The sequence below is a fragment of the Cucumis melo genome, chromosome 5 (assembly GCF_025177605.1).
Source record: "Cucumis melo cultivar AY chromosome 5, USDA_Cmelo_AY_1.0, whole genome shotgun sequence".
Lineage (NCBI taxonomy): Eukaryota > Viridiplantae > Streptophyta > Magnoliopsida > Cucurbitales > Cucurbitaceae > Cucumis > Cucumis melo.
In genome coordinates, this window is record NC_066861.1 from 26,534,823 (window position 1) to 26,674,206 (window position 139,384).

A 139,384-nucleotide genomic window follows, 5' to 3' on the forward strand; every position below is an offset into this window, starting at 1 on the left:
TCGCGACGGGACCACACTCTTATATCTCCTCTTTTTTCCCATTTTGGTTTGGTGTGGAAGTTTTAACCATTGGGCTACGTAATTTTCTCAACAAAAGTTGTGCAGATTTTGTTCTTGTCAAAGAGGGTGGTAAGGCGCATAGCCTAACAAGCCAGTCACATTGGTGACTACATCGCTGCACCTCGTTAAAAGGCTCAGCAGCTGCTGGGATATGTCGGTGGTCGAAGAGGCAACGGGTGGTTGGTTTTGGAGCAGGGGTGGCAGTGCAACGGCGGGTGCGTGGTGGTAGTGATGGTGAAGGTTGAGTGTATTTCTAGGTTGCGGGATTTCCGAGTGTTGTTGATGCATAATATTTGTAGTAGTAATGCTATGAGAAGGTTTAGTGAATTGGGGAGGAGGAATTGGGAGTGGAGTTGTAGAAACGACCTTTTGAAAGAAGTTACTATTAATATCCATTGGAACAGAAGAAGATGTTCCACCATCTGCAAAATTTGCATTGATGTTGTTTCTATTACTTTCTTCCCCGCCCAACATGAATTTCACTCGTGTTGTTCCTTTGCTGCTGCTGGTGCCTCCCGTCCCCACACTCGGTACACCAGATTCATCACCAGTCGCCTTCTTGAGGCATGACTTGAGCTGAACTGCTGGGAGTGGTGGAAGAGGTGGTTGATGTACCACAGTCGTGGACGCTCGTCCTGATAAGACCAATGGATCCTTCATCCTTGGGGTTTCGATAGGATTGTCTTCTGCTGCTGCACTGGCCTTCTCGGATTCAGGTGCCTCGGTTGCAGGAGCTCCAACTTCTCGAAGTTGGTATTTCACATTGACATTCCCAAATAAGGACTTATTTCCCATTGCATACTTGTATGCTGCTTGAGCGTCTGGTTTGTAAAGGAAAACGACACGGCATGTTGATGATTTCCAGAAGATACGAAGACCCGACTGGTCAATCGGCCCAAACCGACCAAACCTTGCCTTTAACTCATTGAGAGATGGAAGCGATGTTTCAGGAGGAAACTTCATAACTAGCATGGTTGGATCAACTTTCCTAGCTGAAGGAGGCTCCGGCTTCTTCACATGATCTCGCTTGACCGTCTTCACTGTTGTCGGTACTACAACAGAATCTCTGGATTCACGTTTCTGGCCATCAGCAAGTTTCTGAGTTGCTTTTCTTTCTGACGCTAACAATTTCAAATCACCCATTTTCTTTAATTTCTTTGATGCAATTTCCTCTAGACGGTCGGATGGGACCCGCTTCCGGCCAGTTTTTGTGGGATCATCACGTCTACGCAAGGGTTTAACTGAGTTTGAGAATGATAAATCTCTAACATTTTCACTTGAATTATCAGTTCCAAAGCTAGCATCTGGAGATTTCACTGCACGAAGTTCAGTTAATTCAGCTTCACGGGGTGGTGATGAACCCAAACTCTTCTGATAAACAAGTGACCGAAACCGCAGGAAGAACTTCTGAACAATTACATGGCAATTCCTTTCGACCCCATGGAAAGGATCAAGAGCAAAGGCTTGCAAATCACTTAACAGCTGGGGCACGTCGAATTCGTCGCTCCCTCGGCCAAACACGACACCAGCTGAAATAGAATTATTTGTTGACGCATTGCTCTTTTTCTGATGTTCCAGTCGAAAATCCTCTCTCGAACTCAAGCCAATCTGGTCAGATTTTTCTACAGCGGTTCCAACTAATTTCCTAACCTTCTTTTTGGCCAACTGTTTCTGTGTTTGGTCCGAACCCATTTCTGCACCAATGTCTCGCTTCTTTTTCTTTTTCTTTTTCTCCCCCATGAATGGAGATCCAGAGGAGTTCATGTCTTCTGCTGGCCGTTTTAGAACCTTTGGCTTCATGACTCCACCAACTGAACTATCACCATCAGAAAACTTTGTGCCAGCTGATGTAGGTTCGAGGTCAACACGGTTATCCAAAATTCTGTCCAATTCATGGTCACCTTCAAGATAAACTGTGTTACTAAGCTGGGGTGGTTGAGGAGTTCCAGAGGATTTTGAAATATTTTCTGTTCCTGCATCTGCACGGTCGCAAAATGGGTCACCTAAAGCATCTGTTTGGTCAAAATGAGGCTCACTATCCTCCACCAACACACTGGGAGAATCCCTCTCACTTGCCATATCACGGGAGATATTGCTTCTAGAACTGACAACTTCATTAGGTGCTGTCGTCTCTTTCGGTTCCTCAAGAGGAATCGTTTTCTTACCAGAAGACGCCTCAATGCTCATAGATTGCCCTTGGCTCACAAGATCAGTGCCCACAGCCATCTGACCAATCTCAGCTTCATTTTTAGGTAAACTCAAACTAGAAGTTTCAGTATCCGTCCCAACAAACCCAGCGTGTTCACTTTTTGGGAGTATAGTTGGAGTCCTCTTCAAGAGAACATAATCCCCAGCGCCCCCAGTTTCAGTGGACTCCGCAGCAACAAGAGATAAGGGAACGGTAGAAGTTTCCTGCTCTTGATTAGCCCCAAAAACTTTCAAGTGACTTGATTCATCTCGGCGTTTGAGAAGATACCTGTCTTTCTTAGATTGGTCCTTAAACTTCATAGACTTTACTGCACTCTTCCCACCTCCCAAGGCTTCTGCAATCACTAGGGGGCCGCTCAAAGGAGCTGTTGAAAGTTAAATCCATCAGAACCAAGAAAAAGATAAAATATTTGACATTTCCTACTTCACAGATAACTAATACAGGTGAAAGAAGAGATTTACGGTTCTGATTGAAACTTGCAGCTTAACCAATAAAAGAGAATGTGGACTCCAAAACTAAGTCGAGGGAGTTAATGCAAGCTAATTCTTTATTCAAACAGCAGTAAAGGAACATAAAATTGGTATTAAATCAATATGTCCGAAGATTCATTGCATTGGCCAATTGAATAGAACAAAATTCAAGCATATAGATAATTTGATAGGAAGGACATCCATGATATAATAAACCAAAACAGAAGTTAACGACACAAAGCCAAGTATCAATCATGATATAAATGCTAAATGACCACAAAATGTGTCTAACATTGTTTTCCAATGATCCTCAATATGGGAGGAAAGGGGAGAAACTGCCGTTAATAATCAATAGAGAGCAAGATGCATTGGCAAATTTAAGTTTGCATTGGAGTTCACAGCTGCAGAAACTGGAAGTTTCCAAATAGAGGAACATTAAGTGGACCAGTTTGCTCATTTCTGAAACTCGTTTAAGTTAACAAGTTGATTACGGAAGAAATTTCAAATAAATGGCATGCATTCAGAGTTAATGAAACATTACATAAAGTGATTGTGCTGAGTTTTAGAAAGATCCCATCTATTATCTATTAATAAATAAATGTCAGTTACAATCTGAGTACACAATCCACGAAAATGTAAAACCAAGCTTGCAAGCGTTAATTCTCAACAGTTCCTTGGGTGTTCGAACAAGCCAAGATCTGTAGAATGATTATCATTCCCATGAATAATTGTATGCGCACAGGTTGCATTTCAAACACTAGAACAAAATATAGCGGGTAATATAAATCAAGAAACCATGATAAGCACAAAACTCCATTAATCTCCAGATGCCTGAAAAATGTAACATAATTTCTTCCAATCCACTAAAAAAGCCAAGTCAAGCTGAAACCTATTTATTTCTGTTGTTGGGAGGGGAAGGTAGTAGGACTTGTAATTGACAGGGAAAGGGGATGTGAGGCATTGAAACAACTAAGAACCTACGAATCCTGTAACTAAGTACCTCGAGCTGGTTGTCTATGCTGATCCAATGAAGCTACAGAATTGCGTGGGGGACGTCCTGGCCCAGAGGGCACACCAAATGCTTGAGCATATGTTTCATCAAACTCTTCATAGACCAATTTTCGATAAGCAAAGACTGTAGCTTTATTGTTCAAAAAGTTAATGCTTCTATGATCACCACCTCGGGGAGTCAATGCCAGCTGCTTGATAAACGAGAGAGTTTCACCAGGCTTAAAACTATCCCTCGACCTCCTAATCTGATTCCACGAGTAAATACCTCCAGCCTCAAAATCTGGAACATCAACAGCGAAGTACCCATCAACATTCGTCGGGCGAAAATTGTAACGATTCCTACACTTGCAGGCCAGACCAAGACCCCGTCTCCGGCTTGCCTCGTCAACTGCCTCTTCCACAGCCTTCAGAAAGGTCCTAGAAGTTGTCTGCCTAGATTTCTCGTAATAGTTAGGCTCGAACGGTATTAGCTCAGCAGGGTCAAACCACCCATAACTACTATCGCCAAAAAATGCAACCAAAACATATCCCTCCCTCCTCGTACGTCGCACAGAAGGAGAAGCCAAAGCATCGTTAAAAATGTGCCCAGGCCACCACGGATGAGACTTGACCTTTCCCCACACCATATCACCAACCTCAAACCCATAGCTCATCGCCCTCGAAGTCGCCGCCGAAGCCATTGCACCACTACTCTCATTCGCAACATAATCATCAAACTCAGACATTAAGGACTTATACTGAGACAAGTTACCCTTTCGATCATTCTGTGCATCTAAATGACTAACCGAACCATCAAATCTATCAGTTTTCGATATTTTAACATCAACAAGAGAGTTCGAGAACTTCAAATCCATACCTGGACCACCTCCACCTTCGCCATCCGAACTAACCAAAAACCTCACCTCCTCGGACGGGAAAACCCTAAACTCTGCAGATCTACCATTCCCCAACATCTTCGCATCAAACTCACTCCCCGGAGCTCCAGGATCCAACTCCATCAAAGAAACCCTAGCTTCGTTAACAACTCCCGAATCAGAAGCTTTCCGGTTGTGATTCGAACTGTCATCGGCATGGTCAAGAACAGTATCCTCCGCACGTGACACTTCGAGGGCATCTGGTTTCTTCTCGAATTCAAAATCGTTGTTCATCACCGATATCATCTGAACTGAAGCGAAATCATGTCACAAACCCTACAAAAACACCATGTAGGGATGGAGAAGAAGGAGAAGAAGGAGAAGAAGATGAATGGAGTGAGAAATGGGAGGAAACAGAGATGAATCTTGAGGAAGAAAGGGTGAGAAAGTGCTGGATTTTGGAGCAAATCTAAAACCCTAGAAAATGTTTTGTGTTTAGGCGGTAAGAAAAAAGAAATGGGAATGAAATATTTTGGGACTCAATTTTTGAGTGAATAAATTTATTGAGGGATTTTATTTTGAGTAAACGACGAGATCACGAGCGTCTTTTATCCTTCTTGCGTACCCACGTCATATACTTCTTCAATATTATTAATTTATATGTATGACAAAAAAAAAAACTATATCCTATAATATATATGAAGCTATTTTCAAATATAAAAATCAAAATATTGATGTTTATATACAGATATTTTGTTATGTTTGTAATATATAGTTTTCTACAATTACTTTTATCCTATACCTTGATATTGAGGTTTTAGTTTTATGAATATATTAATCAATTGCTAATAGAAATTTTAGTTTAAGAAGATTTTAAGAAAATAATTTAAGTTAATATCTAAATTTGTTGAGTTAAATAAATGAATTTATTAATTCTCATTGTTGAAGCAAACATTACAAGACAAAGAATCTGAAATAGAATCTCATCTTTTATGACTTGTGATTAAATATAGAATTTGTAAAGATCGATAGTTTTTGTTTTACTTTTTATTCATAAGAAAAAACAAGAGAGATAGTATGTTTATTTTAATGGTTACTCTAAGAAATGGTTTTAATGCAAGACATGTCAAATAATATAGTTATTTAACTCTTACTGCTTCAAACAAATAAATAAAATAAAATAAAAAACTAAGATGACTTTATATAATCTTGAATTCTGATACCTAATTAAGAGAAATTGCAAGTTATAGAGGTAGAAAGGGAACCTACCAAAGGGGGAGAGGAAAAAAATTGTACACGTGTGGGTTGCAACAAAGATTTCAATTTGGTTCTCAATTTTTAGGATCGATAATGATTTGATAAGTTTAGAATTATATTCACGTATAATATTAAATAACATAGGGTTTTTATAGTCATTATAATACTAATTCAACAATAATTGATATGACATTTTTTGATGACTTATCTTTGCAATTGGTGTATCAAAAGTAAAAAGGACTCTTTCTTCTCAAATTAAAAGAAACAATAGTCACCCGAGTTTATTCCATATTTGACACAAGTTGCTTGAAACTAATGAGGGGTAAAAATTCAAAAATTAAACTAGACTTAATTTAGTTTGATTTATTTAGTTTTTCACAAACAGTAAATATTTTGAATGAGTTAATATTCCCAATTACCCGTTTCAATTTATGACATTAAAATGCATTTTTAATCCTAAACTTTTGAGAATGCAAAAGTAATTATTTAATACCTAAATTTTTGTTGGTAAAGATGTAGTTCTTGTACTATCAATATCAAAACACTTTTTTTTTTTTATTTACAAATAATTATATATATAATGATCTCATTTTCTCTATTAAATCCTCCAACAGGACTAAATTGTCACAAATTAGAAAACAAAATAACAAAATTGTTAGTTATTAAAACTTAAGAATTAAATTGTTAAAACTATTGCAACTACATGACTAAGGCGCTATAAACTAAAATTGGAAGTGTCTTTTTTCATTCATAAGTGACTGAACCAGCTTGAGCACATTCCAACTAATCCTATGGAACAACCTTTTTAACCTTACAACATTTGAATGTCAAGAAATATTGTAGAAAATTAATTCATAGGTTGGTAGATGGTCATCGAAGATTGAACACGAGCGTCTTTTCAAACCATTTATAATAGAAACCACCCAAAATTCTATAAAATAGTTAAAAGTGCTAAGGGCCAAAAGAAATAATAATAATAATAAAGAGTGCATTTAAACTTCCACATGAAATAACATTGGTGAAGGAACAAAGCATTCAACTCACTTAACATAGTAAAGTGATTCTCAAAAGAGAATAAACAATGAAAAATGTGTATGCCTCTCATTATCATTATAGCTATATATTATATTCACCTCTAATACAAAACCTTTTTCTTTAAAAAAAATGACAACAAAAGAAAATACACAGCAGTTATATTATAACACATTCATTTGGGTTCCCTAATGAAAAAGGAACAAAAAAGAAAAGAAAAAAAAAAAAAAACTAGCAATCTTATTATGAGTTGAAGAAAAATTACTATGTAAAGATGAGAAGGATGACCAAATGTAATTGAAGGAAAAATGTAACAATCGTAAGCTAATTAATGGTCACTAACCAATGAGAGGTTGGAAAAAATCAGGCTTCTTCTGGAGGAGGGGATCCAGCCAACCAACCCCACACACCACCTGACCCTTGTTTCTGTTTTGCCTTGAACGCCTCCTCAGATGCTGCCTTTTGTCGTTGTAGAAGGTCGAGTTCCTTTTGTAACGTCTCCATCGTTTGGAGCTTCTGTCGTAACTCTGCAACGTCCACCTGATAAATTGTTGAAAAAATGAAACGACGATTAAGTTATATTAGAAAGCAAGATGACTCTCAATTGTCAAGTGTTATGTTTGACCCAATGCGTTCTTGCGTTCTATGTTGGTTCGTGTTTGAAACAAGGGAAATAAAAGAACAAAAGTGGAGACCATTTTTTCTTACTTTCTTTCTTGTATCTACCTTCCCCATGACCAGAACCAACAAAATTTATTAAAAACGAACCTTTACTTTTTATCTTTTATGGGACAAATTGCAAAAACCAACTCTAAAGTAGAGTAGTTGCATCATTAAACTTTCAATTCTAAAAATTGAACACTCAAACTTATATAAAGTTAAAATTAGACCTCAAACTTACCATAGTCGTAGAAATTGGACCCCTCAAATAATAAAATTGAACCCTCTAACTTAAGGGTCCAATTCAAAGACTTGTATTAGTTCGAGGATTTAACTTTTATAATTGAAAGTTTAATGGTCAATTTGCCATTTTTAATTTTACAAAACTATCCAGCCAACAAGTATACTGAACCAAGTTGATGAAATGAGTTTCAATTACTTTCGTATTAGTTTTCTCTATATGTACTCGTACTTTTATGTCTGGCTTCAGCTACAGCATACATAATAATGAAGAGAATGAAGGAATATAAACCTCAAGTTTGAAACATCTCGACTGCTCAGCTACAAGTTGCAAGCGTACTGATTGCAGCTCCTGTATAAAACCATGAAGATCAAGCATTCAGTTTCTTCACAAAAGGAGTTGTGGATTCATATTTTTTTCTTTTTTACTTTTTGAAACATTTTACAATAGAATGTCAGTATTTTACCAGGCGGAAAGTTCTTTTCGATTCTATATCGTCTCTCACGACTTCATGAGATGAATAATTGTGTTTTCAGGAGGTTCTTTTCCGTTTTAGTTTGGCTTTTTTGGCTCTTTCAGGGTCGGATTTTGCGTTTGCCATTTCTATTGAATTTTTAAAATTGGTTTCTCATACAAAATTATTGACATAATTAGAGATAAATAGTTGTATTTTCATAGCAATGAAGCACCATTGGAGTTATCCCAGTGTAGTTCACCTCACTTCCGAAATGAAAATGTAATAAGTTTTGGGTAAAGCAATTACCTTGTATAGCTCATCGTTACGGTTCTCAGCATCGGATAGCTCTTGCTTTAGCTGTAAAGAGTGTATCTTCTCCTTGTTGAGAGATGATTCCAGTTCTTCCTTCTCTGCCTTCAATGTTGATACGAGTTCTTTCGTTTGCTCACTTTTATTCTTCTGTGTGAAGTTCAAAACCATTGGTCATTTTTAACATACTAAACTTAGATAGAATAAGATTCTTGATCCAAGTAATAGGATGATATATAATCACAGGATGAACATGAGAAAAATGTCAGAGACTATTACGTTTCCTGGAGATAAAAAGGAAGTTACTATTTTCTTGATTTACCAACAATATATATAAATTAGTATTTCCTTTGCTCAATTATTTAGCAATTTTCTAACTGACCCTGACCTAATATCTCGTACCTAAAAATCAGCACATTGTGTACAGTACAGTTGACCAAGTACAAAACTGAATAGCTTTTTTCATATTTCGAGTGTTGCAATATCACAGATCAATGCTCACAGCACAACCTTTTAAAAATGAGAAACCAAAAGCTTCAAACACCACGTATCAAGACATACCAAATGATCCGACTCAATGTTGTCCATAACAATTTCCCTAATTTTTCCTTCTTGTGCCCCTTCAAACTCGGATTCGACATCCCTGGTGGGATTGGTGATGTTATGCACAGCTGAAACACTGTCGGGCACGGGAGTTGCCATCATCTTGGATTGCAAGGTTGATTTGTGGCTTGGTTTCAGAACATTAACCTAAAAAAAAGATATATATGGGTGAGTTGAAGGGGGGAGCCGGCAGACAAAGCAACACTAGATATGGTAATTCACCTCATTGGTATAACGTCCATTGTATCCTCCAAATGACACAAGAATGTCTTCACCACCATAGGAGCTTACAACCAAACTGATGCCCTGTAAGAGATCAAATGGCATTTAATAAATTCAATGGTAGCAGTGAAAAGTATAGCAGTATTGACGGTGAGAATCTTGATTGATCATTCTCATAGTAGAAAACGTGGACACTTTATTAGTTTACACGGTTCAAGCTAAAAGATTTATCATTTAAGACACGTTCTTAGTTTGTGATGGTGGAGCATGTGGTGAATAGGTTAGAAGAATGGGCACCTCACTAGCAATAGGAACACGCCCTTGAACAGATGTTACAACTGACCAAACAAGCGTAGACATATTCAGCACAACAGTTTCCGAGACCCCTGCAGGAGATCAAGAGGATGTGATCAGTACTTAGCGTGATAGTGGAGCCATGGTGGCTTTTTGTGATAACTGATAAGACTTACAAAATTTTTATTCAAACATCATGCATGATTTGCAATCTTCAGATACAGCTAAAACCTACTGTGTTCATTCTGCTTCTTTTTGGTGTATAGACTTACCGGCTACACATAGTCACTGCTAATTGGAAAACTTTTTTGTATTCCCTTTGAATAGGGCCCCTTTGTTCCATTCATATCTTTGGATATTTCATTCAATCAATGAAATCGTTTCATATCCACAAAAAAAAAAAAAAAAAAAAAAAAGAAATTTGATTTCACGACAATAGAAGGGGAGATGGGCACATAGGAAGAAGCGCCTCAACAAAGGCAACCTTGATTATTGGAATATTAGAAATTTTTTGCAGTGTGACTGCAAGGGAAGAGATCTATTCTTAAAGAAAGGAAAACATTTATTTGGTCCTTGAAGAATTCACTTGAAAGCATTTTTGTGGCTTCAATTATAGAAGATTACTCCCCTTCCCTCCCAAATCATCCACTAGTGGAGTGTATTCCCATCCAGGTACACGTACATTTTCTTGAAAACTCTAGTAATAGAACTCGGCAATGGTTTCTTTTCAACTCTATTTCCTAAAGGCAGAAAATATTTGATTGATTGCATCTTAACAGTTAGAGGTATAAACATGTTTTCACGGTGAAACTACAAAATGAAATTGCATGTTATTAGGCTAAAGGGAAATTCTATTACTAATTGGATCTAAATAATTAGGAAGTGCTAATTATAAGCAAGGTACATTATTTACTCCAATATCCCCTACCGCATTCAGCCTCGAGGCATTGTTAATCTTGTAAGCTGTACATCCAAAGGAGAAACCCCCCATTACCATTTAATAAATCCACCTTGGCTATCTTAGCTACTATTGCTTGCAGATTTGTTAAAGCCAGGAGATTATCCAATGGGAAATGGCAAGGATGATTTTTGGAACTGTGAAATAGGAAGGAAAAGAAAAAGACGAGTGCATACCATTCTTGTTGTCACCACCACCAACAATGAACCAATTCTCTCCAACTGTAACACCTGCATGTCCAGCTCGTGGAGTTGGTATATCACCTTGTTGGGTAGGTCTTGACCATTCCATCTATGCAATCAGCAAACCATATAACATTTAATACTTATAATATTCACCATATAACATCAATAAATACTAGTATAAAATGATAATCTCACCGCTTGCAAATCAAGAACATGCAGATCATTGAAGCAAGTAGCATGTGAACCCCCACCAAAGATGAGGAGATAGCGCTCAGCATGGACTGCAGCAGCATGATCAGACCTTGGAGAGGGAGGAGCCCCGCTGCAGTATTGTCATCACAAATCAGCCAAAGATATGATGGAATAATAATTCTGTTTTTTTTTTTTGTTTGTAAAAACCGAAGTTTCAATGAGATAGATGAAAGTATAAAAAAGGGCATACAAGGAAAAAACCTCAAGAATAAAACAGCCCCAAGCCTAATTACACAAAGGGATACCAATCCAGAAGAATAAGGCTAAGCTGATAATTTAGAAAAACAAGAATCATATTAACAGACGCCCACAACAGAATGAATTAATTCTGTTGGAGCTAATCAAACTAAAAAAAAACTCAAATCCTCTATATTCTCCAAGTATTGCCAGTTTTCATGGTTCAAAATTAAATAAATAACTTCAATTCCCTGTTCCCATCCAACAAAAATGGAAACGTCAAGTAAAAGTACATCCCCATAGGGGAAAGGAGTATGCTGGAATATTTTCAATTTTCTTACACTGCATCAATTTCATCCCAGGTCATGGTTTCAAGGTCAAGAATGTGCAAGTCGTTCAGAAGAGTCCTTTTGGCATCTTGCCCTCCAAATATAACCAAGCTTGTCCCGACAAGAGTCACTGACTGACCACCTCGGGAAACCTTCAATTTAAAGAATCCAGATAATTTAGAAACACAGGAACTGGTATCCACATTCAGTTCTTCAGTATAATTTTTATTTATTTATTTTTTCTGATAAAAGAAGATCAATGGGACATACCGGTGGTTTGCCATAAGTCTTCAAGTTAGACCAAGTGGAGGTTTGTACATCAAAAACTCTCACTGGATAAAAGGAAATGCATGTGTCTTAAAAGAAAGGTATTTCTCGCTTTCCCATAAAGATGAAGATCATCTCTAATAGATCAAGAGAAAATAAAAATATTGTTGGGAGTTCTCCCACTGGACTTTACTTGTAGAGTGAAACGTTAAATATATAATTAAACAGCGAATAACTTAATACAACCCTGAAAGTATCTACCAGTCCTTTATCCTCTAAACCTAAGGTGAATAATATGGCAAAAGCACGACATTTGTACCCTGAATAGCATCAGAAGGATCCTTAGTATGACCAGCTACTGATAAAAGTTTGTTCTCCCATGGTATCTACAGTCAAATAAGGTAGATAAGAAATCTGACATTATAGCAATGTTGACATTGATATCAAGTAAAAAGATGGCATTCCCAATAAATGCTATCGCGTTTGGAAGTATGACTATGGCAGAGACAGGTAGACTAATACATCACAATGGGAAGAAAAAATATGACCACATACAAGCAAACATATGCAAAAATTTAAAATAAATACATGTATACTGACCAATGAATGACCAGCACAGGGAGTTAGCTTTTCAGGAGGTGATTCCGCAGACTGGGTCTTAGCCTCAAGTTTTGTCCAAGCCCAGCTTCTCAGATCCAAAACCTACATGTGAGTCCAAGAGTTTAAAAAAAAGAACTATGCAAAGAAATCAATCAATTAGGTAGAAGAGCAGGTGCAGGTGCAGATTAGAAAGAAATCTCATCACTCAGACTGACCAGGACTTTCTTGTTTCTGTTTTATTGTTCCATTAGACAATAAATAATTAAGCCAAGTTTTCTTAAAGAATCGTCCAAAATCTGAAATGAAAAATTGCATGAATGCAGCAAAACCATGTAAAATATTTTGCTTACATGAAGATCACTAAGATAGCGACCATTGTGGTTTCCTCCAAAAATATACATCTTGTCCTGAATAACTGCTGCCCCATGCTGAAAAAGTCAGTAACCCTGGTTTAGAAAATGACATGTAGAAGATCATAGTCCTAATGAGTTGAACGATGAATGGTCCAAACCTCATATCGTGCTTTCGGGCGCAGACCAGATACTGGGGGTGAAATCCACTGATCGTAGACAACAATAGAGCCAAGACCTTCCACAAGAACATCTTTATCCTGACTTTCAGGCAGGCTTCCATTTTCTGTTGATATATTCTTGGTCTCAGGAATCGAATTCCCATTTTCAATGATTGGCTCAATTTTTGGGTCATTCTAAAACAACATAGTTATAAGTTTAGTTATTTCGAGAACGTGTGAGAGGAAGGCAATATGAAATTGAAGGTTAATGACACTATAATTTTTAATTCATATCAATTTCTTTTTCTTTGTATGTATTTATTTATTTATTTATTTTGCAACATGTTGGATGGAGCACTAATTACTTTTCCAAAAAATAAGAAACTAAGCTTTCTTTGAGGGCAATTAAAAAACTATACCAGAGCATGCAAAAAAGACAGGGCAACAAAAGAGGCCAAAACAAACCAAAAACAGGCTACAATGCAAAATCCAAATCAACTTGATTAATAGCTTCCATATGGAATACTAGTTTCAAAACTGAAATTAGCTTTGTGGAATGAATTGTTCGAGTAGGTTTTTCTTTCCTTTCTTTTTTGTTTAATGAGAAACAAGCGTTCAAGATGAGGTTTAAAAATTTCCATTGATGTTACCAATAGGTCCAACAAAATGACTATTAATTGAGGTACAAAGCGGTCTCTATTAGCATTATATCACATTTATTAAAACTTAGGAAAAATATCATTTTCACCCCTATGCTTTGAGATTATTTTAATCTTAACTTAAATGATAATAAGATCTGTGATAGGGATTCCATATGCTCACATTAATTTGCACATCTAAAATAGGCTCTGGCTCTGGGACAAAGCTGGATACTCTAGAATACCAACCTGGCTCTTCTTCCTATCAAGATCAAACAACCATTAATTAATTAAAATGAGATGCAACAATACACATGGATTTTTGGTGTTGGATTCGCACTGACCTCCAATATTTTCACAAAAAGGCGCATGGCTTCAGCAGGAACCATATTTCCAAGCCCATCCCAGCTGCAGAATCCCAAATAAGTTCCTCAAAAACTCTCAACATGATCGAAGCAAACCCATAATTATACAAGTGAATTAAAAAGCATGTTATAAACTTCTATGCAACTTAATTGCACTGTCTATCCAAATTCCTAGCGAATGGTTAGTTAACTGTTGACGCAAAAGTAATCATTGACTCAGGATGTGAAAAGAGATTACAATACAATGAACACAGCATATAACCAATCTACAAAGGTAGAGCATGAACAATAGTAAAAACTATCTGGTTGCATTGACTACCATCAAATACAACATCAACAAACCCTAACCACGAATATACAGCACAGCAATTTACCTAGAATAAAGAGATAGGACAGTAATATTTTGAAATAAGTTATCTTTAAGAGCATCAGTTCATCAATGCCAAAAGCAGACAAAATATTGACAAGAAACTGTGACCGAGTGTGTGGTACTCTGGTGTTAGCACCAAGAAAATCACAGAATAACTTCAAGTATTCAAGTATTGGCCTAAGTTTTAAAGAGACGGTCTTTCGTTGTGCCTCAAAGACCCTCACAGGGGAACCAGCATGGAAAATACCCATTAATTAGTAGCATTGGCCAAATACCATAGCTAACCTTCTCCACAAATTGCTTCCTCCAATAAGCCAGAGCCACTATACGATTCCATTTGAACCACTTAAGGACATTTTGTAAAATTAGATATCAGAAATGGAACAATGACCAACTTCAATTGCAATAATTTCGTTATATTGCAAGTACCGAGATGATAGAGTTGGTAACATTTGGAAAAATTCTAAACCCCATCTATTAAATAAGTTGTTTTTCATGTTGATTTAGATTACATATATCCGCATGAGAAGGAATATAAGCTAACAGACCTCTTCCATTTGCTTTTCTCGATTGCATGCCAACTACTGGGTTCAGGTACATTACAACGCCCTACTGTAGCCTGTAATAAGAATAGTTAAGAGTTTGGCCGGTATCCTTACAATAATTCAGGATTCGCTCGAATAAACAATAAACCCACTCAGTAAGACAATTTGGTACTGACATACATTTAGCATTCCTAATAAATTTGTGAATTCAGCAAGCTTTAAACCCGATCTATAACCTCCAAGCACAAAGCATGTCAGGAATCAATCTTCCCAAACATAAATTTAAATCGTACGGTCAGATCCACCAAAATCATTCCCCGAGTTAACAAAGAAAATAAAGGACTCAAACCTCTGAATTCCATAACCAGAAAATTAGCAATCTAAACTTCCAAATCAACGCCATAATTCAGCAAATCTGTAAGCTCGCATTACACCAGTAATACCAAAACAATTTACAAAAAGAAATGTCCAGCTATCTGGAGGCAAGCAATTAAACCTTAGACGACTCAGTAATCAGAATGGCCATCACAATTCGTACAAAAGACTAAATCAAAAATGAAAATACGCTTGAAGCAAATAACACCCTCAGAAAACACACTATGCCTCCGCCATTACACAAATCGAAAGGGAAAACGCGACCAAAGTCACACCAAAAATGCACCAATCTCAAACCTCAACCAAACTGAAACAGCACCGGTAAGTAACAGGTGTAAGAACACGTGGTAGTACCTGCTGATACAAGCCATAGAGTAACAAAGCGGCCTCATCAGAGAACTTAGACCTGAGGGCCTTTGAAGACGATTTCGGTGATCCATCAAAACCGGCATAAGAAGCCGCGGCGTAGAACCGGTCGGGATATTGCAAGCCGGAGCTCGCCCTCGCCATCGCAGCCATTTCTTCTTTGCCTTCTTCTATGTAAGCTTAGGAATTGGACGAACAAACAAGAATTCAACTGGAAGAAGAAATGGAGATGGAGGTCGTTTGATTTTGATACCAACAAAATTTTGTTTCCTTGGTGTTAGATCTGATTTAAACTGAATTTTGTTCTTCGGTCCTTTCTTCTTTGTTACGAACACTCGGGTCTGGATCTGTTTGTTTTTCTTTTTTATCACGAGAGTTTAATTTTGGTTTTTCTTTTTCTTTCTTTATTTTAATAAATTTCATATTTTGTAGAATTATATTCGCATCTAACTCATAATTTCCATCCCATTGTTTTGTAAGAAAATTCATGAAACATTGGTAATGATTTCATCCGGAAAACTTTTGAAAGTATTTACAAATCGACTTCGTTTTAGATATAAACAAAAATATAGCGAATTTACGATCTATTCGTAATAGATAGTAAATTACTATACGTGTCTATCTAAATGACTGATATCTACGTATATCTATCTTGTATGTCGTAAATAAATTTTGATATTTTGTAGATATTGTTAATTGGTTTAAAGAAAAATTATAAGTTATTAAAATACAAAATTGCTCAAAGTATTTTTTTTAAATATTAGTATAAATAGAGTACGGTAACAATTTCATGACTACTAATAAATGTATGACAACCTTTTTTTCAAATAATCGTAAATATAACATATTTTCTCAATGATAAATTTTATCGTCAAAAAACTGCTATTAACGATTGACTATATTGTCGATAGACCTATTAACGATTACCTCTAATAAACTATAAAACTTTAATTTAAACTTTGTTATTTTGCAGTGTGTTATACAACCATGTGCATAAATTATATTCAAGTAAAAAAAAATAATAGAATATACAACACAAATATAACATAATTGCATGCATAACACAGATGTTGCTGTCATCGATAGCTATCAATGATACCTTTTTATTTGCTACCATTACGAGCACTTCTCCCAGTTTTCTTAAATCGAAAGCTAAAATCATTTATAGTAGTCACATTGATGACAAGTGATAGATGTTATAAGTTCCTGTCACTATTAGTTACTGTTAGTGATATATTTTATCTTGATAAATGTGTTACCGGATGTTTATATTGATGTTGGTTATTAGTGATAGCTTCTATCAATGATATTAAATTTTTTACCAATCGACTGGTCATCATTTGTTATTTTTGTAAATATTTTATCCATGTACTATATCTGTAGTTTGTTCTTTCAAGTATGTTGTTTGCTGCAATTCTCCTTGTGATATATATCCAATATATCGTGTCTCGTGGCTATATTTACAACTATTTTTAGTTTAAAAGACAATAAATGTTTCTTTTACTATTTTAAGTATCATTTTATTAACTTTGTTTTGTTTGTGTGATTTATTACAAACACATTCATTGACATAGACATTTTATCAATATACTTGTTGACATTTATAAATAATTGAGAGTTTGACATTTGTGCTATTTTACGTTTTTTTTTATTTTACAATGTGTTATTTTATGTTGAAGACAATATTTCAAGAAATAGAAAAAAATATTGTTTGAAAATAGGAAGATAAAGTTGTATGTACGATACTAATTTCTTCTTCATCTTTGGGCATAGATATCTAAATAAATTAAAGATGATCTTTTACAAGCGAGGATGTTGAAATACTTTTAAGTTTGATCAATAGTTGAGGATTGGTGGATGTGATATTATAATAAGTATGAGGCATATACTATCTGAAGTGGTACAAAATGCATTATTCTTAATTATTGTTAAGTAGTGGAGACCTGTTTGAATTAGTTGATATGGTGATGATGAAAGTTATGGAGGGTAAAGGTCTCAACACAAGTTGTGTTTGTTGGTATGGAAGGCTTGTAATAGTTGTCTTCCATCTATGTCTGATTGTAATGTCGATATTTACATGTTGTGTCTTGGTAGCGTATTTGCACAAATAAAGAAATAACATCTTACAGTGCTTTGTTTGGATGGACCATAGCTAGGACAATTTGAAACATTTCTTTTATTGGACTTCGGTGTTCGCGGTTCAAAAGGATGGTTGAGTGAGATGTTTGGATGGAGTTGGGGAATAAGCTTAGTGATCATGGCATGGCTCGAGCTTGTACAATGTGCTCATGCCATCTTGAGGGGGATCAAAACAAATTTCACAATGTTGAGCAAGTTTCATACGTAGAAATTTGACGTGAATAAAATTTGGATTAAATGGAGGTTATGGAGCTTCTTCAGATGAGCAAGACACATTGGTTGAGTTTGGAAGTACTATTAAATCCTCATCCAGGGCATCTTGCCTATTTACACGGCTACATGAAGTGTTTATCTGAGTCCTTTATATAACGAGGTATACGTTGTTTATGAGGGTATAAGGTTGGTATAACGATTTGAACTTTCTAGTGTTATTACGGTGTTATCTAATTTATTGGCTATTTTTATGAATGCTCAATGTGGAAGTGACGTATTTTGTATTCAACATTTAAAACATTGGACCTTCTCTTTCTTTGATTTTCTTCCATCATGTTTCTCAAACATACAATTCAACGACTTACTCGTTAGTTGAATTGCACATCTCAGGGCTAAGTACTTCGTGGCTTTCTCGAATTCCATTGGAACTTCTCCTCATTACCAAAACGATTTCTCCTCTATTTTTTACAAGATCACTATGTAATTGTTCCTTTGATTTGTCTCTCTCCTAGGTATAACCTAAATTAAATAACTATTTAATGAAACAAAAGATAACAGCTAAGGTAATAAAACAAGTAGTATTATTTCATACATCAAATATTAGTGGAACCTAATTAAACTATTTAGTTTACTTATCATAAGTGATTAAATACATACAAGTTAATTATAAGATTCTACCACTCAGTGATTATAACCTATAGCAACATTCTTTTTAATACCAATAATTATTTTAATAAGGATTGTTTTCAAATATATCAAATTTTATTATATACTGTGATAGACAATAGACTCAAATAGGCGTATCCTGTCAATCACCGATATAAACTAAACTTTGCTAGATTAGTAAATGTTTTTAATAGTGTTGTAATTTAAAACAAACTTTCCTAAAGATAAAATAATTTACAAAAGTGAACATATAACTCAGTTGACATACAAATGTATTAGCAAGGACGATAGGAAACAAACATATGCAAAATCAGAATTTTTTTTTTGGTATAATCGACCCATTCCCATATATTTTTTTCAATTAATGAGTTATAACATCTTGCTTTTGTCACGGTGCAACCTCGCGTTGGGATCACAAAGCTTATCATATTTCTAATACGATGACCATCTCTATCCCAATAAAACAAAAGTCACAAGAAATTGTGAGAACAAATAGAAAACACACAACAAAGTTACATATTTTATATTATATCGCGGTAAGTATGACAATGTATGACTCTAGCACCATGATCATCTCTATCGCAATAAAGTAGAAGGTTAGAGATAACCATCGAGTTAGGCTATGATACACATGACATGTCCTTAACGAGATAAATTATGAAATACGATGGTATGGTATGAAGTATGACGTAGGCAGAAGGTTAGTACGGTTGATCCATGAAAAATAATCATAAAAAATGAATAATAAGATGTAGTATTTAATTAGATAATATAATATAAAAGTATTTAAAAGTAATGGTTGAATTTTATTAAGACGAGTTTTATAGAAAAGTTAATTACGTATTTCTCCGATTCTCTCTATTTGTTTCTTTTTTATTTTTTCCCTTTCGCGGAAAAAGAAAGGAGGAAGTAAATTATGGTTGTCTGGTGACTTTGTTGTGGAAGTGGCGGGTCTTGAACACTTCGCTCCACCAACGCTTGACGGCAAAGCCAAAATCCCCAAATTCAAAAACCCTAGTTTCCGTCTCCACTTTCCTCCAAATGGATCTTCCACGATCAACTTCTGCAAACGGTGACGACGTCGGAATTCCTGACGATTTACGTTGCAAAAGGTCTGATGGTAAACAATGGCGGTGTACCGCCATGTCTATGCCGGACAAAACTGTGTGCGAGAAGCACTATATTCAGGCAAAGAAGAGGGCGGCGAATTCTGCAATGAGAGCGCACTTGAAGAAAGCAAAGAGGAAATCGTTGGAGGAAGGTGATTTGTACATGGAAGATAAGAGTGATGATTTCGATGCGCCTATGTCGAGTGGTAGGATTGCTGAACAATCTCATCCTGCGAAGAAGTCGTCAAAGAGTCAGGTCCGGTACTCGCCTGATACTCCACCTACTAGGAGTTTGCCTGTGCGTAATTCCTCAAAGCATGAGGATTCCCAGAGAGATTTGTCGCCGTATGAAGAGAATTGGAGGCCTTATAAGACAAATGCTGCGGATTCTTTGAGGAATTTGTCGCAGAAAAGCTTTGATGCTAATGCCACGACGGTGAGTTCTTGCATTTTTCACTCGTTAGATTCGTTAACCAATTGAACTGTAAGTACAGATGGGGGGATTATGTATCTGTGTGACTATGCGGCTCCTTACTTTTCCGACTAGAGCTCATGAAATTCCAAATTGTTTCTATATTCATACTAATAATTCGACTTCTGTGAACTCTGAGATTTAACGGTTGAAATTGTTCTGGACGGGAAATACCGATTGTTGTCTTATGAGGCCTTCATGTGATGTTTGTTCCAAAAATTTACAGGAGTACTCTGATGCAAGCACAAATTCCTCCGAAGAGATTGGTGGGCAGACATGCCATCAATGTCGAAGGAACGAAAGAGATGGAGTAGTCTGGTGTCTCAAGTGTGATAGAAGAGGATATTGCAGCAATTGCATCTCTAAATGGTTGGCATATTTCACCGATTGTTATTATTCACTTGGCCTCCCTTTTTCTTGAGGAGGTGTGTGCTACTCTCGTCACCAATTTGAGGGCATTTGTTGATATCTTATAGGTACTTGGATATACCACCGGAGGAAATTCAAAAAATTTGCCCTGCGTGTAGAGGTATTTGTAACTGCAGAGTGTGTCTACGTCGTGGTAATTTGATAAAGGTATACTTGAATCGGTGGGACTTTAAACTATTGAGTTATTGAGAATCATTACCTTTTGGAGTATTGATATATTCAGCAGAGCTAGATCTCAGTTCTTATTATTTATTGTTTAATTTGATTAGGTAAGAATAAGGGAAATACCGGTTCTAGACAAGTTGCAATATCTCTACTCTCTATTGTCGTCTGTACTACCTGTTATCAAACAGATCCACGCTCAACAATGTTTTGAAGTGGAAGTTGAAAAAAGGATCGTAGGTATGATTTTTGATAATATATCATTATCATGTTGAATTTGATACTACTGAAGGTTCTTCACTGCTATGGCGCCCTTACACTATTTGAGTATATTCCAGGAGATGAGATGCTTCTTCTTAGGGCAAAGTTGAATGCAGATGAGCAGATGTGCTGGTAATATTTATTCATGTCTTTAATGTTTCTTCACAGTTAATTCCCGAATGCCTGCATATCATTTTTTTTCCTGCCAATTTGTTGAAGAAAATAGTTTGATTACTTAATTAATTTTAATTATTTATTATAAATCATTTGTTAAGTTGCTCAGATATTTGTAATTTTATTTATTTGAAGATTAAACTAAAGCTCAATCTGTCTTTCAGCAATTTTTGCAGGATACCCATTATCGATTATCATCGGCATTGTCCAAATTGCTACTATGATCTATGTCTCAATTGCTGTCAAGATCTACGGGAAGCATCCACATCAGGAAATGGTGGATTAGATAATGTGAATGGTTTGGTGGGCCAAGACGAGAAACCTTTGTTTGAACGACAGTACAGACAGAGATTGAAATTCTCAGATAAAATTCTCTACTGGAAAGCTGATTGTGATGGCAATATACCTTGTCCTCCAAGGGAATATGGGGGCTGTGGTTATTTTCAATTAAGCCTGAATCGGATTTTTAAAATGAACTGGGTTGCAAAATTGGTTAAAAATGTTGAAGAAATGGTTGGTGGCTGCAGGGTTCATGATTTTGGAACTTTGCCAGAAGCAGAGTCAGATGATCCCAGCCTTTTGCACTGCGCTGATCGAGATAACAGCAGTGATAATTTTTTATATTGCCCAACATCATCAGAAATTAAACTTAATGGAATCACTGATTTCAGAAAACATTGGGCTAGCGGCAAACCCATTATTGTTAGGCAGGTTTTTGACAATTCGTCCATTGCAAGCTGGGATCCAGAAGTTATCTGGAGAGGAATTCAGGGTAAGAATGAGGAGAGAATGAAATTTGAGAATCAATTAGTGAAGGCCATCAATTGCTCAGACCAGTCTGAGGTAGGCTCTTATGATTTGAGGTCATAGCCCATTAATCATCATGCTTGGATGATCATATTAGCTCCTCTTTGATGCTGAAGAAGTGTTGATCATTTCCTTGTTTGATGCTGAAGAAGTGTTGATCATTAATCATCATGTTTGGATGATCATAATATCTTCATTGTATTTATTGTGTTATGTTGGCTGTTTTTATATTTTCCCTATTTTTAATGGGTATTTCTTCTATTTAGGAAATCATTTATTTCTAAAGGAAAGACAGAAAATACATTTTCTGCAAGAAGAAACGTGGTCACCAATGTTGTATGATGAAATTTTACCTTTTGTGATGGCAGGTCAATATTGAGCTTCTTCAGTTCATTGAAGGATACTTTGATGGTCGTATCTCAGAAAGTGGCAGGCCAGAAATGTTGAAGTTGAAAGACTGGCCTTCCCCCAGTGAATCTGAAGATTTTATTTTGTACCAGAGGCCTGAATTCATTGTTAAATTACCTTTACTCGAGTATATCCATTCCAAATGGGGGCTTCTTAATGTTGCAGCAAAATTGCCGCATTACTCTTTACAAAACGATGTGGGACCTAAGATTTTTATATGTTACGGATCCTTTAAGGAGCATAGTGCAGGTGATTCTGTGACTAATCTTAGTATCAACATGCGTGACATGGTTAGTTTTCTTAAATTTCCCTACATGTCTTTGTTTGCGCAGTAGAGTCTTTGAGAACAATGTTACATAAACTTAACTTTGTTGGGTGTTGCTTTATGCTTTTGTGGATTGGAGGAGGCTGTTTCTTTGAGTTTGCATTTGTCTTTATAATAATTACTCATACCAAGTTCCTAATTATGAAATTTGAGTTTGCTGGCTAGAAATGTCCCTTCCTGTAAAGGGTGCTCTCTTTTTTGTGGGCTTGTCTTTTCGATGCCGTTATTACTTTCACAAACATGCACACATAAAATAGCCAAAAAAAAAAAAAAAAGAAAGAAAAAACTGAACACCGAATACGACCCTTATATTTTCGGCCGATTAGAATTTAACCATGTTAGTGCTTCTACATGTGTGTGTCTTCAAGTAGTGCTTGAATCACTGTGATGGATCAAAATGGATTCATATTGCTGAGCTGTGGCCAGGTTTATTTATTGGTTCATAGTCATTTAGTGAAGCCCAAAGATGCTCAGGGGATTGATATTGAGTGCACGGAAAATGCCAATGTGAAATCTGTGGTGAATGAGCTGCATAGTGATAAAGAATTGTGTTCTGGTGACGGGAGATCAGCAGATCTAGTAGTCCATGGTCAGGGGTTGAAGGATGAGCGCGAGGCTATGAGTGAAGCAGAGACAGAAGTTGAAATGTTGGGTCAGAAGATGGAATCTAATATTGTCGTTGAGCAAGCTGCGAACTCCAAAATGTCAGATATGAACGTTTCTGAAAAGAGTTCTGCAGTTATTTGGGATGTCTTTCGGCGGAAGGATGTTCCGAAATTGACTGAGTATTTAAGACTACATTGGAAGGAATTTAGGAAGCCTGTCAACATAAATGATGATCTTGTAAGTTGTTTCTTCCTTCCCCTCGTTTTTAAATTTTGTTAAATAGTTTGTTAATAATTTTGTTTTTCAATTTCCTTGTGTCAGATTATGCGGCCTCTTTTTGATGGAGCATTGTACCTCGATGGACATCATAAAGGGAAATTGAAAGATGACTTCGGTAAACTTCGTTTGATTTTTAAAAGCTTCCTTGTGCATATGAGAGAGTTTAAATTTGCATCAATTATGCTTACAATAAGTAGCCAGTGGATTTGATTTTAAGGGGAATGAAGATGAGCTATGGATGTTGGCCATTTCTTGCATAAATCACTAGATAGCTTCTCTTCAAGAGTGTATTTTTTAAACTTGAGCTAACCGCTCATGTTCGTGTTCTCTTCCCCCTCCTCTCTCTCTCTGCTTTGCACAGAAATGAAATTGAGCAAATGTTCCATCAATGCATCTTAACTCCTCTCCCATATAATCTTTACAAATGCATGTCTCTTTCAGGGGTAGAGCCTTGGACATTTGAGCAGCGTTTGGGGGAAGCTGTTTTTGTCCCTTCAGGTTGCCCTTTTCAAGTCGTGAATCTTCAGGTTGTTCATCTGTTTCTTTACCTTTCGATTTAAGATGGTTATTCTGATTGAAGCGTTTATCAACTGCCTCTCTGCAAATGAGGCCAAACCACTCATCAAATAAGAAGCAAATGTGCAATGATGCCTATCTAGGTCCTTGTGAAATTTTAAATCCTAAAGTTTAATTTCCCTATTGGTAAATGAAGGATCTATATTCTTGAACTTCAATAAATTTGAGGACTAGTAGGATAAGTGGGAGTTTGTATTGCCTTTGAAAAAATTGCTTTTAGGTGAAACACTTATTTTCTAAGTAATGGAAGAAACTTAACTAAATGCTTAATCGAAGAGCACTTCAATGCATTTATCTGTTTATAGAATTTCACAATCTACTTTTAGTTATAGAAAATTTGGATGAGGAATTTTGAAGGGTTAAAAGCATTATCTAAAATTTCAAACACTACTAGCTTGGTCTCATTCTTTTAGATCGGGGCCCTCTTGTAATTTGGGCCAGGGCTTCCTTTTGGTGAGCTTGTTTTTTTTGCCTGTGTACCTTCTTTCATATTTCTCAACGAAAATCATCTTTCTTTCTTTATTTCTTTAAGGAGGGAAATGCTACCTATCTAAAGATTCATGTTTAGCCTCAAACACTTTAAAATACTTATAACGCACATTAATTCAGTTACTACATCTTGATTCTTGAGCTCACAGTCCAACCTCACTATTTTTTCCAGGAAAACACATTTTTTTGGGCATGGGAATGGGTGTAACTTATTTGTTTTCCAAAGAAATTTTTTCTTCTTTTGAAGCGTACAAGTCCATGTCTATTAATCAAATCAATATTTCTATATAATGGAACACCGAATATTGAAGTCCTGAAGTTTGTATTTCCTTAAAATTTGATGGTATGCTTCTTTGCTTTCCGAATTGCCTCCCAGGCCATCTTGACATTGTGAAATACTAGGTGATTTACTTTTGATAGTTCATGGTAATTTGATTGTTAGCACGTCACAGATGTAGAGTTATCAAAATAAGATATTTCACTCTTTACACATTGTAAAGTAAAATCTAAATTTTGCTTGTTTTATAGTCATATTTCTGGGCAGTAGATTGCCTCAGGAGGAGGAATGTTGTTGAATCTCATATGTTTTGTTTACTGTATACCTTGCAGTCCAATGTTCAATTGGGGCTTGACTTCTTATCTCCTGAAAGTGTTGGTGAGGCTGCAAGAATGGCTGCAGATGTCAGGTGTCTTCCTAATGATCATGAAGCAAAACTGCAAGTGCTGGAGGTCAGAGACAAGAACAATTTTGAATTTAATTTATTTGGCCTTAATCTCGTTTGGTCCTTTTTTTTTTTCATTTTATATCTGTTTGTGTTTGAGGCAACCTACATGCATAAGCACCTTCATTAATTTCATGGACCAACTGCCTATCTTGCAACTCTTTTTAGTCTTCTTATTTAATATGCTCCGTATCTCATCTCGGTCTATTACTTTCCTGTGTTGTGTTCGGGTCTGTGTAGGTTGGAAAAATCTCACTTTATGCAGCAAGCTCAGTTATCAAAGAAGTACAGAAATTAGTGCTTGATCCCAAGTGAGATGCTCTCTCCTTTTAACTTTGGTTTTTTGGTTCTTGCTGTGCAATCCTTTATCAATATGGGGGGACAATAACCATTTCGTATTTCGTTTTTAGTTTTTGTTTTTAAAAATTAAACCCATTTTCCTTTTCATGTCTTACAATAATTTGCATCTTTGTTAAATACAACGATTGAATTCTTTAGTCAAATTCCCAAACAAAAATAATCTTTTGAAAGTCATTTTCTTTTATTTTTAAAATTTGGCTTGGTTTTTTAAACCATTGGTAGAGTGTGGATAACAAATAAATAAAGTTGAAGGTGGAAGTAGTCATTGTAGGCATAATTTTAGAAAACAAAAACAAAATCTTACAAATTGGGGCCTCAAATTTTCTCGTGAACATGAAATAAACTCTATGTTTCCTTATACCCTGCATCTACTTGAAGTACTTTTGTTTGTCAACTCTTCCAGATTAAGTGAAGAGCTTGGAGTTGGGGACCCTAATTTGACCGCTGCTGTTTCCGAGAACTTGGAGAATATGACAAAGCAACGCCAGATAAGTTGTGCTTAGTTTTTTTATATTCAATGTATTATAGATTCAAAATAGTATATTTTCTGAAACTCACTTCTTGACCCGAAAACCTGTACATACCAATGCTATAGTGAGATCTTGGTGCACATACCAATTAACAAAATATATTTTAGGCATTTAGCTTGATGTAGAAACATTGGAACATCTCCAATATAGTTTTATAAATGGCAAGATAATGAGTTTTACATCCTTCTTAATTTTATAGTACTCTCTCCAGAAAAAGAAAAAAAAGAATTCCCAAATCCCACCCTCGTAGTGATAGAACATAAAAACCTTCAAGCTGAGAGACAAAAGGAACTGGCAATTGTCTTCATCTTTGATTTTAGACCTGGCCATTCTGATTCAGGTGCTTGGGCATTTAGTGTATATAATTTTCCCCGACGAGCACAACAAACTGCAATGTTGTGCCGTTGAAACGCTGTGCTTTCCACTTTGAATTCTAGTTCATAGTATTTGGTTAGCAAATCCTCTCTTAGAGTTGTTTGTATCAATGTTCCTTTAAGATCAGAGCGTTTGCTGGCCCTTGTAATAGTTCTGATCACAGCTTCCCCTACTTCGTTTGGTCCTCCAAATGCTTCAATTCTTTGTTTGATCCAAAGAACAGTAAAAGAAAAGGAAAAAAGAGTTAAATTGCAAATTCTGTCAATGTGGTTGGAAGAAAATTGGAGTTCAATTCCTATGGTTCTAAAATTTAGAATTTAGTTCTTATGATTCTATAAAATATCATAGATAATTCAATAGTCTTAATTCAATAGTCTTACTAAAGAAATCTTCGTAAATAGTTTACGGAAACATCTATTTAGAATTAAATCTCATTTGAACTAGGTCAAACTATCGCTCACCTTGATTAACAACCAACATCATTGTAGGTTATTTTCGTTTTGAACTATCTGCTTTTGACGTAGTAGAAATCATGAGCCTAATATTTTTATGAATCATGCACTCACGGGTCGAACTTAGGCTACATGGATCTTTGTTTTTATAACTTAACCTAACTACTCCATTAAGATTTAAACAAAGATTAATCGAGACTAATCAACCTTGAAGTTCTTAAATAGAATTAAGCTATCTCCTAAGGGATTTTTGACGTATGTTAGAATAATATGGAAGGATGGAGGAATTTCAAATTTGCATGATAATGAAGTAATAAAGTTTAGCAACTCACGAGAAATCAGGGGGTACCGAAGACACAATGACACTAACATTGAGCTCTCCACTTGAACCTGGAGGACCAAATGCAACCAATGGCTCGTTAACATTTCGACGACGACGATCCATGGTGGAATTGGTCAAGGGCGGAGGGTCCAGTGATCGTTCATATTCCGACTTTTCAGCTTCCCGATATAGCAATCTCTGGTCTCCTACCCAACTCGATGGGTATATGAACTCTGGATGTTCTTTAAACAAGTGTTTAAGTAATGCGCGATGATAATTTCATGTTATCTCTTCTTTTACACAAAAAAAATAAAAGAACGAAAAGTTCGTCTTTTGAACAATGAAGTATATAATGGCCTCAACAAGTCCAACATTAGCCAAATAGCATATCATCATCCTCATATATATATATATAGCAGATTAAATGATTATTTTAACTACTGAATTTGTTAGGAATTTATTAGGTATAGAACTAAAAATCTAGAGGTTTATTACCTACAAAATTAAAATTTCCCCTTACAAAATTCAAAATTTTATGTGTCAACAAAAATCTATCTTTTTTTTCAGAATAATTGAGAGATGAAAATTTAAAAGACAGATTTCAACACTTACGAGGGTAGCAACTCATCAATTTAAGGTTAAATTACCATTTTAATAGTCTGTTTGAATTACATTTTTAAATGTTTAATTTAAAAAATAAATTATTTTGATTAAAATTAAAGTGTGTCAACCACCCAAAAATCATTTTAAACAATTTTTAGGAAAAACAGTTTAAACAAAAATAAGTTTATTCAAAAACAATTTTTTCTTGATTCAATCCAAACAGTCCTTTAGTCTCAATATTTTTTTCTTTTTAAATTTTAGTATTAATAGTTTTAAACTTCCAAAAGGTTAAATTTTAATTTACATATTTAAAAGGTGGTATTTTCAATACTTGAATTTAGTTCATAGATTCTTTAAACGCCTTTTCACTATAAACATCCCTAACATATCAACACAATCTAATCTTCTTAATATAGATTATTGTTATTATCTAATCCATTATAATAACTAAAAAAAATTAAAAAGTATCTTTTCAAAAATATAAAAAAATGGTAATATTTACATTGCATAAAACAATTTCGAAAACCATGTAAATTATAAAAAATAACCCGTATTTGGTAATTAATTGTTTATGATTATTATTCGGTAATTAATTGTTTAGATTTGGTTATTATTCTGTTATACGATCACCTCAAATCTAAACGATTTTTTTTTTTAAATTTGATATATGATCGTTTAGATTTTTTTTTTCAAAATTTGGTATACGATCGCTTCGATTTTTTTCAAATATTCTTTATATACAATCTCTTAGCTTTGGGACCAAATGATTTTTTTTCAAAATTCTTTATACACAACAAATAAAAGAAAAGAAGAAAGACCATAACAAATGAAAAAAAGGAAAAAGAAGAACGAGGAAGAAAAAATAAAAAGAAAAATCGAAATAAATCAGATTTGATTACTGAAATCTAAACAATGTAAAAAAGAAGAAAGGTGGAAGAAATTGCAGCTAAAAAATAAGTAAAGGAGGAAGACGATAAAAAAATCGAAAAAAATGAAGAAAAAAAACTCGAAATATTTAAAAAATGGTTCCTCCTAAATATTTTAATAGTTTGTTATATTTACGAAAGTTTTCATAAACTTAACCTAAACAGATTTTAAGATAAAACGGTCAGAATAATATATTAACCGTAATTTAATCAAGATGAGTTTATGTAAATTTATATTTATGTCACCATTCTCAAGAGAGAAATTTTAGGGAAAAAAAAAAATCAGATTATCCGAAGAGAACTTTTGTACGTGGGAGAAGAGAAATTACTGACCAAATCCTTCATTGGGATCAAAGCACCGATTGTACCCTCCAATTGGATAAACAACGTCCACCCTCAACCGCCGACTGTTTTCCGGCGACAAGCCGAGCAGAAAGCTCGTCACGCCGGCGAAATTTGCGCCGACGGCCACCAAAGAAGCCGACCCGATCCCAACTATTAGCCTCCGCCGAAATGTCGCTGCCAGCGGTGCGAATTCCTCTGCCGCAGATTTACCGGCAGGGTCGTCGGATGACGACTGTGCTAATATTATGCTCCGCCGGAAATTAATCATTTGGCTGCCGGAAAGGCAGCGACTGAACGCCATTTCCCTATGAATTCGAGTATTCCACTTCGGCTGGAAAATTGGAGAGCTACTTCATTATATCTATCCTTTTAGTTCCCCCTCTATCCACGAATTTGACGAACGTCTTCTAATCAAATCTCTCCACCTAATTTTTGTTTTATTTTTTGGGGCTGTTTTTTTAGCCAAATATTATTATTTGTTATTTTAAATTTCTATTTGGCATTTATGTAAGAATTTTCCTCTTCTTAAGTTTTATGGCTGTTTAATTTAAAAACAATCATCATGATGTTAAATTTTTTTAGCGAATGAGTGGAAGTGAGTGAGTATATATACTGAAAATTTAAGGATAAAAATATAAATATTCTATTTACACTTTTCTAAATAAAAGTTTGTCATTGGCCCTGACATCGCTAAACCAACTATAATAAATCTCTTAAAAAAAAATTTATCATAAAAAGGTTAAAAATATGTTCTAGAGTGATTTTAGAAGGATAAAAACAATTTTTTTTTTTTGTGAGTTGAAAATCATTCTTAAATATATTTTTAAGCATTTAAGATTTATAATTTAAATATAATTTTTATACTATATTAAATGATTTTGAATAACTAAAATTTGTTTAAAATAATTTAAGATTCTACCGTAATTGCTTTTAACTCTAACAAAAACAATGCAAAACCAGCCCTAAGAAAATAATTTATCAAAGACCAGCTTTTATGTGTGCCTCAATTAGTCTTTGAGGAATGGCCTTTTTGGTATGATAACAACTTCATTTTAGTTTTCTATTTTTGAAGTTTATACTTATTTGAGCTCAATTTCTCTATTGTTACCTTTAGAGAGAAGGCTTGAATTTAGAAACAAGAAGTTATTGAAATCTACAATTCCATCGGGCAAGATTTAGTTTTTAGAAACTTATAAATTAGTCTACTATCTATTTTTGTTTTTAGAAACTAAGACAAATTTAGAAAACTAGAAAAATTGATTAATCATTCAAGTATTTTTTTCTAGAAATATGAGAACCACAATAGAAAATATAGGGAAAAATAAACATAAATTTTAAAAACACAACTAAAAACAAGATCAAAAAAAAAAAAAAAAAAAACCACCGAGTTTAGTTTTCAAATTTTGGCTTGGTTTTTAAATACATAGATAGAAAATTGATAACAAAACAAAAAAAACTGTTAAGATTTTGGCAAAAAGTTAGAAACACAATTGTCCAACATAAAAAAAGTTTAGAAAAATCTTGAATTTATCTTACTTAAAAGGGTTAAAGAAAGTCTTGAACTATAAAAGGTGACTGCATTTGGTTTTCAATTGTCCAAGTTAAGAACACTTTAAGCTTTAAGCTTTAGTATGTTAACTCTAATTAAATTTTTTTTATCGTTAATTTCTATTTTTCAAATATTTGACCCATAAATTAAGTTAAGCTCAAACCTGAATAAATATTGTAAGGAAGAAATCCCTACAAAGAGAGGCCGACATTTTGGGATGGTTTCCTTTTGGAGCATGAAAACCAGTCAACTGGGAAAACTGTTCTATAGTTGGGGAGTGAAAAAAGTACGAGAGCCCGGAAGCTTTGAGATAGTATTTTTGTAATTAGGATTATAAAAAAAAAATTATTCTTTGTGATCGTAACAATTTTTTTCTTTTAGTATATTTTTTCTTGTCCGTAGTTTTTCTCTAAGTTAGAAATTTTCACATAAATTCTTTTGTTTTATTTCCTCTTAATTTCAATATTACTTTTCTGCTTATTTCTTGCGGTAAGAGTGGGAGTGGGAGGTTTTTCATAACAAAACTCACCATTAAAAATGGTGTCTATAAGCTTAAATTTTCAAGACGAATAAAGGGTTAGTAACTCGAGTTAGTGAATTTAGCTGACCGTGATGATATTTAAAAACTAGTCCCCAGTAGTTGTCCACACTGAGTTGCTGGCAGCTCCAAGTTGCAACTAAGGGGAGTTTCCTTTCTATTTCTGTATGACAAATAGCAAAGGGTATATATTAAAGTCAGCAAAAACTGCAATAAGCAAATCTTATCAATCAAATTGTTAGTTCTTTATCAACTAACAAACTAGATTCTTCAGAATTCTTGCAACTATAAATTACTTTAATCTCTCCCCTCACTCTCCCTGGTTCAAGAGAGAATAAGAAACACAGCTGTAGGTCTTTTAGATAGCATAGGATTTCACAAAACTAATTGACTAAAATTAAAGTAGCACAACTATTTTATAAAGAGCGTGAGGGTATTTAAGTTTCCTAACGTGCAAACCTCAACCGTCCTTGCTAGCCTCACACTAAATAGCTTGTACCATCCTGACAATGTCAGGACAAAGTCGATCAAATCCTAAATCTAGAAGTTTAAGTAACCTCTCAGCATCAAGTTACTTACCTATCTTCCCAGGTCAAACAAGATAAAAATTTCACGAACAGGAGGTAGTGTCAGGCACTTGGATGAAAACAAGTGATATGGACTAATGCATACAATGATTCAACTAAGATCAGACATAGTAAGTAGAAACAAATCGTGAAATGAAATTTAAAGTCTGAATTGTTAAGTAATCCGATCGATAAAAGCTTCTATATATCCCCATCCGTCATCAACATCAGGTCCTACCCAGTAGCCAGTTAATAATACCATATTCCGGGAACTAGAAGAAACTATGCCCCAAAAAGGTCTTGAAGTTAACCGTACAGATCGAAAGTTTTCCCAATTCATAGATATGGATTTCTTTGAATAACAGGGTAGCACAAGCTTCAAAGCTGCAATGCAATTCATATCATCAGCATCCAAAATTTACTCAATCTAATCAAGATAGTATATGGTGGGTACAGGATTACATTACATGAGTAAAGGTACAATGCTTCATTCATTCAATCATTAACTTTTCTGGTTTCGATCAATTTTGCAGTAGATTTCTATTTTTCAATCAATGTAATTAGTGGAGCCTGTATATTGTAAGGAAATATAGACTATTTTAATCCCAAGGACTTATGTGTATGTTTCGGAATAGGGATATTCGTCTTTTGTAACAAGTAGATGCATGGACTAATAGACGTTCATACTCAAGATGTAACTAGAAAAATTTTAAGTTAAAATGCGGGTTATCACAGCAATAATTGACCATACAGAAAATGAGAATTAAACCTGTTCCAGCTCGCCTTGAAACTACCGTAGCTTTAGCCAATTTCCATGGTGGGATTTCCTGAACCACCGAAAACAAGTCAGTGTGCAATCAAAACCTTAAAATCTAGAGAAATAAGCAGCTCATATTTCTTTAACAAGGATTAACGATTGAGCTTCAGGCAATGATTTTAGCATCTGAACTAACCTTTCGATGATGCTGCATAAAAATTTACAGTTAGAAATGGCACTACGTATGAACCATAAAAAATTTGCTCGCTAATCCATCGTTACAACAAAATTAGAATAACATCCTCAATTTTCCTTATATAATCTCATAAACTTAATTTTCTGACGATGTTCTCTTCAGAATACCGAATTATTCACCGTCTTAATCCATTTCAGCTCAAATAATCAACGAACACTTCCCAAGCATCCATAGAAAAATGTCCAACCAAATAATAAGTCTCAGAATAGTTCCTCAAGCCCAAACGTTTCACCGGAAAGCATGTATACCAAAAGGAAAAAAAAAAAGAGAATGCAATCGTCTTCCAAAAGGTAGAAGAAAATTCAGGGAGGTGAATTATAGCAAACCTAAACAAGCTACCTCAAATGGAGCTCTCTCTCCCTATTACGTTGAACATTATGCAATAATCGAGTAGGTGTTCTATCTGATTCGCAACAACTACAAATGCGATAAAAGGAAAGGCGTTGAGAAGCATAACTTACCTTGAGAGTGAGCTGTGGAACGGAGAAGCTCAAAGAAACGAAGCTCGCCATGAAAGCAACGCTACGAAGCTACGAAACCCCCAAGCTTTTTGGGTTCGCTTTGCCTTTGCCGCTGCTGCTCTTTTTAAAAGGGCCGACAACAGCGTCCCTTCCAAGTTCCAGACTAGTTCATTCTCGGACGACATGTCGTTTTAGATTAATTAATAAACGTCCAACCAAAAGTGGGTATTTACTCAACAAAAGTATATGTTTTCAAATTTAATGTTGAAATTGAAACAAAACTCGATAAAATTATAATATTTTAAAACTTAGACACTAAATTGAAACTCGAACTAAATGAAAATTATATTAGATAGGTACTTTTCTTATTTAGGTGTGGAGTGAGACAATTAAATTTTAAATTTCGAGGAGATACCGTAAGTTTGTGTTTGTTATAGTATAATTGTCATTGTCTCTAATTTTCATCCTTGAATTATTTTCTTCGGATGTATCAACTCTAATCATTAAGTTTGTTGATCTTTCTAAATCATTCGACCTCTGATTTGTTCTTTTGTTTGGATTGACCTTTAAGTTGTTGATGGACTTGAACCCAACCTTTAGGTTGTGGATAAGCTTGGATCAACCATCATTACGGATCGACTTGGATCTATCTTTTGCTTGTTCAAATTGCTAATTAATTTTGGAAAACTGAAGTGAGTGACGACGACTCAATAAATTTTGAAATTGAATTCTCAACATTTGATTGAATGACCGCCTCTATTTATAAAGTTCAAAGAGACCCTATACAAGCTTGAGCTTGGACATGGTTGACTCAAAACCAAAACATCTTGACATAATTGGAGCAAACTAGATTGTTCATTAATTCAATGGTTGTGATGAAGACACATGACATTATTAGAATCCAACAAATTATTATTGATACATCTAACTTCTAATTAATCCAAAATTGATGAATTATAATTTCATCATTAACTTAAAAAATGATGTGTCAGTTTACAATTGGTAAAAAAAACCTTAGCAATACCTTTTTATGATTTATGGAAAGGAGGTTATACTCGATATCGATAGTTTAATGTATATGCTCTCAACTAAATCAACAACTCAAACTTTTGCATTTTTCGTGAGCTAAAAACAACAAAATTAGATGTCTCTAAGCCATTCTAATGTTGATAATTTGAGCATAGTTTAATTACTTAGTTTATATGCTCCCAACCAAGAGATTAACGACTCGAATTTCCACATTCCAACGTTTGAATTAAAAAAATTGTCATTCTAATGTATATTTTTCTTTTATTGTATTAGTTAGAAACGAAACAAAATGGTAGAAAGTAAAGATGTAACATAAATCTGAAGAATAAAAAGATTAAAATAGTGGATGCTCAGACAAGATTACAAACTATACATATGAAACAGCGAGTATCAGATTGAATTCAAGTTGGAACAATGGATAACAACTGAGTTTGGATTCTTCTCATGCAAGTTTCAATCTCTTTATAAAAATGAAGGTTTTGAGAACATCTTGGATGTAAACTTTTGACTGCTAAACCTAGAATCTGAACCACATCACTTGCGGGATATGGACGCTCGATACACGCCTGCACGTAACCATAACAATGAAGTAAGAAACTTCCATATCTCAGAAAAAATAAGAAAAAAAGTAACTTCCATAAAATTATCTAGAATTAGGTACAAAGCTTTTTCAAAGGAATGTGAAGTGAAGAACTTAATAGCAAACTATTAAAAGTCATTTGGAATTCAACCACGACACGAAGAAAAACAAACTAACATTATGCAGATAGGCAGACAAACAGACCAATTCGCTTCACATATGCAAAAACGAAACACTTAAGAATGTAAAAATATCAGAGTGCAAGAGTAAGTTGTGTGAGAATATTTTGACAGTGCATTCATCTTTATTCATTCCATTCTCATCACACACAAACAATGAATTAAAGTAATCATATATATATATATATATATATATATATATATATATATATATATATATATATAGTGGCGGATCCATAAATTTTGTTGATCTGTTTAATAGATTAGTTAAAGTAATCTGGAAAAAATGTAAAGAGTGGAGCTTAAACCCTTCTAGAGAGGGTTGAAAGACAATTTTACCAGTGGGTTAATTTCAGGAATTGATATTATTTCAATTTTTAATATATATGTAATATAAAAAGCATAAAGTTGAGGATGACTCAAGCGCCTTTTGAACCTATACTAAATCCATCATGTATATATATAAATTTTAAAAAATCAACATGACAAATTATGATTGGACAATTTAACGGGATACAGTTATTTTTCTATTTTGTATATAAAAGTAGGTGGATCCTAGGATAATGCAGGACATAAGGTAAGGAGTTAGAAAGCTCAAGAATGTTATCATTCGATTTTTGTTAGATGTTTTTCTCCCTTCGGGGTGACAAAAAGAACATTCCAACTAAAATGTCTAAGCTTTATGTAAATTGAGATGCATCCTTTCTAATTTCTAACAAATGGATTTTCAAAATCAAAATTATCCCGAATATTGAGTTTGAAAACTCAGTGTCCAAAATTCAAACTAAGTAAATCTTTATGGGCTAGAAGTGTCTTTTTTCCCTTAAAATGAAAATATCTGCAACGTATTTCCTTAAAGCGTTGTCTCTATGTCTGAGTGGAAGCTTTTTCTGTGGTTTTGAAATTGGCTTTTCCCAGCTCAGTTCAAGGTCACCTTAATATTTGCCTGTGTCCTGTTTAACTATTAAAAGGCCAATTTCCTCTCAGCAAATGCTCCCATTGGGAATTATGATTAAAAAGTTATAGAAGACTATCAAGATACCTAGTAAGGACAATTTGGAATTTCCTTTCAGAACATGTATTTACCACTGGAACTTAAACAAGCGGCAATATGTTTTCTATCAAACCAACTCTAAACCATTGAAACAAACAAATTCTTGATACAAAGCAGTATCTGGATAGACACGAACTAAAGCTGAAATAATTCGTCTAGATGCTTGTAATAGCAGGAAAGTAAGGATATCCCATATCAGTACTGTCATAATAAGAAAAAGAACGAGCAGTTCTGTAGAAACCAACAGTTACCTGTATCATGAGCAAAGTCGCAACACACGAAGTGATTAGATTTGAAGGAATTCCTCCATAATCTCTATTGAAATGTCTTGATCTCAGACTAGATAGATCAGCAGTGGAAAGGTGTTTTGACGGGAACAACTCATTAATGTGGGCTCCTAGGCTATCTTTCGTATCTTGCAACGTGCTTAAAGGTTTTTGAACCTTAAACGATGAATTCTGATTATCAAAACAATGCAAGGCGTCACAAATAATTGTAAGAGGATCATCACCATCGTTCTTGCTCAACCAAACCTGAAAATAAATGGTATCATGGAATCTCACTTTTCTAACTACTTGAGCACTGTCAATCCTATTACTACACCACTAATAAAAGAGTAAAGAAAACTAAAAGCCTAGAATTCAAGCAAATTTCCAATCAATTTTTTAAATATCAACTTGTCAATTGAAGTTGCAAGGAAAATGACGAGATTAGAAGAGGAAACCATCCAACACTCAACCGAGATATTTCATGCAAAAAGAAAATGTGATAGTAATTGAACAAGCATGCTTTTGTGCAACATGGATGTGATTCTTATCCAATTACACTGCATATCCATGATGTTGTGCGCGTGGGTGGGGGGGGGGGGGGGGGGGGGGGGTTTACCTCAATAGCAACATTTACCATCATTTGTGCCTTTTCCCTCGAACCTTTGACAATATCAACTGCCCCACATCCTGATCTTTGAGAAACATTTAAAGAACAAGGGATGCTACCAAGTGCTCTGGTATTGGCCGGAGCCAATGAGTTCCCAGAGAAAGTATTATGCTGCTGCAGGTTAAACGTGGTGGAGGGAACCTACAAGCGCACATAATCAATTAAGACGTTTGCTTGAAATCAAATCAAATAACACACAAATGTACATTCACCGAAGGTACATGAAGACACTTGTTAGAATTAGTAGGCTTAGCCCATTGGGGAGATTTACCCTAAATATTCTTTCCTTTTTTATCTCTTTGTACTTTTTTATTTATTCCCCTCTTGTACCTGTTATATGATTATCATAAAATAATAAAATTAAAAACATCGTGGTTTTTCTCCCGGTTCTCGGGTTTCCACGTAAGCTTAGTTTCGTGTTTATTGCTTTCAATATGGTATCAGAACGAAGCATCACTAGAAAAAAGTTTAGGAAAAACCCAGACCAAAACAGAAGCTTCCGCCGCCGTTGACATCAGCATGGTAAAACTACTCCAAAGGATTCAGACACCGCCGATCTATCCAATGGGCCAACCCTCGCCGCGGTCCACGCAACCTTCTGGTCAGAAACAACCTCACGCGCCATCGTCCGCTAATGTCACTACCCATCCCATTCGATTCTACGCGCCGTCGCCTGTTCAACCATCTCACCATTCAGGTCATTCGCTGTCGCACGCGCCACCCATCGCTGTCGGACAACCTACAAAACTGTCAAATATGTACAGCAATGCAAATCTGCCCGATTGACCCTTTACCGCAACCTTTCTTCTACAGGAACAAGGCTGACCAACTCCATAACAGATTGGGGATTGAGGCGGGCGAGTCATCGGCACCCTCCGGTTATGGACAGCCATATGTTTGCGGTCTCGGGATTAACCAAACCTACAGGAGAGCTGTTTTTGAAGTTGGTGCATCCTCGGCACAGTCTAAATCGATCGATCTACCAATGGATTCCAAGAACCCGGTAATTTTGCTTCCTAATGTGCCTTCAAATTATATAACTAACTCTTCTACCTTCAGTGCTCAATCCTTGACCCATGATAATGAAAAGAATAATGGGAAACCAATTCTCGTTTGTGAGCACCGCAAGAAAAATGGCATACCAAGGATCAGTGTTGGAAACTCCACGGTCGGCCCCCAAGAGATAACAACCGTTCCTCCAACGAGCAACAGAACTTAAGGCATACCAATGTTAGCCAGACCAGCTCTCCTACTCTAAGCACCATTGCTCAGTCATGTATGTCTCAGTCCCTTAACCTTATTAGTGTTGATGAGAAGAATCCCTAGATTTTGGACTCGGGGGCCACAGATCACTTGATAGGTTTTTAGGAGCATTTTGTCTCTTATACCCCTGTGCCATTAATGAGAAAATCCAGATAACCGATGGCTCTTTAGCCCTGACTGCTGGGAAAAGACAAATAGTTCTCTTTGACGGTTTCTCTCTCCAGAATGTTTTGCATGAGCCTAAGCTTTCTTACAATTTGTTATCTATCAGTAAGATCATCCGTGAGCTGCACTGTAAAGGCACTTTCTTACCTGAATTTGTTTGCTTTCAGGACTTGAGTTCGGAGAGGACGATTGGCACTGCCCGACATAGCAAGGGACTTCCTTGATGATAATACCTCCGGTAGTAGTATCTCCAATAGTAGTTTACTCTCTTCCTATTTTAGCACTTCTGAACATGAATTTATGTTGTGGCATTTTCGGTTGGGTCATCCGAACTTTACTTATATGAAATATTTGTTTCCCTATCTCTTTCCTAAAATTGATGTCTCCTTGTTATCTTGTGATGTGTGCATTCGGGCAAAACAACATCGGGTTTCTCTTCCTGCACAACCATATAAACCCACACAACTGTTTACCCTTATCCATAATGACGTTTGGGGTCCCTCCAAGGTTACCACCTCATCTGGGAAACGGTGGTTTGTAACTTTCATTGATGATCATACCCGTCTTACCTGAGTCTACCTTATCACCGATAAAACTGAAGTTTCCTCTATTTTCCAAAACTTCTATCACACGATTGAAACACAATTCCATAAAAAAATTGCTAATCTTCGGAGCAATAATGGTCGGAAATTCCAAACCATAACCTTAGTGAATTTCTAACCTCCAAGGGGATTGTTCACCAAAACTCGTGCACCTACACTCCTCAACAAAATGGAGTGGCCGAGCGAAAAAACCGTCACCATCTGGAAGTAGCCCATTCCCTTATGTTATCCACTTTCCTTCCTTCATACTTGTAGGGAGATGCTATTCTTATAGCCGCTCATTTAATCAATAGAATGCCTTCTTGTATCCTCCACCTTCAGACTCCCTTGGAATGTCTTAAGGAGTCCTACCCTTCTACTCGTCTTGTTTCTGAGGTTCCTCTGCGTGTGTTTGGGTGTACAGCTTTTATCCACAATTTGGCCCTAAGCAGACCAAATTTACCCCACGGGCTCAGGTTTGTGTGTTTGTTGGTTATCCCCTTCACCAGCGTGGTTATAAATGTTTTCACCCGCCGTCCAGGAAATACTTTGTCACTATGGGTGTTACTTTCTGTGAGGACCGACCCTATTTTCCCGTTAGCCATCTTCAAGGGGAGAGTGTGAGTGAAGAGTCTAACAGCACCTTTGAATTTATAAAACCTATTCCTAGCATCTTTGAATTTATCAAACCTATTCCTAGCATCTTTGAATTTATCGAACCTATTCCTAGTACCGTGTTTGGCATTGATCCCCATCCTATAATCCTACCCACAAACCAAGTTCCCTGGAAAACGTATTACAGGAGAAATCTCAAAAAGGAAGTTGGATTTCCTACTAGTCAGCCGCCGACTCCAGTCCAAGACTCCGAACCTTCTCGAGATCAAGGTATGGAAAACCCTACTGAACCTTGTACCAATAATACAATGAGTAAGAATGACAGGTCTGATGTTGCTTTTCTTAAAAATGTGGAAGAAAAGGACAGTGGTGATGAGACTGAAGTCAGAACAGAAACCAATAACAATGGAGCTAAACAGAGTCATACAGGGAAAATTGACAAGTATGATCCTTCTCTTGATCTTCTTATTACATTTAAAAGAGGTACTAGGTCCTGTACAAAACACCCCATATCTAATTATGTGTCATATAAGAATCTCTCACCACAGTTTAGAGCCTTTATTGCCAGCCTTGACTCTACCACAATACCAAAAAATATTCACATTGCTTTAGAATGTCCTGAATGGAAGAATGTTGTCATGGAAGAGATGAAAGCTCTTGAAAAGAATAACACTTGGGAGATTTGTACTATACCCAAGGGACACAAGCCTGTGGGATGCAAATGGGTGTTAGATGGAACACTTGACAGACACAAGGCAAGCTTAGTTGCAAAAGGATTTACTCAAACCTATGGTGTTGATTATTCAGAAACTTTTTCTCCTGTTGCTAAGTTGAATACTGTCAGAGTCCTTTCTATTGCTGTAAACAAAGATTGGCCTCTGTATCAACTGGATATTAAAAATGCTTTTTTGAATGGAGATATAGTAGAGGAGGTCTACATGAGCCCCCCGCCTGGCTTTGAAGCCCAGTTTGGTCAGCAGATTTGTAAACTCCAGAATCCTTATATGGTCTGAAACAGTCACCCAGAGCATGGTTTGACAGATTCACTACCTTTGTCAAGTCCCAAGGGTACAGTCAGGGACATTCTGATCATACTTTATTTACAAAAGTTTCCAAGACAGGGAAGATTGCAGTTCTGATAGTTTATTTGGATGACATCGTTTTGTCTGGAGATGATCAGGCAGAAATCGGTCAATTTAAGCAGAGAATGGGTAATGAATTTGAAATCAAGGATTTGGGAAATTTAAAATATTTCCTTGGAATGGAGGTGGCCAGATCTAAAGAAGGCATCTCCATATCTCAGAGAAAACATAGCCTTGATTTGCAAGCCGAGACAGGTATGTTGGGATGTCGTCCTGCTGACACTCCAATTGAATTCAACTATAAACTAGGAAACTCTGATGATCAAGTTCCAGTTGATAAAGAACAATATTAGCGCCTTGTGGGTAAATTGATTTGCTTATCCCATACTTGCCCTGATATTTCCTTTGCTGTGAGTGTTGTCAGTCAGTTTATGCAGGCTCCCTATGAGGAACACATGGAAGCTGTCAAAAGAATTCTGAGATACTTAAAAACGACACCTGGTAAAGATTTGATTTTTAGAAAGACAGACAAAAAGACCATTAAGGCATATACTGACTCGGACTGGGCAGGATCTGTTATTGACAGAAAATCTACCTCCGGTTATTGTACATTTGTTTGGGGTAATCTTGTAACTTGGAGGAGTAAGAAGCAAAGTATTATGGCCAGAAGCAGTGCTGAGGCCGAATATAGAGCTATGAGTTTGGGAATATGTGAGAAAATTTGGCTCCAAAAAGTCCTGTCTGATCTTCATCAGAAATGTGAGACTCCATTGAAGCTCTTTTGTGATAATAAAGCCGCTATTAGTATTGCTAACAACCCAGTTCAGCATGATAGAACTAAACATGTTGAGATTGATCGACATTTCATCAAAGAAAGACTTGACAGTGAGAGCATATGCATTCCGTACATCCCTTCGAGCCGACAGGTTGCTGATGTCCCCACCAAGTGACTTCTCAGACCAAACTTCGACTTTTGTGTTAACAAGTTAGTCCTCATTGATATTTACGTCCCAACTTAAAAGGGAGTGTTAGAATTAGTGGGCTTAGCCCATTGGGAAGATTTACCCTAAATATTCTTTTCTTTTTTATTTCTTTGTACTTTTCTATTTATTCCCCTCTTGTACCTATTGTATGATTATCAAAAAATAATAAAACTAAAAACATCGTGGTTTTTCTCCCAGTTCTCGGATTTCCACGTAAGCTTGGTTTCGTGTTTATTGCTTTCAATAATACCTATAAATTGTAAAGGTACAGAGTAAGTATAAATAATTATTTCGTGGACCACATCAAAATTCTTTTTCTATAGGTGTTCTTGATTAGTTTGGTTCTCTAGTTAATTGAACAGATTTGCAACCTAAACACGCATATTATCCAACTTCAGTTTTTGAGCTCAATCTTTCGACCATAGCTTGTTTCAAAGTCTTATTTCAAGGAATCTCTTAGATAAATGTTTGGTCATTCCCGGTGAATTGGTGGGCCAGGAAGGCCTGTTCATATATTCATGCAATAACAAAGTGAGCTTACTAGCTCAGAGGTTATTGGCATGATATTCCATTCTAGACAATCGAGTTCGATCCCCATCCCGACAACTCTAGTACTAAAACCTCCATTATTCACTTTCCTATAGCATATTCTTTTCCAATATAGCATATTCTTTTCCAATTACCAACTAATGTAGGACAAATGCAATCAATTCTCCTGAATGAAACTTTAGACCAAATGTAGGCTATTCGACAGTCTTTTTGTATAAAAATAAAATAAACTAAAAGTTTATTTTTTTAAAAATCATGCTTTTAGACTTAAGCCTCAACGTAAAATGACATCTCATTTAAGTTTCATTGGTTGATAAGAGGTGCCTGTCTCTTCTACCATTAGAATGTGACCAGGCTTAACTGGGGTTTAGTTTCCTGCAATAGCCAGAAGCCTAGAAGAACAACACCAACAGACTGGTTCTTGTGCACGCATAAAAGCATGCTTATATAGTCATGCAACATGGATTGTGAGAGTCTAAACTGCTTGATTAAAAACAAAAAGGCAGTATTTGAATGCTGGGCAGACAAGTGGTGAGCTGACATGAGGGCATCAGAGGATCAAATAGTTTTACACCGTTTGGTTTATTAATCAAACAACTTCCTTTTGTTCGTACAAGAGATAAAACTATGACAGATCCCCCATGTTATTTATAGGTACCATGGGACGACAGCAAGGGAGGACTGAAGAAGGACGAAGGAGGGTCTAGATAATAAGTAAAATAATAGGTTGTTAAATTTTAGGCATGGGTCATATACAGCTAGAAATTTTATGATGTAAGCAATGTTGTGATTATAGATACAATTTTCAGTTATAACTAAAAAAAAATCTTGCGTGACTCTAGGGATGGCGTGACATTACTATTCCAGAAACCAAAGTTCTATTTAGAAAATGAAAGAATACAAAAAAGAGAATCCTAAAAAGAAAAAGGAACCAATGCATACAAAACTAACTACAAAGATATAAAGTTACAAAAAGGGTTCCAATTGTTGAGAATAAAACAGGCTAAGGATCTAAGCCACCTATTAAATATATCACTATGGCCTTGTCAGTTGTCAAACCAATGATCCAAATTAAAACCCACTAATCTTTCCATCAAAATAGGAAAAATATGTATTTTTAATTACTTTCTATCAAATCAGCAAACAATTGTAGAATCAAAATCAGGAAGATAGCATAAATATTATATTATCCAAAATGTTAATAACATGCAGAGTAATTTTTATTTCAAAAATACATAGACCTATAGTGTGTTACCGATGTATCAGTGGTGAGTGGGCTGGATCTTTTCTCCAATTCTCTACTTACATTTGGATGGTTATTTCGTCGTAGCTCTTTGTATGCAAGAGGTGCTCTGTTGATGGAACAGATCTGACGTCTAAAAGTTTCTGGAAAGTTATCCATTGGATTGAAAGGCATGCAATCAAAATCCTGAAGGGGAACTTTTTTTTTATCAGTAGAAAAAGAATAACTAGCTGAAAGACAACTTCTGGACAAATTAGATAATATTAGCATAAAAACTTCTCACGTTTATTCAAAGGATATTGATTCAAAACAAAAAAATTGCGTGTACTGAAAGAAAACTGACCTATGAAAAATAAAACAGATAGAAGGCTAAAAAGTAAAAACCCACCTCCATATACGAGGTAAAATACAAGAAAAAGCCAAAATGCAGAAGTGTCAATTTTGGTTCACAGTTCACCACTGTTTTCAAAGTACAAGGCTCAACTTAGGGTGACAAGCTCCTTAATGGCCTCAAGGCAAGAGGCGACAAAAAAGCGTCGCCTGCCTGAAGCAAGGAGCACTTAATAAAATAATGAATTAATATTATTTTTGACAATTATATATTAAAAAAAATAGATTTTGAAAATGTTAAAATATAAACATAATTATTAAGAAAAATTAACCAAAATGGTATTGAAAAAAAAAATTGGCAAAAGAAATAGAAAAAGAAATGCTTTTTAAGGGGGTAAAAAGTAGTTCTTTGAGTAATCAGGTAGAAATTTTGCATGGCAGTTCGGTTCGCATGCAACCAACATTACTTTAATTCTGGCAGCCAACCCTTCAATTCTCTTCTAGGAAATTTAAAAATAAAAAGAGAACATAACATCTCTTCTTCCGTTTTGATTTCCATCCCCTCTTCTTCCTTTCCATCATTTTTGATAAGCAACTAATGGATGGCTAAGCAAAAAGAAGACTTTGTCCACTTTCTTCAACTAATTCTGCTATTCTTTTTCATTTCTTTGGTTTTTTATTTATTCTTCTTGTTTAAACCTTCATAACTTCATTCTCCAGAAGAAAAATTGAAGAAAAACAGAAAACTTGAAGAATGATATAAAAAAGAAGAAAGGCAAGCGCCTGTGTCACCTTGAACGTATGTTCAAGGTAACTGAGAGGCGCAAAATGCGAGCGCCTCATTGAAGTGCTCGCCATGGGTATTTGCAAGGCGGTATGGCCTCCAATTGCCTCGCCTCTCGCCTTAGACAAGCGCCTGGGTGCACCTCAACAACACTGTGGTTCACCATGAGTCAAAAGAAGAGTGTATTTGTGAGCAAGTGCAAGTGCCTACACTTTCAAAATTATCAACCACCAAACAAATTTTAGGCAGTATCTTAATCAACCATGCTAATGTGGATCAATATCACAAAACGTTCAGGAATCTCCAGTCCCTTTTCATCATAACAGAATAAATAGCTCCTTACTGCTGTTCTACCGAGATGTGCTTTTTATCTTAAAACAACTTTTACTAATTAAACAAATTCAAAGCTCAAGAGTATAAGTATCGTATCTGAAATAATCTACAAGAAGAAGAATAGGAAACCTACCATCACTAATTTGACTCCGATCTCCCGACTGTCAAATAGGATCCTGCAGTTGTCATGTTGAACCGTTAACACACTTCCATCGTGAACTTCTAGTCCGTATGGATATGGATGCAAAGCTATTATACGCTGCCCAACAGATAAAGGTCTTGCCAAATCTGTAGGAAGCCCTTCACAAGTGCCGGCACGAAGTTTGGCATAATATTGTCTTACAGATTCCCGATAACGTTGGAGTTTCATTCTTTCTTCATGAAGAAAATTTACAGAAAACCGTCGAGGTCTACCAAGGGAACTTCACAAACAGACACATCTCAAACTTTCAGTTCAAAGCATTCTCAAATGATAATTACGAAAAATTACAGAAAGATACCTTCTTATGATACCCCATTCAACACGAGTTAGCTTTGGGATGTTTCCCAGGCCGACATGATGCAAGTACTCGACAAATTCACTTCTTGCAAACCAAGGATAATCAATTGCACTATAAAACCATTCAAAGATGCACCATCTACGCCCCATGGTGGACGACATGCAATTAGAAAGTTTATCCTAAATTGTCAAAGCAAAGGCAGAAACTTTAACATAGTACTACAGTTCCCTAAGCTAAGCAGAGATATTGCCTCCAAATAAATAAGAAAGTGAAGTTTTTACCTTGAGGAAGAAAGCTTCGTCCTGCACAGAGGAGGAATACTTCATGAGCTCTTTTCCCAATTTGTCATCACTGGTCTTTGTCTTTTGACAGGTCAATGATTTCCAAAGCTCCATCTTACATCTACTTCGACGCCCAAGCTTAATGGGTAAAGTGGCTTGATTTTCTACAGGAAATGGAATTAAGTGGACATATCAATCTCTTCATTTCTAATCGTGATTTAAAGAACTAATACGATGAACTATTTCCAGTATTTGTCAACGCCAAAGTTGTCACAAGAAACTTGTTTACCATTTTTCAATGGTTTGATATGTCCAGATGTGGTCTGCAAAAGAGAAAGATACAAAGACAATAAGAAAAAGGTGATATGCTGTAAAAATAACTACAAAAATGTAGAACCACAGAAGTAATGCCTAGAGCATAAAAAAGAGATGGCAACCAGAACTGAGAAATTGGTGAAAGACAAAGCACCATTCAAATTGTGGCATCCTGTCTCTCTTGTCCAAGATTTCTCAGCCAACACCTCTCGTTCTCACTAACTTATCAGAACGATTTCCTTGCTCCAATCACATTTTTTTATGAAAACGGCAACTTTCATTGAAAAAAAAATGAAAAAATACACAGGCATACAAAAAGTCAAGCCCATAAAAAGAGACCTCCCTCTATAAAAAGGGGCTCCAACTATGTAAAAAAATGCCTATGGGATAATTATAAAAATTATTGGATGTCGAAGCCCATAGAGAAACATGAAAATGGATGAGGGACCAAATAGGCAAATAGACGAAGGGTCCCCATCCATCCTCCTAAGCACTCTCTTATTCTGTTTACCCCACAAACCTATAAGATCACACCCACCCCTTCACACCATAAAAAATTGCCTTTCCTCTCAAATGGCGGATTGAGGAGAAACTCTTTGATCATAGTATCGACCTCTCTATGCCAAGCGATCATCAAACCAAACATTTGAAAGAAAGAATCCCGACATGAGTTGCCAGAGAATATGGTTAAAGTATTTCTCTACCTTTTGACAAAGAATACAACAAGAAGCGAAGGCATCGTCTTCACAAGTTCACCTAACATATAAACAACCTCGCCTTTCGAGAAATCTTAATCCTCCAAAGGACCAAAAATACCAACACCCCTAAGGATCAACCAAATATTGAAAGAAAAATTTACAAAAGTCAGAACCCTTTCAAAATATTAGGGCTCAAAATCTAACATCACTTCTCCCTCTTCTAAACGAATGGCTCCCAAATAAAGAAACAGAAGCAACCACGTCCGTCGCTTTCCCATCGAAAAGAAACACCTAGGATAGGCTTCTCAATTAGAAGGTTTGATAGCAAAGGAACAAATAACTTTATAAGGAACGAATAGGATATGTGTCCAGACAAAATCAAAATTTTGGAACCTTCTGGAGTTGTCTTTCTCCACATTAAAAAGGAAATCCTGTTGACTTCATAAATTAACATTCATTATGCTTCTTTTTTTTCCCATTTGAAGCTTTGTTTATGCTAATTAAAAGAAACAGAACTTTGTTGTATATCTGTATGTTCAAATTCTACAAAATTCAAATAAATCATTTCCTTCATTGCATCCTTCTCCATTTATCTTATCATTTAGTATAGTACGCATTTCCTTCGTTTCATCCTTTCTCCATGTATCTTATCATTTAGTATAGTAAGAATCTGCGAGAATTCCAGCTAAAAAATTCACTTACTGTCGTCAAATCTTCACGTAAATGAACATCCACAGGAACTTTTGTATCAGGTATCTGAAAATAACAATGAAAATTAGTAGTTTTCGGATTACTCTATAGTCAATACATCGGATAAAAACTTGAAGAATCAAGAAGACAGCTTTCAAAAGGAGCATTTGTAATAATAATATTAACATCCAAAATTAGAAGTTTAATGGATTGGTATGATACCACAAAATTGCGTTTTCCCTTCCTCATAGTGCCAGAATGTTCAAGCCGTTTTTTCCTTTTAGAAGCAACATCAATTGACAATCCACTTCCAGGTTTTAATTTCCCAGGACCTCTATCCTCAATATTGGGCATTGCATTAACCATGACTTGCTTGCCTTTATCACTTCGGTCTGATAATGTGTCTTCAGGAATATAAGATTTGTCTTCCGAATTGAAAGATTCGGTTTCCTCCACAATTCGGAGAGATGGTTCTTGATGCAAGATCAAAAATGATAAAATATAATGGATTAAACATGTGAGGTCATAGTAACAGATAAATCATATTTAAAAACAAAATACAAAATACAAAAAGCATATAACAAAAACAAACAAAAAATTGTACATTAACAGAAGAAACAAGGAAGCCCTTATTCGAAGAAAGCATAAACCCAAGATTTTAAGGATTGATCTTCCCTGTACCATTCCAATCTTATTGCAAGTTTATGATTTGATAAATCATCATTATGTAACAACCCTCTACTGAGAGTTTAATTCTTAAATTGCTTAACAAAATACAAAATACAGTGGGGCCCTTCCAAGAGGGAGTTCTCTGTAGTACAGACTAACAAGATTACACAAAACATAAGTTCTCCCACCACACAAAAGTAATATATATGTGTTGTGTGCACACCTGTGTGTGAGTATAACAATTCACGTCGCCCCTCTAACTAGGTGAATTCCTCGAACCACCCCTTCTCACATAAAGTATGTATGATGGGTGATCTAACAATACTCCTGGGGATGAAAGCTTGCTTGATCTCAAGGGAGAAAGTCGGAAACTGCTCTTTGATCAACTCCAAGCTTTCCCAGGTGGTTTCATATTCCGGTAGGCCTTTGCACTAGATTTTGAGTTTCCATTCTCGTGTCTAGTCATTATAGCGGTAGGCAATGACATGTTCAAGGATGGCTTCCCATTCGAAATCCTTAATGAAATGTGGAGATGTGGGTTCGACAAGAGTGGTATTGCTTAATGCTTGTTTGAGTTGTGAGACGTGAAAAATAGGCTAGATAGAAGCAGAGGACAACAACACAAGCCTATAAGCCACTATCCCAATTCTCTCCTCAATCTAATAAGGGCCAAAATACTTAGAAGAAAGTTTTTCACTATGCCTTCGCACTGTTTGTTGTCGGTTTTGCCATAAATTTAAGTAAACCCAATCCCCAACCGAATGCTCTACTTCCCGGCGGTGACAATCCGCGTACTGTTTCATCTGCTCTTGGGCCTTTTCCAAGTGAAATCTCAATTCATGTAAAACCTTATCACTCTCCGTTAATTAATTGTCAAGGGTGGCATTGATGGATTTCTAGAAGTGATGGTGGGTGGGGTACGTCCGAACACAACTTGGTAAGGAGTAGACTTTAAGGTAGCATGGTATGAGGTGTTGTACCAATGTTTGGCCCACCGTAACCAATCTATCCACCTCTTTGGTTTCTCTCTGCAGAAACAACGGAAATATGTTTCAAAACACTTGTTCACAATCTCCGTTTGGCCATTCGTTTGGGGATGATAAGTTGTGCTTCACGGTAACATCTCACTCCAGAATCTACTAGTAAAGATTTTATCACGATCGCACACAATAGACTTAGGAAACCCAAACAAGGACAACCTCTTTAACAAACAGCCAACTATGGATTTAGCGTGTAAGGATGGCTCAAAGGAAGGAATATGGCATATTTACTTAACCTGTCAGCAATCACCAAAATGGTGTCATGCCCGTGAGATCTTACCGTCTAAGTTGCTGGACTTGTTTCGTTGTCATGTGTCACATTCAAAGACATACTACTTGATCATATTCTTCATACCTAGCCAGTATAATTCACCGGAATCCTCTTGTATGTCCGCAGATTCCCAGAATGCCCTTTGAAGACCGATATGTATGGAGGATGGTGGGAATCAATGAGTGAGCCGACAAGACAAACTTGTCCTTACATAGCAAGTTCCCCTGAACCACTGAAAAGCTCGAATGGTTGTGTGGATTAACCACCAAGTCATCACAAATCTGTTGGAGATGTCGTCGAAAGTGATCTCATTTTGCACTACTTCCACGTCTAAAATGGTTGGCGCTGTGAGGCTCGTTAGACGTACTCGAGGAGGCATGCGGGACAAGGCATCTGCTACGTTGTTTTGAGGGTCGGGTTTATATTGAACTTCAAAGTCATAACCAAGGAGCTTTGGCACCCAATTCCAATATTCAGGCTTGATCAACTTGTCTCTGATACCAATGTAACAATCCTCTACTGAGAGTTTAATTCTTAGATTACTTAACAAAATACAATGGGCTCCTTTCGAAAGGGAGTTCTCTCCGGTACAGGCTAACAAGATTACACAAAACATAAGTTCTCCCACCACACAAAAGTGATATATATATATATATATATATATATATAGCAGCACATGTCACCCCTCTAACTAGGTGGACTCCCCGAACTACCCTTTCTCACATAAGTATGTATCATGGGTGCTCTAACACATTCTCACACCGAGGACTAAGGAGGCAGATAAAGTATTTAGACAAGAATTGCAACTGCCTAATAAGTATGCATGTCTTTAGCTTCATCCATACAATTTTCCTTTTACTACAGGTAGAAATATCAAAAAGTAATGATCAATTCTCAGTTAGGAAGTAAGAGTAGCTTGATTGAATATCAAATGTCAACGGCAGATTACTCGCTAAGTGCATAACGTTTTTTTAACGACATTGAAAGGAAGTACACCGAAGAGCTTGTTACAAGAGTAAGAGTAAGAATGTTACTTGACAGAATTAAGTGTTTAACAATCCATACAGCACAAAAAATTCCATAAAGAGCACACCAACTGGAGCATTGTGAAGAAATCCAAACCGTGCCAGCAAGAACGATGGGTTATTTCTTATTATTCTCAATGTATATACCTCTTGTACTTTGAAATTTTATCATTAATAAAGAAGTTCGTCTCCTTTAAAAAAAAACTATGGGTTATTTCTATATTGTGTTTGTCATCCTTTTAGGGTCATCCATATTTAATAAACTTTTGGGTTAAATTTGAAAAGAGAAAAATATGGGAAATGGGAAGTATAGTAAGAAAAAGAGGGAAAAAGAATGGTTGTTCACCATAATTCTGTGTACCTGAACTTGAAGTCTTCGAGTCTGTTTTCTGGTTTCAAGATCCTTTCTTTGAGGGTTGTTTCTCAAAGGATCTGATGAATTTTTTCTTTTTCGAATTCTTTTTGCAATCTATTTACAGAATATTCTAAGACTTATGCTCAACCAGGAATATATTTATTTCTCCAGTTTAGTTACTTGTATTGTTCTATATATTGCTCTAAGAGTACTTGGCAGGTTCCTTTTTTTTGTTTTGTTATTTTCCTTGTAATTTGAGCATTAATCTTTTTACTCATTCAATAAAGGTCTTGTTTCCTTCCAAAAAAAGAAGTTAAGTTTTGTGTCTATACTACAAGCAGGAATACTTAGTTGCCCAACCAAGAATGAGCGTGTACAAATTTATTACGAGTATCAAACGATCATATAACACTCCAAAATTAAGATAAATTAGAACAAACAAGAACACCCTTACCTGATTTCATAGTAGTAAATGGAATCATGGAAAATAAATCTGCTAAGGTCTGCAAAGCATCTAAATCAGTGTTCTCATCTGTTCAGAAAAATAGTGGATTAGAAACTCTTTTTTATGAACAAACCAGAAAGAGCTCCGAACATTATTAGAATTTTGTTGTGCCAATGTCAATCTTGAAATCACCAACCACAACTTGAGAAAGTTAGCAACCACGGAAATTGAATGGTTGACTTGACTCTTTCATCAACTAAGATGTAAAACACAAATTACATAGAAGACTACAGAATGAAACTAGAGCAACAAAATTACCTCCACGTGGTAGCTTCCTTCTTTTTTTTCTTTGAACTAGAGAAGATGATAGCTCACATACTGCATTTGAATTTTTGGAATCAACCTTTCCCTCTAGAACACTGAGGCAGCAAAAGTCATCCATATTAGACGATGCTTCAGGTATATTTTCTGTATAATTGAAACTTTGATGAAGCCACCTGTTTTGATCGTCTAGAACTTTCTCCTTTCTGTACCGTTTCTTCATCTTGTGGTGACTTTTCTCTGTCCTTACACATTCTATAGCTACTGAGGAACTGAGATCATAGCCATATGTTTCATTTGGTCTTCCTTTATGCCCTCCGCTGACCTGAAACCAGTAGTCCTAGTCCAAGTTAACATCACAAAGCTTGACAACTATCTTCAAATCAGCATCACAAAGCTTAACATCACCCCCTAGTTGACAACCAGGTCCCCCTGACCTCATATGAGAATTTCACGTTCTCTTTAATTTTGGAAGGCACAGATGTTGCAGAAGAGTCTCTCCTCTGTGAGGCTTCAGCTAAAGCTGATCCGGAAGCACGATTCTCATCACTTATAACATCAAATTCTGACTTCTGTGAACATTTATTTCCAGAAGCATGATTCTCCCATGTATCTCTTTCCTCTAAATATGAAATAGGAACACGTGGTGTCCTCTTCCCCACAACACGAAGTCGGTTACCTATATGAAATTGATAACAACACAAACCGTCAGAGCCAGGGTTTAAGAAAAAGTAGGTCCTATTAATCTAGTTATAGGAGCATTGTGAAAACATGTCCACGATGTTTTTATTGGCAAGAAAACATTTATCATAATGAAGATTTCAGCTTAATAATAATGATGATAATTTTCAAGAAAAAAAAAGTAAACAAACAAACCCTGGCATGAAAAAGAGCACTATTTTATCTATCATAAACATTAACAGAAATAGCTCATATTCAAACTAATTTCATGTTTTTGGGAAGGTTTTTTGCTTTTTAACCAGGAAAGAAATTTTTCATTGATAAATGAAAAAAGATTGAGCTCAAAGGATACAAACAATACTCCCATAAGAAATGCGATAAAAGAAGGCAACAAATGATGGAACAGAAACACAATGAAACTGCCAAAATATTGAGAAGGATTTAAATATCTAAGGGGTTATTTGACGACTGGTCCTCTTTCTCAGCTAACTTTGTCAAATAGTCCGCTTCCTTGCTGCTCACACTAAATGGAGATCCAAAATCTGAAACACTTCTCTTTAGATGCAGAGATCGGACTTTGGCTAGGAGAACCTCTAAAAAACTTTACCTTTGAATTAGGTAAAGAGAAAATAGAGTAATCAAAATGGGGATAGATTGACTCTGAGGGCCTAACCTGCTTGAAAGAGATGGAGCTTGAATTTGTGATTTAACCTCTAAAAGATCAGGATTGTGATCTTCAAACAACTTTGCCTTTACAAAGTTCTTTTTTGAGTCCTCCTTTATCCTTTTCCTTCCAACAAAGTGATTTGGGAGTGGCTCAAAGAGATGTGGGGTTATACTTGATTTTGGATGTTTTTTCTTCTTTTTTTTTTTTCTTTTGGACTTAGCTCTTGACTCAAATTTGGCCAAGAAAGGTAGGGAGGAAGAAGAAATCGTAAAGGAGGAGGAGAAAGTACTTGGAACATTATCGGTTGAGACATAGGAAATTACTGAAGCAGGACTAGAAGACGGAACCAAAGGCCTTAATGAGGCAAGGGGAGCTAACCTGCTAATAGAAGAGAGTGGATCGACAAATGATGGGCCACACACCGGTTGAAATCACTTCATAGCTATGAAAGAAGGCACAGTCGAATTTTTCACTTTCTTCCTTAAGAGCTTCTCTTCATCAACTTCCTCTGCGTTTCCTTTCAAAACTGAAATTCTTATTCCCTCTCCTCAAGTATGGCTCTTTGAATCCCATAATCGTGTTCAAACTACTTTCCTTAGAGTCCAAATTTAATTTCATTGTAGACTGATTTTTGTTTTTTTGAAAAGGAGACAAGCTTCTATATTATTAATAAACTCAAAGTGCAAGAGAGTTGTACATTGAGAATTATAGAGAAGCCTAAATTTTGTTGAGCACCTTGTTCCAATACTTCAAAAAGATTAATTGTAACTGAAGGAGTTTTTTGAATTTGACCTTAGATATTCCACCCCCTCTGGGATGAAAGAATCTTTCACGACTCCTTCATCTTTCAAAACCTCATTTAATCTCTACAAGTCAGATGAGTTTGAAAAATCCTCAAATAATAAACGACCCTTGGTTAATTGAGGAGGCTCGATCGTTTCATATCAATAAAGTTTAAGAAAAAGTTCAATCGGTTGAAGTCTGTTATTTCTAATGTCGCAAGCATGAAACCACATTAGTTTCTTTTTACTTGAATATTTGCTTTGAAAACATTTAGTAGATTGCACGTTTCAATGGCGATATTTTCCAGTCCTCCAAAATGATCCCTATAACTTTTTTTAAAGGAAATGAATCTCACTTATTATAAAAAATGAGCCAGAACTCAAAGTACAATAGGGTTATACAATGAGCAATTAAACTACGGATTAGTAAATGCACCCGGACATTTCAACTAGATTGACACCCCTTTAGCGTCCTCAACATATCTGAAAAATAAAGAAATGAAATGACATTGAGAAAGTAAAAATGGTCCAAAACATCAGCAACCTATCATTAACAAAAGACTAAAAGACAACTCTAAACCAGGCAGAAACAGAGCCCTTCCCTAAATCTCCTTAGTTGGACTCAAAATGACTAATAATAACAGCTTGCCAGTTGAGGTGAATGTCTTGTGTGGAGTAATCCTGAAATCCTTTGACTACGGAGCACCATGATGAAGCATTTAAACAAACATACTCAAATCGATTGGACCATACTGAAGCCGTATTGTGGAAAACGTGTTGATTTCTTTCAAACCATATTTCTCTTAATAAGGCCTTGACTGTGTTGCACCATAAAATTGATGAGGTTTTCTTCAAATCTGGTCTTGAGAGAATTTGCAGCACATTACCACTAAAACTGCCATAAAAAACCCATCTGAAATTAAAAATTTGCAGCAGCCTGCACCAACAATTCACTGCATAAGGATACTCGAAAAAAAGGTGCTGAAGGTCTTCTTGATACAACATAGATGGCATATATGAGGAGATAGGCAATAAGAAGGAAGCTTTTTTGCAATAAAGAGGCACAATTTAAACTCCCTTAAACCATAATCTACATGGATATGTTGACTCTTTTAGGCTTCTTAGTCATGATCCCCTATAACTTTGAATGTCTGATTTCTCCGATAATCAAGAGGGAGATTTTTACTGAAGGTCTGCTGTTTTTACTTTTGCTCCATTTCACAAACTTTAAATGAAAAGGACCCATTACTTGCCAAAACCCTTCTTTGTCAATGAACTCTTCTAGAGAACCTTCAGTCAATTTAATAAATGCATTTTCTGTAAACAATGGATTAATGATTATTTTTTATTGAAAAAAGAATCCTCCAAGGTTTTCCTAATTTCCTTCCAATCATCGAGCGCAAATAATCTTAAATAATCTATAGATTATTGAAAACTTCTTGAAAACTTCCAGATTTTTATCAACCAATGTTGAGTTGAACTTTGATTTGCTAAGGTCCTTTAGCTCTATGTATTTGTACTCACTATTTTTATTTCTTTGTAATTTGAGCATTAATCTCTGTTTGTATTACTTTTTCAAAGCTCCGTATCTTTTTTAGAAAACTATATATCTATATCTATATATATATACACACACACACATATTGATTTCTATTTATTGTGCCTTCTACAATTTTCCAAGCTTAAAAGTGGGGGAGAATGTTAAATTATTCATATAACTAAATGTACCATAACCTATAAGTTTTAGGGTCAATTGGTGAGTTAAATCATTTTATCAAAAAAAAATTGTACTCTTTCTCCACCTTCTTAAGGGGAGGTGTTTGTCCTTCCCAAACTTGATAGAGAACTAGCTCCATTGTTGGAACCCTCGGTCTTCTCCTACTAAATCATCTGGACAAGTGTACAAATTACAATTAAGGCTCTTTGTAGCAATGTTGTTTGTGCTACAACTACCTCATGGGGTATTTGGACGGATTGTAACAATAAGATATCTCAGAATGTTTTTAGAGCTCTTGTAGGAGTATGGGAAAGCATGATTTTCCAAGCCTCCATGATGCCAGTTGTGAATAAAAGAAGAAAAAGAAAACATGGAAAACAACCCCTCACGCACAATAGCATTTTAATTGTCTTACCATAATATAAACTCCTAAGCGAAGACAAGCATCCACCACTTGCTGCAACAGAATGAGCATTAAAATGGCCTTCATTTGAGATACTCGATTGAACTTGTACTTGATTAGTCTCCGGAAGTTCTTGAAAACCTGAAGCATCATAATTCTCACGTTCACTATCACTACTTCCCTGTCAATTTATCAATTGGCTATATTAAAAATTCTAAGCAAATGATTTGGGAGAAAGAAAAAAGAGAGAGGAAAAGAAAGAAAAGAAAGTGAACAAAGTGTTGTTACATTGCAGCTTGTAAACAAAAATCATATCATAATTTTTCTTTTAACATGAAATGAAATGTTTCATAGAGAAAATGAAAGGAGACTAAGGCTTCGGGAAAGAGCACATCAAGAAGAACACAACCTTCTTATTAGTACATATCACTGTTTTTTCCTTTATTTCTTGTGTTTATGATGAAGTATTAATAGTGGTGAATAATAAGATAAAATCCTGGAAATCTTCACCAGAATCTTTTCCACCTGAAGTCCCCAACTTCCTTTTCCATAGAATGCAACGTCCTTGTAAGGAATTTAGAAGAGAAAGGTAATATGTGGAGGTTCAAGACCAAATTGAGAAGGCATTCAAAAAAGGAATGAATGCATCAAATTTGCAGAATTCCAATGACAACTTGGTACAGTGGGATATCTAGAATAGTTAAAGTTAAAAGAAATGTGAGAGTGTTTGATTATTGTTCAACAAATAAAAAAAGAAATGTTGAAGTGCAACATTGTTTTAGTACAATAAATACAGAGATGGAGATTGAACCTCCAAGCAAAATGCCAGTTACCATGAAACTAAGCTTACTTTGGCAATGTAAAAGTAAATGCAACCCTGTTGATGGGGAATATTCAAGTTATTACAACATTAGTGATCTAGAACTCTCTTGGGATCAAAGAAAACATTCAAACTATTCAAGAGATATCTTGAACACTAGAGATGTCTTCTTTTTGAGCTCCAGTGAGAATTTCCAGTCTTGATACTCTTGAAGAAATCTATTTGGGCTTCTCAGTAGAAGAAATATAAATATCTGTCTCTTTTTACTTGATGTTAGGAATTTTTCCAATAAACAGAAGTTCACTTTCTCGGTTGAACTTGAGAGTAATGTCACTATGGTAAAAGTGCACTAGAGAATAGTCTCAATGTGTCTATCCTTTTACTCTCAAATAGATGATTGCTTTGGTAGTTGGACTTATTTAACGGAATCAGATACAAACTATGAATCAAAAAAACAAAACCAGACACTTGAAAGAGATGCAAACAAATCACAATTCAGATATTCCGTGCCAATATATGTTTCTGATAATAATAATAATAAATATATAAAAACATAGTACGCTCTCACCATAACATTATAGTAATCTGTCATCAGCGCTATAAAACCTACAACAGAAGCAGCTCCCTCTGGTAAGGATAGATATGCCTGGAAAGAGAAGGCATAACAAAATCAAAAGAAGCTCAAATTAAGGACCAAAGAAAAAGAAGCAGTAGTTTTTCATATTAAAATGATCAAACGAGGTTTTATCTTTTTTTTTACTCATTTATTAAAAAATAATCAATGGGACAAAAGCTTGTAGTACAAGAGGATTATACAATGAACAAATAAAACAATGATCAAGAGGTGCACCTGGACATCTCAACTAGGTTGACACACCTTAAGCACCCTCATCATATCGATACAAATAAAGGACCAAACAACAATTAAAGGTCATGTGAGGACTAACCACAGTCAGTACAACTCAATAAGAAACATAGAAACAAACTCTAACAAAACTAGGAATAAAGATACAGTCAAACAAAGAAAGAATCTGGAAATGGAAGAAGCATCAGAGGTAGTGAGCCCAAACTGAATCATCAATCAAGGAGGATGAAGGCCTGCCAATTTAGTAAAATATTTTGCATTGAGAAGTCTTTAAACTGTTTACTTAGAGAGCACCACAAAGAGGCATTCAGCCGTGCGAACTCATAGCTATTGAACCAAGAGGAGACTTTATAGTGAAAGACCCATTGATTTCTCTCAAACCACAGTTCCATCAAGATTACCTTGACAGCATTACACCAAAGCAAGGAAGCATTTTTTTCCATAACCAGGCCAATAGGTAACTGTCAAACATTATTCCTGCATTCTTTATCAAGAACCCTGCTGAGATTAAAGGTGTGAAAGAGTTTGCTCCAACATTTGGTAGCATATACACAATCAAACAATATATGTTGTAGATCCTCATGAAATCTGAGATAGAATGAGCATATATGTGGCAAAATATAATGAGTGGGTCGTTTCTTCTGCATAACTGAAGCACAATTTAAATTCCTGAACAACATAATCCATAGAGTTATATTCACCCTCCTCGGGCAATTAGATTTCCAAAGGCGTTTTTCCAGCACAAAGAAAACTAATATCACAGATCACCACATACACTACACATACAGAAAAGGAATAAGTAGAATTATACAAAAAATAAGCAACGTTGCATCATTAGGTCCCGGAAGCACATCTTAAAGATAACCATTAAAATAAAAAAATCTGTGTGAACTTGAAAGCATAGGACTAGACATACCTTGCTCATATTGTAAAGAGTCTCTACCATTTCAGTTGACCTTTCATGCATAGAAGAAGCCACCTGAAACGGTAAAGAGAAAAATAATCACTAGAAAATTATCATTACATTTATTGAGATATGCTGCATGACATAATACAAAGTATTAAGAGGGCTAGTTGAAGTGCTAAAGGGACGTGCCTTCTTCCAGTCTTGACCGTATTTTCTATAAGCTTCATAAAAACTCTCTATTTCTTCCTTGCTCCATTGAGGTCCTAACTTATCAGACAACTTCTTCTTCTGTCAGGAGGTTATAACAGACATGACAGTCAGGTACATATATGAGATTTGTGAACTTTGAAGTATGTAAAAATGATGAAGACCGTTTATGGGACAACTTTTAATGGAAAATTCACACGCACACCGCCACCATCAAAAAGCAAAAGAAAAATCCTGGCACTTTCATGGAGCATTGTGTGACGTCAATTCAATGTTTCGTATACACACCTAAAAGTTAGTAAAATACTGACTGATACTCTCTAGGGATGTCTGAAGTTCAACTGCTGACGTCATAATTGAAATAGACAGTCTGCAAAGAAACTACACTAACCCATTCTTCCCTGTATTCTATTTCCATACTTAATCTTGAGCAAGTAATTAATAAAAATTCACATTCACAGCTAAAAAGACAGCTGATATCAAGTACGAAAGCAAGAAACATTCAGAACCAAGCACTGTGCATTTCAGACCATAGAAGAGACGGGACAACATTACTCGTTTCTTGCTTGTTTGCGAGCTCCTATAATTTTCCTCAGCCGATGGGTCATTTGAATGAGGGGGCCCTTTTTTCAAGCTTTTGGATTTTTTTGGAGGCGCCATTGGATTTTATGCGTAACTCCTTCAAAAACCAACAGGTGTAAACAAGATTCCCAATGCAGCTTCCGTAAAAAAAGAAAGAAAGAAAGAAAGAAAGAAAGAAAGAAAGAAAGAAAGATGAAGACGAAAAAAATCAAGATCCAACATGGCGGATAAACCTCGGCTGTTCGTCAATTCAGTCGTTAGGCCCACATGTTCAAACGAGTGTGCGTAAATGGAGCATTGGGAATTTTCTTCCGGAGGATGATGAAGGTCCGCGGCATTTTCAACAATGGATGAGAGGAAGACCGCCGAATTTTGAATTGCCTTTTGAAAGAGATTGTGAATAATGCGTATTGGGAAATTGCTAAAAATAATACTATTTTTAGAGGTACGAAAAGTTTTGGTATGGATTTTTAAAAGATATTTTTATTACAAACGTACGTAAAAAGTCTATATTGTAATTCATACAGCGGCACACGGACTGTTGCACGGAGTTGGCAACTTAGACACCGATCCACTACGACAGTTTCGACCCTTTGGATGCAACTACTTCATTCTCAAACTTCAACAAAAACTTAAACCTTTATTTTAATTTTAGAAGATGATTTCTACGTTGCCTATCGATTTTTGTGCTGCCGTTGAAATCATTTTTCTTTTATTTTTGTTGTTGTTTTTTTAGGTTTGTAAGTTTTCTAACTTGTAAGTGGATTTTTTATTCAAAATGGAAGGGTTGGTTTTTTTTATTTTTTACTTTACTCCTTGATAAAAATGTTATTGGTTAATTTCATGTCAGCAATTTAAAGGTAATTTAGATGATTTAATTTAGTTACAACTCTTTATTTAAAAATTTGGAATATGTGAGATGTGTACGTACCTACAAAATTTCCTATATATATATGTGTGTGTGTTTGTATATATAAACACTCAAAATAACTTAACAGAAGTAGAAAAATGACAAGGATAAGTTATTTTTGCAAAACATGATCTCTCCCCTTAGAGCATCCATCATGTTCTATGTATTTCCCTTCCAATTATTTTCTATAAATAAAAAATTGAGTCCATAATTTTAATTCATATATATTCTTTAAAATATTTCTATGGGATGGATAAAGAGAATTTTAAACATTATATATATTATTTATAGAGAGAGAAAGATTCGGTTATTTTGTCATTCGGGTTTCTTCCAAATTTAATAATGTTATTTAATCACTTAAAATATATAATACAATAAATTAATATTTTCATTTTCAATATTTAAAATTCGAAAGATATAAGTTTTAATTACTAGAAGTAGTTAGATAGATAATAACATGAAATGTTAATCGAAAACATTCTAATATATAGTTCTACTTTGATAAAATCATGTATCCTCTAGGTAGTCTTATTGCAAGTGTATTCATAGCATCCCACAATAGGGTAAGTGGAACCCAGTGAAAAGGATATTTGAAACGTGCAACATCCAAAATGAGAACCATGTCTTTACCAGCGTGATAACCTCCAATTGGAGAAAAATGACCAGCTCCAGTTTGCTTGAGAACTTCTCTATGGTAGGAAGCGATCACATGACGGTCATTAGAAGATGAACATGATATAACATGCTTACGAAAATCATCCACAGTGCTCTCGTTTGTTCTTATAGCTTTCACTTTAGCACCATTGCAGCGAGCCAAATTCGCTGCCTCATCAAATGTAATACCGTTAGTTTTGATCTTTGCTAAAAGTTCACAACAATCTAGCATAGTCTCATCAAACCATCTCCACGGTCCTTTCCATTTTCTACCGGGATCAATAGAAAGAGCGTTTAGAACAATAGCCAGGGTTGTGAGTCCACAATAAGTAAGTTCTGATTGGGTTTGATGGCAAGAAATCAATTTACAAAACCCTTTCATAGTTCCATCTCCAAGCGCCTCTTCCAAGAGACATTGGCCATCGAAAGAAGTAAAATCTATAGCGGGAGGAGAAGGAAGAACCCTCCGATAAAATCCTGCACCATTATGGGAATTAAGAATTGTCAAGATTTGAAATTTGAAAGACCAATCAATGGGAGGAGAAAGTAGAAGGAAAATTCTACATAATTTGAATGTTTTTAATGGAAGTCTCCTCCTTTTGTTTCTCCCATATTCCACCATAGTGGAAATCTTAACATAGATCGATTGAATTATCAACTTAATTACAAATAGTCTTTATATGTTGAATTATATTAGGTTCGAATTCACAAAAAGTATGCCTTGGCATGAACTTCAACATGTTTAACCGCTTTAAAAAAATATATATGCGAGACAACACTTTATCTTTTTTTCTTTTTGTTGTCTTAAATCAAATCTTATGTGACTACTATGGACTCATTTCTTCTAAGACTTCTATTATTTATTTGGCCATAACGGTCAGATGTATACAAAGAACAAAGTGAGAATCAAGTGAGGGAAAAATATAAAGCTTTCTGTGAGTCAAACCTATTATATATGCTTTAGTTAAACAAAAACTAACTAAGAAAACCTGCATTGTAAATGTACTTGAGAGAGAAACTAAGAATCACCGGTTACAGGAGGAGGAGTGGGATGAGACTGAGGAGGAGAGAATGGGTTGCCACCAAAGCTGTCCGTCCCAGCTTGTTCTCTGTCATGGACTCGCGTTTCCGCCCTATCCTCTTCATTGTCCCCATCCCAAGAACCAAAACAACTCCCAACACTTCTCGCCATTCTCGGAATCCTCTTCCCCACCACCGAAAGATCAGATCCTGAGAGGGCTCCCATCATATTGATCCACTGAACACCGATCAGGGGCCGTGATTTAGGAATTTGGTGGAGGATTAAAGTGAAATAGGGTTTCCATGGATTGAGAATTGGAGTTGATGGACTTCTTAGAAGCATTATTGAAAGATGGAAATCTGTGAGTGAGACGAAGAAGAAGAAACAGTTATTTGTGAGTGGTTTGGAATTTACACGAAGAGAGAAAGTTTCGGAGTATTTTAAAAAATATAGTCTTTTTAAAATTTAAATTACCATGCACATAAAAAAAAGGAAATTTATGGTTTTGAAATTTACGAGAATTTTAGTCAAAATTAAGATTTCAAATCATAAATTTTAAATTTATTGATTTTATTTTTTATCCAAACATGGAAGTTCATTTAAAATCGTAATTATTTTTTCTTTAATATTTTTCTTCCTATTTAACTATTAAACAAATTTGGCAATTTAACACTTTTTTTATTTTAATTCGATTTAATACACATTTTTTAAACACATTAAATTTGGAAATTTTGTAGGTCTTTTTTTCCTTAATACTAACTAAGGTTTTTTCTTCCCATCTAACACATTTAATATAATTATTTTAGCATTTTTTTAGATATTTTGTTAATGTCATATTTTGTTAATATATATCTTCCTAGCAAATTGATGAATGAAAAAAATTTGTATAATTTTGATTGACAAATAATCAAATTAAAATAAAAAATAAATTTAATAAGAAAAATTGAAAATTGAGAATCATAGTATTTAATATATATATATATAAAGAAAAAAATAAAAAAATACAAGTTTGTTAATAAGGAAATAATTAAAATTAGAAAGGTGAGGTTAATTCAATAGGAAAGATATATTTTTAGGATCGAAATTTAAAAATTGAGATATTTATTATATGTATATATATATATATATAAAATGTATGGAATCCACGGGCTAACTCATTCAAATAGTTGACCCATCTTCGGTTGTCAACACAGTTGACTTCGCCTTCACTATCATATTTTTTTTACAATACTTTTCTCATATCTTATTTTTTACATTTACTTTTAAAATAACATTATTAAAAATAACTTATTTTTTTCTAACGTCATTTCGTTCCTTTTCTTTTTAATTATACTTATTTTCTTTTGTTGCCGTACAATAATTTTCATTTTTTTAATACATTGAAATTCTACCAATTTTTAAAAAATAAAAATAATTATTTAAAATTGTCTTTTAAAAAACATAACTAAATATTTAGATCCAAAAGATGACTAAACTTTGTAAAAAGCATAGTAAAATTTGATTTTAAACACATAGTAAAAAGCACTTTTATCATGTGTTCGAAAAATCAAATTTCTACCTATAAGTGCTTTTACACATGTTTAAGAAACATTTTAAGCACGTAGATATTATTTCGCACATTCTAAACTTCTACTATAGATTCCAAAATCATACATTTCAAACTTTTACTATGCGTTCCAAAATCAAACTTTTACCTCTTCTAACTCTTTTGGAGTGCTTTTACGCATATTAGGAGTTGTAAAATAGGTATGAGGTGGTAGCACGATAAAAAGTTGTAATTAAATCATGTTTTAAACCATCTAAATTACTTTTAAAATCACCCAACATAAAACCAACCAATAACAATATTCTCAAAAAGTAAAGCAAAAAAAAAAAAAAAAATCAACTATTCCATTTCGGAGCTAAGATCTAGTTATTAATTAAAAACTCTCTATCAGTGTTACAAATTCAAAATTTTGCTATATTTTATAAAGATCTTTTAACTTATTTTACTATAAATGTCCTAATTTGTTTTTAAGGTAAAAGTATGAAATTGAAGTGTAATTTTATAAATAATAATAATTATAAAAATTATGGTTGCACATTGTGCATAAAATATATATAATACATTCTAAGATAATGAAGGGGTTTGAGTGCAATTTACGAAGAGAAGTTGGAAAACTTTGTAAATCAAACATCCTTAGTGGTGAATAGTGCAGTTTGAGTGTCACTTTGGCATCAAAAAGATTGCCGTGGAAGTTTCCATTATTTACACCATCTAAAAAGGCTTCTCCACCGCGCCATTTTCTTGCGCCAAAAAAATCACACAAACAAAAAGCAAATTGCTCTTCGTTCTGGGACACCAATTCAAATTCACCTACTCATCATCAATGGCTTTTCGTTCTTTCCTTCTCGTGGTTAATGATTCTACATCTTTGTATTTGTTCCGGTGAATTGGAAGCAAGGCAATGGGGGATTCGCAAGCGGAGTCGTGTGTCTTCAGTGTTCGGGTCGTTTCCATTGATTACTATCTTGCCCCTCCAATTCCAGGCCTCGACATATCCTACAGTAGCTTTCAAGGTAAAGTTCACTTCTCTTTCGTACTTTGTTATGGTTTGCTTAGTTTACCCACTGTCGTGACGACAATGGGGTTCTTCTGATTTTCAGTTTTGGTAATCAAGGGCAGGTTTAGGATTCTTTATGCAATTCACAATCTTAAGTCAATGGTAGAATGATAGTGGGAGATTCTATACTCTGTTTTTATTTGGTCGTTCTCCATATGGGTACTACTTGAACTTGACCAAGGAGAGTGTAAAACATGAATGTAGATATTATTTGCTATATGTATTTATTACCCCCTTTATTTTTTATCGAGTATGAACTTAGCTCTGGGGTTGACTAATGTATTATTTCGTATCATTTAATTTGAAGGCGGGAAGGTGAACGAGGTCCCTGTATTGAGAATATATGGTTCCACTCCAGCTGGTCAGAAAACATGCGTTCATGTTCATGGAGTAAGTCTTGTTACTGTGTCTTGAATAGGCATGTGGTTATGTAAATGTAATGTTAGAAAATCAAGCTTTTCATAAACATTTTGATTTGTTTTTTTAGGTTTTACCCTATTTATATGTGCCGTGCTCAGAGATTTTATTGCTGTCCAACGACAAAGGTATGCAACTCATGAATGTGATTATGGTTTTATTTTGGTTATCAAGCCTATTTAATGAGCATGTTACTGTTATATTTCATATTATTTGTTTTACTTTACTTTCCTGATGACAATTTAATCTATATTGTCTGTATATAACGTTAATAACATTTATTATAAATATCCTCTAAAGTTAATACTAACGTAAAGGTTAAATGTTTTACATGGAAAAACTAGTGAAAATATTTATAAATATAGCAAATAAAAAAAAATGATGGTGGGTTTTTGACATATGTTTGGTGTTAAATCATATATCGACCGAAGAACTTGAGTTGATGCGTGAAGGTAAATTTAATATTATATCATCTAACACTTTTCCTCACTGTGGGTTTGAAATAGATAGAAGATTCAACAAGTGGAAATCAATAATAATTAGGGAGGAAATAATATTTTAAGGGTTTGAATATAATACTTCTTGGACCACCTAAGGGTAAGATCAACTTGGACCACCTAAGAATTGATTCAACATGAGCTAAGATCAACTGGTATCTGCATGTACCCGAGGATAAGAGGTCTTTGGTTCAAATCCCATCACTCTCAAGTTATATTACAATACATTAAAAAAAAAAAAAAAAGAATTATAAGACTTCTTGGACCACCTAAGGGTGAGAAGGGTTATTCGGCCATGTAGAAATCTAAGTGTGCAAGCGCATTGACGCTTCCTCTTGGTGCACACTTTACAAGCCTTTCGCCGATTTCTCTTTACAAGATCTAAGTCTTAATTGGAAGTCCTTGTTTTCTTTTGTATTGGAGTTCGTATTGTATTAGTTTGTATTAGTCTATTTAGTTCAGTTAGTCTTCTGCTTTGTTTTTGGCTTTGTATTGCTTAGGTTTTATTTTTGGAACGAAAACGAGACTATTAATTGATCTAATGAAAGAGCCTAATCCTCAAATTACATGAGAGGAAACAAAGAAAAAACTTCAAGCATGCCAATACAAAGCTAGAACCAAATTACACCATAAAGTCCAAAACTTTGAAGAAAAAGTAAAAAAATTCAATTAAACACATAGCTGAAGAGAATCCCAAATTCCTAAGACTTAGGCTCAAACAAGCTTGAAACAAATAGAAGAAAACTTCCACCACAATATCAAATGTTGATGAGGAAAGAGCCCCAAACTTTGAGCTTGATAGAACAAGAAACCATTGTTGAGGACCAAAAAATACAACTTTGAAGTTTGCCAAAGAAATAAAAACTCACGACATGGAATCCCAAGCCCAAGATAAGAAAATGCTCCCACATGCAATTCTTGATCCTTAGGTTTTAGTTATTGGTGTATCCCTTTTATACCTTGACATTAGTCTTATTTCATTGCATCAATGAAGAGACTCGTTTCTTTTCAAAAAGAAAAAAGTGTCCAAGTGCATCATGATCAATTCATTAAATAGCCATTGATTATTTGGGTGGTAAGGTGGTTTATTCAGCCATGTGGAAGTCTAAGAGGCTGTTTTGGGTGTTGAGTTAGTTACTATAGTCAGTGGCTTATAATAGTCAATGAATTATAATAAATTGTGTTTTGATTGCATACTATTTTAGCATGGGTTATAATAGTTTGTGTTTAGAGTGCACCAAATTTTTTTAGTCTGGGTTAGTCAGTAATCTTGGGTCTTTGTATCTTAGTTTTGAGCTGTTTGTATTTGGCATTTCTATGTTTTTTTTTTAATTTGATTTTGGGTATCTCTATTGATCTAAGTTCGGATATGATGAGAGTGCTAAGAGGGTCAACCTAGTTGAGATGTTCGGGTGCACTTGCTTATCCTAAGGGCTTTGATCTTGTCTCTTCTTTGTATTAGCCTTTGAAATGTCTATTCATTTTCTTAATGAAGAGGTTCATTTCCTTTTTTTTTTTTTAAAAAAAGTCTGGGTTACAGATGATGATAGAGGAATTGTGGACGAGGTAGACAATGAGGATTTTCAAATAGTTTTATTGTAGCTAAGTGTGAGTTATAACAATTGGGAACTTCAACTATTATATTGGAAGACCAAACATTGAGTGGGGCAAGTTGGAGGCCAAATGTCCAAGTGTCTCAAGCGCATCAATACTCGTATTTGGGTGATGATCAGTAGCTCATTAAATAGCTTTGAAGTCTTTCAAAGAAAAAACCCTTCTCATTGCATTTTCTCATCAGTTTGGTCGTGTTGTATGTCAGACAATGATACTTTGCAACATTTAATCTCTGATTGCTCATTTTCAAGCCATTGATGATGGGATTTGTTCTCAATTTTTAGTTTTCAGTGGGTGTTTCCAAACTTGTTCAGGGACAACATTCTTCATTTTGTGGCTGGTCCTTTGCGTACAAATCTAAGCTTTTGTGGCACAGTGAAAACTCTTGTATCAGAAATTTGGTCTGAAAGGAATCAGAGGATCTTTCACAATAAATCACTTCCTTGGTTCAATTGTTTCAGTTTAGCTCGCCTCAAAGGCCAAAGCTTCCACTTGACATTCTCGTTCTAAACATTGCAAACTTTTCTATTCTAGACTTATATCTGAATTGGAGTGGTTTTATAACTTAAGTTTGTTCTGTGCTGTCTTTTTATATTTTTATGCCTTTTATTTTCTTACCCTTCTAGGGTTACATGTCCTTTTGACTACTAGCTTCTTTTCATTGTTTCAAAAATTTGTTTCCTCTAAAAAGGTTATAGGGTTTCTGGGTTTGTTTGTTTTGTTTTGTATTTTTTAATGACTATTCCTGCATGCTATATTTTAATTTTCGTGCACTTGCTTGAATCTTTGTTGAATCTATAAGATAGTTGCCAAAATGAGCTTGCTTTAGTGGTATCGATCTGGTCGGACCTTTGTCTCTAGAGGTTGGAGGTTTAGTCCTCATCCCTCATTTGTTGTACTGGAAAAAAAAATCTATGACACTGTTGTGTTATGGTGCTACTGTAGCTTAAGATTTTTATTTTGCACAGGGGAAGCTTTGGGGAATAATGTAGCTCTCGCACTTGAAAAAGCCTTAAAGGTATGCTTCATGAGAACAACTAAGGCTTATGCAATGTATCAGTTACGTGTTTATCCCTCTTATTCTTTCATTGGCAATGGCATTATTTTGGTTCTTTTTGAGCTTAGCTGAAAGGCAATTCTGGTTCAAAGAGGCAGCATGTGCATGGTTATAATCTTGTTCGAGCAAAGAAGCTTTATGGTTACCATTCATCAGAAGAGCTTTTTATGAAGATATATTTGTATCCAAAATGAAACTGAGTGTTTTTTTTGTTTAAATTTAAATTTATTATATAAAAATATGAATTAGTTAAAAATTAATTTATCTATCTGCTATACTGTCTTTATAGGCTTTTGTGTCCATATTAACAGTTTGCAACCTGTGATTGAATGCCTTGACAATAATTTAGATATTATCCACAAGATATCACCCGTGCTGCAAATCTTCTGCTGGTATAATTTTTGAAGTTTCACTTTGCAGCCATATTTCTTATTTTCCTTGTGATTTACATGCTAAATTGGATGGCCAATGGTGGACATTGCAACGACATCTGTTTCTCTGTAACAGATGATGATAGTGTTAGCTGATATGTAACTAAATTCGTTTTTACCCATAAGCTTACGTTTGGGTTAATTGGTGCTTTAAGATGACATCAGAGCGGGTAGCAGGTGACCAATGAGGTCATGTGTCCAAGTCCCTGCAATGTTATTTCCTCCTCATTTAAAATTAATTTTCACTTGTTGGGTCTTTTTCATATTTCGAGCTCTCAAAAGCGAGGGGGAGTGTTAGATGATATATAATAAATTTGCATTCACCGATAAGCTTAAGCTTTTGGATCAATCGGTGATTTAAGAATTTGCTTAACGTAATGTTTTGTTGATGTATACTATATGGAGAATTTGCAGTGAAAATGTGTGTCTTATGTTAGAAATTCAAATTACAAACTATATCAAGGGCTTGAACTTCTGAGATTGATGCTGTAAATGAGACGAATTTTGAGAATAACTTTTGGTTATTTTTTAAGCCCTATTTTTAATGAAGTCTACAGCAATCACTCTCTCATCATTTTCATCTGCTGTTATAATCCAAAACTAGTTATAATTAAAAGTTCTTTCATTGATTGATATATTGTGTATTATTTTCTACTTATTTTAAGATTTTAAATACTTTCTCGTTTTCAGCTTTTATTAATTAGTTGAGTTCTTAATATTTGATTCAAAACATCCAATTGATCTAAATGCACTATGAGGATTCTAGCTATATAATTTTGCACTTCTCGAGAAATATTTAAATTGATTTCCAGCCTACTTTTTTTGGATAGGAATACTTTTATTGTCTAAGTTTTGAAAATTCCTTTTGAGAATATATTTATATTCCTATTTTTTTTAAAAAATAATTTAAATAACTTTTCTACTTTCCCTCCTCTCCAATTGGAAAGGTTTTTTGTAATTATCACACGAGGTGTATTTATTTATTTTTATTTTTATAATTTCATACTATCAAATTTCTTATTAAAAAAACAATTTTTAAGTTAAAATATTTGATTTCTAATGTTGATTTCAAATATCTGTGTTATTCTTCTATTTAATGTTTGTTTCTGTTTCATCCAGACCTCAGGTTTGGTCCTGTCACCACATCATAACTTTAACCAAAATGTTCAATTGTACCATGTGGATGTTTTGCTTGTGCCATTTGTAGGCAGCTTGGAAGATCTGTGTTTAGTGACTGTATTTACTCCTTTTCTTTCTCCAGAATGGTGCTGTTCTCGAGAAGAGTTTACAGCCATATGAATCCCACATACCATTTGTCCTGCAGTTCCTTGTGAGTAGCTTTATGAGTTTCAACATAGTTATAAATAAGAGATACACTCATCTACTTTGTAATTGGTAGACTAATGGATTTCATCCAGCTTCCTGATCTAGTTGCAATTTAGTTTCTATGTTTATTTGCTCCCTTGTTCTCTTTCTCGTTCTTTTGGGCGTATGTGCATGTGCATCTCTTTCATGTGGTATTTGTGAACGGGTAAGCTTAGTTTTCACTCCTTTTAGTTATTGTGGTGGATGTGCATGTCATCCTGGATAATCCACTAGAGGTATAAGCTCACTGTCAATTAAATTTTACCATTAGTCTTTTTTGTCTTGGTCTCATTAAGGCTCAATAGTGGAATTATAGTAACAATTCACTATAAAGCTAATTGAATGAAGTCTAAGCTAGCTGTTAACTTGATTTTAGTATTAGCCTTTTATCTTGCTCTCATCAAGGCTGGAGAATAGTTCTATAACATAACTTAGTCAAATTTACGTTGAAGTATTAGGTACTTAACTTGCTTTTGTTTAATATTGCACCTTTCGCAATTATCCTTGATTTTATTACTTACTCTTAGCACTTTGCTTATCACATATATAAAATCTTATATTACGTGGGTTATTTAAGGTACCCATCTTCAATTAGTGTATCTCCATTAGTGTGTGGCTCCTATTTTGCTGCGGTCAAAGCCATTTTTCTTCTTGAGGCTATCATACTCTGTTTTAGAAATGCAGGTCTCTACATTGCTTTTCCCTTCGTTCTGTATCATAAATATCTTCTAGTAAACAGTTAAGCATTCACTTCATTTGGTACTTTGGAAGCTTTATTTTTTTAATCTTTATTTGTGTAGCGCTTGACCTTTTTGATCTGAAGTACTGTTTCTGCTAGGTTGACTATAATTTGTATGGTATGGGTCTTCTGCATCTAGTGAAATTGAAGTTCCGTCTTCCAGTACCAGATGCTCCGGGGAAGAAATTAGATGAGATTTTTCGGTACATGCATGAGAATCATGCAATGGATAATCCAACTTACATGCCATCTGATCCTCAGGTTTCCATTGTTCTTTTGCTGCCCCCACCCGTAGAAAAGTATAACAATATGCGTAATTGAATGTATTGATTAGGAAAGTAATGGGTGTTCTCTTGGACATTTCATTAGGCAGATACAAGTAATGAAGCAGCATCAACTTCACCAGTATGGATATCTTCTAAAATTCCAACAGATTGGATGTGGAAATTTCCTACTTCAATGGATACCTTAGATGACAATGGAATCAATTTCTGTAAACGTCAAAGTGTTTGTGAACTTGAGGGAGATGTTACTGTAGAAGGTTCATTCGGCTTCTTAATATTTGACTTGAAAATAATTTCTTTTAACAGGTTCTGCTAGAGGGGTTCCTTATAACTCATTTATTTCCTTGTGATGTTAAGGCTTTTTAAAATTTTGTTCTCCAGATATTCTCAATCAACATTCTAAACTGTACACATCTTTTTCTCAAAACCATTCGGACGTGAAAATGGTTCAATCACTTGTATCAATTTGGGAGGTCTGACATTATCCTTTTTTCCTCCTATAGTGTTGTATTTATTGCATTCATGTGCAAAAACTGTATGATGGATTATTTAGCTGTAATACGCAATTGGTACATATACATGCTTGTTCAGTGAAGTTGCTTCTTGTCTGTATCCCAGGAGTATAGGAGAACTGGCGTGCAGGAGGCACCACTGCCACCTGATCCTGGAAAACCATTGGCGAAAGAAGTTTTGGAGACTTTCTCACCTGATATGGACTATGAGAAAAAATTGACTGAACTATATGAGAGACCAAAAAGTCCATCAGTGTTAACTCCACTTGAAAAAGATGAAAGGTTGGTGCAGTCCTTGACATCCTCAGTTAATGAAGCAAATATAACTAGAGTAGGATGTTCTGAGGGCGAGTCTCTGAAACATGTTGAGGAGACAGGCAGAACTAATTCAGACTTGTTTTTCGCTTCTTCATTTGAAGATCATGACAAAATGCTGACTGAAGGAGAGGATCTTGTCCCAAGATTGTCTATGGATGAAGTTCAAGTAACTCCCAAGGTAGCTAATTGCTGTTCTTGTTGGGGTTCTCTCTCTCTTTTGCTTGGATGTCAATTGTCACGCTGATTCTGCTCTTGATATATAAATTTTTATGTTACCTTATGCTCTAATACTACGTTAAATTGTTATTTCACCTACTTTAGGGATGTGGTTTATCAAGTGTTTTTGGCAGTAAATGACACAACCTGACAAGGATCGATAAATTGCTCTTAGTCTTGACTGTTTCCTTCCTTCACTACATTTGGGGGGGGGGGGGGGGGGGGGGGAGGGTATGGGTGTAATTTGAGGATCATTCTTCTTTCACACTCTATCTCAGTTTCTTTTCCTTGATCATATGTTCTTATCAGCCCCTTGATCTACTCAAACAATTCTTCGATGTCTATAAATTATTTTAGAGAATGTTGTTGATGAGAAAATTGATGCATATTCCTCTTTGCTTTATCCTTAGGAGTTTTTCTTTTCAATATTAATAGGCAAATTTCCAGGGCATGGATTTTTCAAATCTTCTCAGTATTTTCTCTCATTTGTTTAAAAAATAATTGAAGTGCATATGATGAATTATATTAAAGACATTAACCATAGCTGGAATGCTTTTTAAAACGCTTGTTAGTTTGCTGTTTTGGTTTTATGTTTCTCTTTGGTATTCTGTTTTGTTTATGTTTTTGGTACAATTATGTCTCTAAGGTTTGTCTTTTTAGCAAATTATTAGCCTCTTTCATTTATTTAATGATAAGTCTTGGAATTCTTTTCAAAAAAAAAAATAAAAAAATAAAAAAAAATAAAAAAAAAGAAAGAAAGAAAGAAAGAAAGAAGAAGAAAATAGGTTTAGTAAGGTGAAGTTTAGTGGGAACTGAATTCTATTTGGTTAGTGGTGAAAAATGAGAAGATAAAAAAGTGATCATAACAGTGGGTTTTAGCCCATTTCGAGTTGAACCAAATGTTTGATTTTATTCCAACGTCAGTCATGTTTGGGTTTGAAAGCTTATTTTGGAATATTCATCTTTTCAGGCTGTCGACGAGGAGGCACTAGGACTCTTGAGATGGCTAGCTACTTCTCACGCGGCACAAGATATTAATTCTGATGACGAACTTCTTTGCGAGACAATTTTGGGGCCCTTGTTGCCTGCAGCAAACATGGATCAAGTGCTAGAGAGAGCTAGCCAGGATTATGGTTCTGAGTCTCAAAAGGAGTGTCAAGACATTCTTGATTCAGTTGAAGATTTAGATGGATTTGAGGGGTTTAACAAGACAAAATGTTGTCCAGATGATGAGCATTTTTTCAGGTCTTCGTCTGAAGAAACTATTCCCCAACTTGATGGTGCTGCAGATGATATGTTCTCTTCTTCTGGAGGGTCGACTGAAAACTCACCTGATAGAGATCTTAATGTTGAGAATGAAAGATCTTCCAAACTTGCAATATTATTGCATGGCATTGATTCAGGTTCTTGCAGTCACAAAAAAGAGAAATCATTTTGGGGATCTTTACCTTTTCATGAGGCTGAGAAAGTGAATACAGATTCGACGTGTGTCAATTCTTGCAGGCCTGACATATGGACAAGTTCGACCAAAGATTCTGAGTTCATTAGTTGCTTTTCAAGTGAAGATGGAGGGCAGGTGGATGTTACATTACGAAATGCAGGTACAGGCACACATAACTCCAGGGAAGGCCGTTCTGTAAGTGATTTAATGAGGAGGAAGCGTAACTCTCGAAATGAGCCACTTGACTGTGGATATGGTAAAGCTCAAAATTTTACTGTTGATAGCAGGCAAAAAAAAGTATGGTCAAGAGACTTGAATTCTGGAGTGCTGCGGTCCAATGAGAACAGCTTGAGATTTCGGGATTCTTCCCATTTGATGCCATGTTTAACTAATCCAAATGCAAGCGTTAATGTGTTTTATGAAAATAAGCCTGCTTATTCTAATAGTTCCATGTATGGTAGACTGCCGCTTGTAGATGTGTGTGATGGCTTTGAACAGGCTAGCTTACCCAATGTAGGAGAAATCCCTGGATCTGAGACAGTTTCAGGTCCTTCACAAGTGTGCTTTGATCCTTGGCTTTCTGAGGCAGAGACCCCAGGCGTAGGTCCTGCTTCTCTTGGTGGTTGTGAAATCTTGGCTAGCAAGAAATCTAATTCTGGTGTGTGTAATGCTGATGCTCATGACAGCACACCTTCCATGCAATGTGCAGACGGGGATTATTTCTCTCCAAGTACAAAAAGAAGATTTCTTTTGGGTAATCAGAATAGTAATGATAGAAAACAAAAAGATGATGCCGTTTTGCCTGGGCTTGGTCAGTCTATGTCTATGGTTACCAATTTTGATGGTGAGCAAATATTATCAATTGGTTTGACTACCTGCAGAAAGCCACCAAATGCAGATTTGGTGCACAAGGAGCCCTTTGCTTCAACTTCGTCTACCATGTCCTGGAAACGTGCTTTTTTGAAGCAAAAAGATGTTGAAGGGGAAACAGGTTAAATTCTATTTTCTTTATGCACGTGGTATTGGTACTTGTCTACCTTTCTGGATTAATTTTTGCATGAAGACATTTATCCTTCGGGGTAGAAATGCAGGGTTTATGATTTTTATATTTTATTTATTATTTCTGTTGGGAAATTGAAGTGTCACTGATCTTATGATTCCCTTCCTTGCAAGTGATAAATTTAAATAACAAGAACTTTGGATGAACTTTTTCTTGCTGAAATGGTACTGACTAAAATAACCTTGATTTCTCCAGGGAGAGCTTTGGATGATCTTTTGCCATTTTTTCTAGACAGAGATAAGAATGATATTTTTGAAGATCATGGTTACAGTTCTCCTAAAGAAGCTGCCATGGGTGTTCCCATTCACTATCGAAATGATGGCTCCTTCATGTATATTTTAACACCTGTAAACTCACCTCCTTCTACAGACAGTGTTCGTCAGTGGGTAACTACTGCACAAGGAGGTGATAACCAGAACTCAACAGGGCATATATTGTTTTTTTTTTTTTTTTTGTTTCTGTTCTCTTGTTCGTGTGTATTTTTGTTTTTTTTTTTAAATTTTTGGGATGTCTAGAAACACCAAGTTGACAAGTCTAATACATGTAGATCCTTCATGTTAATTGGAAAATTACTCTTTAAGCTTTATGTGGGCAGATGAACCTTTGAAGGACTTGTTAAATATTTCATTTGCAGCTCTCAGGATCAACTCAGGAAAAACATTAGTTGATGATCGGAACAAGCCTCTGCCACAACCTGCTTCTTCATCTCATACTAGTCATACAGTAAATCATGGAGGTCTGCCTAACTCATCTGCAGATGAAACATCTGTTCCTGAAAATTTAGAACCAGTTAAAAGTGGAGTTACAGGAGAAGTAAGAGCTTGTGCAAGTTTGTCACAAGATGCTTCTCAAATTTCTGGCCCAGATGGGATATCAAAAGCTACTCCTCTCAGCCAAATTGGGTTTCGTGATCCTGCAAGTGTTGGAGGCATTCAGCAGTTAACATTGTTGAGCATAGAGGTATTCATTACATTATATCTCATTTTTATTTCACGTGCTTAATACAGGTAGCAACGGATATTAAAATACTGTTTGATACTGTTCACTTTATGTAATGGAACTTGAAATACCTTTTCTTTGCATGGAGTTTTGAATACCTTTTCTTCTGGAAATTCAGTGGGTCCTGATAGCCTCTTCGTTTTGATATGGTTTCTTGTACTTGTCTATTGGGATGCATTATTGAGATTTTGGCTCAATGTTTTTACTAGCTTAGAAACTTGCTCGTATATGAGGGATTTATCTCTCTCTCTCTCTCTCTCTCTCTCTCTCTTTTAAATTCAAAATTTACAACCTTTTCTTATAAGGAATATTTTATTGATAAAATGAAAAATTACAACATAGGAAACGTAGAGGTAGATCATAAATAAAGCTAACCAAAAACACCAAAAGAATTCAACAATACATGAATACCCCAAATAGCTTTGGAAAAAAACTCAACCACTAACCCTGATTTCTCAGAAAGGAATTTCAAGTATAAATATCAGAAAAGAATAATTGCTGAAACTTATAGAAAGACTACACCGTAATCTGCTGTTAATCAAAATTTCAAATCACTCTAAGCTTCTCTGGAAATTCTAGAGTCTCTTTCACCCTCAAATGACCCACTTCATAGCTCTGATTGAGTTAATCCTACATTATTTTAGCCTTCTTACCATAGGAAAAAGATCTGATCTTGCTTTGTTTTAGGAACTTGTGCTTAATATGACACTGTTCATGTTTTAATTCATTACCTCATCCTTGTCTCTGGTTGTCAAGGTTCAAGCAGAATGTAGGGGTGATCTCAGGCCCGATCCTCAACTTGATGCTGTCAAGATGATAGCTCTTGCTATTCAGACTGATAGTGGCCCCGTTGTTGAAGTTGTTTTAATCTTATGTACTAACATTGATTCATCTAAGAGGTATGGTATTTATGGCCACAATGAAAAAGTTTGATCTTGAACCATTGCCTTTGTTGATTTTTTGAGTTTATGGTGAATTTACCCTGGTGATCCTGAGATTTTTGCTGCATTCAAGGATTTTATTAGAACGTTGATTTATAACTAATGGAGTCCTTCAAGTATGGATATTACAAATTTTATGCTATCTATTTGTTAAGATAGGTGCACATATGCATATCTCCTTTTTATCCTAATTTGTTCTTGATTTGGTTTTGTATTTGTGAGACATTTTGTTTTTGTTTTTGCTCTTTTGGGTGCTTGTGAGAAATTTCTGGTGCATGCCTTGCTGTCCAGTCATTATTACTTTATGTACAAGGGAGTATTATAGTAATTAAATGTCCGAAATTATAAAATCGGCCAATTTCTAGAAGTAAAAAATAAAAATGATATAGTTTAAATGTCTTCTTCTTTATTGACACACTTTTTTTTGGTGTGATAATGTATCATTTCTTTTCCAGAAACTGCTATGGGATAGGCTACAAAGTTTTGGTTCATCACGAAGAGAAGTGTTTATTTCAAAGTTTTATGAAAATTATATATTTAACTGACCCAGATATTTTGATTGGCTGGGATATTCAAGGTAGTTCTCTTGGATATTTGGCAGAAAGAGCTTCTCAGCTTGGTATAAATCTACTAAATAAGATATCTAGGACACCAGATGAAGCCAAGATGTTGGATGGAGATTCAAAAACTCACACAGAAATTCCAGAAAACTTGGTTTCCGAGTTGGTAGATTCTGATTCTACTGTAGTAGAAGATATGATAATTGAGGATGAATGGGGTCGAACACATGCCAGTGGAATCCATATTGGTGGTAGGATTGTTCTAAATCTATGGAGGCTTATGCGCAATGAAGTTAAGCTTAATATCTACACGCTTGAAGCTGTTGCTGAAGCTGTTTTGAGACGAAAATTACCTTACATCCATCATCGGGTATTAACACAATGGTTTAACAGTGGTCCTCGACAAGCAAGATTTCGGTGCATTGAATACGTGATGGAAAGAGCAAAGTTGAACCTTCAATTAATGAGTCAGCTCGATATGGTATTTTCATATTATTTGTCATAAAATATGATAGTTTTTTGTAAACATATGGGTGTAGGTTACTGTATCTGCTGGCCAAGTAACTTTCATTTTCTAATACTTCCAAGTTTTTAGAGTTCCTTTTCGCATGCATTTGAAAAGGGGTGACACTCAAAACACTTCATACTTTCATGGATCATGTAGCATGCATATCCTATACCATGGTGGACAACTATCCATCACAAAGAGTTTCCATCTTTGTAACTGAAAGTGGAAACATTGGAAAAATATTTTTTCCCATTGGCAGGATAAGTTATTTTGTATTAGAAGTAGATTTGGTAGAGGCTAGAGAGCCCCACCTTTTAATTATTTTGCCTCTCTTCATCTTGCAATAATTTTGATGTCTGAATTATATGAAAATATTAATTAGCTAAACCGAAATATATTGTAAAAATAAGATTTTTAGAAAGAAAATATAATGTAAGTGCTTTATTTTTTTGAATGAGAATTTATCACCTTAGAGTAGGAGACTTGACCTTTTTTTGTTTATTTTTTCTTGTTTTATTTTGTCATAATATGTTAATGGATAAATTTTAGCCCTCCTTTTGAGATTAATGGTGCTTCCTTTGGTGAATGGTTTCTCGATAATTTATGGAATCGGAGGAGTTGTTAGTTCGTAGAAGGCAATTGGGATAATGACTATAATCTTTCTTATTGAGTTCTTCCCTTGGGGTTTTTGCTTCTAAGATTTTTTGAGCGGATTTCTTTTTTCTTTGATTAAGAATAATTGGATCATTTCTTAAATTAATTTGTTGCACTTTTCTTTTTGGAATTCAATGCACACTGCAAAAGATATTGGCAAAACAGGAGTATTTTCTTTTTAAAGAATCTATTAGATGATATAATATTGAATTTGCCTTCACCTATTAGCTTTAGCTTTTTGGGTAGTCTGTGAACTAACAGAACTTTTCATTGACAAAATTAAAAGACTCTATCGTTCAAATTTAAACAGAAGAGTGTTAAAAGTTTGGCTTTGTAGGTTGGTATTTTGGTTTGGGTTCAGCATTATCTTTTCCTCCCTTCTTCATCCTATATACTTTTGGTTTGTATCTCTAAATTGTACTCTCTTATGGATATATTTATTTACATAAGGTAATTCTTTCATTCACATGATGACTACTATATCACATTGTGTACCTTGCAGATAAATAGAACTTCAGAACTTGCTCGTGTGTTTGGCATTGAATTTTTTTCTGTTCTATCTCGAGGCTCACAATATCGTGTTGAATCTATGTTACTAAGATTGGCTCATAGTCAAAATTATCTGGCAGTCTCCCCCGGGAATTTGCAGGTATGAATGGATGGTCATTTGCTCTTCCCTGAATAATTTTGATAATGTAGGAAATTGTACTACGGCTTCTTTTATGTTTATGTTGTCTACTTTGTTAATGTTTTTATCCAAGGTGTACTTTGTGATAATTTGTTTGCATGCATCTCATGTATATCACCATTTAATGATTATTTTTCACAATATATTAGCAAGAAATTTAGTTGGAGAAGACAAGATTGAAGCACCCTTCTCTTTTTTTGTGATCGGTATACCAGGTTGGGGCTGGGGGACAAATTTAATCCTGATGATATCACCCAGAGGTCTATTTTCATTTATATTCCCTACAATGAATATTAGTAAGAGAGAAGGGTGCATTATTTTGTCAATTATTTTTCAATAATGGTATACCAGGTTGGGGGTAGGTGTTATGCTTTCTTTCAAGATTATTACTTGTGTGAATTTGATGTCTGTTATCATACATAATTTTGTCAGTTACTTTTCATGATCATTACGTTGTTTTTCCGGCGAAATCGTATCTATGATCAATTTCCTAGTGTGTGTTGTTTTTATCTTGCTGTGAATATGTGTCTGTGTGAGTCTCCTTTTTTAGGCTGTTATGGGTCATGGGTTTATGCTACTTCTTGAGCTTATATGCATCTGCCCTTTTGAATAGCAGTTTTGCTATGGTTCTTCCTATAGACATAATTGGTTGTTCAAACCGAGGACCTTCAATAATATATGGCTGTCTTAAAAAAAAAGTTGGAAATTTTGTATAAGAATCAATTGATTGGTGGAATGTGTAAATACTGTATTTGTAGTTTGAGTATTTCTCTTTACATACTTGATGCTTGATGATTTATCTGTTTACATAATCTCTGACTATGTATTATGTGTATTTTTTTCTTCTTTTTCTCTCACCTTTCTTTAAATTTTTCATTCAAGGATATCAAGGTGAATTTCATTACATAATTATAACCCAAAAGTTTTTCAATGCTTTGTGGCCTTTATGCCTTTTCAGTTTTTTTTTTATCATCTAAATCTAGCTTTTGGTTTTTCCTTTTGTTTATTATATTTATGATTCCATTATGATAATATTGTCTATCTTGGCATGTTTGTTTTTTTGTTAGGTCGCATCTCAACCTGCAATGGAATGCCTGCCACTTGTGATGGAACCTGAGTCTGGCTTTTATGCTGATCCTGTGGTCGTTTTAGATTTCCAGTCTCTTTATCCATCCATGATAATTGCTTACAATCTTTGCTTTTGTACATGCTTGGGAAAAGTAGCCCCTTCAAAGGTCAATACACTAGGGGTTATTTCATATTCACCAGAACAACAGGTTGTCAACGAACTGAAAGATCAGATACTGTTCACTCCTAATGGTGCAATGTACGTAACACCAAAGGTAGTTCTCTGAAACTAGGTCTTTATACGATAATATGGAATATAAAGAGTGACAATATGAAAAATGAAGAATATTGCAGCGGATTCTACAGGCCTAGCTAATAAATTTTAGCTGATAGGCATTAATATATGACTACAACACCAAAATAGTTTTATGTTGTAGGTAGTGATTCTATTAGCTTTTGGTTTAGTGTTTTCTTTCCTACCAAGAAGGAGGTTATTGACAATTGTTTTTCGACCTTAGCAAGTGTCTATTTTTCTTCCTTTTTTTTCTGTCTTGTTTTTCTTCCCTTTACAATGATCTTTTTTTCTCATTTACTTGGTAGACATGAGAATAAGGAGAATCAGAATGTATTAATGAAGATGACACTAAAACATGTATTATATTTCTAATTTTCTAGTCGACCATTAAAAGAATTTTAGAGTACAGTTGTTAGTTCTATTAGATTTTGGTTTAATGTCTTCCTTTCTACCATGAACGAGGTTATTGATAGAAATTCCTTTTGATGTTAGCAAGCATCAATTTGTTGTTTTTTTTTTTATTTAATTTCTTTCTGATGATATTTAAGGTCTTGTTTACTTAGTAGGTTCGGGGCTGAGAGCATTGTTAAGGTCTTCTTTTGGAACCAATGATGGAGAGGAACCATCAGGCGTTCAATAAAACATAATCAACTTTTTTTCCTAAAGAGGAGACAAGCTTCTATATTATTAATTAACTCAAAGTACAAGAGAGTTATACATTGAAAATAATAGAGAAGCCTAGAGATGGAGGGGAGAGAGGATCAGTAGATGCACCCAAACATCTCAACTAGGTTGACACCCCCGTAGCACACTCATCATATCCAAAATACAAGACCAATACTAAGGTCATGAAAAGACCAATGTAACAACCAAAATAACAATATAAGCTACCTACAAAACCATTGTTATCAATGTCTTGTTAATGGCTGTGTATTTTTGTAAATATTTACCCCCTTTTTTATTATGGTTTTACCATATTTTTGGCTAAATGGATCACCCTTTTATAACTCCATTTCTGGACTGTGGGGTCTTCACACCATGTCTTTCGTAGTATTTCACATATCAACTTTTTAATGAAGAAATGGAATAAAAATTTTAATATTGCACATACTAATATTATGTTAGAGTAGGAATAAAGAAAAAGGCATCTTATCATTATTTGTGTTGTTATTGCTGCTATTTATTTATTTATTATACTAATCTTTTTGTTCACAAACTAGATTCGGTCTTAATTAACTATGTGACCTATTGGGTGGGATCAAATTAGAACTAATGAAATGCATCCCATAAAAAAAGTTAGGAGACCCATTGCAAAAGTAATTAATTAAGGAAGGATGATAAAAATTGTAGAAACAAACTGTGGGATCGATGAATTTGAAGATTGGAATGAGATTAGGGGATCTCTCTCTTTTGATCTTGGCCTACAGATTTTCTAATCATCGTTCTGATGAGTAAATCCTCCCGTAGGTTTTTTGTCTTATCACTAATGGTAGAAAACACTAAAAATCCTATGGTGTAGTGGTATCAAAATGATGACATCAGTGCTTTGTTCCCTATTATTTCTCAGGTTCGTAAAGGTATATTACCTCGTCTTCTGGAGGAGATATTATTGACTAGAATCATGGTAAAACAGGAAATGAAAAAGCTGGCTCCATCACAGAAAGTTCTTCAGAGGGTACGTCTATTTCAGACTACAGTAGTCTTAGTCTTTTAGCAAATCATTGCTGTTGGTAATAACAATAATTTGCAAATGTATTGATGTTTTTGTTTTCATCACATGATATTAATTTTGGAAAACTATTTTATATATGAACAAGATAAGAGTTTATAGATGTTATTCGATTATATAATGCATAACATGCATTTGATTTTTCCAATATGTGATCCGTGACATACATGAAGAACAAATGTGATCGGAAACCTTTAATTTCAGTTTTAGTTAATATTTTATAAATGTACATTTAACCTTGTTCGTTTGTGTGTTTTTACTTGAAACTAGTGTAGGAAAAGTAGCATGACTAGTTCTAGCCCCGTTTTGTAGCCAATTGGTTTTTTAAGTTTTTATTCCTAAAATTGAGTTTATGATTACTATCTCTATCTATAACTTATTTGTTTTCTTATCTATTTTCCACCTACATTTTCAACAACCAAGTCAAAAAATTTGAAAACTAAAAAAAAAAAAGTTTTCAAAAACTTGTTTTTGTTTTTAGAATTTGACTAGAATTCAAGTGTTTCTTTCTTAAATGTGAAAACCATAGTGGGAAATCTAGGAGAAAACCAACCCAAATTTCAAAAACGGGAAACTAAAAACGAAGTCTTTTCCAAATGGGGCCTTGGTAATTGAAATTACCCAAATACATTAAAATTTAACTATTACTTTGTAAAAGATTTCTAACTTTGTACTTGACACATATTGAGCGTCTTTTATCGAATAAATAATATATGACAGAATACATTAAAAATTTTCACGTCAAACAATGTTTTTATAGATGTTTGTTGTAGATTTTCTTCTTCTTGGCCTGTGTTCTTCCTTAAATGTGTTTGTCTCTTATTTTTTCTTCTATTTGGAAATCTTGTATTTTGGAGCAGTATTGTCTTTTCATTATATCAATGAAATATTTGTTTCCTAAAAAAACAATGTTTTTAAAGATTACTGGTACCTGAAAAAGGCTTTTTTTTTTTTTTTGTCTCTCTATATTTTAAATATTTATTTAAAGAATATCCCTGTGTTTTTTTTTGTTTGTTTGTTTTGTGTTCCGCAACTAAGTTGAACATTTCCTTCGTGACATTCAGTAAAGTGTACATAAAATTCCTTGTTTCCTTGGATTATCTTATTTCATTAGTGCCTCTTGATCATGCCCTGGATCACAGATTCACACTATTACAAGTGTATTGCTGAGTCTGATTTATTACGCTTCCCAGGTATTTAATGCTAGACAACTTGCTTTGAAGCTAATAGCAAATGTAACATATGGCTACACAGCAGCTGGTTTTAGTGGTCGTATGCCTTGTGCTGAGCTTGCAGATAGTATTGTTCAGTGTGGCCGCCGTACACTAGAAAGTGCAATCTCATTTGTTAATTCACAGGAGAAATGGAAGGCTAAAGTTATTTATGGGGATACTGACAGGTATGATATCTAATTAATTTTGACCAGTATGAGTTAAAACTGTGTTGAGCTGACAGCGTAGTAAACAAAAATTTAACATTCTAAATTTCTTACCTTTGGGCATTTTAGAGTGGGGAAATGGGGTTTGGTTGAGGACCTTTTAGATTTAAGTGCGTGCTTTTCCCTTCTCATGCAGCATGTTTGTTCTTCTAAAGGGACGTACAGTCGAACAGGCTTTTGGCATTGGACAGGAGATTGCATCTGCAATCTCTGCAATGAATCCCAATCCAGTCACACTTAAGATGGAGAAAGTTTATTCCCCTTGCTTCCTTCTCACTAAGAAGCGTTATGTTGGCTACAGTTTTGAAAGCCCTGAACAAATTGAACCTATCTTTGATGCTAAAGGCATTGAGACTGTACGGAGAGATACCTGTGCAGCTGTGGCAAAGACAATGGAGCAATCATTGAGGCTTTTCTTTGAACATCAGGATATTTCGGAGGTGCTTTCTCTATCTGTCGCTTCCTTTAAAATTAGTTGTCAGATAATGTAACACTCGAGAATGTAAAAGAAGTTGTCAGATAATGTAACTATTAGATCATATATATTTATAGCTTTTAACTGCTGTTGACTTGAGACCATTACATTGTTTGGTCTGAGGGAACGGAATATCTAAAACTTCAAGGAAGCTTAGAATTACTTGTTTTGCTAATTCTTAATGTTGAATTTCTCAATACCTGCTTGGGTGATTGAATCAGTTTTTCAATGCACAGATCAAAACATATTTGCAGCGTCAATGGAAGCGGATTCTTTCTGGAAGGGTTTCAATTCAAGATTTTATCTTTGCAAAGGAGGTACGGCTGGGTACATATCGCACAAGGGGTCCATCCGCACTTCCACCCGCAGCAATTGTGGCCACTAAAGCAATGAGAATTGATCCGAGGGCAGAACCACGCTATGCTGAGCGAATTCCTTATGTTGTAATTTATAGGGAGCCTGGAGCTCGCCTTGCGGATATGGTTGTTGATCCAATGGATCTTTTGGCTGTGGATTCCCCCTACAGATTGAACACTCTATATTACATCAACAAACAAATAATACCCGCCCTGCAAAGAGTTTTCAGTCTTGTTGGAGCCAACTTAAATCAGTGGTTTTTGGAGATGCCTCGTCCTGTCAGGGAGGTGTTTTTTAAACAACCTGTATCAGCCGCAAATCCTAACCGAACCCGGATTGATTATTACTACCTATCCAAGCATTGTATACTATGTGGTGAGTTAGTCCAAACCTCTTCTAATTTATGCAACCAGTGTCTACAGAATGAAGCTGCATCTACCACTGCGATAATCAGAAGAACTTCAAAGTTAGAGAGTGAAATGCAACACCTTGCTGCCGTAAGTACCATTGCAATATTTCTTCTATTTTATTAGGTTTCTTGGTTTCTTTGGTTACACCAATCTTCTTTCAACAGAATCTGATGCCCTTGTAGCATGCTCTTTGATTTACTTGATCCGTTTGGTGATTACCAAAGTTTTATTGACGAACATATATGATCCATTTTATTGGAAAATTTGCAAAAACCATCCATACAATATTACTAAGCATAAAATGTAATATGGATTAGTGTTTGATTTTAGTTTGTTGGTTGGTTGGTAGGCTTAAATCTATTGTATTGGTACACTTTTGAATCATAATAAAGATTTGTCTAGTTTTAGACTCTTTGATACCTGTCTGCATCACAGTTGCACCCTCAAACTACCCTTTTTAAAGTTCCAATACCGTAATAACTAGATACTACCATCAGAACTCCATTAGTGGTTGGCTGCATTACCGTTGCACCCACAAACTAGCCTTTAAAGTTTCAAAGCCATTATAACTGTAATCGACTTTTTTAGGGAAGTTCCTTCCCTTAAAGTCTTCCTCTTGGTATTCTTTTACCCTAGGATTCAAGGGTTTTCGTTTCAAGATATTAATTGTAGTTGGGTGAATTTTATTGTTCCTTATTCATCTTTTATTGCTCTGTTACTTTTAACCATTTGTTGTTGTTCTGTTAAATCTGTGTGGATCTGTTCTTTGTATACTTTCTCTGTTAATGTTCTATCTTGGAGCATTAATCTCTTTTCATTCTCATGAAAAGTTCGGTAACATTTTCCGAAAAATGGTAAAATTTAGTTAGCTTAGGAGCAGTTAATTTCACATGTTAATATAATTTTTCCAGTTACAACTAAAAAATCCCTTACGGTACGTATGTTTTGCTTGCAATGAATTGATAAGTATCATCTCTTTACAGATTTGCCAGCATTGTGGAGGAGCAGATGGGATTGTGGAATTTGGTGTGAAATGTACTTCATTCGCATGTTCAGTTTTCTATGAGAGGCTGAAAACTCAAAAAGAATTGCGTGGTCTTGTTGCTGTTGCTGCACACAAAGATCTATACCCAAAATTGCCAGTTGAATGGTTCTGATTTCTGGCTTCTCAAAGCATCATCACAAAATCTTCCACTTTTTCAAAGGCAGTCTTTCAGCCTCAGGTACCCTACATTTGTTGGTCTCCATCCCTCAGCCTTTAGAAGTGCCTACTAGTCACCACGTCATATACAAGCCCTCACCCTGTGTTGCGACTCTAACTTATTCCACAGTAACCACTAACCATATAAGCAAACCACACTATGACAGAGAAGACTGGCAAAGGGGTGTCCCTACAAACGAGTCCCGCAACCCATGCACATGGGCGGGCGGGCGGGTGGGCGACCTAGAGAACTCCTTGGTGCCACCACGAGCAAGACAAAAGATTATGGTTTGGAATTAGCCCCATGATTCCTTGTACCATATGTTTTATACCTACTGATAAGAAAGGGGCTTAATAGTCATATTCTGATACATATATTTTTATTTCACCAAATGTATAAATCAATATAGAAAGTTCGTTTTTGATTTTGATTAGGTAAATTTGCGTTTATCTGGATCTAAGTCCATTGACAAATAAAGAATTAAGCTGAAAGTTCTTTACTTTTATTGAATTGATGTGAATGCAAGGTTTTGATACAAATTAGAAAGGCAGGTTCAATTGTTATATGTTAAAAGGCTACAAATGAATTAGTAATAGGTGAGTATGTTTCATCTCCAACAGGGTTTAATTGATTTTTATTGAAGTGAAATGAAGGCAAGTTTTTCTTACAAACATGAAAGAAAGGTTAATTTATAATGCATATAAGATTAATTCATGGATCATGCCAATCAGATCACTTCTTTTAAATTTGAATGGAAATGAAATTTTTAGTTAAAAAAAAACTCATTGAAAAGAAAAAAGGATCTTTTTTTTTATATCAGCGAAGCAAAAACCTCTTGAATTAGAAAATAGAAACAAAGCAGAAAAGAAATTTATGGTGGAATTAGAAATAGAAACAAAGCAGAAAAGAAATTTGTGGTGGAAGAGGATCTTGACTTAGTTCTCTCAAACCATACAACAAATCTTCAAGAAGACTCTATGGAGTAGATTTGGAAAAACTATAAATAAAAAGCAATCAAAGAAACAGATGGATGCAAAGATTGATTTATTCCAAAAAAGACATTTTCGGTTTTAATGGAGATGGAATGAATCCTTATCCTTAAATAAAAAACTTTCAATAACATCAAAATAATATATGATTTTAGGCTACAAAATGATTACCAATGGATTTAATTTCGTTGATTCAAGGTCTATGAAATGTATGATTGGACATGCAATTTTTCAATACACTTATAACTTAATTTGTTAAAGCATTTTAGAACATTAGGTATCTTAGACCGACATTTGTTCATGATATTCTTAGATAAAAAACTCACTCAAGGTTCAATTAACTAAAAGAAATAAAAACTATTCTCGTGATATTTTAGAAATAATGCTAAAAGATCATTTGAATTAAAGTTAGAAATTTCAATCTCCCGTCGTAGTTTATAAAAATTTAAGAATTACACGTACACTACTATAACATTTAAAATAAAATTTTTAATTTCATCCTTTTATTTAACCTAACTAAGAAAGCTCACTAAAACTTGAAAATATGAATGGAGTTAAAAAAAGGACTTAAAAAGCACTCTCATTTTTAGAATATAACGAATTTAAAAGAGATGTTTTTTTAAGAATATAATAAGATATGATTTAATTGATAGGTTATACTCAATAGTCATTAAGCCTATATTAACTGCGATTTATAAATTAATTAAATATACATTAAAAAAAACTTAGTTAAGTGAAATGAAAACTAAAGAAAATAGTTCTGTAAAAATAAAATAAAAAGGAAAATAAGAAAGAAATAGTTTCCCCCTCCCTCTCGTTGTTTAGTATTGTGGGGCTTTTCAGGGTTTAAGCTCTCACCTTCTTGTTCAGTCCTCCCATGGAGGATTTTAGGATTTCATCTCTAAAATAGTCCCCTCTCTTCGACAATGACTTACTCCCCCTTTTCTCTCCTCTTCCTTAAGCGTCTTCCATTTTCCTCTAAAACCTCCAATGCCCCCCTTTCTTCCCCCCTCCTATCTCATCTCCTTGCAATCGGAACATCCAAGCGATTTTTCACCTCTCAAATCTCTTCAACTCCCTCACCACCTTCCTCTGATCCAAAACCCAATTCCCTTTCAGCCCGGATGAGCTTTATCTTCGATCAAATCGATGCCATTGAAAAAGAACGCTCTCAGAAGGACCAAACTTTGCAGAGAATTCGAGCCTGGCGTCAATCCAAAACCACCCAGAATCCTCCCCTTGGTGATAATGTTAATAATTCGGAGCCTGCTTTGGAAATTGACGAAGGACATGAGGTGGAAATTGTGGAAAAGAAAAAGAATGAAATTGAATTGGTGCATCCTTGGCGGGAGTGGATTGAGTTGATGGAAAGGTTAGTTCAGCAGAATTACTTTGATCATAAGAGGAGAAATGAGGGCAAAATGGTGGAGAAAATGGGATTTAGTGCCTCTGACGTTGCTTTGGAAGAGGATGTTGGGTTGGATTTGTCAAAGGATTTTACGGCAGTTTACACTGCGTGCCTGAATTTTGGGAAGGACCGGTTCGACATTATGAGGTTAGTACCTCTGCATTTCGACTTCAGTATGTGAAAAAAGTTTGACAATACTTGTTTTGTGAATGCACTTGATTAATGTTGATGCAACAATAATGGTAGGTTGGTATGAGGATGTAGATGTTAATATTATCTATCTTAGATTACATTTCGTTTTAAATTTGGGTAATTTTGGATTGGTTTAAGCTTCTTGTTATGAGTGGGATGTTTTTCAGACAGTTTTCTGGTGCATGTACCTTCTTTTAAACTGAATGTTCTGTTTTCTCTTTGAAAAATGTTATGAGTTCTACAATTCAAATTGAACTTTCCACTTGATTTAAATTTTTTTACTCATTGATCTGCTTGCCCTTTTTAATCCGAGCGAAAGTGTGGAACATATCTGACTAAAATTCTAATATATATTTTTTTTCTTTTCCTTTCCAACCGTATATTGTGTTAATTTATTTTTGTATTTGGGTTAATCAACCATACTGATCAATTTTCATGTATATCTAATCCTTGTTTTGGAACTGTGTATGTAAATCTCCGGAATAGATGAATTTTTTTTTATAAATATACTCGTCTAAGGTCTAAAAAGCTTTTATTTTAGGTCGTTGTCAAAAAAAGACATTCAAATGTTGGTAGGTTTTGGATGCCCAAGTCCAGACAAGAAGGTTGTTTTCTCTGCAAAACTCTTGAGGAAGCTTGTTCACCTTGATGAAGGAGACGTGAGTACTTCTTTGCTTGTTGTATTTGTTCCTACTTCTTTAGCATGTCATGAAGTAGTGGAAATGGTTTTAATACTGAAAATACTTTATTTTTACTTTTAACTTGTTTATCATCTTTCTCCTTTTACAGGTTTTTGCTTATGTAGTTTTTTGGTCTCACTTTTAACTTTCAAGTTCAACTAGCTCTGTATTGAATTCTATGTTAGGTACAAATCTTGATTAGGGTTTAGAGTTCGTTATCTTTCTACATTGTAATAAAAATTATTTTCTGGTAGTAACAAACTGCCATAAATTTGGATAATTTTCAGATATTGTTTTCCTCTTAGGGTAGGTATTAATAATCAAATAATATGATTTTTGTCCAAATAATAACATTTAGTCTTAATATCCATTTGAAATGTTATTTTATGCCACAAGCTTATTTTCTGCTGCTCGTTTGACCTATCACCTACATAATCTAATTTACTTTTGTTTTTATGCTCTGCATTAATTCTGTCTTCAGGTCTGCAGTTCCTGCAGTTTAAGAAATTCTTGTGAAAGAGCATATTTGGTGACTAATAAAGAGGATGAGGCACGCACAATCGATATAATGCGAGTTTTATTTACTTTTGGTTTTGATCACATGAACGGAACTGTTGTCAACGATTCCCTTCTGAAGCGGAAAACTGTTAAAGCAGTAGTTCGCAAATTGCTTCATCAGGTTGTCAAGTTGGGTTCAGTCCCAATAGATCCTACTCTCACTCCTCCTGTAATCAAAAAGCCTCCACCAAAAGTGAAAAAGCCTCCACCTCCTCCAAGGAGGCGAGTAGGACGTGATGATGTTGAGATGAAAAAAGGGGATTGGCTTTGTTCTAAGTATGTATTTCTTCCTATCAATTTATCGTCCAAAGTAGTCAACTTTTTATTGCCGGAACCATATTATGCTTTCTTTGAAGTTATAACCTTATGGAAATGGTTTATTGTTCCATATGTAGAGCTCATATGGTGCTCTAGAAAATCAAAACCTAGAAACTTATAATATCATAATTTTTTATATTAATATGTACTTATAATGATCACTAGCGTTAAACTACTGTACTTTTGCCTTTTGCCTTGTGTAAATGGTCTGGTAATGGCAGTTGCCAAAATTGTATCATATCTGGAGTTTCCTCAATATTCACTTCTTCAGTTGTCAGATTGTGTTTGATTTCTGTGATGTAATGCAAACTAACAAATTACTTTCAGGTGCGACTTCCTGAACTTTGCAAAAAATACGGCGTGCTTACAGTGTGATGCCAAACGTCCCAAACGGCAACTACTTCCAGGAGAATGGGAATGCCCACAGTAAGAATTTTCATATCTACTTAATTGTTTCTCCATTTAGATACTTGAACCCTATCTGTATGATTATTAATGGATGCCATAGTTATTCTTTCTACAGTATAGCTAAATTGCAGAGAATAGGTAAGAGGGTCAGCTTTTATTGGTCTGGATAGTTGCACATTTTCTTGGGTTAAATCTGGGTCTGCTGGAGCGTTCTTGGACATAATTGGTTTGAGGTCGAATTATTTTTGACAGATAAAAGGGAAAGATTATTACTTTATTTTCTAATATAAGAAATAAAATTAGGAAGAAAAAGGAGGGATCGATGGAAGCATGGTTGAACTTACAATTGTGAGCGACTTCACTTGACTTTTTGTTATCGTCATTAATTTGCAGTCACTGCTTGTGCTTACTATTATCATTCTAAAACTAGCTAGGATTTTTCGAAGAAGATGCCTGATGAGAAATAAAATATATTATAAAAAAATTAAAGTGGCTAAATCTGAAAAAACTACTTTTGAAGTAACGAAAGGCTAAGATCATAGTGAGTGTGAGAGTTGATAAGAGCATTTCTTGCTTCTTTCTCATTTAAGACCCCATACAGGAAACTTTTATCTAACATGAAAATATATCTTCTCAGTGGTAACTGGTTTGATTGTTCAAACTTCAAACCACAGCACTTGATGATATTGTATAGAATAAAAAAAAGATTATGATTTTGTGTTATGATACATCAGTCAGTTCCTAATTCTTTTTACCTTTTGTTATCTGTGGCAGATGCAACTTTTTAAATTATAGGAGAAATATGGCATGTTTCCATTGTGAATGCAAGCGACCAGCTGAAACATTTTTAGATAATGAAGAACAAGAAAAACCGCATGCTCCGTCGAAGTTTGAAAAGATTGCCAATAGGCAGGAGGTCTCTAATGCCTGGAATTTTGACTTTGATGATGATGAGTCAGATGGGGCAGATGTTGCAGCTTTTGAGCATGCAGATTCATCGATTGCAGCCGAAGGATCTCGTTCAGATTTTCAAGCAAGAGGAAGCAAACTTGGCTGGGATCTTCCGGAAAGACAGCACTCTGATGCTGGAAATAGAGGTCCAGGCGTTGGATTTGACGACTTTGTCGACGAGGAGGACGATATTGACAGTTATGAACTAGATAGCTCCAATTCAGCAAGTAAACTTCATTCAGTCAATTTTTCTGACATTGAAAGGGACTCGGGGTCAGAAGATGGTAATGAGGACCATAGACCTGGCGTCCGAGCTTATAATAAGCGTCCAGCACGTCAACAAGCTGGTTTCTCTGGTTCTGAGGACGATGAACTTGATTTTGTCTCTGATGACAATATTTCTGTTAAGGAAAATTGGAAATCTAGTCATGTGGCTGGTCCAAGGCAGAAAAGTAGAGACAGGGGCTTGACAGGTCGATCAAGGAGGGGATTAAGCTATGGTTCTGATGAAGAATTTGGCCTTGATTCCGACCTTGATGAGGATGTAGATGAAGGTCCTCGATCTAGATTGAGTAAAGGAAAGGATTTTGATTCAGGTAGGAAGCTATTTCAAAGGAGAGGAAGTTCTCGAATGGAAAGCGGCCTATCTTCAGGATCAGATTTTGATGATTTTGATAGAGGTATGCATAGACAAAAATTGAGAGGGAATCAAAGAGAAAACCATAGATGGGAAAGCGACCAGCGATCTCGTGGCGATAAATTCACAAAAGGGAGTGGGTTTCAATCTAGCAATTTCAGGAATGATAGAAAGAACACATTTCAAAGAGAAAATAATAGACGGGGAAGCGACCACCGAGCTCGTGGCGATAAATTCACAAAAGGGAGTGAGTTTCAATCTAACAATTTCAGAAATGGTAGAAAGAATACATTTGATGACGACTTTGACGACTTTGACGACAAGCCCCATCGGTCTCGTGGTGCTAATTCAAAATTTCATGGGAACAATCATGGTGGACGAGGAACTTATGGCCCAAGAGCTAGCAAGCCAGACTTTCGGGGTTCCAAGGAAGGCTACAAGAAACATCGACCAGAAAGGTATAATGAATATGATACAGCCACGAATAAGGATAATGTTCAGTTTAGAAACAGTAGACGTGTTATTGAAAGATGAAGCCTAAACGAAGCTTGATTCATAACTTGGGTTCGGGTTCGATCTTCAGTGACCCTTTGTTAAGAATTATATTCAATAGATTTCATATTCATATCACTGCTAACCAAAGATCTCTTGTGCCGTTGCTGTAAAATCAATGCTGTTTGATTATGTAGCGTTTCACTTAAATCACACATAATCTCTAGAGAGCGAGGCATTTGAGTTTTTGTATCAACTTTGGTTATATGAGTGGGTTCTTAATTCCCACTATCGTTTTTTTTTAAAATCTGTTTTGTCAATTTGTACGTCTTCTTTCTGTATTTTATTTTAAAAATTTAAATAATACAAACAAATCTTCAAAATTTGAGAAGATATAAAAGAGCTTTTATAGAGGCATTGCTCATAGCATTTTTCTATATTATATGAAAATTGCAAAAACTAACCTAAAGAAGGGTAGGGTGACGATTGCAATTACACTCTTGAATTGTCCATAAGAAAAGTGGATCTAAACTTAGAGTTCGTTTGAATTGCCTATAAAAAAAAGTTTTTTTTAAAAATATATTTTTGAAAAAATATTTTTGTAAAATGAGTTTAAAATCTAAATACTCTTTATAAATGTTTATATATAAAATTGTATTTGGTTTGTAAATTTATGAACAAATTTCATAAAAAAAATACACAATTTTTGAATTTTTTTTATAAATATATTTTAAAATTAATTGTACGTTATCTTGAAATTATTATTTTTTTGGTTACTTGAAATTAAACATTAATTTCATTTTCTGTATTAATAGTTTTTAAAAATTTAATTTTAAAAACACAAATATATCTTGAAATGTAAATATATAATTATAATTTTTTTTGATTTCTATCAACAAAATATAAATAAGATAAATAATTTTTTTCAAGACTATAATATCTACTAGACAAAAAGATGTGCAATTCGATCATGTTCTTCATTCATCTTTATTTCACGAACCGAACGATCATGTTCTTCATTGACGTCTTCATGATTTTTTTCACAGATGTTAAATCGAAATAAATTTGACTGAGAGAGAAATATTTGTTAATCTCTATACTTAAATGTGTTCATATACATTGAAAAAAATATTCAAAGTATTTAAAAATAGAAAAAAAAAAAACAAAAAGAACGATCGAGTAAAAAACACATAGTAAAAAGGAATAAAAAAAATAAATGAAGAAAAATAGATATTTGGAAGGGAATTCTCTTTAAACATAAAATAAAAATTTATTCTAAAATTTGGTTGCTTATGTTTTCTCTAAAATGATTTATTTTATAATCTCATTTTTCCAAAAATTATTTCAAACGAAATGCCAAACATCTTAATTTATCTTAATATGAATTATTTTAAAAATGAAACACTTCAAAAATCAATCCAAACACATTCTTAATCAAACCGTTTCTAACTATTCAAAATCAAGAAAAAAAAAATATCATTCTAATCACTTAAATTTCCCTCTAAATACATTAACATTATTGAAAATATGACAATCTCTTGAATTAAGCAAAATAAAAACGTGATAGGGAGGGCCTATCTCCCTACCTGCTTTTCCATTTTTGTCCTCTCCAATCCAACGCTTTAATAAAATCAAGTTTTAGCAAAAACAAATTGACCTTTAAATCATCTTATGGCTAATAATCCAAACACCCTTCTAAACTCATTTTCTAAATGTTAGGTAGAAAGTAATTAAGCAATGTTGTTAAGTTATAAGTCCTCATGCTATGTATGGGTTCCATCCATCCATCCATGGTCATTTTAAACGTGGAACCACTTGATAAAAAGGACTAAAACAAGAATCAAATAATTGAGAGATCGATTGTATAATATTTATACGCAAGTTTTTGGTTTTCGAGTTTCTATTTCGAAGAGACAAAAACCATCAAAGTCTTGTTTGGGTAATTTTGTTTTTATTTTTTGCTTTTGGAAATTAAGTTTATTGACACTATTTCTACATCTAAATTTATATTTTTATTGTTGTTATTTACTTTTCATTAATAATTTGAAAAATTAAACTAAATTTGTTGCATCATATTTAAAAAATGTACAAATTATTGTAAGAAATGGTCTTGATTTAAAAAATAAGATCAACAAAAAAACAAAATGGTTGTCAAACGGAATTTTTAGTTTTGAGAGACGAAACAAAAAAATATGTTTTCGAGGATTGTTTTGAGTTTTTTTTTTCTTAAAACAAAATGGACAGTTAGTTGTGTTTTTCTTTTCCATTTTTTTAAAAAATCAAAACAAGTTTTTGGTGTCTTTTTCTTAGTTCTATATATTTTATTAAAGAATAAAATCAAGTTATTTTGACAATAATTCTCTATCTAATATAAACATATAAAATTGTATATTATATGTTTCTTTTTTGAGTACTATAAAGTTACATTTTTGTTTTAACTTTTTTTTTTTTTTAAAATATGTATATATAAAACATTATAAATATTGACAATGATCACGAATGAAATGAAGAAAAAATTATTGACAAAATACAAGAAAATAATGTCAATAATACTTTTAATTTATTGATATATCCTTGAGGAAATACATATCATACCATTGGTGGGTCATTTATTCGTAAACACTCTCTAATGAAAAGTTTGAATGAAATTGTTTATTCATATTTTTCAGAGGCTTTTTATTTTGTTTACGATTGCAAGATTGATAAAAACATTCGAAAAAATTAGGCCTATTGTTCAAAAGTTTGATTTTTTTTCTTTCTGTAAAAACAACAATTTTGAAGTTCAATCCAATTTATATGATGAATTGAAATGGAAAAGTCAAATACTTTCGTTAATTTACGAACTTGCAGATAAATTTGAATGCTATATGTGATTGTTATCTGATTGTCATTTGGTAACCTTCTATATCTCTTTGTTTTTTTCTTTTTCTTTTTTATTATTATTTTAGTTTTAGTTAGCTTTGTGAGATAATCATTTGATTACTTTCTATTTTTTTCTAATTTTATTTAATTTTAATTCTGAGATAGTTATTTGATTATTTTCTGATTGTCATAGTAATTTTTTTATTGTTTGATTGTCTTTTGATTACCATCTAATTGGTTTCTATTCTTTGACACGTATAATTTTTATTTGATATTGATTGTTATCTAATTTCACTATCGTATATACATTTATTTGTTTCCTTAGCTTCATGTGACTAAGGTTGTATGTTTATTGTACCAGTGAATATTTTGGGAATTGTGTACCCAACACCTATTAAATTATTGTACCATTCCTTGTCACTACACCACAAAGCCAACTTTAGTTTCAAAAGAACACCACAAAATATTTTTGGAGTACTTTAGGGTTTTGAGATGTGGGTTTTCCATTTGCTAACAAGACCAAGGATTTTTTTTAGAAAAATTTATTTAATAATGTTGACATGACAAATTATCCCATGACTTCAAATATATACATTTCTTTAAAAATTATCAAAAACATTAAGCCCTATAATCGGTGTTAACATTAAGCAAGCTAGCAAGGGAATATGTTAAAATTAATGAAGATGTCTCTAAATTTCATCCACATTTTATAAAAGCATGGAAATTAATTAAACCTAAGCATGAAAAACACATTTAACCTACCAACATAATTGAGCATGACGTGAATGGGTGTGACAACATCACTTCGATCAACAACTTAATTTCAAATACTAAACAAGTTCTCAATAAGGAGGTGTTATTAGGGTCAGCAACCTTAAGTTTATTAAAGTATAATTTTATTTCCTATTAAATCGAATTTATATTATTATATAATTAGCGATTTACATCAACACAAAACTAAATCAAGAGTGCAAAAAACTAAACAAAAATTTGTAGATGGTTGAGATAGGATAACATGAGGTTGTAGATGATTAATATGTGGCCATCAATTTTCTCTATCCTCAATTTTAATAACCTTACTACTAAGTACTTAATTAAGTACTTAATTTTCTCTATCCTCAAAAGTAAAATTAAGTACTTAACATTACATTGTGTTTTTAAATGTAATAAAAAGCATTAAAATAAAAAATATGGATTTAAACAATACTTTACTTAATTTAGACACTTAAAAGAAGTTTTGGTAATAAGCATATATTTGTTACACACTTTTCAAGATTTTGTCTAGAGAAATATTTACAAACATCCTCTTTTCCTACAAACAAGAGTTTTCTATACTCTCCTAATATTGTGGATTTTCTCATTCACATTTTTCTTTAATTTTTTAAATTTTATATACGATTTTATTTCAAATATGGTTAATTAATTAATTAATATTAGTTTAAACAAAGTAAAATAATTATTTGTTTTAGTGAATCAATACTAATTCACTAAAATATTTAGTTAATTTATTTCTTCATATAAAATTTATTAAATGAATGCAATTACTTATTCACATAAATTATTAGTTAATTTGCTCACAATATTTTAAATATTTTTAATTAATAATGTAGGATTAGTTAACTTTAGGATAAAAAATCATTTTTTCAATTATCATAATTAGATTATTTAGTGTTAATAATAATTTGTTTATATAAAATCACTCATTATATTATCATTATTTTGATTACGGTGTTTCGATAGGCGTATACCTCTCTTTGTCTTTTGATTGTATTGAGCTTTCCTTTCCTCTAGCTCTTGATGTACTCTTTGCCTAGCTTATTTTATTGTATGAATATTTTGATAAGAGGTCAACAAATATATCAACCTAATTGAGATGTTCTGATGCACCTTTAACATACTAGTTAGTCGCCCTTCAGTATTTCTTTAAAATAAAAAAAATTAGATAGTAATTATGCAAAGCCCATTTTTAGCTTTGAGTTTTGTTATTTGTTGTTGGTTTTGGACTTTGTGTGAAGTTTTATAATTAATTTAGCTGAGTTTATGGGTTAAATTTGGTGTTTGTGATTATGGTTTTCTTCTTTTTCATGTGGATGAATTTTGTAGATTTCATTTTTAGTGATGAAATTGTGCATTGTACTTAAACAGTAACATAATTTTGAGACCCGTATATGTAAGGCTTTCCATTTGAGTACCCTCTACATTTCAATTACCAAACTTAAAAGTTATAGAAAAGAACAATCCACTGCCAAGCTTAAAAGTTACTATTGTTGAAGTGTGTATGTGCTGTGTTGTTGAAGTGAGCGTGTTGTGTTGTTGAAGTGAATGTGCTGTCTTGTTGAATCAATTTTTTCCTTTTCTTTTCTTACTAGGTTTTCCCAGAATCTACTGGAGCAGTGAAACCATATTTGCGGCAATTCATTGATGTATAGGCCTTTTTGTAGGTTTGGTAGGAATATTTTTTGTTCAAATGTACTTATTTAAATAGCTTGTTCGTATAAAAATATATATGTACCAACAATTATACAAATATTAGAAAGTATATACTTCTTTCTATTAAAGCGTTCACCGTTTCTTTTCATATGTGATTGTATTAGTCTGTGCAATGGTATGTGTAATGGCAGGGTAATAAGAAAAACAGGATTCAATAAAAAAAATAGGGCAAGAAAAACAGGGACTGAAAACATAGTTATGATATTTAAATCTAAAAAACACTGTTATTGAAAACGTTTTCTTGACAGTTAATTAAAGTCATGATAAGTGAAATGATGACAGTTAATAAGTGTCATAAAAGATAAACAATGACATTTAATATCTGTCAAACAATATTAACAATGACCATTATTCGCTGTCATAAAATGTAAACAATGACGTTATATGTTGTCATAAAATATAAACAATGATAGTTATTATCTGTCATCGAAAATAAATAATGACAGTTATAATCTGCCATAAAATAATGAATTTGTGACATTTATTCTTTGTCATGAAAAACACATTTCGTGACAGTTTTGTAGAATTGTCATAAAATACTTTCCATAACTGCGATATTAATGACTGCAAATAACTGTCACGAAAGCTTTCTATGACAACATTTAATTGTCATCGTAGACCCCTTTTCTACTAGTGTAGTCGGTTTAATTTTAGTATTAGTTTCAAACAAAAAAGAAATTTAGTATTAGGTATTTTAATTTAGTATGAACATTCATTTTTAATAGCACTTGTAATTTTGATCGTCTGATTAAAAATGATTTCTCATTGTATTAGTTAATTAATATTTCTATCGATTGATCTATATTTTAAAGGGTATTTTAAAAAAAAAGCAAATATCTAAACTATTAACAAAATATAGCGAAATCCATTAAATTTCTTTTTTTCTCTCCATATTTTGTTAATAGTTTCATTTTCTTGCTATCCATAACAATTCTCTTATTGAGATTAAATTTTATCAAAACATATTCAAATCCTAATAACATTTATGATTTCCATTAACAAACCAAGCACATCAATCTTACTTTCACACACACATAAATATGTATATATTCTGATATCCATAAAACCTTAAACCAAATAGTTCTTAAAGAGATGTGAAGTTGTGAAATTCATAGAATAAAAAGTAAAAGAATTATCTAAGATTAATGTTTTTTTAATTAAAATATAATTTATATTCAATAATTGACCAAACATCCCATATGATTTTGTTTGATAACACCATAAAATCTTTTGAGATTATGTTGTTAAGAGTGATGTTGATAGATACACTCATTTAGGTCATAGTAGGTTAAATATAATGTTTTGGATATCAATCAAAGACCTCACTGTTCTTTTGTTTCAAATGAGAACCACAAAGTGTATTCAAATAATTATTGGTACTATATTTGACCTCATATGATTAATATGTATGTATGTATGTATGTATGTATGTATGTATGTATGTATGTATGTATGTATGTATGTATGTATGTATGTATGTATGTATGTATGTATGTATGTATGTATGTATGTATGTATGTATGTATGTATGTATGTATGTATGTATGTATGTATGTATGTATGTATGTATGTATGTATGTATGTATGTATGTATGTATGTATGGACAATTATTGATGGACTTTGGATTAAATGATAACTCTTATCCCGTTGGTTTCACCTTTCTTTTTTTTTGTTGTAATTTTAGACATACATTTATTGTGTTTGTTTCGCAAAATTCACATTTAAAACCAACAATATTTATTATCTAGAGAACTTTAAAATAATCCATCCACTAAGGATTTTTCAATTCTCTGAAGTATTTGGACAGAGAGAAACAATAGAATTTTTGGTACTTTCACCTATCAAAAATCTCAGTTAAACATATAGAAAAAGTGTAGAAATTTCATAGACAATTGGTGTAGTAGAGATCCTTGTTTTTGTAACAATAGCCTTAAATCTTAATGTCTTTTGTAATTAGCTATCGGGCTTTTCTCTAGCCCCTTTTATCAATAATATTTAGCGTTGTGTTCGGTCCTAGGCTTCTATTGGAAGTCCTAAGTATCCCACTTATGTCGTTTCTCTTCAAAAAATAAAAAAAAAAAGAAATGCAAAAGTGTGAGTTTTCTATGTCGGGGAGATTGAAAAGAAAAGAATTTAGCTAAGTTAATTAATAAATTATCAAGTATTCATTATTATTTATTTTAATGAATGGAAAACTACATTTTTATTTCTCAAGTTTTGATGAATTTGTGCTTTTGGTCTTTGAGTTTTAAAAATGGACATTTTTGGTCTTCAGGTTTATAAAAATAGATCCATTTGATCATCGATTTTTCAAAATGTACATTTTTAGTTATTGAGTTTTAAAAAATTAGGTTTATAAAGTCCTGAAAGTATTTTATTTTTGATTTTTTTTTAGAAATAATTATATGATATTTAAAATTGAAAAATAGTTTTTACAGAGAATATGATTTTTAGAAATTATATACTTCTAATTTAAAATGTCATATAGTATAAAGTTGTTTGAAGGGTTTTTTAAACCTATTTTTAAAAATTCAGGACTAAGAAGGTACATTTTGAAAACTTAAAACCAAATAAAATCTATTTTTATGAACATGGGAACTAAAATGTTGATTTTTAAAACTTAGGGACCAAACACACGTATTCATTAAAAACCTAAAGACTAGAAAGGTTTATTTTCCTTTTAGTTAATTGTCAAATATAAATAAATTATACAGACTTAATAAATTTAAAGAAATATCTTTACTCGCTATTTTAACTATTTAATATAAATTATTATCGTTAATTATCAATATTATAACTAATTTATATTAGTTTAATTGTTTTTATAAGTAATTAATTTAATTATATTTAATTTAAAAGTATTCATTTATTTTATTTATTAAATAATTAATTACTAAGGATTTCTTAAAAATAATAAAGTAACAAAATATTTACGCTTTCACAGAAAAATCACTTAAGAATAAAAATCTATTACATTTATTTTTCAGTGAGGGATAAATATTTTGTTTATTTTACTATTTTTGATAATTTTATTTAACTATTACGAAAATAAATAAATTTAATTTATTGATCTTTTGTATTTAAATAATTAATTATTTAATTTTATTTTCTATATATAAATTATTGAATTAAATATTTAACTTAGATATTAATCAAAACATTTAAAATCCAAACATTCAAATCTCATCTATTTAATATTTATATTCATGATGCAAATCATTTGATTAGTCGTAACTCCTCTCCCATGTATGGCCAATAATTTTCCATGTCACCTAAATTTTGTACCCCAATTTTTGTGAATATTTACTTATATTACACTATTTTAAAAAGTTCTAGGGTGTGTTTGGGGTGAGGTTTTAGGGGGAAAATGATTAGAAAATTGGGCCAAACCGTGTTTGGCCTAAGGATTATGATACATGGGGATTAGGATTATCTTAATCCCTAAATAAACCTATCTTATTCTCTCTTTTACTTTCTTACAACCCTACATTACCCTATCAAACTAACCAAATCCATATTCTATTATTATTTTTTAAATTACTACAATCATAACCTTCCCCCGAACACATATTATTATAACACTACTATCATAATCCCTCCTCCAAACACATACTATCATAACACTACCTTTTATATTCTTTCCCCCAAAAACATATTACCATAACAATTCCAATAATAACCTTTCTCTCAAATACATATTATCATAACACTAAGATTATCATAATCTTAGGATTATTATAATCATTTTCCCTCATAACTCTTTCTTTTTCCCAAACGCATCCAAAATGTTAATGCACGAGGGCAGAAGTTGGAATTTCGAACAAATCTATAAAGAAAAGGGTAGGGGTCCCACACAAAATTCAAATACAATTTCATTGATCCGTCAACCTTTCGATTTCATTCAGATTACATTAGTTTATCGTGGGTTTTGAAATGGGACCTCACTTGTAATCCGAACAAATACAAAAAGCGAATAAACAATGACGATTGTAATTAAATAGGTCCACTTTTCAAATAACGGTACATTTTTTGCTTTACACCATCATTAACATGACTTAAGTGTTAAATTTTAGAGAGAAAATTTTGGTTAAATTACAAAAAAAAAAAAAAAAAAAGTTTATGAACTTTGTAGTTTGTGTAAAAAATACTAATTTTCAAAAGTTTCAAATATGTTCTTAAACTTAAAAAAAAAAAATTAAAAAAACACCATTACTGTTAGTTATGGATGAAAGCCGTTAAAATTTTGTTTCAAAAATGCCCTTGAACTATTGAAAAATTTCATAAATGTCGTTGAACTTAAAAAAAAGTACAAAAATACCCTTATTGATCCAAAATGTACACCAATTTTCTCACCAACCAAAATTTTAAATTAAAACCATAGTGTTAAATTTATTTAACTATTAACAGATCATGAACACAACCAATCTCAATAATTACTGTTGTAATTAACATACAATTAATTGTCAAATAAAAAAATGTATTTGACTATTAACACACAGTAATATTCTCATAGATCTATAAGTATGAGATTTTTTTATTTGACTAATTATTGTTTTAGTATGTTCCAAGAAGAAATTTTTATTTTGAAATTTGTGTAAGATTTTATGTTTTAACCAAGGTTTAAAATATCGATGTTGATTGGTATATCAAAATCTTAATCTTACATAAATTTAGATTTTGATGGATATTTCTTGAAAAATTATAAAAAAATAAAAAATAAAAAATAAATTTAAATTAGTTAATATATATATATATATATATATATATATTATTTTCAAATAACCAAACATGTTTGCTATTTATATTATATTTATATTAGTGCCATTTAGATGTTTATTTCTTGTGATTCGTGGGGTTTTTGTACGATATGTAATGGAAATATCGGTTCACCCATTCTATCAATATTGAACCATGGAAATATAAAATTTAACTATGATTTTAACTTAAAAGTTTGGTTTTTATTCTAGGCGTTAAAAAGTTTGATGTAAAAATTGAATTAATGAAATTATTTTTTTTCTAATTTTTTTTTAAAGTTTAAAGGTATTTATTAAATTTTTTGATAGTTTTCCATGCAAAACTAACAGTAAGAGTACTTTTGAACAATTTTCAAAAATTTAAGAATATTTTTAAAAGTTTGAAAATTTAAGGATATTTTTGACACAGGCCACAAAGTTATTTATAATTGTGTTTAAAATCAATAGTTTGAGCTCTACTTTGAATTAAACGAAGATGAGAGAGAGTGAGTATATGAAACAAAGCAAAAGCATTATTTTAATTTTAAAAAAAATGAAAATATGTTATTGAGAAAGAGAGAAATATATTTTTTAAAATTGGACGAAGAAGACAAAAGTACTATTGCCTTAATTTGGCTATTTTTTATTTCGTGATTAACCAACTTTTATAAAAACAAATATTATTTAATTACTTTTAAAGTTTTGTGGTCAGTTTTGGCTAAAGTAACTAGACTATTTAGTTAGAGTAACAAAGGTGGGGGAGAAATACTCAATATGGTAACTTTTTGAAATTAGTTTTTTAATAAAGGCTCTATGCAATTCTGAGATGTATGCGAAAGCTAGTATTATTTTTAAAAGCAAAAAATCTCACCATTTTAAAGAAATGATTTGGCTATAAATAATCTCTTCTTTTTCATCCACACAAAACAACATAAAGAAAAGGCCACACAAAAAACCCTTGAAATTTTTACAACTTTCACATCCTTTTTTCTTCATCTAAAATCTCTAACCTCCATATCTTCTTAAAAAAAAAAAACAAAATATCTACAACATCCATTTTATCTTCTCTTCTAGCAACCCCTAAATTTTCATCTTTCTTCCTACAATGCCAAGAATCCAACATAAAAGAAAAAACTTTAACTTAGTTGGAGGTATATGGTAAGATTTTGGTCCTAATGATCCGCACCACAAACAATAAATGAGTTTAGGGTCTTGGGATTTCAATCTTTCTTTTTTCTTCTTCTTATTGTTTTGGTTATTTTTCACTCAAAGTTCTTTATTTTTTCTTATTCTTATTATTCTCATTATTTTATTCATCTTTCTCCAAGCTTCCATAAAAAATGTAAAAAAAAAAAAAGAAAGAGAAATAAAAGATTAAATGATTAAATATTTGCTTATTATTCGTGTTCTTATTTCTCTACTTTTCTCTCTTATAATTATTTATTTATTATCTTGCGAGTTTTTTTATGTATATATAGTGTTATTTATTACATGTTTCTTCAGATTGTTTATCTCTTATTTATTTATTATTATGTATTTCCTTTGTTAATTTATTTCTAAACTTTATTCTCTATATATTGTATCTTTAATTTTTTATTATTAGTATTTTTATTTATTTATTTAATTTTTTTCTTTTTATAGTATTGATTATTGTTTCTTTAATATTTTCTCATCTTGATTATTGCTCTTTTAATATGTTCTCGTCTTTATATGTTATTTAATATTTTATTTTTTTCTTTCTTTTACGGTCAATTTAATATATTATTGCTAATAATTGTTTAAATTTGTTAACATTTTAAATTATTATTTTTTTTAAAAAAAAATCCGACGACGGAATCTAGGATATTTGAGAGTCCAATTTCTTAGAATTCTTGAGGTGAGGAAATCGATTGTTTCGAAGTCCGAGATCGATCTCCAATATGTTTTTGTTAAAATCTCAAATGTTATTTTATGTTTGCATAATTTATTATGATGCTTCTTTGTTCTTGTTTCTACTTTATTTAATTTTCCTACTAAGTCTCATTTGTTTCTTATTTAAAATTTTCAACTCTTTCTAATTAAAATTCTCAATATTTTAAAATTCTTTCTGATTTAAAATTCTCCAAGTTTTAAAATATTTCACTAAAGTTTTTTTTTTTTTTTAAAAAATCATTTAGAATCTTTTCTTTTAAAGTTATAACTTTTTTTTTAATGTTTTTCAAACATTAAAAATTTAATATATGATTTCATAAGCTTTCTTAATCAATCTTTTCTAATAACTTATACCGTTTTTCTCAAACAAAATCCTACCGGCGGAATCTAGAAAATTTGAGATTTCGATTCTCTAGAATTCTTGAGATGAGGGATCACATCTTTTAGGAGTCCAAGATTTGATTAAAAAAAATGATTTTAATTAATGTTTTTTTAAAAAAATCTCTTTATTAGAAAGCTATTTCAATGATGGATTTTGAGAAATTGTACTAATTTCTCACTTTTTTGAGGTGAGAAGATTTTCTTTAATATAGTATAATTGATGGAAAGCTCTCAACTTATTAATGAGATCATTGCTTCAAATATTGGAATAATGAGGGGTAAAATAAGACATTAGTTTTAAAATAAATTAAAGAATATTTTTAATTCAAGATTTGAAATTTGGTCATCGTTTTCTAAATGGGTGTTGTGAGGTGGTAACACCTTCCTCATACACAAATAACTCCCGAACTCAAGTATTAAATGACACTCTTTAAATGCTGTTGGTAACTCGGGGGGTATCCTGATTATGTGGGATGATCTCAGGTTCAATGTGACAGATTTTATAGGTCTCTTCTCCATCTCCATCAAAATTAATGTTCCAAATGGGCCTCCTAATTCTGCTTGGTGGCTCTCGACTATTTATGGGCCTGCAAATCATAGAAATAGAAACAACTTTTGGTCTGAACTCGAAGACCTCAATCCAATATGCTCTCCAAACTGGCTTTTAGCTAGCGATTTCAATGTAGTTAGATATACAGTTGAGGCTTCGGCTCAAAATTCGAGCACTTACAGTATGAGAAAGTTTAATGCCTTCATTACAAACAACAACCTTATTGATCCTTCACTCACAAATGCCAAATATACTTGGTCTAATCTCAGAGTTCAGCGGGTGCTTTCTAGAATCGACAGATTTCTATACACTGCCGGATGGGAAAATATGTTCTCCTTGCACTATTCCAAAGCTCTCTCTAGAATCACTTCGGACCACTTTCCGCTTCTCCTTGAGTCTTCAAATATAAGTTGGGGACCTCCTCCATACAAATTTATAAACTAGCACTTAAAGAAAAATTGGTTTAAACACAACATTGACTCGTGGTGGAAAAATTCGAGGCAGACCAGTCATCCGGGTTACTCTTTTATGTAGAAGCTAAAAAATTTATCCTTCTCCATAAAGGTTGAGTACAAAAAGAACAAAAAAGTCAATGAAGAAGATAAAAGAGCTTGGATTAAAGAAATTGACAAAATTGATAAACTTGAAGCAGCAAGCCAAATTTCTGAAGCTCAGAGAAGGCGCAGAACCTCCTTAAAAGCTGAGATCAACCAACACGACTATAGAGAAGCTCAAATTTGGTCCCAGAAATGTAAGAGACTATGGACCTTAGAAGGAGATGAAAACTCATCCTTTTTCCACAGAATCTGTATTACAAGGCAAAAAAGAAAAAGCTACATATCAAATATTATATCTAAAAATGGAGATCCATGTACTACCAATGAGGATATATAAAAAGCTTTCTTGGATCATTTTGAAGAAATTTACAACGGCAGCGTCTCTGAATCTCCTTGGCTCATAGACAACCTTCATTTATCTCCAATATCCTTTAGACATCTAGAAAATCTGTGCTCTCTGTTCACTGAAGGGGAAATTCATTCAACACTTTCTTCTTTCACAAATAACAAAAGTCCATGGCTAGACGATTTTACTATGGAATTCTACAAATCAACTTGGCATCTCATAAAAGGCGATATTTGAAATATCTTCAAATCAACTTGCATCAGCAGTGTCCAATACTCCATCATTATAAATGGCAGACCAAGAGGCAAAATCCAACCTTCCCGTGACATTCGGCAAGGAGACCCAATCTCCCCTTTTATTTTTTGTCCTTGCTATGGACTATCTTAGCAGGCTAATTGAATCATTGGGCGATAAAATTGAAGGAGTAAGGATGAACAACAATCTCAACCTCACTCACCTCCTTTTTGCAGACGACATCCTTCTCTTTGTAGAAGACAATGAAGACTCCCTCAACAATCTAAAAATTGTCATTCAACTCTTTCAACTGGCTTCGGGTCTAAATGTAAATTTAAACAAATCCACCATTACTCCTATAAATGTTGATGCTGCTAGAACAAACCAAGTTGCTTCATCATGGGGTATTTCGACACAATTTCTTCCCACAAGCTACCTGGGAGTGCCTCTCGGTGGAAAGGCGCCCATTTTAACAAGCTTCTGGAAAAATATTGAAGAAAAAGTCAGCAAAAAATTGTCCAGCTAGAACTACTTTATGCTTTCCAAGGAGGAAAAATTACTTTGATAAATTCCACACTCTCCGGCCTCTCCACTTACCAGCTTTCGGTTTTTGAAGCTCCTTCCTCCATCTACAAAAGTGTGGAAAAAACCTGGGGAAAATTCCTTTGGAATAGTCCAAATGAATTCCAAAAGTTGCACCTGGTTAGATGGTCGGTGGCCACTTCTCCAAAAATGAAAGGGGGTCTTGGTATCAGCCGCATCAAAGATACTAACTTCGCGCTCTTAAATAAGTGGTTATGGAGATTCATTCAAGAAGAAAACCTCATGTGGAAAAGATTTATAGCAACAAAATATGATAGCTCAGTTTCGGGAGATATTCCAAACAGAATACAGTAGCAGCAGATCCCCATGGCACTCTATCATTCAAGGCCTGGACTGGTTTCGATCTCAGATTACCTGGAAAATTAAAAATGACAGCAACTTTTCCTTTTGGCATAGTCATGCATTGGCACTCAAACAACCCTGTCTCTACGCACTATCCGAGATTATTTTCTTTATCTACAAAACAAAATAGCTCCATAAGAGACATGTGGAATTCTGAAGAGCTTGATTGAGGTTTTAGCCCAAGAAGACCTATGAGGGAATGTGATGTATCTTTGTGGACAGAGCTTAAAGCCTCAATAAATGCTCAAATTTCTGCCGTTGGTAGTGACACTCCAATTTGGAACCTTAATGCTGATGGCATATTTTCGATTGCTTCGGTTAAAAAAGCAATCCACTTAAGCGACCACGGAGCTATACCTTTTCCAGACCATCATATTTTTATAAATCTTTGGAAATCCAGCTTGCCCAAAAAGTGCAAATTCTTTATATGAACCCTGCTATATGATAGTATAAACACAGCAGATCAACTTGTTAAAAGGATCCCTAATCTGTGTTCAAGGCCAAACTGGTATGTCCTTTGCAGAAGAAATGAAGAAGACATGAATCATCTTTTTATCTTTTGTTCCTTTGCAAAAATTATTTGGACCCACATTGCCGCCCTCTTTAATAGAAGTTTAATGTTCCTCAGTCCCAAAGAAATATGTCTACATATCTGCGATTGGAAACAAAAGAGAAAAAAAGAACATCATTCTCTTCAACACCATTGCATCTGCTCTTTGGAATATTTGGCTGGAAAGGAATGAGAGAATCTTCAATGGCAATGAAAAGACTGCAAAGGAAACTTGGGAAAACATAAAAGCAATATCTGGGCTTTGGACTAGTAGATCAAATCTATTTTCCAGTTATCCAACTTCCTCCATAGCCCTGAACTTACATGCTTTTATTTAGCTTATGTGCTTTTCTTTTCTTTTGGATTCAGGGCTTATCTCCAGCCCTTTTCTTTGGTGTTTTCTTTGTAGCGCTTAGCATTTTCTACCTTCTTCCTTGTACTGTTTTGCCGATTATTTAATGAAGCGGGAATGATGAGGGTGCTAAGGGGGTGTTCACCTAGTGGAGATGTTCGGGTGCACCTACTGACCCATAGTATCATTTTTCTAAAAAAAACTCCCGAACTCAACTCTAGTTTTTGCAGACAAGTTTTTTAATGACTTTATTTTAAAATTGTTTACTTTATTTCGGTGCTCAATCACACCGTAAAAAGAATTGATAACGACTCATATTTTGTTTCAAAACTAACCCATTTTTTAGGATGTCGGCCGTTGTGCGTTGTCTCGGTCACATGGTGACACGGTTTATGTTTGTTCTGGAATTAATTTATGATTTTTGATATTAATTATGGAATTTTAAGTTTTTCTATGAGTTTCAATTTTTTAATAATTTATAAAATATATGATTATATATATGCATGATTTCGGAGAGCTTGATATGATAATTTCATGAATTGTTCATGAATTTAAGCAATGTCTTGTTTTAGGATTGTTTGCTGGTTGATTTTAATAAATAAACATGGATAAATCCAACCTAGAATTGAATTGCATGAATATTTAGTCAGACGCTTGAAAACTAAATACTCAACGCTTTACTCGTCCTAGATCGTAATACAATTGATAAGAAAACCCATTTTGACCGGCCAAGCTAACTGGGATCCAATTTTACTTTTAGCAATTTTATTTCATTTGCAATTAACACTCAAATTCTCCCCATTTGGTTACTTTGGTTGGAAACAGTTATCTTGAGAAATTCATCGTGCTTACTGTGTTCGACCTAAACTTACTGTTAAAAGTAGTTCTTGTGAAATATTTCAATTTATTTATTTGGTCCTTGGATTTAGGTGGCGAAATCCGTCCGAGGAATCAACTTTATTTTACACATTAGGTTTTTGCTACTTCAATTTCATTATAGCACAATTTCACATATATTTGGATAAAAAAGAAAAGCTTAGCCACTCATAATCAAAAAAATAAATGATTAAAATTGAGAGATGAATAAAATTTCATGGTGTACTTAACGAGTTGATGAACTAATAATGATTAACTAACAATGCCTAAAAGAAAAGTTTAAGTTAGAATGAACATTTCAATAAAATTAGAACTTACTGTTTGAGGAAAGAACTGCTAGAAATACAAATGAAATAAATAACACAAAACGGAAGCAAATGGTTACGGAATCAATTACAAGTTAGAAAGAATGCCTAAATCGATTATTTAAACTGTTACAGAATTGACAAATCGATTACTCCTAAGATCCCACCACAAAAATTGTGGTTCTAGTTTTTTCTCTTCACTAATAATATTTTTTCAAGTTTTTATACACAATAATCTGTTTGTTTATTTATTATTTTTTTCAGCTATAAATACCTGATGAAATTCACATCTTCAAATCATCCATTCTTCAGTTCAGTTAGTAAAATAGTGAGAAAAAAATGATTGGGAAGATTATTCTAGGAGATGCCCTTAAAATCACTGGCAACGTTCTTAGAACGACCGGGGACGTTGCCGGGTCCATCGTAAATGCTGGAGGGAATTTTATCGACCGTGCTAGCGATATCGGTCAGCTCGGGAAGAAGAAGATCAAAGGGAAGGTGATTCTGATTAGAAGCAATGTCTTGAACATCACTGAGTTTCATTCTAGTATTCTTGATGGTTTCACTGAGCTGTTGGGCAGTGGAATTGTAATGCAACTCGTGAGTGCAACTGAGATTGATAGTCATTGTAAGTTTCTCTTTTTAATAAATTACTTTTACTATTCTTGATTAGAATAATGGAACAAACCTACTCCTATCTTTTTACAATGGTATGGTATATATTGAAAATGCATGGACCCATGACACATCATTATTTTTTGTGGATGAAAATATATACGTGGGTAAAAAGGTTGTGTAATTTAGTGTACCGACCTTTTACATCTTTAAACCAATGAAAATATCATATAATTGTCATCAATTATACCTACGGCTACTTTCTTCTCTCTTACTTATTATGTATGTAACACTGTTTGTGTAGTCAGAACAATTATTATCATTATTATATTATTCTTATCGATTAGACTATAACAAATATTCTTGAACTTTTCAACTTTCCATTTTAACTATTGGAACGTGAGTTACTATTATTCCTTTCTTTCCTGATCAAACACTTAATTTTATAAAAAAGAAATTGTGTCTACTTACAAGTTTTCAAAGTTCAAGGATATAATTATTGAAACCAACCCCACAATATGTGTATGTATATTTGCCACTGCAGTCATATTATTTTGTACTTGAGCGTTTTTTAATTCTTTTGTTAGATCACTGATATAATATTAAATCTGTCGTAATTTGTTGCATGATTTTTACACCATGCACGGTGTGTTCAAATTCTAATAAAAAGTGATTAAACCATTAACTATTAAGTTAAGTACTACAATTACTTCTATACGAATTAAACGTTAAAAATGAATTATTTAGTTAACACTACTCTACTTCTAACGTTGAAGCGTCGCTTCAATGATCCAAATGAAACTTATATGTCGAAGCGCCACAGTGTTTGCTACGATGCTCTCTTTCTTCTTCTAAGTGCAAACATTTATTAAAAAACAAACTATAATTTAAACCTAAGGGACATATATATAATCCTATCAAGTTAAAGCTTTTGATTTGATTGATAATTTAATGCATCATGTGTTTGAATATAGCGAACGAGAGACAAGGGAAAGTCGGAAGGCGAGCTTATTTGGAGAAGTGGTTGACTTCATTCCCACCAATATTTGCTGAAGAGTCGGTGTTTGAAATAAACTTTGAATGGGAAGATGATTTTGGATATCCAGGAGCTTTCTATATAAGAAATGGACATACAAGTGAATTTTTTCTCAAATCCCTCACTCTTGAAGATGTTCCTAACTATGGAAAAGTCCATTTTGATTGCAACTCATGGGTTTACCCTCAAAGAAGATACAATAAAGATAGAATTTTTTTTGCCAACAAGGTATATTATGTAGGTATAGTCTTCATAATAATTTTATTTTTCGGGTGTATGATGATGTTAAAATTGTGCCAACCTAATTGAGATGTCTACATGCATCTTTTTGTACCTTTTTTTGAACTCTAATATCTTGCTAAAAGAATAAAGTAGGATGATAAGGATGCTATGGAGGTGGCAATCGAATCGAGATTGTCTAAGAAATTTTTTTTATTTAATTTCTTATTTATGCTCATTTTCTTTCTTGCTTTTTAATTATGACTTTCACATTTCTTAAAAACCCACTTCAACTTCAGTAAAGAAAAACAAACTTGAACCGGAGAGACCATCATTGTGTTATAACTTTCAAAAACTATCGTTTTAAAAATTTAGTTTAGATTTTGAAAAGATTAGTAGAGAGTAAAATATAAAACATAGAAACTTGTGAGTAAAAGTAGTGCTTGAAACTAAGACTCACGTTTAGTAATCATAGTTGAAAAATGTCGCAAAACGCAATAAAAAATACTTATCAAACAACTTTCGAATTTTTCATCATCATCATTATTTTAATCTATCTTGTAATTTATCATACTAATTTTTGTTTTGGCAGACATATCTCCCAAATGAAACACCAAAAGCACTTCGTAAGTACAGAGAAGAAGAGCTATTAAATCTAAGAGGAGATGGAAAAGGAGAGCATCAAGAATGGGATAGAATTTATGATTATGATGTTTACAACGACATTGCTGATCCTGATGCAGGTCACCAATTTGTTCGTCCTATTCTTGGAGGGAGTACTAGTTATCCTTATCCTCGCAGAGGAAGAACAGGAAGACCACGATCAAGAAGAGGTTCAAATTAATTATAATAATATTTTTCACCAACTTCATTAGTTCTTAGGGCTCAGTTTTGGAGTCATTTAGTTTTTAATTTTTGACGATAATTAAGCCTATAAACACTTATTTATGATCTGTCCCGTTGGATAAAAATCTGAAATTTGTTTTATATTTATAAATTCAGCGAGTTCGGGAAATTAATTGTTCCACCGACCATTTCGATTTTGTTTCGAAAAAGTTAATTTTGGGTTTTGTGTTTCGAATAGTGAAAATTCTGAAAATAATAATACTTTTGTGCTTTCATTTTAACTGGATTATGAACCGTAAATTTTAAAATGTAGAATTATATTAAAGAAATTAGAATAAAATGTTTAGAAATGTGGTATGTCGGGTTATAGACTGGATTCATTTTCTTTTTAAATTGAAAGAGATTATGTGATCTATCATAAATTATCTAGTATTACGAAGCAATAGTTATAATTTTTTTCTAACATATAATTTGTTAATAAAAAGTTAATAATAGTTTACCTTGTCCGTGATATTTTGTGGAGTAATTACAACTATATAATATATAGTATCAAACACATTTAGTCAATACGGTGTTTTGGGATGGGTTTAAGACGAGGAAACTAAGGATTTGCCAACTTAGTTGACATTCTTGGATGAATATCAAACAAATTTACGAGATCATGAAAAATAGTTTTGTTTTCGCGTTAAAATCATTAGGTTCAAATTCCCTACCGAACATAACCTAAACTTCTTGATTCTTTATCTATTTAATTTATTTTGAATGTTTGAGTCAATTCTTGAAAAGAAAATATTAGTTTCTAAAATAGGAGAATTTGTATGATCATTTGTATGACCATGAATTTGTATCTATTTAATTTGTATGATCATGAATAGAAAACAAAATTGAAACTATTTACAAAATATAATAAAAAAAAACATAAAATTAGACTATAGAGAGTTTAATGGATTTTCCATACTTTGTGAATAGTTTTAAAATTTTGTTATTTTTGAAAATGCCCAAAACTTATTTTTATTTTTAAAATTTGGTTACAAATTCAATTCTTTTACTTAGTAAAGATGCAAATTTCTATAAACAAAACATTGAGAGAGCATGTTTTGACATTTTCAAGAAAAAAAAAAATAAAATGGTTGCAAAACGAAGTCTGAAATATAAAGTGATATAGAGTTCGACTTTTTAAAATTAAGTATTTTTTTTTTTGAACAGGATACTGGAGATGTGAGATCTATAGATGCACTAAAATATATCTCAACTAGGTTAACAAATCCTTAATTAACATCCTCAGCACATCCCGATACAATAAAGATATATATTTTTAAAATTAAGCTTATAAACATGCCCACGATCTATTTTAATTTACAATTTCATCTTAATTTTGACCATTGACATGTATTGCATGTTAATTATTATTGCAGATGTCAACTACGAGGAGAGATTAAAAAGTGTCATAAAAAGCATTTACGTTCCTAGAGATGAATCAATCTTTGGCAAGAAGATATCCGAGATATTTGCTTATCAATTGAAATCAATTGCCCAATCTCTTCAACATAAATTTGGAGTGCTTTTTAATAGATACCCCAAAGAATTTGGGTCCTTTAAAGATGTACTTAAACTCTACAATGGTGGATTTCCTTTGCCAACACATTTTCTTTCAACACTTGGGAGCTTTGTTAAAGAACCATTTCTAAAGGAACTTCTTAGAACTGATGGTGAACAGTTGCTCAAATTCCCATTGCCCCAGCTGATTCAAGGTACGTAATGTTGAGGATTGTGCATTGAAAAGATCGTGAACAGTGAGACTTTATAAAACTTGAGTTATTTGTATTTTATATATGATATCAGAGCCTATGAAATCGAAACGAATATGGATCCCACTATGAAAAAGCTGATTAAACCTCGTAATATTGGGCTTTTACATGAAAAATATAGTGTAATATAAAGGGACCGGTCAATAATAGACCATCTTAACAAATGTCTCGAACACTCTTCTTATTTTTTTTTTGAAAAATGATATTAGGGTCCAAGGGTGATATTGAACATTTCCACAAGATGGATATTCTCAAAATACTCTCATCCATTGTTAGAATATATTTATTAAGCACGAAGTACATGAGTTTAGGGCTAGAGATAAGTCCAGAAGCATTTACATATTACAAAAAGTTGGTTGCAATATTGGATACTCTTTTTTTTACCATTTAATTTTTGAGATAGGATATGAAGTACTGTCTCAAAAACCAATGGACACAAAGAGAAGTAACCTATCTATATATATCTTATATATGTAAGGTCATTCCTTGATTTTTTTTAGTGTGAGATCTTCAACAAATGAAATCTATATGGGTAAGTCTTTTGACTTGCAATCCGAATACGCAAAATGATAAAATAAAGGAGTACAATACAGAAAAATTGCACCAAGGACACATCTTGAGACTTGAATATGAAGTTTCTTACCATTGCATAGATGGATTTATACATCAAAAAGGATTATTGTTCTTAAAAAAAAAAAAGATTATTGTGTAGGCTGAATTTTTGGTTATGATTAATTGAAAAATTAAGTTTACTAAACTCATTTGTTATGGGTAAATTAAACAGATAATTATTCAGGATGGAAGACCGATGAAGAGTTCGCTAGAGAAATGTTGGCTGGAGCAAACCCAGCCGTCATTTGTGGTCTCCAAGTAATTTTCTTTCAAATCAAAATGGTTCAAAATATTTATAAATACGATTTTTTTTTTTAATCTTTGATAGACTTATCATAGATAAAAGAAAAAATAAAATTTTACTGTGTTTGCAAATAAGTCTAACTAATTATTTTGTTATATTCTTTATTATTATTACTGTTTTTTTCTTCTCTAAATTTAACTATAGGAATTCCCACCATCAAGCAAGTTGGACCCTAACATTTATGGAGATCAAAAGAGTAAGATAACCGAAGAACACATCATGAATAATTTGGATGGATTCACCGTAAATGAGGTAAAATTTTTAACTATAATATAGTTATCCATTTATAATTTTAGAAGTTATATCAATTGAAGGACGAATACTTTTAAGTATTTAAATTTATGCAATTTTTTAAATTTTATATGAAAAAATGATCTGTAAAACTTATGATTAATTTGCGTATGAATTAAACGTCTAAAGTTATAAAAATGAATCAATTTAGACTCATAGTAATAAATGAAATTTGAGAATCGTTAGTCATATATCTAATCTAATAATTTATTTTGCAAAACCAGATTTTGAAAGAGCCTATACACATTTGAGACCAAATGCATGACTGGTTTTTAAATAATCGTAATAAAATGTTTAAATTGATATAAACCTCAAAATTTAAAAGGGTAAAAGCTAATATTTTCTCCTAACCACTAAAGACGGTGGACATGTCAACTACTGCTAAACTATACTAATTTCGTTTTTCTTTTTAATTATGTGATAATAGGCAATGAAGCAAAACAAACTCTATATATTGGATCACCATGATTATGTGATTCCATTTCTTAGAAGAATAAACACAACAAGTTCTACCAAGATTTATGCAACAAGAACAATTCTATTCCTAAAGAAAGATGGGACATTGAAGCCTCTGGCGATTGAACTAAGTTTGCCACACCCTCAACATAACAAGTATGGTGTCATTAGTAGAGTGCTGTTACCAGCTACAAAAGGAGTTGCTGCCTCACTCTGGCAACTCGCTAAGGCTTATGTTGCTATCAATGATAATGGTCATCACCAACTTATTAGTCATTGGTAAATTTCTTAATTAATTAAAAAGATAAGTTTGGATATATAATATGTAAAATAAAAGACCAAAATGTTTAAAAAATATAGTAAAATTTAATGATCTATCAATAATAGATATAATAAAAGATGGACATTGATAACTAGATTTTTATTAGTGTTTATCATTGACGACATTGATAAACATTGATATATAAACTTCTATATCATTGTTTGTGAGCAACATCTATCATTTTACTATATCTATTATTTATAGATTCTATTTTTTTTATTTTATTTTGTAAACGTTTTTTTCATTTGAAATAATTGTAGAGGTTGTGTTAAAAAATGGTTTAATATATTAATTATTTATAAAATATATATTTTCTCTTTTAACATTAGGAAAACTTGATATTGGAAAACAACAATACTCCTTGAAATTAAATTAGCATGGACTAATCAATTGTAAGATCTAATCAACCATCATGCATGCATATATATCATGTTAGTACTAAAGTTTTTTTTTTAAAGGAAACAGCTAGATAGGACTTAGGGATGAGCCTAAGACCACTCTAGACACACAGATTTATTAATGAAGGGCTAGAGAAAAGCCCAAGAGTTAATTACAGAAGTTGCTAAGGTTTAAAGCAATTGTAGTAGCCGAGTAATTTTTAAAGTAAGAGTCCCTACTGCACCAATTGCCTATAAGGATTTTGCAATCCTCCCACATATTGGCAGTTGTTTTATGGGAGCTAGGGGATCCAAAAATTCTAATATTTCTTTCACACCAAATTTCCCAAAAAATGGCTATTATTCCACAAAACACGACCTTGCGATTCGGGCTGAAGCAATTTGGGGACCGAAAGAAGGAAAACACATCCTCCAGATCGTCGATGTTGGGAATCAATCTGGAAGCATTCTGGAGAAAGGACCATAGAGGCTTCACAGCTTCGCAATGAAGAAAGAGGTGAGTTCCTGATTCACTATCCTTCTTGCAAAGAACACACCAGTTGGGTTGAAGGGAAATATTGGGCATTCTTTGTTGAATAACCTCCATCGTGTTTATTCTTCTTTGTATCAGGCACCACATAAAAAATTTGATTTTCATTGGAATTGTGGACTTCCAAATAATCTCAAGAATTTTTGATTGAGGGTCCTCTGAAGATGGATTCAGCTGCCGAGAGATCAAGACTTTAGCAGATGCAATGGAAAAGGAATGTTTGCTGTCTGGGATCCAGGTAGGCTTGCTTGAACCTCTATTATGTCTCGGAGAAGGAAGAATCTCTAAAATTTTTGCCCATGTACTCCTCTCTCTGTCGTTCAGCTCTCTTCTAAATCTTATGTTCCATTGGCTGTCGAGCGTGTTCCAAGCAACTTTAACTGTGATTTCTTTATCGAGTGAAAGAGCAAAAAGTCTCGGATAAGCAGTTGAGAGACAACCTTCTAGAGACCAATTAGAGTACCAGAAGGAGATCTGATCTCCATTATTTAGATCCCAACTTTGGTTGCTCCTGAACCAGACAATATTGCCTATTATAGATCTCCATGGGGCTTTAGGAGTGCTAGAAGAGATGTTTGATGGAATATCTCCTGGGTATTTTCCTTTATATTTGCATTGAATCAGATTCCTCCAAAGAGCTGTAGGTTCCGAGAGATAACGCCAGAGCCACTTAGATAAGAGGGCTTTATTTGTCACATGAAGCCTTGAGATACCCAGACCACCCTCCTCTTTAGATTTCGTGACTTTAGTCCAGTTGATTAAGTGAGAACCTTCTGATCTGTTATTACCTTTCCATAGGAAATTTCTCCAGAATTTTTCAATGTTTTTACACGTCAAGGAAGGAGCTTGGAAAACAGATAGTTGGTATATAGGAAGGCTGCTAAGGGTTGACTTTATTAAAGTAAGTCTTCCTCCCTTGGAAATTTGAGCATATTTCCAATTATTGAGCTTTTTTTGGATCTTTCCTTCAACATTGCTCCAAAAAAGTCTGGATTTTGGGTTGCCACCGAGAGGAACTCCCAAGTAGGAGAGGGGGAGAGAATGGCAGGATATACCCCAAAATGAAGCACATTCCTTAGCTCTAGATTCAGACACATTCATTGGCACCAGAGCTGATTTCGATAAGTTTATTTTAAGGCCCGAAGCTCTTTCAAACAGAGATAAAGCCATTCGAAGGTTATTCAGGAAAACATCATTATCTTCTATGAAAAGAAGAATGTCGTCAGCAAAGAGGATATGGGATATGTTACAATTATTACTGAACGAGACCCCTTTAATTGCACCAGAAGATTCCAGATGAGATAAAAGACGACTAAGGTAGTCCATGGCAATAACAAACAGGAAAGGAGAAAGAGGATCACCTTGTCTAAGACCTCTGTTGGCTTTAATACGACCTTGGGGTCTTCCATTGACAATGACTGAGTATGTGACATTGCTTATGCATCCTCTTATCCATTTTCTCCATAGGATAGGATAATTCTTTTTCTCTAGGACAAAATCGATGAAATCCCAATTTAAATTGTCAAAAGCCTTTTCAATGTCGAGCTTCAAAATAAAACCCTTAATCTTCTTCACCTTCCAGAAGTCCACAGCTTCATTTGCCATTAGGATAGCATCAGTAATTTGTCGGTTCTTGACAAAAGCCAGCTGGTTTCCTGAGATGGTATCAGGAAGGGAGGTCTTTAACCTGTTTGAAAGGGTTTTAGCAATGATCTTATAAATGGATGTTGTTAGGCTGATCGGTCTGAAGTCTTTAGGATTAGAATAATCCTTCTTTTTTGGGATCAGAGCGATGAATGTGTTGTTCACATTCTTGTTGATAACACATTTGTCATAAAAGTCCTTGAAAATGTCTATGATATCTTCTTTTAGAAGATGCCAAAAGGATTTGTAGAAGGAGATAGGGAAACCATCTGGACCAGGGGTCTTCTTACCATCTAAAGAGTTTATGACTCCTTTAATCTCATCTTCCAGAAAAGGGACACAAAGGTTTAACCCTTCAGAATGCTCAATCGGATTCCAATCTAGATTGTCTATAAAAACAGAATCGCTTTTTGTGGGGCCTTCATAAATCCTTGAAAATAATTTTATAAAAGCTGATGAAATACCGTTGTTTGTATTCTGAATCAAGCCTTCTTCATCCTGGATTTCTTGAATAAAATTTCTCTTTTGTCTTGCTGAGCAAATTCTATGAAAGAAGGAGGAGTTTTCATCTCCCTCCCTAAGCCAAAGCTTTTTGGCCCTTTGGTACCAGAATTGGGACTCCTTAAGAGATAGCTCACTGAGATCAGCTTTAAGAGCTAGGCGACGATCACTTTCTTCTTGAGACAAAGGGGTATCCAATTCTTTCTTGTCGATAGAGTCCACTTCCCTGACAATACTATCTTTAGCATAGACAAAGGAGTTTAACTTCTCCTTTTGCCAAGGTTTGATAAACTTAGCTAAGGATTTTAGCCTTTGTATGAAGGAGAATCCAGGGTGACCATCTTGGATCGAATTATCCCACCATCTTCCCAAATTTCTTTTGAACTCTGGATCATTGAGGGCTATGGAGTTTAAGCGGAAAGGGACTGGACCCCAACTGAGTTTGGGATTGGAATCTTCACAAACCAGAGGAAAATGGTCTGAAGTTGATCTTGGGAGGGTCCTTGTTGTGTGTGGACTGAAGAGATTTTTCCAAGAAGAATTGTAAAGGAATCTATCGATTCGAGAAAAAGTAGGAGGATTCCGAAGATTAGACCAAGTGAATCTATTGTTTATGAGAGGGGGATCAAGCAGAAGATTATTGTTGATGAAACTGTTCAACATTTTTGAGCTGTAGGTAGAGTTGGAAGTAGATGTTGATTCCTCTCTCAATCTGATAACATTAAGATCACCTCCTAAAATCCACGGAAATGAATTAAGATGTTGAAGATTATGAAGATTAGTCCAAAAACGAGCTCTTTCCCTCCTTTTAACTGGACCATAAAGACCTGTTAGCCACCAGGACAGATTGTTGTTGGACAAGAAGTTGGCAGATAGGCTAAAAAGCCCTTCCTCGTGACTTAAAATAGAGTGTATCTGAGCATCCCAAAGAATTAAAATCCCACCAGAACTATCCAAAGCATTTTTAGCGATCCAATTGATACTATTAGAGGGCCATAAGGATTTAATGATTCTCTTGTTTGTGATCTTAAGCCTAGTTTCAGTCAGAATCACAAAGTCAGGGGAGTATGAAATTATAGTATTTTTTATTATGGCTCTTTTAGAAGGGGAGCCTAAACCTCTTGCATTCCAAGTAAGCAGTTTCATTTTACAATGGATGTCCCCAAATCCCCTTTCCCCTTTGAAACTATCCCCGAACTCATATGGTTTATCAAAACATTTGTTGAAGTAGTTGCCCTTGAAGAGTCATTGACCGCAGAGAGTTTCAGCCCATTATCCTTTAACCAGAAAGCAAGTTGTTTTTTGAAGGCCTCTGAATCCGAATCTTTCTCTTTTTCTTCTTTTTTCCTGTAGTAGTATTTTCTTTTATGAGCATGTTTTGGTTTTCTGTAGTTGACTTCAGAGGATGAATTTGAATTCTCGTTAACTTGCATTTTCATTTCAGGTGTCTCGGGGACCACTTCGGTGTTTGTTATGTCAATAACTTCTGCATTATCAGAGCTATGATGGTCTTCAAGTGATTTGTTTGGATCCAAGATTGGCAGATCTCCCAGGTCAACCGTGAGGAAAAGACCTTTTTTAGAAGCTTCCTCTTCATGTGCCATCATTTGAATTGGTTGAATATTTAATTCTCCTTTCTTCTGATTGGCTTTTGATTTCGGCTGAGTGGAGGGCAATCTCTTCTTGATACTTCTCTCTCTACTTACTTTCTGTTTTTTTTCAGGAGAACTTAATGAAGGAGAATGATTGGCTGGCGCAGAATCCGGATTGAAGATGTTGGTTTTATTACAGGGAGAATAGAAGGAGACTTTCCTTTTAGATTTATCCAAATTTAAAGCTGAAATTGGTGGAAGCTGAATGTCAACCTTCTGTTTTCCTTTATCCAACACGCCATCATTGGATATCCCAGGTAATATCTCTAATCCGGATTTATTAGCCGTTGCATGCGCATTACTAACTTTAACTGCCTCTTCATTTAATAAGCTCGGCGACGTGGCAATTTTGTCAGGTTTAATGATAACCGATTTTAATGCAGATGGTTGGTCCGGGGTACTACTTTTGCGGCCGTCGGAGCTGGTTGCAAGAAAATCCGGCGATATGGCCTCCATTCCTTCGAAGAAGAACTGTTCTGATTCAGGATTGAATTCATCAAAAGCAGCAGCAGCTTGTCTCTTGAAGGTACCGTGAAGTCTTACATTCCTTTCTATTAGCCATTTGCCTTCTGGATGTGTAACTACTTGGATGGAGAATTTGTTTCCTTCATTATCAAAGATCCTTATATTTGCTGGTAAAAAGCCTGAATAGTTGTATCTGATCTTTATCTTTGCTTCTATCAGGTTTTTTGCTGATCTGGTTTCCTCAGCCACTTTAATCAAGCCTCCGCAAGCTTTTCCAATCTGCTGAAAAGTCTTCATATTCCACAGATGCAGCGGAATTCCTCGGAAAGTCGTCCATCCTCCATAGCTCGGGATGAGTTTTGGGGTGGCATGATGTATGGAGCACCATTTTTCAAATCTTACCGAGTACTTCCCTACTGTGGTCCATCCTTTGTTTTGACATAGAAGGTTTGCAGGTATGCTTGAACTAAAATGAACCAAAGCTTTATCGGCGTGAAAAGCGTTATACGTGAAGGATTCCTCTGTTTGTTTCCTCAGGTTTTGAAGTATTTTGTACCAGTCGTCATGAAAGAACCTTCTGATTATCACCACTGTATTTTCAAGAAGATCAAATGAGGGAGAGACACAAAGACTATTACCTGATGAATGGCTTGAATCACTTGAGTAAGAGTCGCTTGAATCACTTGAAGCAGAAGATCTTCCTTCAATGACTGCTCTTGCGTATGATCTCTTGTGGTAATCAATGGGAGGGGAAAGGCGACCATCGGGACTGGACCTTGGCAAAAAAGCTGGCCTTGTTTTTGCTTTCACTTCTACTTTTGGTGTAATCATGGACAGAAAGGAGACCCAGCCACTTTTCTCAGGTCCTTCCGGAACTAGAATGCATGATTTTCTGTTCTTTTGATCAACTCTAAAGATTTCTGCCGTACATCCTTTATTGTTTCTTGTTTTCCTGATCCAGATACATTGTTCAGAGTCACGGGTTTCAAGAAAGAATCGGTTTGTACTTGGGGTTGCAATCAAGGATTTCAGGGTACTTCTTATCCAGTCCAAGTCTTTTGGGGAAGCTTCAATGGAGAAAGCCTTGTGTGCTCCAGTTTCGGTTAACCAATAGTGAGTGTGCTTCGAATATTTATCAAGGTGAAGGACAAATTCCTTCCTTTCGATTTTGCATGATCTAGGAAGTGATTTGAAGTAGGCCATTGTTTGGGAAAATGTAGGAAAAAGACAAGGAAGGAGGGTGGAAAGCAGTGGTAGGGACTGAAGAAGAAAGCGACCTTTTAACAGCAGGAAAAAGGCTGAGCTTGTAGTTAATACAGTGGGTGAATTTAGTTGAAATTAGAATGATGGGCGGAGCCGCCATTTTGTGTAGCTGTTGCAAGTGACTCTGTATCTTCCGGCAAGGGGAATAACTGCTTGTAGGGGATTTGGAGAGAGGAGAGAGGACAGAGCATTTTTAATTCTCTTCCAAGTTAACATGTTAGTACTAAAGTTTAAAACATCGATATGATAAAAATGTTGATGTCAATAAATATTTTTGAAGAATTATAAAAAGGTTCGAAAAAAATGTTCATTTTAAAACATGTTTCTAATCTATATCAAGTTTATGTTTCATTATTTTTAATTTACAAGGTAACTATAAAAATGTTTATTCATTTCTATATTTATGCCAAAAAAAAATTGTACAAATATCAATGTAAATATATGGAAAAAGTATATATATATATATATATATATATATATATATATATAGACATGTATGTATATATATTATTTTTTGAATGGAGTATATACAGAATTGGGTTTAACAATTTAATTGTGTTGCAGTTGACAATTCAAGAATGTAATTGAAATCACTTTCTAAATTTAAGAAATTAATTAAGAAACATAAGTACTAAAAAAGTTATACCCTAGGTGTACAATAATGTTATATATATTAATTTTTCTAAAAAAAGATCCTACATTTTTTAGTAAAAAAAATACTAACATTTGGTGATATATTATTCCCAGAATAATTTATGTTGCATTTGAAGGACAATGATTGTATATATAAGAAAATCAATAAATAATAGACTCTAGGTCGATTGACTTCTATTAGCGATATGATCTAAAATCGAAGATTTGAATTTAAATTTGTTACTATATTTACAAATTATTGTGTTGTGTTATATTTGACGTCTGTTGTATATATTTATTTGTAGGCTGAATACACATGCAGTAATTGAGCCATTTGTGATAGCAACAAGCAGACAACTTAGTGTTCTTCATCCAATTCACAAATTACTTATTCCTCATTTCAAGGACACAATGAAAATCAATGCTATTGCTAGGCAATCTCTCATTAACGTTGATGGCATTATTGAGAGAACTCATTATCCAACTAAATATTCTATGGAGATGTCTTCTTTTGCTTACAAGAATTGGGTCTTCCCTGAACAAGCTCTTCCTACTGATCTAATTAAGAGGTAATTGATCAAATCAAACTACTATGCATCCCAATTTTCTTTTAATTTAATTATACTTTTTTTGGTAATTGGGTGAGCTAAGGCTCAATTATCATTATGCTTAGGGTTCTTTTCAATGTGTTCTTTTCAAAAAAACAGAATTTTTTTTTTATCATTATGCTTCTTCCTTCAATTGATGGAAAGATGCTCACTATTAGGATCTTCAGTTAATAGGAATGTATGGATTTCATAACCAACCATTAATTAGAGTTTTATAAACTTAAATTTTTAAAATTGATTGAAGATCAATGAGATGTGATGAGAGAGCTAAAGTCACATTAACCTAGTTAGTTGAAATAACCAGATGTACTTTTTGATTCGATCTCTCTTAGGACTTGTTAAAGAAAAAAAATCGAAGATCAAATGCTTACGCCCTATACAATTCCTTAACAAACTACTTTAATTTTTCTTTCCAAAGCTTAACTGGCATTTGATCATGCGAAAATAATCCAATATTTAACACCTTCATTAACCTTGAATTTGATATACGGAGGTTTCGAATGATCAAATATAAGGATTTATATGAGTGTTCTATATAAACTCGATCTCCAACTCTAAGGTGCATATGATCTATATTATGGATTTTCTCTTTGTTAATAAAGTCATTCTCTCTTTGCTCGTGGATGTAGCTAACATATTGTTAGTGAACTGCATAAATTTGTCTATTGATTGTTCTCGTCAGTGAACCACATAAACATGTGTCTATTTTCTATTGCTTTATGTTTTATTGTTTTCTTTTTTGTCGATTTCATAACCATTAGGTTGTGGTTAATTACTATAATTTGTTTAGAGGAGTTGCAATTGAGGATGCAAATTCTCCGCATGGACTCAAACTACTAATAGAGGATTATCCCTATGCTAGTGATGGACTTGAGATTTGGAGTGCAATCAAAACATGGGTAGTAGACTATTGCTCTTTCTACTATAAGGATGACAAAATGGTTTCTAATGACTCAGAGCTCCAATCATGGTGGAAAGAACTTAGAGAAAAAGGCCATGAAGACAAGAAAAATGAACATTGGTGGCCAAAAATGCAATCACTCCAAGACCTTATAGATTCTTGTACAATCATTATATGGATTTCTTCGGCTCTTCATGCTTCAGTTAACTTTGGACAATATCATTATGGTGGCTTTTTCCCTAACCGACCCTTAACGAGCACTAGATTCTTACCAGAAGAAGGAAGTATCGAATACGAAGAACTCAGATCAGACCCTGAAAAGGCTTTCATGAAAACAATTCAAGTTGATCTTTCAAGTGTTGCTTTAACTGAAATCTCTTCAAGACATTCTTCTGATGAGGTCTATTTAGGGGAAAGAAACAGCAAGGAATGGACTTTGGATGAACAGCCTTTGCAATCATTTGAGAAGTTCAAGAAAAAATTAGTAGAAATCGAGAACATGTTTATGAAGAGAAACCAAGATCCTAAGTTGAAAAATAGAGTTGGGCCTGTGAATTTACCTTATACTCTTATGTTTCCAACGAGCACTGAAGGTCTTACAGGCAGAGGGATTCCTAATAGTATTTCTATGTGAATATGGCAAAATATGTTTGAATTATTGCCTAAGGTTGTTGTTTATCTATGTATAATTATTAATGTTTCAATGAATTTTCTTTTTCAAAATATGTAATTTATTGACTAAGGTTGTTGTTTTTCTTTTCTATGAAAATTCTCTGGTTGTTTGTTTTTTAATTTATTCAAAATTTAACATTTGTTAAATTAATTCTCAGCCATTTTTTTTCTCTTCAAAATTTTCTAGTAATACACTTTTTGTTTACACAAAACATCATAGAATCTCTTACTAAAAACAACAATAATATCTAGGAAAAAATGTCGTTTTAAATAGTAAAACTGCTGAAAATATTGTCAATCAATTATAGATAGTGATAGACTACTCTCATCTATTAGTGTTTACCAGTGTGGCAGAAGATAATAGTCTACCAACATTTATCAATAATAGAGAAAGTGACATTTTACTACTATATTTATAAATATTTTAGTATATTTTTAATATTTGAAAAGAACCCATATAGTTGAGAAAAAGTTCATTACTGCATTATACAGAAATTAAGTTCTATCTCTTCTTCCAGTATCATGTAGAAAAAAAAACTTTCTATCCTTAGATATCCTTGACCAAAGCCAATGATGGAACTCATTAAACTACTATCATGAGCTAGCCCAAACACAGAACCTAGCTGTAAGCCAAAAAATCAGACAAGTTCACAGTCCAAAATCATCATAGAAAGTCACATAGCCCAAGTTCATCATGTTAGAAGAGAAATGGTGTGAATGAAACAAGTGCAGAGAAAGTGATATTTAGATTCAACTAAACACGCCTTTCTATAGACTTACAACGTGAAACAATAGGATTTTGATGGTTAAGAAACCAAAAGTAATACTTAATTTCTCATGACTTCTAAAAACTCCCAAATGGAGTACACAATTTGTTTTAAAAAAACCAAAGGTTACGAATCAATTTAATTCCTTAAAACCTTTAAATTCTATTAATAATATGAAACCTTTTATATTCTCAACACATTAAAACTCTAATAACACCATTTGACATACGTAAATTAAATCAAGTTTGGACAACGAAAATAAGATATCAGAGAAAAAGGGCCATTAAACCTCTTTATTTACTCTTAGTTAACATGTGTGAAATGTAATGCACAATTGTCTCCTATCAATTTTGGACATGAAATCATCTTATAATTTCGTATTCAGATTTTTTTTACCTTATTCAGACTCCATGCTGGTCGTTTATATAATGCTGGATAATAGATTAATAGCATTCCAACGGATAAAAAAAATGTCCATGAGATTAGGTTCTTGGTGGGTGATGTTGACATGACTTCATTTAGGTCGCAAGGCTTGGTCTTTGACCCTCGAAAAGTGGGTTGAGTTGGGTAGGTAAAAAAATCCACTTATCCTTTGGTTCACTAATAATTGAAGAGGTTTATTATTTAGCTAACTTGTTCGTGTTAACTTCGTTGTTTTCATATCAACTAGTCTAATTACCCTCTCATAAAATAATTATCAACTCAACTAAACTCTCCAAATTGGATGAGTTAGATACTATGCAAAGACCCCACTATATGCCTTGCTTTTTTATTAACATCGATTGGATTTTTATGGAAGAATTGATTGTGAGAGTTTCAACCAATTTGGGCTTTAGCATATTTTTTCTTGGGATAGGAACACTCCTAAATATGGGGTGATACCCTAGTGGAAGAAGATTAAGAAGATGAAAAACATATTAGGAAAGAGAAAGAAGAAGTGGTTTGCCCAATGGGGAGCATGTGAGAATGTTGAGATTTCAATTTTATTGGAATGGTAGATAGAAATATTGAGAAAATGTCAATGATCAACTGATAAAATTTTAGGAAAGGGTTATAAAACACAAAAATTTTGAAAAATATAATCCATAAAATAATATTTTAAACTTTTTTGTTATTTTTATTATATTTATGAGTGATATTTTGTTGATTATTTTTTATATTTCATGAATTTATAAGAAACGACGATCCACGTCATTTATTGTCAACGTTGAATTCATAGTTATATATATTTTTTTAAAAGGATACGATGGGTCATTTGAGTGCACTCGGACGTCTCCACTAGATGCACACCCCTTTAGCACCCTCATAACTCCCGCTTCATTAATATTAATAAAATTCAATACAGGATGCAAGGAGAAGGGCTAGAGATAACCCCTATTTTACAAAAGCAGAAACATTTAACGCTATGGAACTACAGTTGTAATTTGAAAAAAGTTTAGATCTACTGCTCCATAAACCAATTAGTGCAAGGATATCTTCTCATAGCTCCGCTGCTTCTTTTCTCAAGTGTTTAAAAATCCCGCAGTTTCTTTCAAGCCAGATTTTCCATAATATTACAGCAATAGTATTGAAAGTAATGGATCCTCTTTGGCTCTTAATGTTAATACAACAAATATCCTTGCAAATGGAGGCCACGTCGGTAAGGGGGTTGTTCCATTTCAGAAGAGATTTCGCTTTGTTCCAAATAGACTGCGCATAAGAGCAATTTATAAATTTATAAAGAGATGGTTGATGTCCTCTTGATTTTTGTTGCATAAATAGCACCAGTTTGGGTTAAGATACTAGTTTGGAAGTCGCTTTTGCAGCTGCTCGGTGATATATTTGGATATCCCAATCATTTGTGATTGGATTCCAAAAATCTTTGACGCTTCCATTTTTATTTCTGGATAGGGCATACAGGTGAGGGGTGTATAATGATAGGGGAGCTTTGCTGTTCCAATTATCAAGCCAAAAGGAAATCGAATCCCCATCATTCACCTTCCAGCTGATGTAGTTATTAAACCAGTTAGCACAACTTGTTATAGCTTTCCATGGGGTCTTGTTGTTGCTAAATTTTCCTCTGATAGGTATTTTACCAACAATATCCTGATCATATTTGGCTATAATCAGCCTTTTCTAGAGAGGATCTTTTTCAGATAAGAATTTCCAGAGCCATTTGCATAAGAGAGCGAAATTAGTATTGTGGACTGTATTAATTCCTAGGCCTCCCTTTTCCTTTGGTAACGTAATTTTAGACCATCTGATTAGGCTAATATTATGCCCACTGGATGAGCCTTTCCACAAGAAATCCCTCCAAATCGATTCAATTTTTTTAGCTATGCCCTTGGGAACTTTGAACACCGATAGTTGATAAGTGGGGAGACTTTCTAAGGTGGAATTAATCAAAGTGATTCTCCCACCCTTTTGATAGGTGAGAATATTCCCAGCTGCTTAATTTTTTTTGGATCTTCTGGAGGATATTTTCCCAAAAATTTAGAGATGATGGTTTCCCACCCAGAGGCATTCTAAGGTAATTAATCGGCAAAAAATCCTGCCTTAACCCCCAGCTTTTCGCAACCGAGTTCGCTCGACTAGCAGTCAAATTTATAGGGGATATAGTGGATTTGTTTATATTGATATTCAACTCTGAAGCGGATTCAAAGAGATAAAGGGCCATCTTGAGGTTTGTAATGTACTCATCGTTATCCTCAACAAAAATGAGAATGTCGTCTGCAAAGAGAATGTGGGTAAGGTTAAGGTCGTTTGGGCCTAAGTTGACATCTCCAATTTTCCCCTTTCTCTCCAGATTAGTGATAAGTCTATTGAGGTAATTCATGACCAAAACAAAAATAAAAGGAGAAAGGAGATCTCCTTGTTGAATGCAGAGTATTGAACGCTAGATATACAATTAGCAACCGTTTTCCTCCAATCTGAAGAGTAGTTTTTTTTTTCATCAACATAAAATCTATGAATTGCCAGCTGATTTTGTCAAAGGCTTTTTCAATATCCAGCTTGATTACGTAACCTTTGGTTTTCTTTGGCTCTCCAGAAATCAATTGCTTCATTTACTATCAAGATGGCCTCTGTAATTTGTCTTCCTTTGACAAAAGCCATTTGGAACTCGGATATAGTGTCAGACAATGTAGGTTTCAGTCTTTCGGCCATTACCTTGGCGATCAATTTATATAAAGCAGTAGTGCGGGTAATTGGTCAAAAATCTGATGCTATCTCACCCTTTTCTTTTTTAGCTATGAGGGCTATGTGTGTTTCATTAACCGCTTTATTGATAATTTTGCTGGAGTGGAAATCCTTGAAAATATCCATAATGTTTTGCTTCATAAATTTCCAAGGTTTTTTCAAGAATTCCATGGTGAACCCATCCGGTCCAGGGGGCTTTGTTTTTAACAAAGGATTTCAGCGAGTACCACACTTCTGTTTCATCAAAAGGTCTGTCAAGCATAAAGCTACTGTGATTTGTATCATATACCAATCAAGATTGTCAATGAAAATTTGATTTTTCCTCTCATTAGAATATGTCTTTTTGAAATGATGTACAAAAGTCTCTGCTATATCACTGTCTTTTGTACATATCTACCCAAGAGAGTTGATCACATTTGATATTATACTTCTTCGTTGTCTGGCTGAACATATTTTATGAAAAAAAGAAGTATTTTCATCCCCTTCATGGTTCCAGATTCTTTTACATTTTTGAGCTAATATCTGTGTTTCTGTGAAAGTAGCTTGGGAGAGATAAGCTTTTAGAGACATTCTTTTGTTGCGATGCAATTCGGTTAAGTGTCCTTCGGCCTCTAATTTATCAATCAGATCGATCTCTTTAATCCAAACCTTCTTGTTCTCCTCAACCTGTCCCTTTTTAATTTAGCCAATTGCTTGAGTCGACGCATGAAGGAATATCCAGCATACCCCTGTTGGCTTGTGTTGTTCCACCACAATTCCACATTTTTCTTAAAATCCACATCATTTTGATAAGCATTGGTGAATCTGAAGGGGGAGGGCCCCAGTTGAAAGAGGAAGATTCAAGAGCAATGGGAAAATGGTCAGATGTAATTATGGATAGAGTTTTTGTATAATGGCACGACAAAGAGTTTTCCCATTCAGGTGAGTATAGAAATCTGTCTAATATGGATAATGTGGCCTGTGCTCTTAGGTTGGACCAAGTGAATTTTGCATTGGTGAGGGGAGGGTCAATTAAATTGCAACTGTTTATGAAGAAGTTGAATTTCTTCATACTGAATGTAGCTGGATTTTTGGCAGAAGTTTCCCATTCCATCTATAACCACATTAAAGTCTCCCCCAAGAATCCAATTAGGAAGGCATGTGGCTTTGAGGTTGTCAAGTTCCTCCCAAAACATTGACCGATTTTTTCTTTTTACTGGTCCATAAATGGCGAAAAGCCACAAGCTAGTACCATTTTGATAGCAAACTTTGGCCAAAATGGAAAATTTCCCTTCAATAACATTTTGAATTGAGTGTTTAAGGTCATCCCACATTACAATGATTCCCTCTGATCGGCCATTAGATTTAAGAAAAATCCATTTAATGCTAATTGAGTTCCAGAGGGATTTTATGATTTTTCTTGAAACCATAGAGAGTTTGGTTTCAATTAAGATAACAAAGTCGGGGCAGTAGGAAAATATAATTGTTTTTATTTAGGCCGAGCTTAGCTTTCTAACATTCCAGGATATCATCTTCATGGGTAAACAGTCTGCCCCATGGTTTCTTGCTCTTCACCATCTATTACATCATCATTCATTTTTTCAAAGTTTAAATTCGGGGGAACAATTTGTAAAGGGTCTACAACATCATCACAAGTAGAAATAAATTCAGAATTAAATTCAGAAGACAATCTAAGATTATTATCTTTCAGGCACTTGGTCAATTTCCTCTTGAAATTCGCTTCTTCATCATTCTCTTCACCTTGATTCTTCAAGCTCTGTTTTTCCCATTCTTCTTGGTCACTCATGACCATATTTCCCAAGCTATCCTTCACAATTTCGGACTCAGTTGGTGATAAAGATGAAGGTGTGTACGATGATCCCTCAGGGCTAGAAAAATTTGTATCAGATAGAGGAGATATATGACCAAGATCCACGACCAAGTTTATCTCATTAAGTTCTTTCTTTTCCTTCAAATTTTGCCTTTCTGCGTGAGAAGTTCTCCTTCAGTATCCCAATTCTTCACTCTGTAAACTTTCTTTTTTTTTTTTTAGAGATTCAGTCCTTTTAATTTTTACTTCCCGACATTTTTGGCATAACCCATTGGGCTTCCAATCTTTAGAGCTTTTGTAGGGGCGTTTTGAGTAGAGTAATGAAAAATTTCATTTTTTGGGGAACTAAAAGAGACTTTTCTCTTTGTGTTGATAGGGGGAAGCTTAAGAGGAAATTCATCATGACAGATTTGTTTCCCCTTTTTTTATCAGTCATGTCAACTGTCAGCTATTTCTTCACTTTTTCTGATAGGTTACTGTTGTCGCTGTCACCCTCATAATTCAAATTCAAAAAACTAACAGCTTTGTTGAATTTTTTATTCATTTTTGTGGGTCCAGTTTTCCGACGAGTGTTCATCTTGTTGTTTCTGCTTTTTGATGTTTCCGACGAGTCTTTTTGGCTTATAACAGCGAGATTCCTATCAAAGGTATACTGTTCAGCATATGGATTGTATTCGTTGAATATTTCAGCAGCATTTCTAGTAAAGGAACCATGGATTCCGGGATTTCTTTCTCTCAGCCATCTTCCTTCTGGATGTGTTATTGTATGGATAGTGAAATCACTTCCTTCTTCATCATAGATTTTGATAAATGCTGGTAAGAACATCGTGTAGTTATCCTTCACCTTAATCAAAGCTTCAGTCAGCTCTGCTTTGTCTACTGTTTCCGGAGCTGCTTCAATAAACCCACCACATGCTTCCCCAATCTGTACGAAGGCAGACATATTCCAAATGTGTAACGGTATACCTCTAAAACGAATCCATCCCCCATAGATGGGAATAACTTTTGGATCGACATGTAAAACTTTCGATCACATCTCAAATTTGACATAGAAGGGGCATACCATGTTCCATCCTTTATTTTTGCATAGCAACTTTGCTAGATTGTGGTCTTTGATAAAGAGGAGAGCCTTATCTGCATGAAAGAGCTTTTATCAGAAAGCCGAATCCTTTTGGTTTGTCTGTTCTTTGAGCCTGCCTATGATTTTTTCTCAGTCGTCGTGGAAACATCGTCTTGACAAAACAACCACTTTATTACAGTCAAAATCATCATTTTTGCCCTCTTTCTTCACTTCAGATCTTACTGTTGGAGTGAAGTTTTTTAATGAAGTTCTGTTGGTTGCATGAAAATGTTCAGATTCTAAGCTGGTTGAACTTGAGACGACTTCAGCGTATGATCTTTTGGAGGAATCTGAGTCAGAGGATGAGGCGTGTTTCTTTGTGCTTTTATCTCGACAAGTGGAGAGTCTCAAAGCTGGCTCTCTTTTTTCTAAGTTCTTTTTGCAAGTCAACATATCAGAGAAATGGGCTCAGCCAGATTTGTCCATACCTTCCGGGACCAGAATGCAACATCTTCGACCTCTTTTGTCAACTCTATAAATCTCCGCTATGTACCCTTTTCTATTGTGAATTTTCTAGACCCATAGACAGAAGTCGACATACCTCTTTTCAATGAAGAATCTTGTGGTTCGTGGGGTGTTCAGTAGTGCATTAAACATGTTTTTCAGCCATTATTCAGCCATTCAAGAGATTTAGTAATGGCTATGGAAAAGGATTTGTAGGGGCCACCTCTGTTATCAACAGGTTTGAATCTCTTGATCTTTTATCAGTAGAGAGCACAATTTTTTTTCTCCACAATACAGTAATGGGGGAGTTGATTCAAGAAAGCCATTTGCCAAGAACAGTAGAGAGAACGATAGAGAGAGGGTAGTCTAAAGCAAAAAGAAAATATGTGAAGGGATATGAAGGGTACCTTTGGGCCAAAGATTTAATGTGAATCTCCAGTCGCAGCTATTGGTTGTTGGTAATAAATGATTTTGATGTGAAATCATCATAGTTCAGGTGAAGGGATGAAGCTGTCCTGTGACTTGAAACGACGGTGATGAAGACGAAGGGGCAGTTGGAGGGAGGACCGCTTGTGGAGAGAGAAGCCATTTTTTTCCCTACCAGAAGAATACAAAGTTATATTTAAATAGCGATAAAAATGTTTGCATATCGATGAAAATTTAATACATCTTAATCAGATGATATTGACTGTGATAGCATAGGAAGTATTTTACGTTATTGTTTGGATATTTTATAGGTTATGAGTAATTCATGGATGGAATTTTAGTGTTGATATCATTTTGGAACTAATTTAACACCAAATTTGGTCCAATACAAAGTCAAACAACATCAACGTTTGAGGCAAATCGAAGCAAATCGAAGACCAATTGATGCCAATAGACTTTTGCCTTTTAGCGTCGTGGTGCTCCACGATGCATGGCACGATGCCAATAGTGCAGTAGGGTGCTTACGTCGATAGTGCAGTAGGGTGCTTTATGTGAAAATAACTCACTTCTTACACATAATCGTTAAATATAATAACTCACTTCTTACACATGATCGTTAAATATAATAACTCACTTCTCGCCCCAAACGCCTTCTAGCAAGTGTTTCATGTTTTTTGGCTAAGTTAATAATAAAGATCAACTTATTTATAAAAATGTCACATTATTGTTTTATTTACCCAAATGTCATTAAGCATATTTACTTAATTATTAGGTCTTGCTTGGGCTTATCTCTTGCCATTTTTACTTTGTTCTTTCTTTTGCATATTGTATTTCTTTAATCATTAATGAAGCAGAAATGATGAGGGTGTTAAGGGATGTTCACCTTACCTAATGGAGATCTTTGGGTACATGCTGACCCACCGTATCTTTTTTTTTTTTTTATTTTAAAATTACCATTAAAAAAACTTTAATATTTTGTCACAACATCTATGTATATAAAATATGTGAAGTGTATATCATGTATATCAAATGTATATTTGAATTTTTTTTTGCCACTTGAAAAATGGGAAAAAAATGTAGAAAAATTGACAAAAATAACACACTTTTGGTTTTCGTTTTCAAAAGTAGCACATTTTTTAAAACTCACTGTAATGATGTTTTCTCGATCAATCTCAAGCAAGATCGACTACCGGAATTTTAAAAAACTTTTAATATTTTCCAACTTAATGATTATTTTCTCGGTGCATACAATTAGACTGAGATTTTGTCATTTTTCAAATATTCCCAAATCTTATTTAATTTTTTTTAACCTTCCCAAATCTTCCGCAAAATCTTAACTAATATCTACTACTTTTTGCCAATTTTTCCAACTATATTTATTGTAAATTACCATTTTTTTCTTTTCCCCACTTTTTATCTTTTCAATAGGAACTTGATTCTCTTGTTCAGCACAGCCAAAATCTTCTCAAGATCTCATGTTTCTTCATAAAGTACTTAATTTAGCCTTAATGTCGCAAGAAAGACATATATATATATATATTTACAAATCAAATATGACAATGCATATGAATAATCTTTCCAGTCAGTAAACCAAGTTGATAAATAGTTGACAATATGAATAACTTTGAGTTGCACATGTATTAATTTGGAACTGTTGAAATTAAATTAATCTAAACATAATACATGAATTTACATTATTAAATATGCATGAATAGTTGATATACATGGAATAGTTAATCACTAAATACATTGATATATAAAGAGTCACATGTATTGATATTTATTGTTAATGACTTTTAATACACTTTTCTACTAGTATAAATATGTGTAAGGTTTCTCATTTGTATCTAAGAAAGAAAGTAAGAAATTCAAGTTTAAGAAATATTATTCAAGTTCTTTCTTCTCAATTGTGTGAATAAGAGAACAATCTTCTTCTCTTGTTTCTTGATTTGTATTGTGAGGGCCTATTACGTTTTCAACAGGAACAAATACCGAAAAAATCAATACAAAATGCTTCTCAGTCAGTAAACCAAGTTGATAAATGGCTGAAAATATATAAATACTTTGAATCGCATATGTATTTTGGAACAAATACCGAAGAAATCAATATAAAATCATTTGTATATATTCCAGCTCTGAATTGATAATCTATTTTTTTGCCGCTAAACAGAATCACTCCTTTGAGGCTTAGATGGTGTCTTATAATATTGCTCTGTTCTTCTACGCACCGCAAAGTCTAGAACCTTTTGGGTTGAGGAAGAGAAGGAAAAAATGATAATTTACAATAAATAGTTGGGAAATTGACAAACGTAGAGAAAATTAGTTAAGATTTGGTGGAAGATTCGGGAAGATTTGAATATAATTTTTTGAAAAACGGTAAAAAAGATTTGGTAAGATTTGAGGAATGGTAGAATTTCGGTCTAATTGGTGAGGTGCATAGGAAAAACCCAAAACAATCAATAAGTTGAAAAATATTAAAATTTTAGAAAAATTTCGATGATTGATCTTGGCCGAAATTGATCGAGAAAAACAGTTTTACGGAGAGTTTTAAAAAATGTACTATTTTTGAAAACGAAAACAAAAAATGTGTTACTTTCGACAATTTTCAAAAAATGTATGACAAGTTTGCAAATCCCCTAAACTCAAATTCCCGCCACTTAATTTTTTGTTTTAATTATTTGATTCTCTATGCTTTAGTTCTTTATTATTGTTGTGCACATTACCCACATATTGTGAGGTCTTTTTCAATGTGCCCAATTTTAGGTGAACAGTACTTTATTTGGTCGCCTTATTAGAGTTTCGTGCAGTGCTTATGGTTAGAGTGAAATGATCGTACTTTCAAAAAAGGGTGGAAAGTTTTCTAATCACATTTGGGAAGATATTCTTGGTGCTTCAAAAATTTAGAATTACTTCTATGTCGCTTAAGTGGCATACCTTTTTGTAATCTATTGGCAACTAAAGAAGTTGAAAGTTAAGAAAGTAAAAGAAAGATAAATAAATAAATAAAAATTTATTTTAAAATATATAAAATGAACCAAAATATTTATAAAATATAACAAAATATCACCGTTTATTTACGATAGATCGCGGTAGATTACTATATGTACTTATCTGTATCACCGTAGTTATATGTGGTAATCTAGATCTACGTGCACGTTTAATAATCTAAAATAATTTTTCATAAACATAACACTCAATTGTTGTTATAAACAAGACTTTAAACTATATTTCAAAGTTCAAAAATTAATAGGAACAATCGAGAGTATTAGAGTCTAACATATTCGTTTTCTAAAATTCGAAGTCCAAAATGACAATTCTTTCCCAAATTATTATGAGAAGACTTTTAATTTTGATGTTGTAATTAATGTCATGTAATTCTTTTAAATTAATTAGTAGATATTAGTATTATTGTTGAGCGAGAAATTTTAGACTAATCACAATTTAGCAATTTATTTATCATATTAACGACGAAAATACAAATAATTGAATGTGAGACTAATTAAAAGTTGACATGTGGCCCAAATTGAGAAATTGGAGACATAAATTGATTAATTCCAATGAGGCCTCGTTTTCATCATGATCGTTGGATCAAGTTAATTATTTTGATCAAATTAAATATTATTGATTTGGGCTAAAATTCAATTGAGTAAAAAATTTAATTTAATCCAAATATTAATTAAGGCCCTAATCCATATATTGTACTTAGGGGGCCTGATCTATGGACCAACCAAGTCCAAATCCTTAAAGCCCACTAGAGAGTTTTATAAATAGAGGAGTTCTTTCATTTGTGGAGAACCCTAGAAAGCCTAGAGATAATATTTTCCCAACAACCAGAAAACTTTCTAACTTCTAAAGTTGACCATCAACGAAGATTGAAGTTCAATTAAAGATACAAGTATTCATTCAAGACTCCAAGAACATCAAGTGGTCGATCCTCTTCCATACATCAACGTACGACATTCAACCAAAAAAGAATTAAAGGATCAAGTATTAGAGATCGAACCAACATTACATCGAATTAACATAAATACAACATTAACACAAATTTAACTCCACAGAACATGTTTCTCCAAAAATCTCGTATGAACAATTATATACTTCGCTAAGTCCAATTTTTCTAATATTCATGATTAAACTTAAACCAATTCATTTTGGGTGGGTTAGGTTTGATTTGTTCAATTTAATAGTTCACATATAGCCAAGTACTTTATTGATAATTTGCTCCTTTAATTTATTAAAATATTAAAACCATATTAAATGATAGTTCAGCTAAAAGGACTAAACAAGTTTCTAGTTGGTAAAAATTACGCAGACTAGTACAAGTGAAAGACTAGCACATATTTTATAATTAGGTGACACAGTAAAAAATTGAGAGTATACTAATAAAAGCATAATTTAATTTAGTAGGTAAAACATTTATTGTTTTTTTTTAATAAAAAAGTATTTCAAATATTAGAAAATATTTACAAAATATAACAAAATTTTAAAATTTATAAATGATAGATACATATAGACATTGATAATAGGGAAATGGTAAAAAATAGCAAATTCGACAAAATATTTACAACACATAGTAAGATTTCAGATTCTATTAATAATAAAGATTGATAGACATCGATATGCTTCTGGTATTGATAAACAATGATAGAAGTCTATCAATTTCTATTATTGATAGAATCCAAAATTTTGCTATAGTTTATAAATATTTTAATTTCTTTTGCTATTTTTAAAAATGCTCCTTGATAATATCTATCATTGATAGATTTTGAAAATTTACTTTTTTTTTTTTTAATTTTTTTTGGATATTTTGGTTCACTTTGTTACATTTGAAAAATATTATAAACTAAATTAGTTTATAAAAAATTGATCAAAGTTCAAAAATCACAATTTAAAGGAAACTGTTTTAAATGACAAAACTACAAAAAATATTTATAAATAAAACAAAATATATATCATAGCTTATCAACAATATATTGCGACTATTATCTGTGAGTCTATTGCGACACAGATGTCTATCGCAGTTTTATTACTAATAAAAAAGTAAATTTTATTATATTGGCAAATATTTTAATTTATTTTGTTATATTTGAAAACTTCACTCCAAATTAGAATGGATTAAATTTAGAAAAGAATAATAAAACTAAAAATTCAAATAATTAAAAGGTTAATTTTCATAAATATAACAAAACACCAAAATATTTACGAATTGTTAACAAAATCAAAAAGCCTATCAAGTCGGCCATCTTTTTTTAAAATATTTCAGGTTTGCCATCCCTTTTCATCTTCTTTCTTCTCTCCTCCTGCATTTTTTCTTTTATTTATTTTTGAAATCACGATCTTTATTTTCAATCAATCATAAATCTTGTAGTATTTTTTTTGTTCAAAATTGTGTACCAAATATAAAAGATTAAAGTACATGATCTTGAATAAAAATCGTTGAGATATTGTTATTCAGATTTGGCTACTAAATCTAAACGACATTGATATCTTGAAAAACAATTGTTGAGATATCGGTAGTTTAAATTTAGGTAAACGACCGAGTAGCCAAATCTAAACGATCATGTAGCCAAATCTAAACGATCATGTAGCCAAATATAAAAGATTTATTTGTTAAAAAAAATCATTGTGGCACACGATCGTTTAGATTTAGTTACATGATCGTATACCAAATTGGTAGTTTAGATTTAGGTACACTATCGCGTAGCCAAATCTAAATAATCACGTAGCTAAATCTAAATGATCACGTAGTCAAATCTAAACGAATCTTGGTATAAGATCGTGTACCAAATATATTACGTGCGTAAGTGACCAATTAATCGCATGTTAAACTATAGCATTTTTGTATTTCTTATTGTAGACATGTGGGCTTTTCCGTTTTCGAAATTGTTCTATAAAGTGTAAAAATTTTATGAATTTGTTATACGGTTGAAAAAGCCCTAAATATAAAGATAATGCTGAAGTAGTATTCAAATAAAAACAATAAATAAATAATAATAAAAAAAAATCAAAAAGGCTTTGGGGGTGTTGTGTCTTCCAACTTGTTCTTTGTCAGCCTTAAATTTATTGGGGCTGTCCGTGAGTCGTTAAAGCCCCAAACCAAATATGAAAAACATGTTTCTTGTTTGAACAATCATAAAACATGTATGAACTTTCCACGGACTTTTTTTTTTCTTTTTTCTCTTTTTCTTTTGTCAATAGTTCTTTCTAAATGCTTTTAGATATGGAAGTAATTAAT

General features: G+C 33.7%; 9 protein-coding genes across 22 annotated transcripts in view; 3 read left to right on the plus strand and 6 right to left on the minus strand.

The window, feature by feature from the left end:
- LOC103494758 (PWWP domain-containing protein 1-like) overlaps positions 1-5,222 on the minus strand; it is a 5,560-nt gene extending 338 nt beyond the window's left edge. Inside the window, exons 1-2 of the mRNA XM_008456104.3 lie at positions 3,740-5,222; positions 1-2,633 (exon numbers count right to left, since the gene is read on the minus strand). The exon at positions 1-2,633 is cut by the window's left edge and continues 338 nt beyond it. Coding sequence (XP_008454326.1) covers positions 118-2,633; positions 3,740-4,910 — 3,687 coding nt within the window. The 5' untranslated portion in view covers positions 4,911-5,222 and the 3' untranslated portion in view covers positions 1-117. The remainder of the gene's footprint in view (positions 2,634-3,739) is intronic.
- Positions 5,223-6,936: 1,714 nt separating this feature from the next.
- Positions 6,937-15,991, minus strand: LOC103494768 (acyl-CoA-binding domain-containing protein 4). Of its 2 annotated transcripts, XM_008456116.3 has the most exons (18): positions 15,606-15,991; positions 14,880-14,950; positions 13,941-14,004; positions 13,781-13,858; positions 12,959-13,153; positions 12,798-12,875; positions 12,448-12,549; positions 12,167-12,233; positions 11,851-11,912; positions 11,593-11,732; positions 11,018-11,144; positions 10,814-10,928; positions 9,683-9,771; positions 9,386-9,469; positions 9,122-9,310; positions 8,558-8,710; positions 8,086-8,145; positions 6,937-7,433 (listed from the first exon to the last, which is right to left on the minus strand). In XM_008456116.3, exons 1-18 carry the CDS (start codon positions 15,768-15,770, stop codon positions 7,257-7,259), a joined length of 2,016 nt encoding a protein of 671 aa, XP_008454338.1. In that variant the 5' UTR covers positions 15,771-15,991; the 3' UTR covers positions 6,937-7,256. The 2 variants fall into 2 exon arrangements, with proteins under 2 accessions (XP_008454338.1, XP_050940645.1); XM_051084688.1 differs by lacking the exon at positions 14,880-14,950 and having other exon boundaries at positions 15,606-15,744.
- Positions 15,992-19,500: 3,509 nt separating this feature from the next.
- Positions 19,501-26,535, plus strand: LOC103494803 (E3 ubiquitin-protein ligase JMJ24). Its single transcript, XM_008456168.3, has 13 exons — positions 19,501-20,180; positions 20,443-20,585; positions 20,693-20,792; positions 20,915-21,047; positions 21,146-21,200; positions 21,407-22,085; positions 22,418-22,747; positions 23,209-23,625; positions 23,710-23,782; positions 24,109-24,194; positions 25,342-25,461; positions 25,695-25,765; positions 26,218-26,535. Exons 1-13 carry the CDS (start codon positions 19,677-19,679, stop codon positions 26,315-26,317), a joined length of 2,811 nt encoding a protein of 936 aa, XP_008454390.1. The 5' UTR covers positions 19,501-19,676; the 3' UTR covers positions 26,318-26,535.
- Positions 26,461-29,881, minus strand: LOC103494788 (psbP domain-containing protein 7, chloroplastic). Of its 2 annotated transcripts, none has more exons than XM_017046445.2 (3): positions 29,356-29,881; positions 27,504-27,735; positions 26,461-26,920 (listed from the first exon to the last, which is right to left on the minus strand). In XM_017046445.2, the coding sequence occupies exons 1-3, from the start codon at positions 29,666-29,668 to the stop codon at positions 26,614-26,616; spliced, it is 852 nt and encodes a 283-aa protein (XP_016901934.1). In that variant the 5' UTR covers positions 29,669-29,881; the 3' UTR covers positions 26,461-26,613. The 2 variants fall into 2 exon arrangements, with proteins under 2 accessions (XP_016901934.1, XP_008454379.1); XM_008456157.3 differs by having other exon boundaries at positions 27,504-27,726; positions 29,356-29,854.
- A 2,215-nt stretch (positions 29,882-32,096) lies between these two features.
- On the minus strand, positions 32,097-33,665 carry LOC127149412 (uncharacterized). Its single transcript, XM_051084689.1, has 3 exons — positions 33,495-33,665; positions 32,790-32,847; positions 32,097-32,404 (listed from the first exon to the last, which is right to left on the minus strand). The coding sequence occupies exons 1-3, from the start codon at positions 33,543-33,545 to the stop codon at positions 32,196-32,198; spliced, it is 318 nt and encodes a 105-aa protein (XP_050940646.1). The 5' UTR covers positions 33,546-33,665; the 3' UTR covers positions 32,097-32,195.
- Positions 33,666-34,893: 1,228 nt separating this feature from the next.
- Positions 34,894-59,924, minus strand: LOC103499395 (protein ALWAYS EARLY 2-like). Of its 12 annotated transcripts, none has more exons than XM_051084693.1 (20): positions 59,675-59,919; positions 59,415-59,538; positions 58,842-58,940; positions 58,662-58,724; positions 57,449-57,526; positions 56,073-56,241; positions 52,248-52,489; positions 51,987-52,135; positions 51,808-51,908; positions 51,499-51,576; positions 47,907-48,157; positions 47,697-47,750; positions 46,271-46,304; positions 45,982-46,145; positions 45,701-45,879; positions 45,334-45,622; positions 43,766-43,939; positions 37,222-37,413; positions 36,588-36,794; positions 34,894-35,089 (listed from the first exon to the last, which is right to left on the minus strand). In XM_051084693.1, the coding sequence occupies exons 2-20, from the start codon at positions 59,517-59,519 to the stop codon at positions 34,925-34,927; spliced, it is 2,793 nt and encodes a 930-aa protein (XP_050940650.1). In that variant the 5' UTR covers positions 59,520-59,538; positions 59,675-59,919; the 3' UTR covers positions 34,894-34,924. The 12 variants fall into 12 exon arrangements, 10 of the variants coding, with proteins under 10 accessions (XP_050940650.1, XP_050940648.1, XP_050940651.1 ...); XM_051084691.1 differs by having other exon boundaries at positions 36,588-36,869; positions 59,662-59,918; XM_051084694.1 differs by having other exon boundaries at positions 43,817-43,939; positions 59,675-59,916.
- Positions 59,925-60,816: 892 nt separating this feature from the next.
- On the minus strand, positions 60,817-62,423 carry LOC103499404 (glutathione gamma-glutamylcysteinyltransferase 3-like). The gene is made up of 2 exons (XM_008462408.3): positions 62,035-62,423; positions 60,817-61,482 (listed from the first exon to the last, which is right to left on the minus strand). Exons 1-2 carry the CDS (start codon positions 62,366-62,368, stop codon positions 60,845-60,847), a joined length of 972 nt encoding a protein of 323 aa, XP_008460630.1. The 5' UTR covers positions 62,369-62,423; the 3' UTR covers positions 60,817-60,844.
- A 1,815-nt stretch (positions 62,424-64,238) lies between these two features.
- LOC103494814 (DNA polymerase zeta catalytic subunit) lies at positions 64,239-92,857 on the plus strand. Its single transcript, XM_008456178.3, is given in 28 exon segments — positions 64,239-64,585; positions 64,937-65,019; positions 65,117-65,174; positions 68,126-68,175; positions 68,283-68,395; positions 68,564-68,606; positions 69,907-69,975; positions 70,849-71,010; positions 71,119-71,290; positions 71,415-71,506; positions 71,652-72,041; positions 73,050-74,511; positions 74,776-74,985; positions 75,215-75,540; positions 76,336-76,478; positions 76,976-77,561; positions 78,745-78,891; positions 79,998-80,273; positions 81,861-81,968; positions 83,216-83,421; positions 83,597-83,900; positions 84,172-84,789; positions 85,686-85,840; positions 87,777-88,448; positions 89,035-89,152; positions 89,655-90,007; positions 90,377-90,475; positions 91,232-92,857. Coding segments are annotated over 28 exon segments (8,475 nt in total). The 5' UTR covers positions 64,239-64,473; the 3' UTR covers positions 92,580-92,857.
- A 17,098-nt stretch (positions 92,858-109,955) lies between these two features.
- Positions 109,956-125,367, plus strand: LOC103494845 (probable linoleate 9S-lipoxygenase 5). The gene is made up of 9 exons (XM_051084701.1): positions 109,956-110,258; positions 111,220-111,509; positions 112,093-112,333; positions 113,762-114,097; positions 114,939-115,024; positions 115,215-115,322; positions 115,789-116,096; positions 123,530-123,793; positions 124,623-125,367. The coding sequence occupies exons 1-9, from the start codon at positions 109,970-109,972 to the stop codon at positions 125,365-125,367; spliced, it is 2,667 nt and encodes an 888-aa protein (XP_050940658.1). The 5' UTR covers positions 109,956-109,969.
- The last annotated feature ends 14,017 nt before the right edge of the window (positions 125,368-139,384 follow it).

Excerpts from the sequence above, each read along its gene's own strand:
- LOC103494768 (XM_008456116.3), bottom strand. The coding sequence starts at position 15,770 with ATGGCTGCGATGGCGAGGGCGAGCTCCGGCTTGCAATATCCCGACCGG. Across the intron at positions 11,913-12,166 it reads TCCTTCTGATGCTATTCAGG|TGAGAGTTTTTGATGTACAA; the intron begins GTACAAATGTCG and ends CCTTTTATCCAG. Across the intron at positions 9,311-9,385 it reads ATGGACGTTATACCAATGAG|GTTAATGTTCTGAAACCAAG; the intron begins GTGAATTACCAT and ends TCTTTTTTTTAG.
- LOC103494803 (XM_008456168.3), top strand. The coding sequence starts at position 19,677 with ATGGATCTTCCACGATCAACTTCTGCAAACGGTGACGACGTCGGAATT. Across the intron at positions 20,793-20,914 it reads GTCGTGGTAATTTGATAAAG|GTAAGAATAAGGGAAATACC; the intron begins GTATACTTGAAT and ends TAATTTGATTAG. Across the intron at positions 25,462-25,694 it reads CAAAACTGCAAGTGCTGGAG|GTTGGAAAAATCTCACTTTA; the intron begins GTCAGAGACAAG and ends GGGTCTGTGTAG.
- LOC103494788 (XM_017046445.2), bottom strand. The coding sequence starts at position 29,668 with ATGGCGTTCAGTCGCTGCCTTTCCGGCAGCCAAATGATTAATTTCCGG. Across the intron at positions 27,736-29,355 it reads TGATCCCAATGAAGGATTTG|AACATCCAGAGTTCATATAC; the intron begins GTCAGTAATTTC and ends ACTTGTTTAAAG. Across the intron at positions 26,921-27,503 it reads TCGGTACCCCCTGATTTCTC|AATTGAAGCATTTGGAGGAC; the intron begins GTGAGTTGCTAA and ends GATCAAACAAAG.
- LOC127149412 (XM_051084689.1), bottom strand. The coding sequence starts at position 33,545 with ATGGCGAGCTTCGTTTCTTTGAGCTTCTCCGTTCCACAGCTCACTCTC. Across the intron at positions 32,848-33,494 it reads TTCCACAGCTCACTCTCAAG|GAAATCCCACCATGGAAATT; the intron begins GTAAGTTATGCT and ends TCGGTGGTTCAG. Across the intron at positions 32,405-32,789 it reads TTCAAGGCGAGCTGGAACAG|CTTTGAAGCTTGTGCTACCC; the intron begins GTTTAATTCTCA and ends ATTGCATTGCAG.
- LOC103499395 (XM_051084691.1), bottom strand. The coding sequence starts at position 59,519 with ATGGCGCCTCCAAAAAAATCCAAAAGCTTGAAAAAAGGGCCCCCTCAT. Across the intron at positions 47,751-47,906 it reads AGGGAAAACGCAATTTTGTG|ATACCTGATACAAAAGTTCC; the intron begins GTATCATACCAA and ends TGTTATTTTCAG. Across the intron at positions 45,880-45,981 it reads ACGAAGCTTTCTTCCTCAAG|GATAAACTTTCTAATTGCAT; the intron begins GTAAAAACTTCA and ends TTGACAATTTAG.
- LOC103499404 (XM_008462408.3), bottom strand. The coding sequence starts at position 62,368 with ATGCTTCTAAGAAGTCCATCAACTCCAATTCTCAATCCATGGAAACCC. Across the intron at positions 61,483-62,034 it reads CACTCCTCCTCCTGTAACCG|GATTTTATCGGAGGGTTCTT; the intron begins GTGATTCTTAGT and ends ATAATGGTGCAG.
- LOC103494845 (XM_051084701.1), top strand. The coding sequence starts at position 109,970 with ATGATTGGGAAGATTATTCTAGGAGATGCCCTTAAAATCACTGGCAAC. Across the intron at positions 112,334-113,761 it reads AAGACCACGATCAAGAAGAG|ATGTCAACTACGAGGAGAGA; the intron begins GTTCAAATTAAT and ends TTATTATTGCAG. Across the intron at positions 114,098-114,938 it reads ATTGCCCCAGCTGATTCAAG|ATAATTATTCAGGATGGAAG; the intron begins GTACGTAATGTT and ends TAAATTAAACAG.